The 130,899-nt window shown below is 46.1% G+C and overlaps 2 protein-coding genes and 3 non-coding genes across 5 annotated transcripts in view; 4 read left to right on the top strand and 1 right to left on the bottom strand.

Annotated features, from left to right (window-relative positions):
• The window catches only part of LOC115326954 (enteropeptidase), a 52,945-nt gene extending 40,916 nt beyond the window's left edge, over positions 1-12,029 (top strand). The window contains 1 exon segment of the mRNA XM_042292054.1: positions 11,760-12,029. Within this exon segment, the coding sequence (XP_042147988.1) occupies positions 11,760-12,029 (270 nt within the window).
• Positions 12,030-18,160: 6,131 nt separating this feature from the next.
• LOC8023497 (transmembrane protein 135) lies at positions 18,161-127,150 on the bottom strand. Its single transcript, XM_029987878.4, has 13 exons — positions 126,777-127,150; positions 58,342-58,469; positions 57,420-57,512; positions 56,052-56,085; positions 54,239-54,304; positions 52,810-52,856; positions 52,676-52,717; positions 46,028-46,286; positions 43,282-43,449; positions 37,105-37,245; positions 35,063-35,161; positions 21,019-21,086; positions 18,161-18,741 (listed from the first exon to the last, which is right to left on the bottom strand). Exons 1-13 carry the CDS (start codon positions 126,936-126,938, stop codon positions 18,600-18,602), a joined length of 1,449 nt encoding a protein of 482 aa, XP_029843738.3. The 5' UTR covers positions 126,939-127,150; the 3' UTR covers positions 18,161-18,599.
• Trnak-cuu lies at positions 111,657-111,729 on the top strand. Its single transcript has one exon. It is a non-coding gene; the product is annotated as a tRNA-Lys (tRNA).
• Positions 119,551-119,623, top strand: Trnak-cuu. The gene has a single exon. It is a non-coding gene; the product is annotated as a tRNA-Lys (tRNA).
• On the top strand, positions 122,186-122,258 carry Trnak-cuu. Its single transcript has one exon. It is a non-coding gene; the product is annotated as a tRNA-Lys (tRNA).
• Positions 127,151-130,899: the final 3,749 nt, after the last annotated feature.

Here is a 130,899-nt window from a genome sequence, read left to right as displayed (position 1 = left end):
CTGACTGGACCGCTTCTCTGTACAACGCTTTGTACATACATTTTCGTAAGAATAAGCTAAAAAAACCTCTACATTTCAATATTTTTTTTTAACGATAAGCAGAGACATGCCAGTAATTTCCTGCCCATGATTGCTAAGTTTACAAGTCCTACAACCAAATGCGGAAGGAAGGTTTTCAATTTTCCCGGGGGGGGGGGGGGGGGGGGGGGGGGGGGACAACCCCGGCTTCGCTCCATGGGAGAGTTAATGCTCTCGCATTAATAACTGCGTCAGAAGCGGGGTGCACGTGTAAAGTACGTTCATGCCGTGACAATTTAGCGCTAAGGTTATAAAATGACACCACACGATTTCAGTAAAGATTTTAGAGGCATACTCCAATACCGTATTATGCTTCACGGGACCGCAACTTAATAGATCATATTACAAAATGGGGTCGGAAGACGAAGACGAATAGAGTCATAAGCTTCAGTCGCTGCTCCATGAAATGTCACGGTGTTTAGGTTTCGCACATGTGAACCCCGATTATGTTTTCTTTTTGCTTAGCGCAAGTGTACTACACCAATTGTAATAGTCCGTTGTAGTCCTCGTTATACTAAAAAGTTTTAGCATAGCGTTACCCCAATTTACCATGGGCCACGGCGAATCTCCTGGCGCGTTAGAAAGCAAGCTTCGAAGTCGCAACGCGATCGCTTTCGGTAGCAATAGGCCCGTAGCTCTCAAGTTTTGAGCAGCGCTCCATGCGAGTAAACAAGAATATTTGGCTCGCGTTTCGAACGTGCGTCATCACGCTTCGCCACTACAGTTTTTTCTACTCCGTTCCATTCTAAGTGCCAGCGTAGCAGAGCCTTCAAGAGCGAGCTCAGAGCTTGGAGTGTCCCTTCCAAGCACGCGCAGTCGTGCAGTGCGAGCATCGTTCGGGGGAACATGTTTATGCAAGTAGCTTCAGCTTCGCTATCACGTAAAGGAAACATACGGGCTCATGGTAGCTATGAAAGAACGCAATAAAATGATAATGCTGAATGGGACGCTGAGGCCACGAGCTGCATGATTCTTTTTTTATTTTAGTTTTTATTTTCTTAGACGTTTTGTTATCGCGCGTCCACAGATGCTGACAGATGCTTGCATTCGAACGTGGCACGTGCAAAATCGAACGTTACAGCGCCGCCTGGAAAGTGCTGCCAGCATAACATGGTCGCGTCTTGCGGACGCGCTCGCGCCCCCTGTCCCAGAGCAACGGATCTATACCACTCCGCGGGCACGTAGCCAGGGGGGCGGCCCATAGGGCCCGGCCCCCCCCCCCCTCCCCCCCCCCCCCCGAAATCTTCCATTTTGCTGGGACCTCCTCTCCCCCCTCCCCCTCATACAGCATTTTGTCATGGGCGGGCCCCCCCCCCCCCCCCCCCCTGAAACAAAATCCTGGCTACGTGCCTGCCACTCCGTACGGTAGCCTGAGGTAAGGCTATGCCGAAACCTTGTCAGCGAATTTTAGTACAGCGTACGCTAAAGATAGCGGGCCCTGTGCGTGCGTGCACAACTGTACTTTGAAGGGATGACATTGAGCTCCCGCTAGCAACCCAATGCATGCTTTGCGTAGACTATACTCTCACTCGTCATTGAGATCGAGACGCGGAAGAATAATCGCGTGCAAAGAAGCATATATGAAGCGTGTGCATTGAGTATAAGGTGCGATGTTCTGTCTAAACGAATATTTGTTTCCCGCTGTTTTGGTAACGAAATAAAAATCGGAGGAATTGAAAAAAAGTATACATAGAACCAACAAAACACTTCGATAATAGCAGAAACAGATATAATATAATTGCTGCCAGGCTTTGATGACTTAATTTTTCTATTTTTTTAATTCATGATGTAGCTTACTTTTAGCACACACTCCTTTCATCTAAAGAACAAGACCACCATTCAGAAGTAACCCACCTCATATGCTGCAATATAAGTAGGATTCCGAGTTTTCGGAGTTTGCTTTTCGGCAAATTTGGAGGGTGTTTCTCCGAGTTTAGTTCTTGCCTAAAATTCTGATTTGACTTTTTTTTAGTTCAATTTTGTTAGAATTCGAATTCTACATAATTCGTAGGTCAATATTGCCGTGATATACATTTTCTAAAACATAGAAAAAATAAATGATATTCGAGGATAAACGTGCGCTTAATTCAAAAGAATGCGCTTGTATATATTGCCGTGCGCGCAGTCAACGATCCGGTATTTGAAAGCCAACTAGAGTGGCATTTCCCGTGACCACTGGCCTTGTGCTCTGAACAAACTTGGTCGTGCAAAAGAACTGTCTTTCTTTTTACATTGTGGCGTCGAAATTCGAGATTGACTTGGAGAATTAAAAAAAAAACATTTTACCGGCGAGTTTTTTTAGATTATCAGATTTATTTGAAAACAAAAAAAGCTCGAGGTACACTTAAGCACTTCTTATGAGTTGTGGATTCGAAAGCATGAATGTCGCTCTTGCGCGCGTCCTCGTGAAGTTGCCGCGCCTCGCTGACATCGGCCGTGCCTCCCCTTTTGTTGGCGCGCGGGCACGCAGCGCATTGGGGTGGCGCTGATTGAAACTGACGCGCGGCGGCCTCCTTCGGCTCATTTACTTGCCGTTTGCGAGGTTTTTTGCGTTGCTTTTTGCGTGGCTTCAAAGCTGGAATGCCTCAGATCGCGGCTTCACGAATTCATCTGCCGTTTGGCGCGGCTGATGACGTCGGCTCGCTTTATGGGACAGTTAATGCTTTCGCATTAAAACCATAAATATAATTAAGGAGGTGTAGCCAATAGAAAATACACGAAATGTAGAGCGCCATCTGGTAGAGCGTCAAGACCTACGTCCGCCACCTTGATAGCGGCGAGAAAACGAAACCAATGACCCCAACCGGCAGAGAACCCATGTAAACAAGCGACCGTGCTTCGTACGAGATGTGCGATGCCAACGCGTTGTTGAGTTTTGCTGCGGAAGCAGCGATATACCTTCGATTCGTGCGTAACGTGAACGCAAACGTAGGCAGGGTTTGCAGTTTTATTTTGTTTATTTGTTACTTTACAACCAGCGTTTGATAAAAACAATCGGTGACAGCTTGAAAAAATGCGGACGTTATCGCATCACAAAGTTTTACCGTATTTGTTTCTAAATTTGAGGGTTTTTTTTTTCTTCTTGTTTTTCTTGATGCGACAAAAGTTCAATGCAGTGGCGGATCCAAAAGGGGTGGGGGGGGGGGGGGTGACGGGAGCGGCCGCCCCCCCCCCCCCCCAAACAAAGTCGACCCCCCTCCCTCCCCCCATCTCGGAGGGCAATTTGACATGGGTGGACCCCCTTTGCATGCAAGAAAGAATGGAAGAATAGTATCCTTAAAAAATTTTCCGCCCCCGCTAAAACGGAGTTCTGGATCCGTCCCTGGTTCAATGTATGCGGTCGAGAAGCAAAGCACAATGATTACAGTTTTAATAATCCACGCCACCAACCGTCATTGAGGAAGCGTATGGCTAAAAGTGAACAACAAAAACTGAAAACACCACAGAGTCCTTCATTCCAATGCCGTATATTAAAGACAAAAGGATTACTTTAAACAGTAAGAAAGAATCTCACTGCTTAGCAGCGATTTCTATGCTCTTGATCTGGCGTCGGTAAACGAGGATTGTTAAATACCCGTAAAACTGAATTGGAGAGTTTGTCGATAAAATATTCTTGAAAATTTAAAACGCGGCTTTGTAGGATAGAAAACATAAAAGACACGGACGACGTGTCTGTTTGCTCTCAAATCTCACAGAAACAGGATTTGCTGTCTTTTTTGTCGAACGCCAAGTTCGATTACGTCATTTGGTTAGGTTTATTGCAGTGGCTAAAATGTCGATGTCGGCGGTAGCTAAAGTTACGCTGTAGGCGTCGGGTGGAGCAACACCAGCGATACCAAATTCATTTTACGACCTCCTTTTTTTTCTCTTTCTCTTATTACCAACAAAATGTTGGCAGTAGGGGAAAGTCAGTGCTGTCACTTTGCCAGGTATGAACGAATCTTCATCAACCGGCGCGACATTCATCAAGTGCGCTTGAGGTCGACGCTCTTTGAAACCAATTTAGCTCTTCGCAACGCCTGAAAACTGTTTCCCAGGTTACAGTTATCTTTGCAATGACTCAGAGCTTTCCACCAATTAAAACTTTCGCTAGCAACAACCAAAATAAAATAAAAAAACATTGAGTATTGTGCATAGGAGTGGAGCAGTTCACCGCTAAACAGTAAAACTTCATGCGTCCTTATGTCAAAAAAGAAAAAAAAATAGTTGTTCTTAGAGATGAAAGGTATGACGGTCCAGCTCTTTGGTCCATGCTGGGTGATCGGAAATCAGAAAACAATACAATTGCTGAATCACAATCAGTGGCGGAGCGTCTCTGGCCTGGAAATGCCGGGAAACTGAAACTGAAATAGTTTGACGCTACCAAGCTGGCCGCGTATACAGTAATGCCAGACCACAAAGTCGTATGCGAGTCACTTTATTGTCTCAAGCTATATACCCTGCGAGTCATCACAAAAATAAAATATCACGTATGCCTTGCGAGCCAAGAGCGCGCGCTCGGCCGTCGTCCGCACCCTCGGCATTAGCGACACGTGGCCGTCCACGCCAGTACCCAGCAGACGACCTAAGAGAGCCGAAGAACGACATTCATGTTTCGCATTCACAACTCACAAATGCTTAGGTGTCCTCGGAATTTTTTTTCCTGTTTTCTTTGCAAAACTGTGTTTCGGGTAATCAGTCTTTCATTATGAAATTTTATTCTTGCTATATAGACGCTTTGCAGCAGCTGTGCACGAACGCCGCCATAACTGATCTTCAGTTTTCGTTTCCTCTTATTTCGTTCATTTCACTTCATCTTTACCATAGCAGTCCAGGTTATTGCCACATTAGATTCAACTGTGCCCTTTTCCAAAGCATCGGCCTTTGTAGAGGATCGTCGACTACCGTTTCAGTTTCTCGGCATCTCGGTAAGACAAGAGAAGGTCAGCAATGACGGCTGTAATTTGGCGCGTGTGTAAAGCGTCTATATATTTACATATTATTTTTTATACGATAAAAACCCATTCATGCGGTAGCGTTTAAGTACGCGCATACGTGACCTGTCTCTTGTATTTCACTTCCGCTCGCTACTTCTGACTAGATAGTCCCCCGCTTGCTCTGCGCTCGTGAATACCGCAAGGTCTAGTCGCTCATTCTTCGCTTAGCTCGCGACTACTTATACACCTTTTCCACAAGGGCGCAGCTTGAGTGTCGTAACTCCTAGTATGCGTTAAGACATCGCTTTTATCTCCCCACGCTTCTGGAAGGTGTTCACAAAAAATGCGTGAACGTCAGACATTCTTGTTTTGCCTCTGCTATATTTTCTCGCATATTCCAAGTTCCAATGTCTTAACTTTTCGTCCCGCATAGCAGATACACAACCCACGTGGCTGAGAACAATAGAAAACTAGAAACGTCTATATCCTTGTTACACGGGCAGACTTAACTGCAGTTACGGTAAGCCACACACTGTTAGCAAAAATAACACGCCCAGACGTGTAAACCGTTGTCCCATAGCGGACACGTCGAAACGTGTTCGTTTTACACGAGGCCATCTGTGTTTTTCGTCTACACATGAGTTGCTGTGTAAACTTAACACGCTACACCGTGTCTGCCTTCCGCAAAACCGTTTCGAGCGTGTTCCTTATGAAGCATGGCGGCCAGCGGCCGAGAACAGGCGAGAGACGAGCCCAGCGAGCCGCGCGCCTTTCAGCCGAATTGAAAGCACACAGGGCGCGTTAGTTCTCGTTCGATGTCTTTTATACACAGTAAAGTCTCCAAGCGCCGGACGTAGCTACTTGCAAAGGTACGTACGTGTGTTGTCGGCGGTCGGCGGCGTCAATAGCTTCAACGAGCCGCTAGACAAAAAAAGAAAAAAACGAATGCCGAACTCACATGGATAAATAACTTGAGCAAACTATTTAGAATCGGGCGGTAACTTGCGCCACCTATCGAGATTTCTAGCAGCCTGTTTTTAAAAAAAAGACGAGTCTGTTAACACTGGGAACGACCACGGCCACACAGCAACCCTACATACAACGCAGGCAACACAGCACACAGCTACACGGCACCGACATATACACAAACACAACAACCGACAGAACGCCCGACACTTCCTACTCGATATCCATTTCTCCCCGCGGCGCATATAAACTTGACATGTGCCGGTGAGCTCCTTGGTCACTGACCATTACAGATTTATAGAAGAATACACAAAACACGGCGCAATGGACAGCCGTGTGTTAGAACTGTTTGCATTTAAAAAGTATGGAGGCAAAATCTATAGTGCTAGTCCGTTGCAATAAATAATGATATGTTAACAATAAATCTTAAACCGGTCATGAAAAAGTTCAAATTTTTGTTATTTTCTTGCTTGACCAGTGTTATGAGCAGTCCGACTAGCATGAATCAGATAGAAAAACAAATTATTGGGATTTTGTCATTACGTATACAATAATAAATGAAAATGATCCTTGCGCAAAGCATTTTTTATATATTTTTGTGAAGGACATCCGGACATCCGCCCAACACTTCACTTCCGCTAGTTGCAGCAGTTGCAGTACGGGAGCAGACGCCTTCACTTTTGGGGCGTTTTGATGCAGTTTGTTGTCGTATGTCGTGTCGGTGTCGAGAAGAGCGGTGGGGCTTGGGAGTTTGTGACCGGTGTTATTCGTGAACACTGGTGTGGGGCGCTGATGCGTCTTTTTTTTTTATACTGCCACCACCCCGAACTTTGAAGATACACGGGCCCGTAACAGTGTATTATGCTGAATCGCGAGCTCCTTCTCTGTTGACGTCGCTTTCCTGGTACCACTCGTGAATACTGCAAGCGTTTAAACAGTGTGCACCGTCTCGCCTACATCCCCGGTGACGTACTCGACCTGTTGAAACTTATTGCTTCCGTCATTTTAGAGTACGCAAGGCAGATATCTCGTTGTTCTGGTTTCGGTTATAAAAGCAAGGTAAAACGCTCGTAGTTCCCGCCCCCAGTACACGTTGGACATCTTCCACACTTTGACACCGGATAACTGAATGAGCGAGGATTTACATTCACTTCCGAGGTTACTCTCGCCGCTTCCTCACCGTTGAGCAGCAGGATGAGCTGGCGACAAGCCGCGGATGAAAGGCTGGAGCAGCCCAAGCGCACTCGGTGCCGATGCGGGCGACGCGGGTTTAGGAGGCCAGCACAAACCGTGGCCATTCCAGCTCTTCGTCCTGACACGGTGTTGCAGAGAGCAGGGTAAAATACAGCTACACGGATCACCGAAGCAAACGACTGCTATCTTAAATCTTGGCTTGTGATTGCGCCTTTGTAGTAGATCATCTTATTCGTTTTGCTGGAGAGACGCAAACGACGGGCGTAACAAAATCGCTTGCATATTCCGCATATCTCACAAAAGCATTTACCCCGTCACCTTGCGAAAAGCGCGAAACACGGAGTCCGCACCGTCCTAAGCTTCCCGTTTTTTACCTGCTTTAGAGCAGTTTGTACCTGCTAGTAGATATGCCTACTGAAACTGAAACAGGGCAGTGCCAGAGAGAAAGAGACAAAGTTGAGAAAGCTTGCTCGCTCTCTAATTTCTCAACTCTCAAGTGATTGTACCATAATAAATGCACCAACGCGTCTTCCAAAATAAAGAAAGAGCACTACGTTCACAACATAAAAAATGGTCTCAGTACATGCATCTGTGGGCAGGTAGGAAACCTTGCCCTTATTTATTCACGCCGCATGATTGCCGCAACAAACTCGTTGCAGGACCGAATCATACTCGAGCGGTGTGCGTCGCTATGCAAACGCAGTCCAACACGAAGCATAAAAAACGGCAGATTTAAGACAACAATCTGGAGTCCATTATCCAATTAAAACAACGTAATTTTGTTGAAAACGCCCGCTGCTTCTTACTCACGGTATGTGTCGGGATACTTCCACAGTTCGAAACGGAACGAGGGAAGATTTACTTTTAAAAACGCTCGCAGCGTCCTCCCGGACCAGCTGGACCGGATCAGCTGACGACGACGGGACTGTACCCGTTGAACCTCCACCACGCAACAAACAATTTGCGCTCCGTGTTAAAAGCGTGGTTCAAACAGACCCGGAATACAAAGCACCGCACCACACACGACGAATGTTTCAGCTCTTTTTCGCATCGCCGGGTTGCACCAAACAGTACGAGATCGCCGAAGTCAACGCCGCGCTGTCGTGAACCTTGGCTTGTGGTTGCGAACTCGTGGACCCTGTGACTCCCTTCGCTTTCAAAGCACACACGACGATTACGAATGCTACTTTCCGTCTTCCAGGAACATAACAGGGGCACTTCTCCGGTCACGTCTTCACTATGTGCACGCAAACTCCGAAGCTCTATGCGAAGCTTCTCGCGTCCCGTCAAACCAAAACAGTAGCGACGCCATGCGTACTTGCCAGATTTTCTCCGGTCAAACAAAAACAACGAAAGCCAACCGGCGCTTGCTTCCAGCGTACATCGGCGTTGCGCTTGCGCCGTGGCCAGATCGCCAGATCGCTTGCAGTTGAAGGTTGAATCAAAAACGAAACCAACTGCAATGTCACGTGTTCACATCGAGGACACGCTTTTTATATCCATTTTAACTGTTTGGAACGAATAATTAGACCCATAACTTTATTTGTGGTGTCTAAGAAACTGTTATCAGGACCCCTAAACTAAATACAAACATGGGCGACATGGAGCAAGCCGCATTGCCATCGACCAGAAGATGGCGGCGAGCCCGGTAAGCGTGGGTTTCGCCAACGTCCTGCGACATGGCGCAATTGCTTTTGGTGCATATCTGTCTCCGAGACATGTTTCTTTCCGCGGCATTTGTCTCGACGGTCCTTTCTAAGTGTGTCCCCAAGCATTCCGGTGCTTCGATAGCCGGCAATGCCGCGATCGTCGACGGGGGCGATGCCTGTTTTCGAGGTCGGCTACACGGTTATGCGTGTATGACCGAACCAAAACACGTTTTTTACAAGCTCGCATGATTTCTGAACAAATTATCCGTTACTCATCGTGTAAATTTATGGTAATTTGTGTAAATGGCGTGTTTTTCACCCCAAATATTCGCCAAATACACGGGACTTGCTAACAGTGCAGTTACCACACAATAGGGAGTTTTAGAATAGCGCACGCTAAACTTTGCTCACGCAAAGAATAGCGTCGTCGCCACTGCGCATGCGCCGAACGCTAGCCACGTTTTGTGCTTTGCGTGCGATATTTTAGCGTACACTATTTTTAGGAAATTGCGTGCGTACGCAAAGAGTCTTCGCGCTCCTCCAAGGAGGATTCGTGATGAGAAGTTGGCTAAAGCCAAGACGAGCACAGTTGAAAAATGGCGGCTCCCAGGACCATGTCTGCGGCCGCTTTGGTGGCGTTGTGAGTGCGACGTCGGCGGCATCCTCGCGACGTTGATTTTCAATACGGGACGACATTGCATCCGATTTGGCAACGATCACCGGCAACTTGTTTGCGACGCGCGAACATTTCTCGGCGAAAGTCAGCATTTCTCTTGTCGAGGCGACGCAAGCGGACACAACCGGTCGATCGCCCGTGTCCCATTCTCCTGTTTAAACAAATCTAAAATGTTACTCTGGATCAAAAAAATAAAACATTTTTTTCAGGTTACAGCATTTCGTATGTGAAATAAAAATTGTGACTGTATCTTGGTGGTGTTGCAAGCGCGAGATGCTTGGGCTTTCGCGTCGCGGCCAGGTCGCAGTGGAGAAATGCTGTTCTAAAACTCTCTTGCGTAGTGTGCGCTAACGCATGCGCTAAATTTAATGATAGCGTGCGCTAAAATTGCGTACGTTATTCTAAAATTCACTAATACTTGCGGAGAACATTCCGCGGCTACGAAGTCAAAACTATGGTCGCACGTGTGCTCGAGTATCTTGAGCGCCCAACAAAGCAGTGCAAGCGCACTCTTCACCTCTTCTGAAATAGCTATCCGAGAGTATAGTGCGGTAACTATGGTGACGCACAACAGCAGTTAAGGTTAGTTAACTGCGGTTAAGGGTGTCCGTGTAACACCGGTATAATTAGATGCGCTACTAATTTTAAAACAAAGCTACTTAGTTACGACTTATGAATACGGCTGTTTATTTTTACGGAAACTACAGTCACTGATAATTTAAGAAACGCAGGGTGCGGTATGTTATGCTTCACGCTTCTTGCTTCGCGATTAGTTCCTAGTGTTTTACAGTATTTTTTATAGGCGGTTAATCCTCCTTCGTATTCTTCGTCTTTTATTTCATCTCCGGTCATCTTGCAAATTTTTTAAGGGCTAATGCCAAAACCTGATTGGCTGCGAAGCGATAATGAGATAGTCGGTACTCAGCCACGCCTTTTTTTAAGTTGGCAGTGACTATATTCTTCAGAGCTTTAATTCGCAAGGAAGACGAGAGATGTCTTCCGAAGCTGTCCAAGTTAAAGTTTGGGCAGGTTCGACGTTTTCAGACTTATACCCGGAAGTAGGACAAAGGTCCATGCACACTGCTTGTAGCTGCTGCTTTAGGGGGGCTTAGGACTAGTCAAGCTGTACACACAGCTTTTTTCCAAAGCCCCCACCAACACTGTACCTTTCTTGTTGGAAATAAACCTATTATTAGGTTCGACAAAAGGCCGGCTTTTACGCGCATGTGCAGGGATTGAAAACGAGTTTGCTACGAAACTAACTAAAACCATAAAACCATAATACGTTTGCTTTTATATAGCATGAACAGTGACAGGCATTTTCGCAAATCTAAAAAGAAAAACTAACGTATAAAGTGCTCTTATTTTTGTTTTCTTCAAAAATTCTAAATTGTTGTTTGGAAGTCGGGCAACGCTGTACAAAAAGGCAAACTTCGTCGACTTTTTCCGTACGTTAAAAGGTTTAACGAAACAGTAAAACCCTGAGGTTGTAGAAAAGTTGGCTACATCTCTAATGATGACAACCTCAGTGCTCCCAGACGGTTAAGCTTTTCTTTTTTTTTAAACACAGGAAGCGTTTTTTAACATTTTTCCACAAGAATACCGTAACAAGAAAACAGTCACGAAAGACTGTGACGTCACGTGACATCATGACATCATCATGACGCCATAACATTATATGAGCCTGCCCATTACGTCACAGGATTTCGCCATGACGTAATGGCGTTGCAACATGATGACGTCATCCTGACGCCATGCGATTTGATGACGTCGCGTAACGTCATCAGGGCACGGAACATGACGTCATCTGACATCATGTGAGATCGTGGCGCCACGTGACTTCATGACGGTGAGTGAAATCAGTCATGTGACTTGGTTACGTCACAGCCATTTTACCTCATGACGTCACGTGAGACGTCCCACACACATAGCATGTGCCCAGTTCATTCTCAACATTTTTACAGCGGAGCTGTTAAGGGCTAGTTTCCCCAGGGCCGTGTCCGCCAGCAAATAAATGTCGACAGAACACTGCGGACAGCTACCGCCATCTATGAGCGACGGCAGTAACTAGACAACCGGCTGCCGCTAATAGATGGCGGCAACCTTTCCAGCCTTTCCACGCTTGCTTGCCGACTTCCGGCCGGCCATTACTTCATTCCTGCCATAGTACACCTTCGCTGGTCTCATTCTTGAACAGAATGGAAAGACTGAAAGTTTTTTGTGATCTTCGGTCTTTGTGAGCACAATCAAGCTCATCTTGAATTGGTGTAAATGTTGCAGGCGGACAGCGGGTCCCCCGTGATGTACGAGGAGGACGGACAATGGATACTGGATGCGATTGCAATCGCGGGGCCCACAAGCTGCATCTTCAACGGCACTTCTCCTTATTATTATCTAAGGGTCTCACATTTTACGGAAGCCTTTATCAGACCCTACCTGAGCTTTTCTGCCAAAGCGGAACAGAACTGCAGCGGTTTGTGTGCCAGCACAGCTGACATAGAAAGATGCATGCTAGAATTTTACGGAAAGGGTGAAAGTTTACAAACCTAGAGCAATAAAGAACAAGTATTATGGATTACCACCTCTTTCTTGTGTATATGCGAGGTGTGTTCAAGAAGTTCCGAGGCTGATTTTGTAGCTTAAAAAGAGAGGAAAGCGTAGTGATGCGCGCGCAGCAGTCGAAGGAAGGAACTTTCGTGCTCGTTATATACCAAAGAGCGTCGCTCTGTGCACATTTATAACTGCACTACACGATTTTAACAGCGAATATGTTATAGGATAGGATCTGGGGGAAAAAATGCGTCCATGGATGTTAACAAAAAACTCCCGTTTAAACAGCGCTCCTTCGTTCCGATTGGTCTCGGCAAGTATGAATAAGTAGAGGGAGCAACCCGCTTGAGTCAGCCTTTCTTGGCATTATTAGATAGTGAAGTACTAATTTCTTCTAATCATCTACCCGACTAATCTCAGCTAAGAGTGCGCTGTGACGAGGCCACCATGGACGAGGCTGAGGACAGAACGCGCGGATCTAACCTTCTTTTCTTTCCCTTCCGCGATGCTAATAAAGAGACTTGGGCTCAATCAGAGAATACTGTTCTCGAGCTGTGCCTCGAAAAATCGGGGTTAGAACTTGCCCATAAGTGACCATAAGGCAATGATCACTTTGGTCACTAAGAATGAAATAAAGACAATTAAACAACGATGTCATGTACGCGTCGTCATTGCAATCATATATAAATCGTATAGATGTATAGCTGTCGTAAAGTTGTTGTAAAGATAACAGCTTCGCTAGTCCTCCATCTTCACGTGAAGTGGATGGGCTTTAAAATTTTTTGTGACGTCATCAGACGGAAATCGAGGACAACGTGCTTTTTTAAAGGGCAACTCCGCTTCATTTTTGATATTTAGAAAGTTATGTAGCCCTCTTCAGTATCATATAGGAAGACGCCATGTCAATTATTACGATCTTATTCCGTTTATATATTTAATAAACTGGCCAGCAAACCTTCAAGTGAGCCAAGTCGCCGAAATCTGCCAACTCTAGCGCGCGACGTGAGGCGCAATCGTTAGAGCAGTCAATGTGACGGAGTTTGAGCGGCAAACGTTGAGCCACTACGTCAGAGGCATGACTACGTCATTCTCACGTTTTGTTTGTTTTTACTTCTCAAAGCGAAATTGAACGATGACGTCATGAGTTTCTCCTCCTGGTGTTGGCTGACCGGGCGTTCACGTGATCACCGTAACGCGGATGCGCTAGTTTGCGCTGCCCTGCGCGCTGATCGGTCTGTTTCTCCGCTCCCCTTCTCCTCTTTTGTCTTCTCCCCTTCCCCCTCTCCCCCGGGCCGTCCACGCCATGCGAACCGACCTGCCCGCGTCGCGTGTCCTTTCCCTCGCTTCCTCCCGAACGTCACAAGACCACGTGGTTCGACGTGACGTGGCCATGAGTCTGACAACCCGAGACCAATGTTGCCTGACGCAACCGAAGTTTCGGTTTCGGTATCAGCTGATGTTTAAATTAGGATTACACAAATAATATTCCACATTTCGCGAATCCGAAGGCGTAGAGTTGCTTAGTAGTGCTTTGTGAAATGGAATCACATGTAAGCCTAAATTTTTTGGAATTGAGCGGAGTTGCCCTTTAAGATGCGGTAAACATACCAGTCAAAAACACGTTCCGGGCACCATAGTTGAAGGTAATGCTCACTGATGATTCCTAAAGATGTGAAACAATATAACATTAAAGTAGTTTCTTCCGTGAAGTTTTTTTTTATTTTATTTATTTACTTACACAATGACCAGCGGCGTAATTTTAGGCATTACAACAAAGAAGCAGGCAATGCAGAAAAAAATACACATAAAGGAGAATAAAATGTAGAGGAGAGATATACTGGATAAATTGTAATATTTCAAATATCTATGTATTTATATAACAGTATAGATGCAATTGTTTGGTGTAATGCGGAACTTCGATGTTGTCTGGCCTGTGACCGCACCAAGACTTTCTTCTCAAGGCCTTTTGTGCTTTGTCTGTGGCACGCCGCTCGTTTCTTTTTTTTTTATATTGTGTTGGGTTGCATCTGCCGTCGCTTGGGCAGCTTAGGCTCAAAAGGTCATGTCTGCTATACATGATAGACATGCACGTAATACGCCGCAGCAGGTTTAATATATGTTGTGATAAAAACAAGGGTACAGCTGCTGAATCCCGCCAGTCCTATTCCTATGACGAAAAAATCCCTGGAGGGACAAAGGACAAACACAAATCTCTAACCACAGCTAAGTGACTTGTGTACGACCGAAAAAATTCGCCTGGTCCAGGTATCGAACCCGCGACCTCTTCATTTCTGGGGGAGCGCTCTACCAACCGAGCTAACCAGGGGTTAGACGTCAGTAGAGCCAACGGGTTTTATCATCTGCCGCCAGTCTAACACCAAAACGGGTTAAGCTTGCATTTTAAGGTTATGATTATAATGCAATTAAATGCAAAGGTGGAAGCGAGCTGGACCTTTGCATTTAATTGCATTATAATAATAAACTTAAAATGCAAGCTTCACCCTTGTTGGTGTTAGACTGGTGGCAGATGATAAAACCTGATTGCTCTACTGACGTCTAACCGCTGGTTAGCTCATGTGATAGAGCGCTCCACCTGTAATAGGGAGGTCCCGGAGATACGTGTTTGGAGATATGTGTTTGTCCTTTGTCTCTCGTGTTCCCCTTCTCCAGGGATTATTTTCGTCATTCTTGTCCAGCTCGCTTGCACCTTTGCATTTAATCGCATTATAATAATAATCCTATTCCTAGTTGTCTTATACTCCTCATGAGTCATATGTTTGTTTTCCGATCATTTCTCTTTTTTATAGCCGTCCCCGATCATACTTACAGAGCTCTGTCGTCGGCGGGGCTACTCACCATGCTTGTGCTTTTCACCAACAATAAAAAAAACGACGCCAATGCCTAATCATCTGCACGCGAACTAATGAGGAAAGCTGCGGACGTTATTCAACAACATGGCGAAACGCGTCTTACCGGAAATGAAAAGGCGTTTTGTGAAACCGCCCTATAGAAAATTATATCGCTCTGCCTCCGTCGCTTTAGCCATCTTTGATAAAAAAAATTAGTCCAATTGTTATTTCAAAATCATATCACATCACATCGTGACACCACGATGTGACGTCATGCGATATCACGGCCCTACACAAAACACGGACGAGATCCGCTACGAAATCTCGCCAATAGGGAGTTTTAGTAGAGCGTTCCGACAACTCCGATAAGTATGCCCGGCACTCTGCCGACGCCCTTGCGCACGCATTGTATCGTTATCGGAGATCGTTATCGGAGGTATTGGAGCGACCCACTCGAACTCCCAAATAACGGCTATTGCCTTCGAAATACCACAGCGGCGCATTAGATCTTTTTTTTTTTTTCCGTTGCACTAATAATCCCTTCCAATGACCGTCACATCGGCTGCCGTTTTGGTGGTCGTTTCTGCGGATCGCGTAATCTTGAGTATACTTTTCGCACCACCAAGTTTATTATCGGCAACAGCAAGCAGCAATGACAATTACCCTGGTGCGATGGCATCATGTATACAAACCATACATTACCGAAAAGAGTAAGACTACTGACGCTACTGTTAAAAAAAAAATGTGCAGCGCCTTCACAATCGCCTACAAATAACGGAAAGTCGCCGATCCTGGATTTAGGGTGACATTTAGTTTGAACAGTAAGGGGTGAAAGTTTCGCATTTATTATGACGAAGAAGAGCCAAAGCAAGACTGGTTATTTAGGAGACATTACGAGCAAATAGACTTCTCATTAAGACGTCTAAACAGTTGTGTTGCCCCTTAAGTAACCGGTTCATTGTGCACATTCAATATTGCAAGAAGGAAAAGTATGCAAGCGAGCTGGTTAGGAAACATAATGTAGACCCTGAGGCACGGAGGAATAAAATAACGAACAGCTGTTCGTGATTCTATTTTTTTTTTGTGCCTCAGTGTTTAGATGATCATATTTAATATAATCGTCGCGAGACACATGAAATAACGAAAAAATGATCAAGTTTGAAACCTTCCACTCGTTTTATTATTTATTTACAATTTGATCACTGAAGTTCTTCGGTACTTCATTCATGCACTTTTAAATTGCAGCACGTAAGTTTGTCTCGAAAGAAGCAATACAATTGACTGATACAGCTCGTAACTTCGTGTGAACGAAAAAAAATAGTGCCAGAAATGTTAGTTCAATAAGTAGTCTGAGAGCGCTTAGCGATCACTGCTCAAGAACAATGATTTGAGGCACATCGAACCCTGATCATCCAAAAAATATTCGGAGAAAAACTTCTGGGGTAACATAGTGTTTCTACCATCACCTCGAACTTCACTTCGACGCTTCTGTATTTCGCACACTGCCAACAGAAGTTCATTAGCCTAAAATGACTCTAGCTCGACAATGTTTTCAAATTTGTTTGTTCGTCAGAAAAAGCACAAAATTAGTCGCCCGCACAATTCCAGAGTAGTTGCCAGGGAATTGTTTCGACGCTCAACTGATCTGTGAATATACGTACAAAAAATACTTGTTAGTTGTTCGTTTCAAATTTTGCATACTTCCATGAGACCATCCAACACCACCCGTACCAGAAACAAAATCTTAATTTCCCTGTTCCCCCACCTTAAAATATCACCAGGTCAGCATCGGGCTGGTGCTTGAAGTTGATACGAAGCGCTCAAGCAAAAGTCTGCGCAACGCTTGTAATCAATCCAAGCACCGCTGGCGGTCGTCCTTTGATAATGTATCATCAGTGGCACGAACAGTCGTTGTCTTAGCTACACCTTACAACAAACGGGGAGTCTCCATTCTCGCAAAGCACTTGGAGCAGCCAATCGCTGCAATCTATGAAAGCAGTTAATCGAGTGACGACTCTGAAATTATCTTTAGAACTAGAAAAACAGTATGTGCTGTGGCACGGAGCACAACATAAGCACCTGAAACATTATGCGTCGCAGAGCCTGCACCCTCTGAGTGTCTTACCATGGTACTGGTATCCATGCCGTCAGAGAGGTCCATCAACCTCAGAAAAGCTCTGGCCCTACGCTGGAGCGCCATACAGTCACCGCCCGACACCATGCTACACACCAACAACTAGGGCCCCTCTAGGGTGATCGGCTATGACCATGGAATGGGAAGAGACTGAAAATTCTCGAGTGCTATTTTTTTTTTTATTGTGTATAAAAAATGGGTTGTCAATAAAGTGGATCCCGACACACTCCAACGATGCCGACCTGCCGTCGCGCCCTTACTACATATACATTTTTGAAAGGTGGCATGCCGTTAGGTTTGTGACGCCACAATTCAGGGATTACGTCTTGCTACCCTAAGCTACACGGCGGCACCAAGCGGGAACAAGGGATCGGGACAATCGCCGCCTGCTGCGGTTGGCCAGCGCTGCACCACTGGCGGAAGGCGGCGATGTCCCGGTCCTTTGGCCCCGCAGTGTAGATTAGGGCTCCTGTAGTAGCTTTCGCAAGAAAGCTCCTTCATAGAATCAAGAAAGCTGCCTGTCCAAAGTGTCCAACATGCAACACTCCGGAAACTGTTGAAGACCTTCCGATCATAGGCGTAGACTACGGGGGGGGGGGGGGGGGGGGAGGCATCGGGGATCGTGCCCCCCGTGGTAAAATCCGGGGGGGGGGGGGGGGGTCAGAGGCCCTTCCCCCCCCCCCCCCCCCCCCCAGGCAGGCCCGGGCCATGATCCTTACCGAGACGCTGTGACGCTGTTTACGTGCCGTGTAACGAGTTTCAAGTAGTGGCATGTAAACGAAATAATGCCCGCGTTGCTTTTATTCGCAACATACATGCGAAATGGAATCCCAGCGTACTTCCGGGGGGGGGGGGGGGGAGCGAAAAAGCACCCCCCCCCTCCCCCGGAGAACTTCTCAACCTGCCCCCCCCTTGGGAAAATGGAAAGTCTACGCCGCTGCTTCTGACAGTATGTACCCTTCGCGGCAACGAGAGACAGTCGCTCGAGGTGACACTGTGAAACATGGATGATAGGCCAATTACCATCGCGAAAGTGTTTGGTGACTGGGACTCAATTCAATGCTTCGTAAATACTACAAACGCATGGATTACCTTTTTACGAGACGCAAGGTTGGAACTGATTCTTTAAGATGTGAGACAAAACTACTCCGATTACCTCACCCCCATCCATATACCCTTCCTTTTCTCATTTCATCTTTCTAAAGTTTTCCTTCAATATCCCCTTTCCCCCAGGGTAGAGCAGCCTGCTAGATCCAGGCACACAGGCTAGCCTCTCAGCCTTTCAATCCAACCTCTCTCCCTTTTTTTCTTTCTATCTCTCTTAAGCCTAAACATAATTTCAGCCTCGTCACTGGCCGCGCTTTCCCGTAGGTTGCAGCGATTGACTGTTCCAAGTGCTTTGCAAGAAATTGAATTTACCAGATTTCTTAAACTGTAGGTGGCACTTTTTTTTTGTCTTTTCGTGTTTTTTTTTTTTATCCGGGGTTATCATTTGATCGTTTTCCTTCATTTTCTTGGGTCATGAACCGGGTTCAACGCGGTAAAGTCTTGGGCCGTACACCGTGAAGACGTCGAAGCTACGCTCCTTCAAAATGGCACCCAAACCAGCACCGACTCCTGGAACTTCCGCGTGGTGTACTTCAAGTCCAGCTTTGGCCAAAAGTCGTCGAACAGCTTGGAGGAATGGACGCCGAACATGTCGTACACGTGACGATTCAGGAGGGAGAACCTGGAAGATAACAGCGCTTTTTAGACGACTGAAAATAAAAATACTCGTTAAAGAAGAAAAAAAAATAAACACGAAAGAAAAACAGATTTTTTTGTCCGTCTATTTGTGTGTTCGTCATATTTGGACAAGAAATAACGCAACTGTCCAAAAGAATAATGGCATTAAAAACAAAATCCGCTGTTTCATCGGAAAACGTTACAAGATTGAAGGAAGCGGAAAATGCAAGCGCGAGAATGTCATTTTGAGCAACTGTTTTACTTGCTATTTCCAAATTCCTTAAATTGCTATACTTTTTTAAAGAAAGAAAACACAGAATTAACGAGTTTACTGTTGTCACCGCTCAAACTTCAGTACATGGAAATAAATTACTTGGTTGGAAAACACACAAAATGATGCCACGTAACGCCAAGTTAAAAAATCGCCCCACGCCGGAGTCCCGAAGTTTTTTTTCTTTTTCCGGGGATAAAAACCTCAATTCTCTTTTAAATGTTTAAAACTGTGTACAAATTGTAATTTTTACGTAAGCAAAGTATTTCTGTAGAACTGAGCCGGCTGCCTGAGAAGAACATAGTAGAAAACCCCAGAGAAAAGGCGCTAAAAGGACAGAACAACACCGTCTCAGAACCAGCACAACAATTATTTAATTTGACACAGTCTTCCTTCTCTTCACATCCCCTGGTCATCAGCAGGAAGCACATTTGAAGGCCTCAACCAAAATTACACGTGCCCGAATGCATTAAAGTTGTCCAAGCTTTTGTACTAACTTGCTGAGAAGCATCCACAGTGTTGTTCTGTTCTCTTAGCTCCTTCTCTCTGTGTTGTCTTTTTTTTCTGTTTTTTTTTTGTACTATGATTGGTCACCAGCTCGCCGGCGTCTTTACTCTAATTTCTTTGAGAAGAACGCTTCCCCTTACAAGATATCGTTTTGCGGGGAAATGGAGCAAGACAGCGTAAATTTTGAAGAAGCAGAAACATGCAGTTGAGCTTCTGCTACAAATATCATAGCTTTTTCCTTAATAAAGTTTTTCTTCAAAGCTATACATTCGACTAATACATTGAAGATGTAGACCTACTAGGAAGCTGTTTGGGAGAGCAGCCTTAACTGACCTTCACTTTTTGTTTTCCGTTTGCTTTGCTCGGTCCCCTTCACCATAATGCTAGAAAGGTATGCTCCAAAGTGTTCTTGTTTCTCTCCTTCTTTTTTCATTTGTTTAATTTCTTCTTTTGACCTCTGCTGTCTCCTTCCCTTCCCGGCCCGGAACTGAGTTGTCCCTACCTGGCGGCGTGGCCACAATGTTCCCGGTTCTCATTTTTTTTTTTTCTGTAATACGCAGTCACAGTGTGGGTTCGACTTTACCAGTTGTACGATTAGAGATTTCACTGAGATAAAAAAGAACAATAGTATAATCGTGGTTCCGGACATCTGTCATAAATATATGGAACCCCGCATGCATTAACTAAAAAATAAAATAATTTCCGCATTGTATTATATTTTAATTTGCCACAAGAGTGGATGTGATTCCGAGCAGTGCACTGATTGGAAACGTCAACGCCTAAGGTAAACCCATCTAAACAAAATTTTAAAACAAATGTATTGAAATACAGACATTGTTTATAAAGATGACTAAATTTTTATATCAAAATAAATCGTATAATCGTAAAACTGGGAGGCCTCATTAAAACATAAAAAATGATAAAAGTGGAAGAAAACAGTTGACCTTGTTTTGGCCGTTCCATTTTCCCTCATTAAAAGAAACAATTGCCTACAGCTACCTTTTTTTTTACTTCAAAATAAAAGGAAAATACTTGTTTGCACATAAGCAAATGTTGGGTGTTTAATTTGTAGCTTTTGACAATAGCAAGGTCATTCCTCGATACAATCGGTGCACAAAGGCACCATGTAAAGAAGTTCAGTTTCTGGCAGATTTTAGGGGTGTGGGTTGCAGCTGGAGCCGCTAAATAAGCTACGCTCCAGAGTAGCGACCCCTCAGCCAGTTTGGTGTTGAGCACCATTGATGCAAGTGATCCGAATCCTTATTTGAAATCACAAAATAAAGCCTTTCCGTCCATCAGACATTTTTAAAACTGTCCGCGACAGAGCAATACGATTCCACCTGGGCTTCATCACAACATGCCTATAGAATTCAGGAAGTCGCAATTTTTCATCGCAACAATCGCCCATGGAACCCACGTTTTACAAAACATAAACACGGAGACACCCTCAAAGAAAGAAAAAAGCTGTGCGTACAAAAAACGTTTTTTATGTGCTGAACAAACCTGCGAGACGATAGTCTGTTGAGAAATGCCCAGTACGTTGGCCTCAGGTTGTGGGGCTCGAAAACAGCCTGAAAAACACAAAAGAAAAAAAAATCAAGGCTTAGAACTTGGCTCACTATCTGCGATGTCGGTGCGAATAAAATGTCTGGAAGATCACATTTTTTTAATGCTCGGAGATCAACGCGATTGCGCGACTTTTGGGAAGGACGAAGGCTCAAAATATAGTTTTGCGCGGCGCAATGATAAATACGGGAACGAGCTCGTGGCTTTACAAAAAAAAAAATGCTCTTTTTGCAAACTTCTTTGCTAATTCAGAGCTTACGTTGTCGTCAGATGGCGTATAAGTATTAAGAGTTCTGCTTCGCATTAGCCAATCTGAACGTGTGCAAAGCATAAAGCAGAAGACGAGAACGACATTTTAGGGAGAGACACACGAAGTTGCTTTCGATTCGCGAGTCTGCCAGACTAGGGAGGGGCAGTGGTATCATTAACACGGTTCTGAGTAATAAGTTTGGAGTTCTTGAATGACGTTGAATGGCGCTTCCATTTTTAAACGTATTTAGAGAGAGTCTATTTTGGTTAAATTGATCGAGAATTTGCGACCAAATGTTAAGCGTTAGTCTTCATATACGGCGTGCCAGAAAGTACGTAAGCGTTTCATTTTTTAGCATAGACACTGCTCGGAGGGTAGAAGTAAAGGAATATTTGTCCACAGTGGATGCATAACATTTGAAGCTAGAGCCTCTTTCGAACTTCGTATGTGCTCAGTATAGACGCTTTACACACGCTCCAAATTACAGCCGCCATTGCTCACCTTCTCTTGTCTTACCGAGATGCCGAGCAACTGAAACGGTAGTTGACGATCCTCTACAAAGGCCGATGCTTTAGAAAAGGACACAGTTGAATCTAATGTGGCAATAACCTGGCCTGCTATGGTAATGATGAAGTGAAATAAACGAAATAAGAGGAAACAAAAACTGAAGGTCAGTTATGGCGGCGTCCATGCACAGCTGCTGCAAAGCGTCTATAGGATATATACAGCTCACTTAGAACAAAACATGTTCCCGTCTATTAGGGAGGAAAGAGGAGAACATCTTTCAACAAAAAACAATGACTTTATTCATATATTAAGAAGGCTCGAGGTGCACCTAAGCACTTTTTATGAGTTGTGAATGTGAAAGCCTGAATACTGTTCTCGCGCGCGTTCTCGTCAAGTGGCCGCGCCGCGCTGACATCGGTCGTGCTCAGTCATGGGCACGTTACCAGTAAAAAGTAACAGTGTTACAGTTACAGTTACCTAGGGGGAAAAAGTAACTCTGTTACAGTTACAGTTATCGGATTAAAAAAGTAACGTGTTACAGTTACAGTTACCGCAGAAAGAGTAACGCCGTTACTTTCTCGTTACGGTACCAAAATTGGACACAAGAAACCATAAACCAAAAAAAATATTTTATTTGTTACACTGTAGTGAGAAGAAAGATGAACTGCTGAGAAATTAGAAAACATTAAAACCGAAGGGTGCTTCTTTTTTGTGTCATTCGTCGTTTCAGAATTTTAACGATTATAACTTATTTGCAATATTTGTTATAACTTAATATCAACTGTTTTTCAAAATTGTCATCGGAGAGCTTCCCTCTCTTGATGGCGAACACATCGCGTCCTTTGCTGAACAGGCGTTCAGCCGGCGCGCTTGACGGAATCCCCGTGTTGAGCCTGATGAAGATCCTCTTTATCATGGGGAACCTTGAGAGCCCGGTCAGATCGGTCGCGGGGTCGCTCACCCACTGTTGCACCTCCGTTGATGATGGTAATGCTTGAGGCAAGTGGAAAAAAAAATCGTCTTCGTCGCCATCCTCTTTCCCTTATCCTCGGACATAGTTGAGCCAGTTTACGTGGTGCTGAGAATACCAGAGGTACCTCGAACCTTTCCGCCACTTTTTTAATATTGTGTGACACCCTGTGTAAGTATGGCATCACGTGGGGTCTTGCTCTCTTTTTTTGCTTGTCCTTTTGGCTTTTGCCCCTGAACTTCTTCAGAAGTTTTTCAGCCACTGCGAGCATAAGGGAAGTAGGATACCCTGCAGTTCCAAGTCTCTTGACCTGACTACAGAGGCTGTCGTGCATGGCATGGTGACATGACTTTCCAATTGCCGTCTCTAGACATGACGACGCAATGCTCCGTTTCACCAACTTCGAATGCGCCGAATCATAGGGGAGGATTCCCTTCTGGGTACGCGGTTTGTAACCCCAGCACACGTGTTCCCCTGTGAATTGCATTCGCAAATCCAGAAACTGTAAAAACTGCCCATCCTGGCGCTCAAGAGTGAACTTCAATTTCTTTTTTTTTTGTCAGCCAGGAATTTTAATTTTATAGTAAAAAGTAACTGTAACGGCCTAAACAGTTACAGTTACCCAATAAAAAAGTAACAGTGTTACAGTTACAAGTTACCAGTATTAAAGAGTAACGCGTTACAGTTAAAAGTTACCGAAAAAAGTAACTAGTTACCGGTAACGCGTTACTAGTAACTAGTTACTGCCCAAGACTGGGTGCTGCCGCTCTGGAGTTTGCCCGAGGGGGCTCTGGGAGGCTCCGCCGCCCAGGGTATTGAACCGAACCCGAACCGTGAAGCGAAAACCGGAAAAAAAAACGTTTTCGCGCGAACCGGAGTTGAACCGGAATGAAATATTTTTTTTCACTCCGGAGCGGAACCGCTATATTTTCCATGCGGTTTTCGGTTCATACGCGATGTTGGGTCACGTGAAAAGTGCGTGGCGAAAACTTCGTAACCTAAATAATAAACCAAAAAATACAAGAACAAAAATTATTTTCGCGCAAACCGGAGTTGAACCGGATCGAAATAATTTTTTTTTCGTTCCTGGGCAAAACTGATAAATTATTTTTGCGGTGTTTGGTTAATGTGGGAACTCAAAATGCAGAACAAATAGGTAGCGGAAAGCTCTGTAACTTTCTATTATCAGGATTTTAGATAACGGTCGTTCTCATAATTTATAAAGCTTGTTTCGAAAACTTAAACGAGATGAGCAGAGTTACTATATATTTTCCAGGATTTCTGGTCTTACGTTTCTCTTTATCAAATGCCCACATTCGTCCCAACCTTTTCTTGGGGACCGGAAATGGTTCATCAAAGAAAATTGATCACTAGAAGATACCCAATTTGTACGTCAGCAAAAGCGACCGGTTATTGAGCCTGTTTGGTGGCAAAACGGTGAGTTGAGCTAGTTGGTTTTTTCATCTCAAACTGAACGTTAAAAAAAAGAGAAAGAGAGGTATAGACAACACGCCTAGTGCTGCCTATACCTCTCTTTGTCCTTGTTTTTTTTTGTTTGTTTTTTTTGCATTTAGTTCGAGATCGTTTTGGTGATTTTGTCTTTAATTTTGTAGAATTGTGTGCAATTTACTTTCAACGCCTTGATTTCATTGTAGAACTGATCGCATAATAAAGCGATACAAACGCCGATGGATTTTTTAGAACCTGTACTAGTTGACATACTTTGGCGCATCTAATCTGCTTTTAAAATCACTGAGCGGATTTTATAATCTGACCGAATTTGAAGTCTAGCACCAGGAAGGGAAGAGGGGATTCTATTAACACTTACACAGAAAACACCAAAACAGCTTCGATCTCCGGTAGCAGAAACAGCAAGGTCCAAAACGTTTTCCCCTCAGAAACACAAACTTCAAGACGCAGTTTTTTTTTAACATTGCTTCATTTCCATCCTCAAAATGCGTTCTCGTGTTTATTATTTCTTTATATTTAACCAACGGTGGGCGGCCGACGCTCCTCGCGATTTGCCGCTACTCTGTCCGGACTCTCAGGCGCGTTCAGAGGCATGACAAATCTCGTTGCTTATGCTCAGCTTTAACGCATGGTGGACCGCGGCCAATCCTACGAGCCATCCTCAAGATTCAGCGCTATGATCGTCCAGAGAGACTTTACGTTCCGCGCGTCGCTGCTCAACTGGCAATATAGGCTCTTAGCACTGGATATGCTAGGCGAGCTGCTAGCGTTCGCTGCAGCTTAGCTTGAAACTCTGTGCCAGTATTCTTTCTTTTCTGCAAGGCCCTCAGTTCGGCGGTTCGGCTGGTTCGGGTTGAAGCTAGGGTTGAAGAAACCAGTGCTTGATTGTCCAACACGGTGGATGTCCACGCAGCATATGCTCACCAGGCTACTTGAACTAAGAGACTTTGCTGGAGGGTTCCTCTCAAAAATAAGAAAGCTCCGGATTGACTGAAGGCGTATGGGCGGAAGTCGAAATGCTCGCAGTATCGCTTCGGCCGTCAGGAGTGGCGACGAAGACATTGCAGAAGGAACAGCTCACTGTAGCAGATTTCTACGGAGCATGGCTGAGATGTTCCTTGGGCACTTCCAAGATATTGTCGCCGTTAGCAAAGGTCTTGGTCCAGTCAATGAAAAAGAGAAAGCGACAACTTTTTAACACGGATGTCTTCTGTGCAGCAGTGTACACGGATCCCCGCTACCGCCTTCTTCTCATCCCTGAGGAAAAGTATCGGGCCACATTGCATTTGACAAAAACTTGGAGGCGAATCACAGCTCTGCATTGCGAGCAAGTTTCTTTCGTTTCTTCTGAATTGCGGCGGCTGCAGATGATTCGGAAGACGCCCTGGAAGCGCTCCTCAAGAAAAGACAGGTTGAGGCTGGCGTGCACGTTCGAGGTACCAGTAACCCACTTAATATAGCACGCCTCCCGGAAATGCTAGACAAGTGGCCACGGCTTTCAAAGGACGCTAACGTGTTGCAGATTTCGGCGGAGAGAAGGGAACGCTATCCAGAACTACGCATTGGCTCAAGTAGCCCTGTGCCCGTGACCCAGGTAAGCGTGGAGCAACCCCTTAAAGGGACCATGAAATGACTTTTTGACTTTTTCCAGATAACTTTTACATTAAACCGTCAATGTTCACTGAATGCCGAACAGGCATCCGTTTTCGTCTCGGTTTATTAACTTCTACACAAAAAATTAATGAAATATCGACTTTTTCTTGACCGCAAAACAAGCCGTGACGTACGCTCTTTCCGGAACCGGAACTTCTCTCGGCAGTAGGAGATGGGAGCATTAGCGGCGACGAGTTGGGGTGCGCCGGTAGGTTTTACTGCGCCGATGTCACCGATGTATTTTCTGAATCGGCGCCTCTCATCGCCGCATCGCAGCTGAGCGAAATTCAGCGAGATATGTTGCGCTACAGCGACAGCATGGGACTAGTCCCATACACCGGTATGCCTGTTGGGAAGTGCAGCGAGTCTTCCGGTGAAGACTCCAGAAGTCAACGCAACTGTCATTGTTGGCAAAAGGCGGCCAGTGTCAGTCGTTTGCAAAGCGACGTAGATGGAAACAAATTGCCGCGGCGTTTTTCGCGGTCTCGGAGATGCAGGAGCGAGCCGACGTTAAAAAAGATACGTTTGAACTACGAGTGTCAGCAAGAGCCACGTAAATACCTGTTAACACTTGGAGCGGACGCGCGCGTTTGATGGAAGTGCTGTATTCGCGCTGTTGGTAAGCGCTTCGGGACCGATCTTTTACGATTGCGACTCGATACTGACGCGACACTCGGCAAAGAAAGGTTGGACCGGTATTGCACGTATACCTCTCACGAACTGTTACAGCTCGACAGTGACGTGCAGTCTGTCAGGATAAAAATGGCATACCAATAACAAAGTGTACATACCGTGTTACGAAGGTAATCCATACAGCGTTTATTTCAGCTCTATATCACACAAAACAAGAAGAGAGAATCGACGAGGGTCTTTTTTCGACGAGTGTTCGTCAACACTGCCTCGGAAAACAAGGGGAAGAGATTGACCTCACCTCTTAACGTAAAATTGAGGTCAGCGATCAAACTATTATATGGGAAGGGTCCACAAGGGTACCCCACAAGGGTAGCGCGGGCATATTCCATTCAGCATGCCAGCCGGTCGCAGGCAGACAGACGGTCTTGCGACGAAGCAACGCTGCGCCGAGTCGGAGTGCCTGCTAGGCCTATATTCTGAGAGCTTCGTCGGAGCGCGATTCGCGGCTGTTGTCGCTCTTCTCGGGTGTTTGTGGATCCAGCGTTCTTGTTCGTCGTGGTCTGTTTTAAGTACATTTTTTTCTTGCTGCTTGAAGTCGGCACGCGCGAGATGAACACGTAGAAAAATAAACGTTCAGTCAGTCAGAGTTTTGAGAGGAAGGAAACCAAAGGAAATAACCGTTCTGAAGTCCGCCCTGCCAGCCCTGCCCTACTGCGCACGCGCAGTAGTTGCTTCGTTTACCACGCGATAGATGGCGCTTGGCTCTCAGCATTATTAAATTTAGCAATTTTCTCCACACATCTCTCATTATGCTACAAAATGTGGGTCTGAATATTATTTAACAAAACTTTTAGGAAACATTCGCCGGCTATTTACTGTTTACGATCGCGGTGCTGGTGAGGTAGGCTCTTACCCAATAGGCGACGTGGATTCGGCTGACGTGATCCATTTCTGCGGATGCATCGTAGTGAAAAGGCAGAGCTTTCGAAGGAAAGAAGTCGCAAAAGAGTCCAGTTTTCTTTTAAAAGTTCTATAGCAAATCATTTTTTTTGGCTCCCTATTTTTGTGTTTTTGTGTTTCTTTTCACACCTTTTACGACATGCGGTGGATGAAATTAGATTTTAAAATCATTTCATGGTCCCTTTAATGCGCTGAAGTTAAAGGGGCCCTCTAACAGCATTTGAGCGTCGACTTTTTTTTGCAGTTTCTACACGCTAGTGGTCCCGGAAACCCAGTGGGCAACGAAAGAGTTTGAAAATATTAGCGCATCATATTTTAATTTGACAACTCGGAAACACCTCCTCCGACGGTGGCGCCGCGAGGTGCCGAATGCGGTTTGGAGGGAACAGCGCAAAAAGGACGTAGGACGAGGTCGAAGAAACACGCAGACAGGGCGCTGACTTACAACTGAAAGTTTATTGCTCTGAAGAAAGAGAAATAAACACAGAAAGGAGGAAAGGGAGAGAACAAACAAATCAAACCAATAACATGCGGCATCACCCACGCCCACGCTCCGTCACACGAACCTGCCACACTTTCTTACAAAATCAACTTCGTCATTTGCAAGGGCAACCGAAGGAGCGCTCACACACGTGTCAGCTCCGATAGACGCGATAAAAAACGCTTCGTCTATCTCCCTCACAGTTTTGTTTTTGTGACGAGACAAAATCTTAATGTCACGAAATGACGGCGTGCAACCACACCTGTCACAATGAACCGCTAGGTTTCCTGAGGGCGAGGAGCGCAAAGAAAGGGAATGTTCCCTTGCCCTCACGTTTACACAACGCCCGGTTTGACCAATATTCACCACATTCGGTGGGAGTTGATACCACGAGGGCGCCACAGTATTTGGTGCCCCGGTAGACTTCCGGTAGTGTATTTATTCATTCTTCAGCAACGCACAGCGGTCGGTTAAGAAGAGCTTCCTTCAAAGAAGTTTCTGTAGTATGTTTGTAAGAACATTAGTGCACTGTACAAAATAGTGAAATTAACTAAAGGTGGAGAGACAAATGGAAAAGAAGAGGAAAACCGGAAGCGCGCAGGGGTCCGCCGATAGGGGGTGGTAGTGAGCTTGTTTGCAAACAAACATCGGTGAATACACCCTGCCGCAGGACAGGGGGATCTGGTACACGACCCCGCTTACACAGGCGACGTACGGGGTGCGATGTTTGACGTCGCACACAGCGGAAGGGCGTCCCTCCCTACTAACAGCAGCACAAAGGTGTGAAAGCTTAGATGGCGCCGAGAAGACGACAGGCACCTCAAACCTACCGGCAACGCGCTTAATTCGGTGGGACAAGGCATGGATGTACGGAAGCACGACAGGTCTAGTGGATGGCCTTTGTTTTTTCCCAGGACTAGCGTGCCCCCTAAACATCCGAACAAGGGACTCAGCAACACCCCCCACAACCGCCGGAGGGAAGCCCGCAGAGGCCAGCCTATCAACCTGAGTCATAAAACTTGACCCACACTATATGGTGACATGATTTTAACAAAGACGCCCTGAGGCACGACACAGCAATACCCCTTTTCACCAATTTTGAGTGTGCCGAGTCATAAGGAAGTAATCCCTTCTTTGATCTAGGATCATAGGCCCAGCACACGTGTGACGCCCCAAGGCGGAGATTAATGTCCCAAAATTGCAAAGCCCCTTCTGTCAGGACCTCGAGCTTAAAACTTAGGCCCTGGGAACATTCACCATAAATGTCCACAATCTCTTTAACCGTTTCAACACAGTCGTTGTCAAGGCTGGGTTTAAGGACAATGAGATAATCATCTACATATCTTAGCACTTTCAAAACGCGTCCATCCAGCCTGCCAGCAATGCCTCTATCACATCTCGCCAAATAGATATCACTAAGCACCGGTGCTACACTCGACCCTATACAAATGCCACTCTTTTGCAAAAAGGTATCACCCTCGTAGGTAACGTAGGTTGACTGGATGTAGAAATGCAGCAACTCTAGAAACGAACTTTTTGCGCTGTTCCCTCCAAACAGTATGTACCACCAACTAGCCCAACTACATGCCTTGTGCCGAATGCGCGCGCATAACGGCTCTCCCTTTCACTATACGTCACATTCTTTGGGTTTCGTGATTGGCGAGAGCCGTCCCAGGAATTTTGAAGCGAAATAAAGTATATCACACGTTAACCGTCATTATTTCTCTAACGAGTCATTTTTATAGAGTTAATAAAGTTGCAAAGTAAAGTTTAAAAAGGGCGAAAACAACGCCTTGCATTGTTGCTCATGCGCGCCTCCCAGCGGCGTCCGCGACGTACCATCGCGAGCAGACGACAAGTGATCCCTGCACACAACGCGCATCGTATTTTCACTTGTGCGCCCCCGGTCCCGGTCAACTAAAAGCAGTAAGAAGAGCCAGGGGAATCCTTATTTTCCTTTAGTGCTGTGACAGACTTTTTACTGTTCGAGTGAAGTGCGGCGACGGGACCGGTGCCCAACGGAACCGCTCACCAGTTTCTCCCTCCTACTCGCCGAGGTGGCTCCGGTGGCGGAGTTGCAAGAGACGAGTGTTTCGCGGCTGTCGAAGCGGACTGAGGCAGAGACGCGGCGCTTGCGTGGAGTGTCCTCGTACGGCGCGACGCCCAGATCCGCACTAAAAATCCGATAAGCCCGGTAAATTCATCGATGATGGCAACCCGATCCCAAAGCTACGATGGCTGCAACTAGGCCTAATGGCCGACGAGCCGACCGGGCCGACGGGCTATCAACCAAACTCGCGTCCAATTGGCCAACCGCTTTGCTCCAATCGCTAAACTGTTTCATTTTACGCCATGAAGCGCTATGTTTTGCTTATTTAAAGTTGTTTTCTGCAATATTTAATTTGCTAATAACTCACAAAATATTGCGAATTTCTGTAATATTTTTTTTTCCTCGGTGTTCCTGCTTTCATGGAGCTCCGTTTCAGCGCGAACTTCAAACCGGTCAAAAAATTGTTGGTGGGCCCCTTTAATTTTTCGTCTCAGAGGGTGCCGTCTTTCTCCGGATATGCTTGACGACGTCTTGCTTCTTCGGGTCAGCTGCCTGACATTGAACTGTGCTTTCACCCACGTCCCGAGGTGCCCCAGCACTAGCTTGTTCGTTCCACACAGTAATCTGAGCCTTCGCTTTTTATATGTACCACTTTTATAAAGTATGCGTAGTTTATCTTTTGCTGCCGTCAATTGTTTTTGTAGCATATGAGTACGAACCGGGTTCGAACCGGTTTGAACCTTTATTTTTTCACTCCGGAGTTGAACCGGAGCTGAACCGTTTCCCTGAACCGGAACGAAAACCGGAACGAAAAACATTTCGGTTCGACACCCTGCCGCCGCCAGCCGATTCCTTTTACCGGCGCGCTGGCGGCGCTAGAGTAACTGTATAGGCTCTGCTTGCAGAGCCAGAGTATCGAGTTCCTTTTCCTTGCGCCGCCAACTCTGTATTGGCGGAGAAGCGGTCACGTGCACCGAGCTGGATCCAAACTTTATGAGGGAAAACGACCCTGCATGCGCCGAGTTTCGGGCAGAGCATGTTTCTCGCTTCGCGCTTGTTTTCCAAAGTTTTCCAAAGTCTGGGAAGCAGACGACACGGAGGACGTTCGCGCTGCTCGAGTCTTCGACGCTCGCGGAGTGATACGCGACCGGCACCTTCGGGCATTTCGGACCAGACAATCAACGCGTAGCTGCGACTTTCAAAGGAACGACGTTTTCGTCGGCTACTATGTTCTACCGATGGCATAAAGAAAATAGGAGACAAATAACGAGACGACGGCGCAAACGCAGCGTGCCGCCGCACTATATCTTCTCAGTTCCGCACGCCGCAGCACGCCGCCTCACAGCCGTGCCATCCACGCTTCTGGATCTCCTGAACAGGCGCCGGTCGCTTCCCGGAATGTGACCTTGGATCCAACATGGCCGCCCCGGGAGCAATATTGCGATACTCTGCTCCGCAAGCGGAGCATATGCGCTGTTGGCGGCGAGGGCCCGCAGCGCCATGGGGTGGCGCTCCTTGAAACTGACGCGCGGCGGCGAATGGGAGCCTCGTTCCTTAAAACTATGACGCGCGCCAGCCAATAGGAATCTATCTATCGAATTTCAGCTTCACTTTTGGCGAGGAGACTTTAGCTGCCATTTGGCGTAGCTTTTTCCGCGGCTTCAAAGTTGGGAAGCTTCAGATCTTGGCCTCACTTCGCTCCATTGAAATAGGGGAATTTAACTGTCGTTTGGCGCGGCTTTTGGCGCGGCTTCAAAGCTGATGACGTCGGCTCGCTCCACGAGGCAGTTAATGCTTTCGCGTTAAAAATGGTAAGCACAAAATGCTCCCATGCTGATAACTCCTTCAGAAGCCTCGAAAGTATAAAACAAACATCAAAACTATTTCAAAGCTGTAGTGTAAAAGCGCAAGAAGCTATTGAAAACTTTACAGAATGAAGGAAATTTTTTAAAAAATCAGGCGAGCTGGCGAAGAACTATTATAATAAACCCGAGACAGAGGAATCATTTAAAATTAACAGAACAACGAAGTCTCAAGCACAACTTTGAAGCTTATTCTAAAGAGAAATCGCCAAACATACACTTTTATACTGCCTTCACAGATTCAAAACACTCCTCGCCCCAACTACACAGTGAACCGTAACCTCCAACCAAAACACAAAGGACAGAGCACGAACAGAAGAGTACGTGTTGTTACGTGGATACTATTTTCACAGTTTGTTTACCTGTAATATTTTCGCTGTGTTTTAATATTAGGAAATAACCGTCGCAATAAATTGAATAATTAATTTGTTTTTCAAGTAACTGCTTAAATATTGGGTTCAATGGCCAAGTTGTAAATGCAGTTTTGAAGGCAGTCATTTTTAGTGCGAACGTATTAACTGGTCCCATGGAGCGATTCCGGCGTTGTCTGTAGTCGTTGTCTGTAGCAGCGAACAAGGGCACCTAAATTCCCATTGGCTAGCGAAACGGCACTTGAATTTCCATTGGCCAAAAGCACAGCAACGCAGATGTTTCTTCACGGAATCCGTGGAGCCGGCATAGTTTACCGTGCCTGCGCAGTGGGGGAGCGTGATGTCACCGCCGGAGCGCCGTATTAAAAAGGAACACTTGGCACGCTGCTTGTAGGAGTGCGCTGCGTGTAGCAATGCTTTCGCATTCCTACACGCAAGCAGTCTCGAGTGCCTCTGCCAAATTTTAGCGTCTGAACAAATTGAAATAATTAAAAAAAAAGGCAAAGTGCTTTGAGGTTCTCATCAATCTTTCTTTTCTTTCTGCCGCTTGATAGGGCTCGACGCCGCATTTATTAAGGTTCGACTCATTTTTAAATTTTTTTAATGCGAAAGAATTATCTGTTTCTTGGAGCGAAACCGGCGTTGTCTCAATAGCAGCGAAACGGCACCTAAATTCTCATGGGCTGCGACGCGTCATGTAGCTCCATAGCAACGGAGTCATCGTTGCTAAGGAGCCAGCTGAACTGCTGGCGGCGCAGCCGGAAGGGGGGACGCGGATGCGCTGCGCCTGACTTTAGGCCTAACGTTAGGCCAATCGTTGCGCTTTGAGGTCTAACGTCGTCAAACGGTACACGCAATTGTTTGACGTGAGGGGGGGGGGGACGCGGGTATGCGCTGGCCTGACGTCAGGCCTAACGTAAAGCTTAACGTTACGCTATGTGGTCTAACGTCATCTACCGGTACCCGCAGCTAGGGCGATGATGATGATGAGAAGACATGTGATTTCAGCACGTCCCGCGCCGAGCTTCGCACTCCCGCCGCTGCCTCACCCAGCGGCGCAGAAGTCACCAGCGAGCCAGGGCGGTCTGCGCGGCGAACCGCCTCACTCCCTGCCGGCGCTGCGGTCGCTTCTGCTGCTCTCGGCGCCAAGAATGCTTTCCCAATCACAACTCATAAGAAATGTTTAAGTGTCCTCGGATTATTTTTTTTTAACAGATTGGTTTTAGATATTAGTTCTATCACTTATATTTCTGATGCCACCTGATTTTAAGACTTGACCCAAAGGGAGAGACCAGTTTTCTGGAAAGTAAATTTGCAATTAAAGGTGAGGAAGGTCAGCGAAAACGTCATTTGAGAACAGTCCGCTATTGTAAGTGAATTGAATGTAGAAAGGTACATTAAAGTTAGAAATAAAAAAGAAAGATTTTTACCATTCATAATGAAACAGTGCGAATTTTACAAGGACAAAGGAAGGAACTGGACAGGACGAGCGCTGACTAACAACTGAAAGGTTTATTATCAGGAAACCACGAAGAAAACATACGAAAACACGATTCTCTAATCACGATGGAAATGAGCATGCGCCTTATAAAATTGGGTGCTATCTGTTACACAATTCTATATGCGTCATCCCCGATCTAAAAATCCGACCTCACTGTCCAGCAAATTCAAGGAAGCCTGAGTCACGCAGGCTGGACTTCCTTTTTTATTCTATGGGCTTCGACAATCTCTCGAGCTTTTTGGCCCCTGTGTTTATACAACACAATGGCCTTGTCTAGTAACGGTGCACAGGCGCAGTCCCTGCAGTGTATACGCCAAGTGGGAGCTGTTCCTGTTAAAGAACTACTGTGTTCCCGCAGGCGAATGTTAAGGCGCCGCCCCGTCTGTCCGATGTAAACCTTCCCGCACGTGAGGGGTATCTGGTATACTACATACTACATCCAAGGTACATGGCACGAACTCAATGCGGTGTTTTATGGCGCACGGCCTCTCCCCCTGTTTCTCTTCCTTGTTCACGCGCTTTTCTACTGCAGAGCAAATACCGCTTGTTACGTGCCCAGAACACCACATCTACCCCGTACTTCGAGGCGGCTCTTTTAAAGCCACGTGACATGTGGTGCGCATAACCTGCTTTCTTTACTTTTTTGTTACATTTCCCCGCGCCTCACCCTTATTGCTTTTCACTATTGCTTTCGCGGCCGAGGCGATTACCGAACCCGGGAAACCGGCTTCTGTTTGTCTCCCGACCTGGGCGGCAAGGCTTTTTCCCACTCTGTGGGAAATTCCCTGTAATGCCGAATTAGAGCGCAGCACTTAAGGAGGAGGAGGAGAGGGCACGGAGGTGAGGGTGTGCCCTTCCTCCCCCTCAGCACCCTACCCTTCTCCTCTCCTGCTACCATACAAGTTAGCAGGAAATTTTCGCTAAATTTCTCGCTATATATTGCGGTACAAATTCCCTGCTAAATTCAATTGGGACATTTTTCCGCTAAATATAGCGGGAAAATGTTTCCGCTAAATTTAGAGGGGAATTTTTTCCGCTTAATTTAGTGGGGAAATTTTCCCGCTAAATTTAGCGGGTAAATTTTCGTACTAAATTTAGGCTCCGTGTGAACGTCACATGTGACGTCACCCTCGTGATATCACGTGCGTCGTCATTATGGGAAACGTCCCATAATGCAACGCGCGGTTACGCCGACGGCGACGGCGACGCCGTCATTTTAAATATTGAAAAGCTTTTCAACCTTAATAGACACGAAAAGAGCGACAGAACTTACTGCGTAAAAAAGGACGGCACACGACAGAGAATACAGCAACACCGGTGAGCCAGGAATGCAAGGCAAGATCCCTTTGTCCATTCCAGCCATGTACAGGTTCTAGACAAAAAAAATGCGATAGCAGTTATGAAACAACAACAACAGGCGTCTATAACCTCTGAACAATCAAATAAGCAACCATGCTACAAGCAAGGTTCAATTTCATTCTCTACATTTGTTTGAAGAATAATTTGCCAGCTCCTCACGCTCGAATAATAATATATTCATTATATGTGTATCGCTTCCGCTCATCTCAGCGCATTGTAAATGCAGCAGCAGCTGCACGAGTTGGTTAGTCAGTACGCGATGCCCTCGGTACTCGAATGCGTTCTTGTTTGTCTCGCGTTATTCTCACAGTAACGGAAGGTTCACATCTACTCGGAAACGACGACCATGGTCGATGCAAAACACTCGTGCTTCTTACAGTATTGATGATACAATTCAAAGGCATTTTTACGGTACCACTTAGTACAGGGAATCAGATTCTTTTAACGAAAGTTTCATTGAATCCGTGAATGTACTCAAAAGTAATATACCGGCCACAGGTCCACTAAACATCACTTCCTACGCTAGCCCCGCAAATTCAGCGTACCTACCAGATATGACTGAAAACGACCTTTTGAGTATTTATTATGCTGTTAATGACAATAAATAAATCACTCGGAATAGATAAAATTAGCATTAGAGATATCCGCTACAATTTTGATCAGCTAAAACAAATTTTGTTTAAAATATTCAATGATATTTTGCAATACTCCAAAAAGTCTGAAAAGACTTCGTGATAAGGCCCTTATATAAGAAGGAGAAACAACATAAATTTGAGAGCTAGAGACCCATATTCATATTACAGATAATGGCTCATATTATTAAGACAATGGGTACAAAAAATATAAATAATTTATGTGCGACTTTTTTTTTTTTTTTAGGAAGCATTACACAATATGGGTTTTGTCAATCGAAAATTAAACTTTTTCCTTCTGATGACTTCGCGGACTGCAGTCACGAAACACTTCACACAAATAAAATAGCTGGCTCTCTTTCTAGACCTATAAAAAGCATCCGATACTATCGGTCACTCTTTATTACATAAAAACCAACACAGTTGATATTTTTTTCCTCTGCAGTCTAATATATTTAAATACGGCGCAGATTGCACGGTACTATAATTACCACATGATAAATATAATGATGATATCACCGTTTTCAAAAAGATATGTTATCGAAATGGTTTGCAGCAAATTTGATATTTGTGGATGTCACAAAAACATCACTTATGTGTTTTCCAAATCCCCATAAACGTGTTGTATCGTCAACAAACATTTCTTTTATTCTACACAGTGCAATAATTGCAAATGTAAACTTCTACCCTACCATAGTGCTGTTAAATATATCGGTATCTATGTGGACGAGTACATTGTAAGAGAGGACGAATTTACAACCAAAAAGCTGCGCGGCATTTCTGCTTATTTATATAAAATAAACAAAGTCAATAATTTGAAGATAAGACTGCTGGTATTTAAGGCTTTAGCGGAGTCTTCATTGCGCTATGGCATTACGCTACATGGTCACTGCTCCCGATACAAAACAAGATAGGTAAGATATTAAGACACACGATCAATAACATTGCATAAGAAACAGCTTATGATGTATTGAAAACTGGACAAAAAATAAAACGTTGGATATTCTGTTTCTTAATAATTTTGGTGAGATATCTCCCAGTTACAAATAATTAATTCGGTAATAGCTTCAAAATCAAAGTTGATAAGGTAAGATATTTGATGCGCACTGAGAGGTTCGCAATTCCCAAAATATAACACTTTGTAGAAATAGAAAAAAACATATATAATTACATTCCTTCTTCACTTAATTAACTGCGGGTGTCGAAATGCATTTGTATTTAATAGGGTCGGCTGGATTTCTTTTTTATTTTATTTTGGGGGGAAAGGGGGGGGGGGGGGAGGTTACAGCCCGCTATCGTCCTTAACCTTGACTCGAGGCCTCACCTCAACCAGCTTCCAGGTGAGGTAGAGCGCCATGCTGGGGCTCGGGTACCAGAACATGGCCAGGCCGGCAAGCAGGCCAGCGGGAAGTGCGTGCCAATCGCTGGCCCCGTCGCCCGTCCATCGTAGCAGACAGCTCACAAGCTGCAAAGCAGACGCCTCTTTGTGTCAGGATGCGTGCGTCGCACTATCATCATCATCGTCGTCGTCGTCATCATCATCATCTGTGTCAGCACTCAAGCCTCCGCTAAGGTGGACAGCCGATCTTCTATGCGCCAGTCCCCGAACTCGAGGAGTTGTGCGTGAAGCTGTCTTATGATTCTCCTGAACTATTAGAGCCAAATTTTGAGACACGTACTTTTGTTTATCCCCGATTTTAATTCGAAAGCATTAACTGTCCCATGGAGCGAGCTGACATCATCAGCCTGAAGCGCGCAAACGGCTCCTAGTTTCCACGATCACCTTCGGTTTCATTGGCTGGCGCGCGTCGACGGGGCTCCCATTGGCCGCTGCGACATGGCCTCCGAGACCCCGAAGCGCGCGCGCGCTAGTACGCGGCAGACGACAAAAGGAACGAACGAGCGGCTTGCACGCTTTTGCATTCACAACTCATAAGAAATGCTTAAGTGTATCTCGAGTTTTTTTTTTTAATATATATATATATATATATAAAAGCTGCTCATAGGTGGCAAGCAGCTCGAGTTGTGGATAAAGTAACTTATCGCCTGTCGATAAATTTGTGAAATGAACAAGGCGCGAGTTTTCTGTCCCCACCCACCCACTCACACAGCTATATTCAAAGGCGCTCGAAATGCGTAGCATTTATTAACAATACTTGGATTTGGGCTAGTTGGTTTGACATTCCGAAGTATACTGCGCTGCGAAATTAAACTTAACACATAAAGACTTAAACTATGAGATGATATGAATGACAGTTAAGAACTTGACGTACTTGTGAAGCGCTTACCATACAACTGTTTATTTTTCGTTTCTTCTTCCTACTTTATACTCTTGTTTTGAAGGATGAAGAGTGCCTACTAATTCACGGTATTGAAAATTAATGTCATTGCGGGCAATTGTAGACACGGTGTTTTAGGGGACAGTTAAATGACGGAGTTTAAAAGACGCGTATGTACCTGAGAAATCGTGGAAAGGACTGGGACGATTAATGTCTTTTCTGTCATTTGTAGATGTTCCATTTCCATCGTAAACCGGAGACACGGAAAAATAAAAAATAAAAAAAAACGGACAAAACAACAACAAGTCTCTCAAACACAGCTTCTAGTTTGAGACTTGTTGTTGTTTGTCCGTTTTTTTTTATTTTTTATTTTTCCGTGTCTCCGGTTTACGATGGAAGTTCTTCACCAGCTCGCCTGTGCTTTTACCCTTTCTTCGTTTTTTTTCTTATTTGTAGGTAGTTTGTATTGGCAGTGTTTGTGTTTATGCTGCTGGCACCCTTGATCAGATGTTTGCCCTGTTGTGCTGCGGGATCTTTTTAACCAGCTCTATTTCTTTTTGTTTTAAAGCTAATGTAGGTTCACTAACGCACGTGCCATGCCTTCCGGAAGCCATGTGAAAAGCTTCCACGGTTTCGCACTTGGTCCTGTCTAGTGATCGATCTAAGATGGTTGTGGTTTCAATGAGAGCTTCGCAGTTGCATCTTGCAAAGTGTGCTGCGAGGTTACTAGATACCTGCAACTGCCCGCAAGCGTATTTTTGCTCTCTTAGTCTCTCACTTATACATCTCCCCGTTTGTCCTATGTGCAATTTTCCACACGTCAGTGGTATCTTGTATACAACCCCTTTAGTGCAGTCAACGAACTTGTGTTTGTGTTTCACCTTACATGATGCTTGACCTCTTGTGTTGCTTTCCAGTTCATTCACCTTCTTGCATAATTTGTTTAGCTTATAAAGGGCGTATAAGGCCACTCTTACTTCTTGTTTTTCTGCGATCTTTTTCATCCTATGCGAAAAATTGTGGATGTATGACAGCACAACCACTGTTTTTTTTATCAACAAAGGTAAAACCAAGGAGAAGAATGTGGACAAAAAACCAGTGGTGCTCATCGCATGTGCGCATCGTCACATTAGCGGCCACCAACTCGCCAAGAGGTGGTCCTAAAAGTTATGCGCATTTAATCCACCGTAACGCAAGCTGTCAACTATTGCATTTAACTAACGTGCACATGTACAGGTTGTTAAATGAATAGTATCTTAAAACCAGCTCTTCGCGCTTTCGTGTCCATGTGCAGGACGTAGCTTTCGTGTCCGTGCGCGGGACGTGACGTGTCATCATGACGTCACACGACAGTGTGACGTCATTGTGTCAAGTGACGTGTCCTGCCGTCACGTCATTTGTCGCCATAACATCATGATACAGCATGTGGTCACGTGACACAGTGACCTAACGTTCACGTTGTCGCGTGGCGTGAGGTCACGTTACCACAAGCTTCCCGGTTGTCACGTGACGTCACGTAAGGCTGTGACGTCATATGACACCAAGACGCCACAGAGGACTTAGGAGTGCTACGCATTTAGAGTGGCTTTGGTATATACCAAAGAGACAGGCAGAATTTGTCTTATGGTGCGTATAGCCACAGCTTGTTTCAGCTGAACTTGATAAACGGCCAAAGCTACGTCCCCAGCCAGCCAATCAGGGCGTCGGATTGAGTCGAGTGACAAAGTGTCGTCGGAGGGAATGAACTGCTTCCGCTATCCCTCTGCCAAGTTAGGCTGAATCAGAGAGCAGACACACCATTGAGGAGAAGCATGCATTGTTCGCACTGTGATGTGAGACAATATAGTCAGGCGAGGCGGGGGACTATACCGGCTAGTGATAAATCCAGGGGGAACCGACCATGACTCCATGAGTAGATTCTCCTCAACTAATCACCTTTAGATTCCTTGTGCTTCTGCAGCTCGCATCGTCCTCGTAGCTTCACTCGAGAAACCCTACTATTTTCTGCATAAACTTTTGGACGAGCTCCAGCTTCATTACGTCTGAGTCTCTCTGAATAAATAGGAATGGCATGTTTTTGCAAATAGATCCTACGTCATAGCCAGCATTGAATAACGTTAAACAAGAAGCAAAGACAAACATATAACTTATTTCATCGCAGTACTTTCTTTATTCCGAGTAATTGTATTTTTTATTACTGGAAATAAAAAAAGTAATTGACTTGATTACTCACTTACTAGAGATTCAAAGTAACTTAGTTACTTCAAATGGCCGCTGACTGTTTTATTATTTATTGTTTAGTGGAAGTTATCTCAGTGTCATTTGCATTGACAAGTAACAAATTTAATACGTGCAATAGAGAGCTTCATAAATTCACAAGCTGGTGTTTCTTTTCTTCTCTTGATATGATGATATTGGGATTTTGTGTGCACGTCACTGGGGGAGAGACGAATTAAAAATTTTATGTCTAATCCGTAAGCTCAGTAAAAGTATAAAATACTGAGGGTTAGGAAGAGGTCTTGATGATTATAGAAAATAATCATAAACAAGTTCTAATATCGCCAGAAAAGGGTATATATTACAAGCAATTTGGTCACTTATGATAGTAGTACTCCAATAGAGGTCCGCGGAATATATTGGGCTCCGCAAAGGCATCCTAGGGGTTCGCGAAGCCCGGACTCACCAGTCGAAGCCCGGTAATAAAAATTTTGTTTTTCAAATTGAGAAGAAACGTTCCAATTTCGGGGTGAGCTTTCTTGTGTGTGTGTCAACCAGAGAAGTGTATTTCACACTTGTCCTTAGTTATTCGCGACTCCAGCGACCTATAGGGGGCGCCACCACCAAACAAACATGGCGGCTGAGTCCAGGTCGCGTCGGCTCAGCCGGGCCGCCTGAATGGGTGGCGCATTCAATTTAACAATTATTCTTTTGTTGAATGCCCATTTTTATGGGTATTTGAACTGAGACAGTTAAGTTTAGCCGGAGCGCATAAACTTGCCGAGCATAGTTTTGTTTTGCCGGTGTTTTTTGTTCTTTTCATGTCAAACTTTCGCCTCGGAGACTTCGATCAAAACCGAAACTATGGGCTCCGGAGAAACGGTAACTCTAATTAGTTTTGATCATCTAAGGAAAGCGGCGAGGGCTACAAAATTGTTCCACCGAGAGTAATTTTTAGCTAACTCGCATGCCTCGATCATGCGACTTACCTGTCCGCGAAATTGAGCTTTTGTGCCTGTCCGCGTTTCAAGAAACAGCTGCAGTCGTGTGCTCGGTCAAGAACACAGGCTGCAGGAAAATTACGAAAATTAAGCAAGCGCTTCTTGAACCAAGGAGCATGTCAACTCGCTGGCACTTCACTAAGCAGCTGATACTCGTATTTCAATTCAGGTTTTAGTAGCAATCGAGAAGTCATTTTGATGAATATGCGGTTATGTATTATATTACGTACTATGGTCCCACTAAAGCGATATTAGTATGTTCTTCGGGTTGAAATATGAACTTAGTTGACTAACTATTAGGGTGAACTGCTGAATAAAAGTATCTTTGACAGACAGAGAGATACTACTTAAACTTAGCCAATTGGTTCTAGCCGGTAGAACGGAGACGAATGCGGACAAGCTGAGGAGAGTCTTCATCAGAGATTCACTCAGACCTCTCTGAATTGAACTTGACTTCGAATCCTGAACGGATAAAATTAGTATTTTTTGTGGCCGGTCAACCTGAGCAATGTAGACGTATATTGCTGCTGGATTCGACGGGGGTTATAATATAAGTATTGGAGGCGCGATAGATCCTAATGACGAGACAGCTTCAATCTTTGCGAGACGCGTCCCCCACCTTTTGAAAGCAGATAATTTCCCTCATTAATCATATGGAGCGAGCAGGTTTTCTGAATCAAGTAATTGCGAAATTAGGCCAACTCCTTCAATGTGGTCTTTTTCGGCGAGAAGCCGCCAAGATGAATAGCCAACGCACCGGCCGGCGTTAGTGGCTCAAATTAACTTGAAGCTAATCGAGTACAACCAAACTCAAGGAAAGCAGCTATCGAACCTTCCCTTTCACTTGACTGCAACATTGGTGTCCCCTCCAGTGAAGCACTTCGTCTGTCGAACTCAGTCTACTGTTCTACATCCTTATAAAGAAACCGTTTATCAGTTACCAAGCAGTCGTCACTTTGATTGTGATTAGAGACAGACGAGAAATCAAAACGTTTTTCCGTGATTCCTCCCCATCCAAAAAATTGAAAGCACGCGATCGTGTGTTGTGGAACAAACGGGCTTTCAAACACGTGATGGAAAGAAACAATCTACTGAGGCTTCACCACACTAATGAACACTCAGGCAAACTTAAGAAATTTTCGGACCTTCGTCAAATTACATTGCTCGCCGCCGCGCCGACAGCACGCGTCCGCGAAAGCCATCAGAGACCCGGCGGGGCGCGGAGCGACCTGGACCGGCTGGTTCCCGGTTTTCCCGCTTGGCGGCGTCCGTTTTGCTGGAGTCGCGAATATCAGTTTATTAAATCATTATTATAATTACACTTTACCTTTCCATTCCCCTTTCCAAAAACAGGGTCCTCCATCATCTCCGCCGATCCGCAAGGGGTCCACGAAACATAAATTGTTGAGAACCACTGACTTATAACATGTAACAGATTTCGTGCAGGTCTGGTCGTTGTTTTCATGATGCCCGCTTGGAATGTTATATACACCCGGTATTGATAGGCTTAACAATATATTAACCGTATATTTAAAAAAAACGTTCGCACCAGAAAGTAGAATGTGCACGCTCCAAACACACATTCCCCGTCTGCGATCTCCACAACCAACCACGCGTATGTTGTGTTTCATAAATTGGGCAAAGTCATAGCACAAACTCTGATAATGGCACCTGTCAGAAGCCTTTTATTGAGACGTAGTAAAATTCTCCCTACCGAGTTGCAGCCGTCCTTGTAAGGACAGACATATACTCCGTTTAGTCCTTACGATAGGCAGGAACAGACGCTACGGGCCATCCTTGCCAATCCAAGGCTGGGACGTATCTTGGAACTACAACACACTCCGCGCAACGCCGCGCCTCTCCCGAAGGTCACGCGAAAATCACAGTGCACTGGATTAGCGTCGATGGCACGTAACGTCTTCTGCGCTGCATTATAAAGTGAAACAGACTACAGTTGTCAGCACCGTGACCACGACTCCCAGACTTGTTCTCGTAGGCACGTACCCTGTAGATTCCTCCGAAGGAGCCCAGGAAGACGCCGAGCCAAAGGTTGTCCGCCCTGTACAGGGCCCGGTACAGGAAGCTGGGGTCGCTCAGGATTCGCTTTCGCATTGCCACTAGCCGAAACAGGATGCGGACGCCGCAGCCGACCAGGAAAGGCCGCACGAAGCCCTGGGCAGGCAGAGTACCGTGACATCGGGCTATTCGGAGAGCAAGTTCGTCTGCTTCTTGCTCAGCGGTTGCTGTGACGTCAGAAGGACTCCTAGTTCTGATTGGCTTTGATTGAAAGGACAGTAGGTAGACCTTAATGCTAGATGCCTCGAGGTCTACCCACTATTTTTCTTTCTCAATCAGCCAATCAGAGCTCGGCGTTCTGACGTCATCGCGACCCCTATGCAAGAAGCAGACGAACTTGCGCTCCGCATACTCCTACCGCAGCCGACGCGATGATCCGGTGGACCCAACCAAGCCGCGCCGAAAGTGCATCGTCAAGGCGCTTGTCCAGTGCTGCCACTAACGCGTTACTATTTTTGGTAACGTAGACAAGGTACTCGTTACCGTTCCAAAAACAGTAGCGTATAACGAACTTGCGTTACATATTTCGAGCAACGAGTGACGTGGTTACGTTACTTGTTACGCTTTCCCGAGACTTCCGAACAAAATTACCCTTTAATATTTCTTTTCGCATTTCCTGGCGCCTGGTCATACGAGTCGTTGCGCTCATCCCACGTGCCTTTAAAATTTTACCAAATTTGAAGGTAGCTTTTGACGCTCTGTTAAAACTGTCGAACGTTTTAATTCATAAATAAAAAAAAAGAACACAAGAGTAACGTGTGTTATTTTTTTTTCACTAACAGTGACGGTAAGACGTTACTTTTATTTTGAAGTAACGTAGGCCGGTAACACGCTCCTTTCATTTGCAAGTAAGGCTAACGTAATTCGTTACTTTGTTTCTCCCGTAACACCTCCAGCACTGCATGCGCTTATCGCGTTTTTTGCTTTTACTGTCTCCAACAAAACAAATCACACACAGCGAATACGCCGCGATCCTGCGTTGTTTCCTGTGCGCGAAATCTGTTGCTTCCAGTTTGGTGTGTACGAGTGGCATCCGACAACTTCGGATATCGAGAGCAATAGCCTCCCACTCAGGTAACGCACACATTTCGTCGACGGCTTCACCGGCCCGCAACCGGGCGAAGACATGGTTACAGTTGTAACGTCTCAATTTCTCGGCATGTTATAATACAACTGCGTTGCGACAAATATACGATACGAGCAGATGTTTGAGAGTCGTTCGAAAGTGTAGGCGCATGTTAAGGAATATTGCTTGCACTTTTGACGACTAAACCAGAAAGTATGTTCGAAACACGTCGACGCCTCATAGGGGAATTTCCACTATTCCCGTTTTTTGTTGTGTGTGTGTTTTGTGTAAATTATAATCATAGGTTGATGCACATCAACGGCACCGCGTTACCAGCAGTGTACACAAAGCAGCCAAATTGATCTTAAACAACGGACATACAAGGTGCCATAGTTTCGAAACCCCACGGTAGTAAAACAGATCTTGCTAAAAACTAACTGAACAAACGCTATCCGTATTTAGCCAAAGACCTGGACAAATTACGTGCGCAACCAAAGACAGCGAATGAGTTAGCTCAGACACACGAGGGAAACGATGGCCGAGGCTACCGCACGACAAGGTGGACACATGAGCAAGCGTCGTGAGTACGTGCACTAGCCTTGACAACTCTTTACTTTCGCACTCTCAGGTAAAATCTGTACTCAGTTTGTTTAACACAAGTCGGCCAGGTAAAATCAACCCAGCGAGAAGAGACCGCAGAGAAGACGGAGATAAACACGTGCTGGTCCTTGCCCGTCTGCGTCCCTAGGTGTCTCTTTTTTGTAGTAATTATTGCAACGGTCCTAAATAGAGTGTCAGTTAGAAAAAGTGAGCTGAAAAACCAGGAGCTTCAGGGGGCTCTTGCACCAGAGCGTGCCCTTCGCATTTTATTTTCCTAACGCTACGTTAAATCTTATCACTCCCTGAACAAGGACGGCAAGGTGTTTCTTTTCGATGTTCTGCCTTTAACGCGAGCTCGTTGCCTTCCACCACGCTTTGGCTGCGCGTGCACACTCGAAGGCACCGACATCTTATCGAAGGTAGGAAGCTCGCACCAGAGACGCGACAGCTATACATGACTACACATGACCTGCACTGACGTCCCAAGAGCATCCATTGTGACCGCCTTGCTGCGGAGAGCGTGCGGCGTAAATTTTATACCATCGAATGCGATTTTACCGGCAAAAAGTAGGAATAACCGCCAGCATGGTGCGATGTCGTTACGTGCAAACCCATGCATAGCCACAGCCGCCTCTATACTCACAATGCCTAGCAGTTCGACGACGGAGCCATAGAGTGCCCGGTCGCAGATTTGGAGCGCGAAGACCTGTTAGCACAGAGCATCAAAGAGTTATTTCTCAAGGAACCTGGACGTCAGCGCACAGCTTTTGAAGTGGCGAGGACCCGAAGCACAACTGTTCGCTCGGAAGAAGCGCGTTTCGGCGTCTCGCCGCGGCGGGGCGCCAGACATGTGGCTCTGCTCTCGTCTCTTGTCTGCCCCTCCACCTTTTTTATTTCGGCGGCCGCTTCTCGTTGCGATCTGCCAGGCTTTGCCAGTGAATAGGAGGCTACGGTACAGCACACTTGAACGTGAGTAAGCAAAAATCCGAATGCCGCGTTGATGCTCACGTGTGCCACATGCGCGAGGCAACCCCTCTTGTGCCCGCAAGACCAGTGGCGCGAGTTGAGTCCCAGGGCGGCCAGCTGCTTCTGCGTCCAGGAGCTCTGGTCGTCCAGGACCTGCGAGGCGTACGCCCAGGCCGCCTGAAGCTCCTGCGTCGCGGGGCCCGCGTTGTCCGACGCGTCCACCGACGAAGGCGGGGTGGGAGAGCCCAGGGGACTAGGGCTCGACGATCCCTTTACGAACTCTTCCTTGCCCACAATAAATCTGTGAGGAGAGCGCGGAGACACGGTAAATGCTGAAGATAGCGCTGTCTGTACATAAACAGGGCTATCCAATCATAAAAAAAACATATTTGAACTTGTTATGTCAAACAAACTGTAAAAGACACATCCTGCACATTACTGGATAGGTAAGGTTCAAGGTTCAAAGTTCTATAATCCTTGAGAATCTTTTTACTCGACATGAGCACCATGTGTCGCGCGACAAATATAAAAACGGTAGTTCATTACTTTCCTGATACGAATCAACTGGCCTCAATTCACAGCTTTAATTAATCGATGTTTCAGATCTTGAAGAGTGACAGGCATAGGTGGCCGGGCATTTAAAATTAAACGTCCCTCTATCCAGTGATACGTGGGATGTTTTTCTGTCTTTTACAAATTTTATCAAATAAAAACTTAGAAATCTGCTTTTTTAAATAGCCTTGTCTAGGGTGTTTTATCAACGACTGAAGGTAATTTAAGAAAAGGACACTTAGACAAAAAAAAAAGGTTTAATCGGTGAACGTCGGAGTAAGATGAAAAGTGGTAATAGGAAATCTAATTGCTTAGAACTAAAAAATCATTATTAAAGTATCCACGTTATTTGGCACAAGACTTAAATTAGTTATGTGTTTCTCTTCATCCAAATACGCTACGACAGATTTTAAAATTCAGAAGAGCAAATGTGCTGTAAATATGATCATTCTTTTTTGTTCGCACTGTAACCGTAATGTTTGGGAAACCGAGGTTGGGGAAATCCGAGGTTTGAGGAATCTTTGAATTGATAATAAAACAATAAATAATTCGAAAGCTAACTAAATTTTCCTTCCACTATTTAATGGTGAAGTTAGGCTGTCTAGAACCTGCCGATAACGTTAGCCTAAATAATCATTGCTTCATATAAAGTGCCTTTTTAAAATTTATTTCAGTCGTTATAATAAGCCGGCATCCCCATTATCAGATCTGAGGGTTCGTTTTTTCTATGCTCGGTTTGTGCATTGGAAGGGGCATCGTCGTGATTTCGTGGATCGCATCTGTGCAATGCGCTTAAGTTTGTTTTAATTATTCCTATATTCGGGGGTAGCGTCCATTGGCGATTCAGAAAAAGCAAAGACTGAGTGCGAGCTTTGATCGGCACTTTATAGGCAACCTGCAATGCTGTTCTGTTTGGCGCTGTCTAGAGACTGAAACGTTGGCAAGAAACGTTGGGTATGCCTGGGAGTGGCGGCTGCATCGTTCAAAAAGCGGTGGCGCCGCTTAGCCTAGTGTCTGCAGCAAGAAAATACTGGGTATAGGCCAGGAAACCGTGATCGCATAACATGCCAGTACGGTGAAAGCTGCGGCCCTGGCGGGCCAATCGGAACGTGACTGCTTCTCACCGGAGTGCGCTTCTACTGCAAAGAAGTATCAGGCTTTCCACTGCGTCATCCTCCAATATGTACTATCGTGGACACTGTTAGCAATAACACCGCAGCGGCGGCCGTCCCGTACCCCCAGCGCCTCATACCAGGCGCCGTCCAAAACCTCGCGCATGCGCCGTGTGGCGGACTCGCTCTTCCCGCCTGCGAGCACACCCTCGCTTTGTCGTCTGCTAGGCACAGAGCAGACGACGCCACAGCGCTTGCCCATTTTCCCTGAACACGGTTCAGCAAACAACCGCGTAAGAGGATGCCCACGGTTGATTTCCTGACTCCGCTAGCTAAGCATAATCATCGCCCCTAATTGTAATATCACGGTAGACAATTTTTTTTTCTTTTTTTATGGGTCAAACTTGCAGTTATAATCAGTTTCACTTTAAATCTAAGCTCAGCGGACGTTACGAGACGATAGGGCCAACCAAAAGCGACAAAAGCTCACTTTTTGCACCTTATTGTGTACCCCGGTGATGCACTCCGTGACATTGCACCTTTGCGCTATTTGATTGGCTATGTCGTTTTGCAGCGTACGCTGCATTCGGACTTTAGGTGAAACGGAGTATAAGTCGATTTCTGTATCACACCTGCTGCGCTCATACTGGTTTGCGAGCGCATATTGTGAAAGATGCATTGCGAAATCCTGTTTCTGAAAAAGCAAAAAAAAAAAAATATACAACAAAAACGCAGACAGGGTTAATGCCCAATGACTCTGCAATCTGCCCCAATCAAAATCGCCGGTTTAAAATGAGTTTAAGACCAGTTCGCTAGGGCCAGGGTACCAGACGAGCAGCACTGTGGCATCGCCTGCTCTGTGCCTAGCAGACGACAAAGCGAGGGTGTGCTCGCAAACGGGAAGAGCGAGTCCGCCACACGGCGCATGCGCGGAGTTTCGGACGGCGCCTGCTATGAGGCGCTGGGGGTACGGCACGGCTAGAGTTCCTGTATACACTCCGTGCGGGAACTATAGGGGGCGCTTTGAAAAACGCGCGCAGCGCCGCTAGCGGAGGAGCTGGCGTTCGACAGTGAGGCGCGCTCAGCAGCCTGCGGCGCCTTTTCGCATGCCAAGCTGTGGCGGCGGAAGCGCGCACGGACCAAACTTTTGCTTTTGAAGCCGTATCGGCTTAAAAAGCAAAAGTTAAACCTAACACGGGCATCTCGCTGTTCTCCACTTCTTATATATTGAGTTTGGGTCGTTCTTAGGAGTAATTTCCCTAGTTGCGGCCGAAAAAGGAGTTAGAGCAATTTTCCGAAAAGCAGGACGGCCGCCACCATAATTGCTTTGACTAGCAAATTTATTTCGCTCGTCGCTGTAAACGTAGGACTGCTGGAACAATAATATTTGCAGGCGAGTGAGATGTTCACTAAGTTTGTGCACGAAATGTGCCAAGTTTCATTAAAACAGCTGATGAGAAAGTTAGGTTTCTAACGAATAAAGAAATAAATCTGTACGGGATATCCAATATTGGACCCAAATTGTTGTGTTATAGCAGGCTGTGCAAAGTGCAGATTTGGGCACGCAGGTGCTTCGACTTGACAGTAACATGACACAGCACTTATTGTACAAAAAAAGGGGGCATAGGGAAACCAGGTGAACATTCGGTTTGGTCGGCGTAACTCAATGGGAACCGGTTTTGACCATGAAAAGGCTGTCAAGAGAATACCACTGGTCGTGGGAGGTGGAGAATTTAGAGGTAGGAAGGGACTAGTAGACTGGATTTCCAATGGAAACCACTTTACGAAAGGTGGTTACAAAGCCGAGAAAACAAAGTTGTCGGCCAATACACGGTTTGGCCGTCAAGGGCTTTTGCGGTCAGCTGTTGTGTAATAACCCGCTGTGCGAGGTGCTGATTTTCGGCGCACAGGTACTTTGACATGACTGTCACTTGACACAACACTTACTGCACCAAAAATTGTTGGCATAGCGAAACCAGGTGGAAATTTTGTTTGGGCGGCGTAACTAAATGGGAACTGGCTTTGATCGTCAAAGGCTGTCAAGATAATACCACTCATCGTGGGAGGTGCACACTTTACAGGTAGGAAGGGACCAGCGGACGGTACTTCCAGTTCGAACCACTTTGCAATAGGTGGCTCTAAAGCCGGGAAAAAAAATGTTGTCGACAGAACTCGGGGTGTCAGCGTTTCCACATCCAAAAGGAGGCTGATCAAGAAAGAAAGCTCACCACATAAACTTCCATACTCAAACATCAATTCTTTAGTTATTTCGAGTTTCATTGTTGTTTTCTTTAGATTTATATTTGTCACTTTTTTACCGTTCGAATCTTTCTTCGTGAAGTAGAGATTGCGTGCCATACTTGTCCGAAAATATCGACACGTACGATGGGGACGAAACTTCTTTGGAGGGCATTCCTCCATCGAAATTGGCACAGCATACCCGTGAGTGCGGGATGACGTTTCAGTTCGCCCTATCGGCGCTGACACATGTAGGCGTTACTGGTACGAAAACAAACGCAGAGCGCAAAGCGGCAGTGTAGTATATAGGGCCGCCCACACTAGCGAGAAAACGCGCGTGGCACGCCGATCGCGGCAAGTAACAAAATGTCACCGAAGCACAGTCAGCGCCACGAGCGCGTGCAGAGACACGCCCTTTATCTTCCCGCTTAACCGATTTATCGGCGCGCCGGGCGCGTTTTCTCGCTAGTGTGGGCGGCCCTTAAGTCAGCCGTGCCGACACAGTGGCAGACGTGATCGGGAGACCAAATTTCTCGCGTCGTACGGCACGGCTCCATCGTTGTCGCTGTCCCACAAAACATCGGCGAGGTGAAAAACTGTGAAACTTTGTCCGCACGAGATACGACGCATAACTATTGAAGCACTTAATGGCGCAGCACATGCAGGCAGCACTTCATGCCGTGAACCCAGCGCAACCGCACCGCTCCGACTTCAATGCGCACCAACCAACGCGGCGAGGTTTCGGTTTGGTTTTCTCTGGGGTTCTCACTGCCTACTTTCAGTACCGGCCGCGCGGCGGCGCGCCAGTCGCGTCGCACGGAGTGTATAGCTAGCTACCTACGGTAGCAGAGTTGCGCATTCAGCCTCGGCGCGTGGCCGTAGCGCCGGCTTTCCCGCACGAGCTGGTTGCTTTGCTCCTCACGTGACTAAATTTGGCGAATAGCGGCGCCGCGCGCGCCGCCGCGCATGGAAAACAGGAGAGGAGGAAAGGAGGCGGAAAGCAGGGAAACATACGCCGGGGCAAGAGAAACGTCGGCGGAGCGACCGTAAAGGTGGCTTTCTTGCACGCCAACGGATGCTTTGCTCCTCACGTGATGGATCTCGGCGAATAGCGGCGTGGCTGGCGCGGGAAAACAAATGCGCAACTCTGGCTCCCGTAGGGAGCCTATACAGGAACTCTAGGCACGGCCACCGCTGCGGTGTAATAGCTAACAGAGTCCACGATAGTACGCGTGTCGCTCGTATACACATAGAAGCCGTCGGCACGCATTGTGGGACTTTTCGTTCACCCTTTGCCAAGTTACAACGAGACAGGGTGTAACCGTGGGCTCTCACCCTGCTGGCGCCACCTGGCTGGTGCCGGCTGGCTATAGGTCCGTGAGGGAGAAAGAGGCATAGAGGCAAAAGCTGGGTGTTGGATAAACTTTTGTGGCCGTTGAGTAACCAAACTATTCCATGTCCCAACGACCACACTTGCAATGAGGTTCGCGGAAGATTGCGAGCACTTCATCGCCATTTTAATTAGATATTTGTTTTTTCCTCAATCGACCACAGCAAACATCCACATTGTGTGATTCAACACTTATGGTGAATTCGGGTGGTCGCCTCTCTCCTCTGACCCTGATTCAGCAGAGCGCCCCCTCCTCGGCGCCAGAGCTACTCGGGATCCTTTTCAGCCGATCACAACTGCTAGGTTCAGAGCGCTCTGACATTCTCAGACCAGTCACGGAAGTAAAACTTATTAATTTTAATAATGCATTAAAAAAATAATTAAAGCGTACGGTGGATGAGTGAGCAAAATTTACGCTCGCAACGTGATGAAATAACGATTTTGACGTAAATTGTTTTACGCATCGGCAGGCAAAGTAAAAAAAAAACCAGCACTATACGAATTGATTTTTGCAGAACAGAACGAAAGCCAATGCTTGGAAAGAGTTGTCAACTCATTGCGTTTTCGACAGTGAACGCGCTGCGATAGCGGTCATGCGTACGGCAGAGCAGGCAAATATAAAATAGTTAATAAACCGTATTTTTCACACGGCGAAATATTGTGCAAGCAGGATATAACACATATCGCCATGTGACACAAATGGCTGTGCATTAGATTCGACATTCCCTTTATTTTACAACACAAACCTTTGAACGCACTTCTACCAAACCTGAAAATTTCTTGAAGCGACCACAAAACCCGGTAAAACAGCGGCGAGCTCTGCGAGCTGTTTCTTAGTCGGTTAGGCTTAGCGAAATCACCGCCACGAGATTTATGATCTCGTAAAAGCAAGGGGGAATACTTCACACGTCAACTTTTCCTGTTACGGTCACAAACAAATGTCGTCCCGTCCGTTGTAAACCTCGCACCGTCGAATGCACAAGCACTTTGTAGAACCGCATATCAATCGCCGTCTCGCCGGACCCCGCACACCACCACAGACCACTGCCGGCCATCGTCAACAAAACCGCGTGATCACCGTCCAAGTACCACGTGACGCCTGCGCCGCTCCGCACTACGACGGCTACAGACGGAGTGCCAGGGAGCGCTCTGAGAGGGAGAGGCTGTCCTCGGAATGAACCTGCCGATCAGGCCACAGCACTCTCTTTCCACCCCCCCGATTTCACGCGCTCTGGAAAGAGCGCTCGAGAGCGCGCAGAAAGAACCACGTGAATTCGCCAATATTGTCCAGGGATGTACAATAAATTGCTACAGTAGTTTGAGTGACGAAAACGAAGTCCGGACGGCGCTGCCCGTCTTCGATAAAAAATAAGACTACGAGATAGCCGCTAAACTTACTGGAAGGCCTTGCTGACCGGGTCGTTCAAGTAACCACTGCGCCTGGGAAAAGAAAGTGAAAAAGATAAATACAACGGACTCGCCCTTCTTTGAGAACAACCATAAGAGCCGGACCTTGAAAACTATATCTTTACCTGATAAGATACATGAAGAGTGCAGTCGTGACGCTGAACAAGATCACCTGCGGAGCCAACGATAAAGGAAATCACTGATAAACCCCATTTGACGTGCTTTAAAGATCCCTGATTGGTGGCCGAACGTATACGTTCTTGGGTTGTCGACACACCATGTTTGCTCACTGTCGGGCAGAATGAAACCACATAGAAAATACGAAGGAAACCTTAGCACGGAATCATTGAAATTTATGAAGTTGCATACATCAGTGACTTCTGAGAACCTATATACTATTCAACAATCAAGAAAAAAAAAGTCAGTGTCTCGCGGGTGCTAAGTATGGTTGAATGGAGATCAGTTAACCGATGAACTTTTCCCCAAATCCTGAAACCCATGAGTTCTTAAACAACATCTATGAGGCTTGTATGACGCTCCTGTGGAAATAGGGATTCCCCCTTCTCTCTTTACGACAACCGTTATCAGGGCAAGTGTGCAACGCACGATGCTTTTTTTTCAAAACAAAAATGTCAGGTACGGTATAGCTTTTGTGAGACTGTGCTTTGTAAAAGGGTATTTAGTAGAACCTTGACCGTGACAGGCTTATTGAGCCACTAATTAATATCGTAGTAATAATGGGAAGAAGAAGAAATTCCCGGTTTCTTGCCGTGTCTTGCAAATTAACTGAGGCAATATCCGGGGCGCTGTGCACCCTCATGAAAATTACAGACGTTTCCACTGCACGCACGCCTGCATTCTCCACCACCATTCTAACTGTATTAGTGTACAAGGCACATTATATGCTTACGAGCACTAAATTGTGCCACCTAGTCAGGACGCGCGACACTGTCAAAATCTTGGCCAGACACCATATCCAGCACAATGTGATTCTTTGTGGGGTCTTCGTGTAATCGTTATACATCTAGAGTTAGCATTTACTGCTATAAAATACTTTAGCCATGAGGTCTAACTACAGTGCATGTTTGCATTAACATCCACTGCTAAAGGAAGCAGACTATCACGTGACGTCCTAATCTCAGGTGGTGATCCCCATAACTACACAATGACACATGACGTCACATGACGTGAGGTCTTGCATAAAACACCCACGGAGACCTGCTGCAATACCTCGTCAAGAGGGCGTTCCAGTAGATCCTTCCTACACCTCCTATATTGATACCGACACTCCCCCGACCCCTTTACGCATGCATCTTATTGTCTTGGGGTATTATTATCGGAGGTATTGAAACGATCTATTAAAATTCCCTAATAACGGCTTTCGTTGTAAAACGGTCCGTTTCGAAAGAGGAGCGCAACCTCCATATTGTTCCGGAGAGAGGGAGGCAGTGTAGAAGGCCAACAAAGGGAGACGGGCGGACTGGATGTTAACCATCTCAGCTGGGGCGTGATGCAAGGACGCGGAAACAATGCGAATGTGAAAGGATATCTGACCTCTCCATGCTTCACGGGCTGCACCTCGTTCCGGGACACCTTCATCCGGAATATCGTCTCGGAAGCCTGCGGAGAATTCGCAACGTGGTTCACGCATGAATAGTGCCCGTTAGGCGCCATAGCCCTAACGTAGTAGAGCTACGCGAAGCGAAGCGCATGTGCAGTTGTGCACACGTCGTCCTAAGGACAACGCGGTGTTCCCGCTCCTGTAAGTTTTGGTGCGGTTGAGCGTCAATGCTACTGCGCGATGAACGTTACGGGCGTCAGGTTTGCAATTATTACACTCGGCAAATTGTCTATCTACATCAAACACTGCGATGACAAAGAAAAACAAAAATAGGAGAGCTCGAACCACAAACGGACAGGCCGAAGAAGTGGACAGACAGAGCGCTGTATGTCAAGTCCTTTCACTCGTACATTTATGCTTTCCGCTGATGTGCTCGTTCTAATGCACTACCGATTTTACGAAGTTCGTGCCTTGCCGCAATGGAAACACCAGACGCGATTAGGCAGGTTAACTTCCGGCTGTCTAAACCTTCCAAGGCTGGTGAGCTGGGCTAGTTGGTACGAAGAAGTGTGGATCTTTGGTGTCTCGCGCTTGTGTGTCTTGCATGTTGCTTTCCTTTGTCCTTGTCCTTTGTGCGCTGTTATGTTCCACATAAACCTTCGAACATTGACTTTTACTTCTTTGATTTTTTTTTCTTTCTTTCTTTCTTATTTTGACATTCTGATAAACCTTTGGGACGCAGTCAGAGTGCTTTTACTTCAGACAAAAAGACACGGAGTTTCTCTGCAGACATGAGAGAAATATCGGCGGACACGGCTCAAGCATGTTCGGAGCATGTTTTCTTCGTATACGTGTGCATGCTTCGGCCATGTCGGCGGACAACGTTTGTCTGACCAATGTGACCGTCCATACAAGGAAGAGACACGCCTCACACGCTGTCTGCAGACGGTCTTTCGTATGATGCATTAAAGTGAGTGAAAGCGATGTTTATTATATTTTTTTTTAAATAGACTTCGTTGCTTATGCACTCAGTGTGTACATGTCACTGTCGATAGGGAAGGGGATTGGGTGAAAAAGAAAGGATGCATTAGAAATGTAATCGGAGCTTCAGACGTGTTATCATCCCTTCCCTCCTCCTTGAATTCTCTCTTGGCCGCGTTAACGGACCAGGGTAAAGTTAACCAATATTTTCCCGTAATGACCTCGTTACATCAGCACAGCAAAGATTATTTTGCTATGCAACAACATAAGTTTCTTTTTTTTGTGTGTGTTTATTTGCGGGTCGAGAAAATTTTTTTGCAGCAGTATACCGCGTGTTCAAAAGAAGTAACTAGTCGTCCGTTGTCTATACAGCGGGAGGTTAGTTTACCAGAAACGTGGTGACATTGTTACCCACTGTAGATGAGCAATTTAACCAGTGCGGTGAAACCGCTAGCCTGGGGTCTTTAACGTGTGTCTCGCGGTAGTGATACACAACCGCACACCGGTACAATGCTCGTTCAGATCGAGACGGGCAAATGTAAAAATTAAACCGTGTTAAAAAAAAAATGTTTTTGTGGTGCCAGTTGGTGACGCTAAAGCGTAAAATAAATAATAAAAAAGATGACAAATAAGGCGCATGTTTCAAACGACTCCGAGCAGTGTTTGTGTTCGACGGATTACTGCAAAAAGTCTGGTACAAAAAAACGGAAGAAAAAAAAAGACGTGTTTGATGTTCATATAAGAAAAAAAATGAAGACGCAAAAAGTATACAGTAAGAAACGTGACATACACCAAATGTGCAAGAAATGATGACTGCCTACTTACAACATTGCACACATAGATGGCCAATGCTTGTCTCCTGCAATAAACGTAAAGTTAGACGCAACGTGTATTATTTTTTGCTATCTATTATTTTATGCCCACATACCAGTTAATCCAGAATAGAATCAAGCGCCTTGTTAATCATTCACAAATTGTCAATTGCTAACTACAGTTGCTGTATACCAAGTACCAAACGTATAATATTTGCCATGAAAGAAGACACCTGACGCACTTTCTTTGCTGCTAAAACGTCGCGTGTTCCGCCCGAGAACATAAAATTAAAGTGCATGTTCTCTCCAGAATGCCACGTGCTCTACGTACCTTACCAACAATTATGTTCTGGAATCTGTATCCAGTTACAAGTAGCTCGGACTTATTTCCTTCCTGTATGATTCACGTTAAATAGGTTATAAAAAGCGCTAAAGTATGTCGGGCGACCGTCGGGAAGTGTAGTTTGTTTTCCTACATGTACATCTAAATCCACCTAAAAAATCGGGTCTCAGTAAACTTGCATATACATAACCCTTCAGAAGCAATTTAAAATAAGAATTCACGTCTAACGTTACAGAACATCGTCGCACATCCAATGTAATGCCAAAAGCGACAAATTCTTCCGCTTATGTTCGTCTCACGAAGTTGATTTTTCAAACATTGAGGCAACAGTTGTTCTAATGGTCATTTTAGAGCAGTTTTGAATATATTTTTTTTTATTTAAAATGAAGTTAACTACGCTGGGGAAGTGGCGCACTGGAACATTGTGCTCCATTGCCTCACGTACGGCCCCTCCCTCCAATATATGTAAGCTGCATTGAACCACGAACAGGACGTCTCCTGTCATTTGCAACAAATCGCCCGTCTTCGGATCAATATAGTGCGCACATTCAGTTTCATGTATAGGGGTCCTCCAGGGTACGACTCTCCATTTAGTCCCTCGAACGAACGGTACATTTCTACCCACTTTGAATCACCTGATGGATGGATGGTAATGGCTATACCCTTTGTAACGGGCGGCAGCTTGCGCCAACTAGCCTAACATTTCGTCATCCCTTCTTTTTTTTCTTTGTATGAATTTTGTTATAACAGACCCCCCTCTCTTTTAATTTGAATTTATTGCTTATTTGTATCTGTATTTTTTTTATCCTTCCCTAGATCTCTTCCACCAACCTTCCAACCTCCTCTTAGTTACCGCAATTCTTTCCCTATCAATTCGTCAACTTTGATACCGGCCTTTTTTTTTTTTCTTTTTTTCATCCCTATGCTTCTAGTCCTTTAATGATATTTCAGAGTGCCCATTCCGCTCTCTCTCCTTCTTTCTCTCCTAAACACACACTTTTCTTATCTATATCATTGCCATATCCTTCCTCCTCTTACCTGCTCTTCCGTTCCAGCAGGATGGCCATGAGACTAGCCAGGAAACCGGGAAGGTAGGACGCATTCAGAAAGTTGAACCGGCCTACCAATTTCCTGCAGACATATGAGAGAGAAGAAAAAAACTGTAGGGAATTGCATGCGTAGACGGTATCGTTTGCTGGTGATTTGAAGATGCGCGATATATTCACACTATGCCGTGTAATTTTACTTTGTTTCGATTTAAAGTAGCAATGAAGCCAAGGCGTTACTTTTACGCGTTGTCAATTACTCCCGTTATAAGGCCTGGCGTTTTTCGAAGCGAGACTCATGAGCTCGAATAAGACCAAAATAATTTTAGGGTGATATATGCTGATCGAAAAAGAAAAAAAAAACAACTTTCCGAACAGACTGCACGGTTGATTCAAGACAAGTTGTCTTACACGTTTGGTTAATTATGGTTGACAGTCCTATTAACTATTCCAGAATATATGAGATCATATTTGAAAGAAGCGGGCAACGGAAAATTGAAAAGAGGGCAGCACAACATTAAAAAAAGAACACAATTTAGCTTGCGAACACAGCAATATTCTTAGGAATCAGCCCAGATCACAGGCAGGATCAATCCAAGTCACCGGCCGGATTAGCCCAGACCATTGTCCGGATGTACCCAAACCATCGGTCGGATTAAGCCGGACCAACGCTCGAATTCATTCGGACCATCGTCCGGATCAGCCCTGACCACCCCCCAGATCAAGCCAGACCACAACCCTGACCAGCAAATGACACATGCTAACTGTGTATTTCCTTATCATCTTCAGATTTTTTTTACGGCAACTTTGAAGCAATTTGTAATGTACTGTAACTGACATGCCCTTCCGGTTACGGCCGTAATGTTCCCCCGCAGTTGGACCGCGTGGGGACGAAACGAATGCACATGGCGCACCTGAGTGAGCAGAAAACGGCGATGAAGGCAAAGGCGTTGAAGCTCAGGAAGAAAGACGAGATAAGCGCCCCCTGCAGGGTCTTCCGGACGGCCTTCTTGTCGTAGCGGTTGCTATACACCAGTGACGCCTGCGAAAGAAAAGAAACGAGGGCAGCTGTTATGCATCATATTCTAGACTACTACGATCCAACTCTGCCACAAAACTTTTTTTTTTTTTTTTTTTGGGGGGGGGGGGGGGGCGGGGGCTGCATTTAGATTACACAAGCATGCCCTGTCTTGCATTCTGGGACATTTGCCCTTGAGCCCTCTCTTAAAATTTCACAGCAAACCTTCATAAAAAAAGTTATTTCGGTCGAATGACTGAAATTTTTTTAATAATACTCGGAAGAGTTTTAAACGCAATGCAATAATAGAATAGTGCAAATTAATAACTTAGGAACGTATCCTTTTTGTGTTTTCTTTTCTTCTTAGGCTAGCATATTTGTTTACACCGGGTGCTATGAATAACTTTTTTGAAAATCTGTCATTTCTAGCAACCATATTGAATAAGCTTCCGTGGGATTTTAATTGCGCGAGAAGCATAGAACATATCAACTTTAAAGTTCCACTATTTTAATAGATATTTTTTATGCCTCAAAATCATTTCGCATTTTTCCTTGTAAAGTTACCGTGCCCATGTACACTCACGCACTGTGGTCAAACAATATTTACAACCACTCGTGATCATACGATCGATGGTAGACACCACGTGGGAAATCGCAATGAGGCTAGAACAGAATATCTCGCAATGTAGGCCCTGCAGACGAGGTGGAGTAAGACTCGTTTATTAGCTGCAAAGGGGACTAACCCTTTGCGGAGCTCGGAAAAACCGCTTACGGTGAACCGCGCATTCCTCTCTGAAATTTTGTGAACGGAAGGATAGAGTACGCGATTAGCTGACATCGTGGGCCGACTTCAGAATGATTTGGAGTCGCAACCTGTCAAAGGAGAAATGGCCCCTAAATCATAGCTATAAAACAGTAACCGCACCTAAAAAGCGAAGAACAAGAAACGTGGTACACAGACCACAGACTCTAAAAAAAGCACGTGCGTCTGCCTTCCCGCACGACACTCGGAGAGCCAATCAGCGCAACTTACGGAAGCAGCTCAGAGAATGACAATGCCGAAACATATGTTTAGACCAAAATACGCAATCCGAGTTGTGACATTAAGCAATGCAAGCGTGACGTTTTGCATTGCTTAATGTTACAACTCAGACTGCGTTTTTTGGTCTAAACATATGTTTCGGCATTGTCATTCGCTGAGCTGCTTCCGTAAGTTGCGGTGATTGGCTCTCCGAGGGTTGTGCGTGAAAGTAGACGCACAAACTTTTTTTTAGAGGGTAGCTATTGTCCCCCTACAAGATTATAAAAGATTAACCCTTCGCTCAAAATTCGTACAAAAGCAGCCGCTTCGTTGGCTGGAACGACTAGGCCATCCCCTCGACGTCAGCCTCGTCGTAGCTTTGCTCGTCCCGAGACGACCTACGTCACGATTGCGTCGGATGTCACGTGCTCTAAGCTGGGCCTTCTCCGAGCGCTTGCTAGAGTGGGCCGTTTATAACAAAAATACAGCCACCAGGCTCAAAATACAAACGTGCAATTGTCATTTACGGATATTGTGGATTATATGCAACCTGTTTTTGAACACGGCGGATATATTTCAAATTTCGTTGAAGTATCTCTTTAAGTCACGCATGCGCACTACCGTCAGTGTTCAACAAGAGGCGGTGAAGGCGGTCAGTTTGCGTAAAAATACTGTTTGTGTGAAAGCTATCGTCGATGACAGCTTATGAACCCAGCAAGAGGCGCTCAGCCTACCAGGCAAACATTGTGCCTTTGATAACTGCGGACCCCTGGACCCAATAAGAGCGTCGGAGCAAGGCACGCGACAACCCTCCATGGCCGAAGCCACGGAGGCCTTGTTGCCACTACAGCAAAAGCGCCGTTCGCGACGAAAAGTAGTTCTAGGCTCCGTTCTCTTTTAACGACAATTGAACTCGCACGATTGCCTCTCTAGCGACGCCGCGTTACACGACACGGAAGAAAGACGAAGACACGTTACTTTTGAACGATATACTTAATTCGGATCAAGCCTTTTTCCGAGAACGACGATAGCTTTTGAACGATGTCTGAACGATCGCAGCCCCGTAAACGACCGCTCCCGCTCGAAACATCGTTTTCTCACTAGCAGCCGCCGCAGATTCGCGCGCAAATTGGGCGTATGGGTTGTCTCATGAATAGTTTCAGAAGAGATCGCTACACTGAAGGACGACAATGTTGCGGCGGTGGACGCTCGTCGGAAGTCGGTTGGTTTCGCAGCAGACGACTCTCGGCCAGCAGAAAACGGCCGGTTCCTCCGGGCCTCGCATTTGGCGCAGTGACACAAACGCTCCCTTGACGCGAGGTCACGTGCCTCGCTACGACGCTCTTACTGGGTCGCGGGGGCCGTAGCCTCCGCAGCTCGCCAAGTCATCGTGAAACGGAGTATGGGCTTGGACGGTACTCAATATAAGTAATACAATTTCTCCTAATCGACTACTTTTTAAAGTCATTTTGTAATCGTTTGATGACGTTTATTAGGAAGTAATCGCAACATTAATCTGATTACTTTTGGAAGTACTAAAACTATTTTTAACCTTCACTTTTTTCCCCCTTCCCCTTTCTAGTGGCGCCATCTGTTCGTTCAAGTTTCCCGCCAAGGAATCCTCTGACCAAATGTCCGACAGGGGGACGGTTTCCCAAAAGCTGGTGGATTAACAAGATAAGTAGTTCATAATTCGCTTATTTTAATCCAATAATCGACGGTACGAAAGAACCCGTTTCCAAACCGGCAGAAAACTGTTTTGTAAATGTGCGGTAATAGGAGAGGTATACGTTTATTTTTTTAAGTCACGGCCAAATACTTTTCGTCCGAGTCGTGTAATTGCGTAATCTAACTGAATGCATTTTTAAGCGGGAGTAATTGTACCTCGAGTGACTTGTACAAGACTGCCGGTGACCGACTACATTTGCGTTTGAGTCAGGCAGACTGAGCCACGACTACTCGCGTTCCACTACAGTATACGTTGAGCGTATAACTCGGTTGCCATTAGCAACCCCCTCACCGTAAGCAGTTACAAGCAGCAAAGCTTGCTACGCAGCCGGTCGTACCCAAACGCAAACGTCTGAATTGGCCTTTACTTTCTCCCACAACGCCGTTCTCTGTTCTCCTTCTGTTTGCAAAGGGGTATCCACACGAAGGACAACTCCGCGGACGGATGCCGTGACGTGAACAACCCGGGAAACTCCGTCCTCGGCTCCGCCGCCCACCTGCGGAGCTTTCGTGCTGACAGTGCGAAGCCTCCGCGCCTCCGCCACGCAGAACGGCGCCGCGAGGCGTCAAAAAGGGATGACGTATAAACGGAGCATCCGTCGCGCGATCAGCTTCTTCCGATTTCGGAGGTCACGCGATACGCGTTCTTGGTCAGCGGCCGCTCGCGTAATTCCAACGCTCCCGCCGTCGAGCAGAAAGAGAAAGGATAACGAATTGAAAGGGAGCGAACCGTCGAAACTAGTTGGGTGCCCCGTCGTGATGGCCGGAGTACGTGACCGCGATCGGGGGCTGCGCGGGCAGATAGCGAATGGGTCGACGCTCGCGACACGTCTGTCTACCGAGGCCCTGGTCCGGGCACGACATGTAGGCTAGGCTTTGTGTCTTGAACGCAGAGCGACCGAACTTATCCCATCGAGAGGCGTGGAGTTCGCTCGAGCGTATACCTAGGCCTACATAAAGGAGGCTCGTTAATATTACCGGAAAGATAACTGCGCAGCTTGACCACGGCTTAGGGACCCGCCTCAACGATTTTGGAAATATGACTCGGATACGATCATTTATTTAGTTTCCAGCGTCGCGACAACTATAAGGAGGCGTCTGCGGTTGCGAGGTGGTTAAATTTACCCATTTCTAGAACCCGGAACGTTCGTCGTAATTTGTCTAGACTTGTAATATATTCCATTGGCCTTGTCAAATGACCGGTGTTCGATTAACTTCAACCGAAGCAGACGACATTCTAACTTGAAACTAGAAGGTAAACATGGCTGTGACGTATCCCAGCATAGTAGTGCTTGTAGTTTGCGATTCATAAACATAAAATAAACCAATCCACAAACATATGCCCCCCCTCCCCGGCCTGCTGGACGGATTATGACAATCCAGTGTACAGCACGAGGGGGACTATCCAGAAATAGAAGTTGAAGTTGATGTCAGTTTAACATTTCGCGATTTTGGAACGCAAAGAAGGCAGAAGGAAACTGAAAACAGAGTACTTGGTGATCTTGTCTTTGTTCGTTTTAGTTTTGGCGTCTTCTCAACTTGCGATGATAAGAAAGAACGGATCGTTCCAGGATATGGAAAGCGTCCGAATCGGGCTTAGAGTACATCGGAACAGCCCCACAATTCCCCGTGCCACGCGGTGCAACGCGGATAGCCGCGATGTCTCCTGAGATTTTCCGGAGAGGTCTCTCGGCGTGTTGAAGTTCGCGTGGCTCAGTGGCCGGTGTGCCCACTGATCTCTATGACTATGTCTATTTGCTGGGTCGCGTTTGCCCGCTCCGCGAATGCGGCCACTGGCGGCCATCTTTTTGGTAGAGTTATATTACCTCTAGCCAGTGTACAGCTGGTGCAGCCACTATCATCCATCCATGGCAGACAGCGTTGCGGCAAAAATAGCCGTGGGTCATATTTCGTTCTTGATTGAAATTGTTTGACAAAACATATTGTTGAAACCCGGCGTGAACGGTAGCTCGATCTTGAGGACCCGGTGAAAGTTTCACGAAATCGCAGCAGCGGGGAAAAGCAGCACAGCACGCATCGAAAGTCGCACCGAAAGAAGCATCGAAAGCAGACGCCGGTACGGCGTCTGCTTTCGATGCGAGCGGCGCTGCTTTCCGCCGGTGCTGCGCTTTCGTAGATCTTTCGCCAGGTCCTTAAAGATGGGGCTACCGTTCACGCCGGGTTTCAAGAATCTGCTTCGTCGAACAACTTCAATCAAGCACGAAGTATCACCAAGGGTACAGTGTACTAGATCCACGGTTATTTTATGGCAGCCTGCCGCCATAGCGTTGTTCGCCATATTACTATGATGGTTAGATATAATATAAGTCTACCGAAAAGACGGCCGATCGTGGCCGCATTCCCGTCCATAGGCGCAGCTGGTCAAACGCGATCCAGCAAATATATACATAGAGATCAGTGGGTGTGCCGCAGCAACACCAGCTAAAAGGCAGTGTCTGCGCCTGACGTCAATGTCAGAGGATCCCGAACGCGCCCCAAGCGGCAACAAACACGTCAAAGCTCGACCAGAGGCAGAGTTGAACGCACTCCTCCGGAACAGAAACGAAAGATCGTTCCTCGTTCCTTCTCAACCTTGGAACCAGTTCCCGTTACGAATTCGAGTGGTTCGAAAGGAACACGTTCCAGGTACGTTTCTAATACCCCTGTAAGACGGGCTAGTTTAGTGTCACTACAAGCGAGTGCACTTCATCCCGTCGAAACACACTCCAAGTGCGTTGGTGCTGCACGGGAAAACTTAGTGTCACTCAAAAATGATGGCAATGACGATGGGTAAATTAATGGGCACGCGAAATATTAAAGTGCATACGCAAATAAAGAGCCTCCCCCGGGCCCGGGCCATGATCCTTACCGAAACGCTGCTTACATGCCATGTAACAAGCTTCTGCATGTAAACAAAATAACGCCCACGTTGCCTTTATTGACAAAATACATGGAAAACGCAATCCCAGCGTGCTTTCGTTAGCTTCAATCACCAGTTTTGGCGAAAAGGAAACGCGCAGCAACCCCCCCCCCCCCCCCCCCCCCCGGGAAAATGGAAAGTCTACGCCGCTGGTAGTCTCGTGTAAAGTGAAAACCATTCATAGCCAACATCGTTGCACGGCCCCTTTAAGGTTATTGAGGGTTTGACCTCGGACCGCTCGGACCCTTCTGGTTGCGGTGCAGTGGAAGCTGCTTCAAAAGCCAAGCTGTCGTGCTTGGAGCCTTCGTCCGTGCGGGCGCTAAAGAAGTGCCATGCGTTTAGTAGGAACCAATGAGCAAACAATAAGATGCGCTCACACTATCGGCTGCTGCACTCCACAGCGCTAGGCTACACCCTTCACCCAGTAGAAGCTCCGCCTTCAGAGCGAGCTCGCTGGCTTCCGCAGTGCTTTGGTTGCGCGTGCGTGCGCGTTCACACTTGTGTTAGCAAGGGCAGAAAGCTCGTGCTGAAGGCGGAGCTTCTACTCTCAGCTTAAAGGGGCGATGCAACAATAATTGTACTTTGCGCAAATACCGCTTATACTTCGTCTCACCTTAGTATGGACTATTGTTAGCCGCGCGTGCTAAAAGCGCGAGCTAGTTGCTTTGAATGAAGCCGCGGCGGCTGCATGAGCGCTCATGCAGCAAGTGCTCTAGTCAGGGCAGTCAAGGCTGGCCGCTCGCACTAGCACAGCCTTCGCGGTTAGTCCATGCTAGGGTGAGACGAAGTATAGAACAGATCCCTGACGTTAATGACTTATAAAACACGCGTTCGTTTTTCACCCCACGCAATAGAAGTCGCAAAAAAAAATTAAAGAAAACTCTAAAAAAACCGAGCAGCGTTCAAAAAAAAAAAAATTGGGTTGTGGGGATATTTATACAGCGTGTAGTTGGTCAGCCATTAAAGTTGCGACGAGTCACACGCTGTAGATGAGCAATTTAGCCAGTGCAGTACAACCGCTAGCCTGGGGTCTTTAACGTGCACCACGCAGTAGTGATACACGACCGCACACTGGTACGATGCTCATCTAGATCGAGACGGGCAGGGGTGGGGCTCGAACCCAGGATCCCTGGGTTCTGCAGCGCGAGCTTCCGCTCCACGCGCGTCGAGCTGGGTGTGCGCTTTAGCCCACTCGGCCACCGATCCTTTTTTTTTTCTTTATAACCTGATTTATTCAAACAAAACACACACAAACGCATATTTACATTACACACACGTGGTTACATGACATGGTTACATGACAGGTATATACAAATGAGTAAGAAATATGGAATCGTCTTCCCTTCACTCCGAGCAGCGTTCACCCCCTCAACTCGCAGCCAGAACAAGCGGCCGCGTTATCTGGAGCCGATTATATGCCGCCAATGTTGGTCATAGCCACGCGCTGGGGTTGGCAAAGCACAGGGCACGCGCTGAGTTTCAGACATTGTTATGGCTCGGCTATTGTCGTCGTTGCAGCGATTGGACACGGGCCACTACCTGAGTGCTTCTCGAGCTATCGATCACCCCGAGCCCAAATCGAGTGCTCACGCAATACACGGGTCCAATCTATGAACCGCATTCAAATATCGTCATTCGGGTGTACTACGATCCCCACGTTACGTCATCAAATTTTGCGAAGGGGAGATTGAATGAAAATGATCGCTTTTGTCCTTGAAATTACACCGCAACAAAGGAGTTTCTTGGCCAGTGGCGTTGCCTGCGAGTATCCTTGAGCCCCACTAGTGCCAGTAAGCTCGTGTAAAGTGAAAAAACATTCCTATTGAATATCCCTGCACCGCTCCTTTAAGGGTGAACGGAGAATAATGCTCAAACGCAAAAACAAAAATCGCCAAAAAACACACACACAAAAAAATTCTTTTTCTGGAAGAGCACGTGCGCAAGCAAATTACATGCTGAGACCGCGAGCCCGCATCCGTGCCTCCCGTGCTGCTGCGCAGAACAAAGGAAATTAAGTATATTTAGGGCATAAAATAGGTCTCGGACGACCGTCATTGACATTGTTTGTGAGAGTCTTCTATAGGATTCGGTTATTTGAATCTATTGACGTGCTTACATGCGTGTCAGTGCGTCATTCTGGCCCCTTGTTTGAAGGGCGCGAGACAATACCGGCAGCACTGATAGAAACGATAAGACTCATTCTAGATGACCGGAATTAAGTTCAAGGCCGAACATGTACCGTTTTGCCTTCATGGTCTCCTATCAAACGAGGAGTGGATGCTTCTTCTTTAGAGAAGTTTCGGCATCCGCTTTTTAAATTCTATTGGTTTCAAACGCTTTGTAACAGTCTGTTGGACGTTCCTTTTTGTGCTTGTTGAGTTAACAAGGACGCCTCCTGCTTGAGCTTTCTGTCTTTGGTAACACTTCGTGGCACGCACACGAGCTCGGGCTGGAGGCGGAGCTTCTAGTGCATACCTGTAGAAGCTGACGGTCCGCACGCGCTTGACGCGTAGTCTGTTATGGGGTAATCCAAGGAGGTTATAATGGGCAGGGGGTTGCGTCCTTATTATCCATACATGGAGGGAAGTGTAACGGAAGTACGCGTAAATGGGCGTGCAAGGATTTGTTTTGTTTTTTTCTAGGTCCTTCACTGTGACGAGACGCGAAGGATTTTATGAATAAAATAGTATATCAATGCTGATTTCTGCATGACACAGCTTGTTTAGTGAGCTAATACAGCAGGCATTTGTCAGTGTGTGCTGTGTATGATACGTTTTACATTCGGATAAGGCATCAAGTCCGGACTATATATGCACCGGTGCGGACTATCTAAGCAAGATCTTTTATTTTTTACCCCAAATTAACCCCTGCGGTCATCAGATCGGAAACTACGGTACATTAGCGGCCATTGTGGTGTCCTTGCTGCTAAGTCAACAACAATTCCTAACATGTCGTTTTTTTTTTCCAGACGATGTCCGAAAGAGGGGCTAGTGCAAAAGTCTAAGAAGGCAGACGAGGCATTGGTTCTTTACAGTTCACATAAATACCTATAACGACGAACAGAAAAAAAAAAGTATTCAGCTGAAACAAAGTGATCGGAATCTTCCCGATACGATGGAAATATGTTAATAACAAGAAAGCAAAAAAGAATCCCAGTTTGTGCACAATATAATCCCGACGCCATCACCGAAAGATCGAGCGAAGGCACACATTGGATACGAGTGCTGCGTCAGCGCTCGGCTGGTCTTCGTGTCCAATCAACGCATCGAGGGACGCTCGGCATCGGGCTCGGGTCATCTAGCACAGTTGGTGCCGTCCGACTGGAATGACGTTCCATCGAGGGAGAGGAGGATATTCGCGGGCCTTGATGATTCTAGGTGGCGCTGATTGAGCGCGTATACGCCGTGCAGCACACATTCCGCACATTCAAACTTATTCTCGGCAAAAAACGAGTAGAAAGGACCACCAGCATAACGCAATGGCGTCGCGTGCAAGCCATGCATGCTGCGGTACTTTAGTAAGAGAAAACAAGGCACGGCTGCTTCCGCTTCTGCGCTCGTTATCGCCGTCTCGGTGGGTTCACCGAAACTATGCACCTCCATGGAATCGGACGCGTTATGGAGGGGGCGACGAAATAGACTCGTCGCTGGCGCAAATTCTGGACCAGTCCGAGACCCATATTTAGATTTTCCGCCAGCGACGAGTCGATTTTGCCAGCCGACACCAAAATCCAGCTTCCGCCTGCGCGGATGCGCACGCGAATCCGCAAGTGTAAACGCGCCATTAGACCATGCGACGAGCGGTGTTATATTTCTCGCGCGACTGATGGTTTGTTGATTCTGAAGTGAAAAAACGAAGCAACTCCAGCCTTTGTAGCACGAAATCGAAGCTTTGATGTCAGCGACGGCGTGCCATGCGGCTCGCAGAATCAGGGGCGGAACACACCTGTCGGAGACGGTGCAGAACGCGGCCCGTCCTGAGCGGCGACATCGGTGGTCCCGGAACAAAAGAACGAGCAAGAGAACTACAGAAGAGGAGAGAAAGAAAGCAGTCGATAGCTTAGGCGCGTTCCTCTTGTCGCGCGATGAGCTGAAGTTGTTCGAGTGCTTGTCGACTTTATTTATTTTTACACAATGCGCGGTGCCGGTGTTTTCCTGCAAAGTAAGCTAGAAACGTTCTTTGCGCATATTAAGGCGTCGACAACAGTATGGGCCCATCGGAACCACACCCACCAGTCGGAGACCACCGATATTCGCATGTATTCCGAACCAGTCCGAATGGATGGGACTTTTCTCTCTAGATTAATTCACTAACTATTTACACACAATAGGCTGCATTCGAAAGCATATATAGTCAACAACTTTTTTGGCTTTGAGCGCTGTCTGAAAAACACCCATACATATCGGCCGAATGACAACGAATCAGCGAGAACACGTCAGCACCCCACATCCGATCCATCATTCAGAATTTATTATTCTTGCTTTATTTCTGGGGCCGTCTACGTAAGTTGTTGAATGGGATATGCATGCGCCGCTTATGGCAACGCTGTTTTTTCCAAGGCGCGCGAAGGAAGAGGCTCATAGGACGAAGGCAAATAGGTCCCATATTCGTACCGCGTAATTTTGCTCGTGTGATGAAGTGGGCGCAGGACGCGCAAGATTACACAATGTCGAAGATGACAAAAAAGTTTCCGGATAAGTTTTGCATTAATAATTCAAATAGATGGTAAATAAAAAAGAACAATAGAACGCCCTTTCCTCATAGCAATTTCTTTTATTTATTTGGTATTTTCACGATTTATCGGGAAAGGAAGAAAAAAGGGGGGGGGGAAGGGGGGGGGGGGGCGGAAACTAGAGACGTGATGCCTGAAGAGGTCTCTGCCTCCTTTACAGTTCTTGAGCAGTACTACACATCTTTTTGAACAAAAAGAAAAACTAAAAAAAAACACCACCAAGACATACACACATGTCAGAAAAGTATGTAAAAAATACATCAACTTAGCGACGAAAAAAAATTATATATAATTTTCAAAGCTTTTAACATAAGCGCTGAAATCTCAAACTTTCTAACGTTGAATAAATAATAGGTGGAAACAAATATATATAAGCGATAGAACTTCATGAAAGACACATCAATAATAAATATTGAACAAGCAAGGCTACTGCTCACCAAAAGCGTCTTTGTATTTTCGTTTTCAATGCAGAAAATAGCAATAAAAGTAAATTCTATCTTGGATGATATTTAGAATTTTACAGATCTGAACATTTTTTTGTTTTCTTTCCTTAATTTGTGTGGGTTTGGGATGGTTGTCTAATTGTATGCCTAAAGTTGTAACTTTTTGTCGTTTCTGGCAGAGTTTAGATTACTTTTTCAATGTGTATTATTTAAAGCAATAGATTCGATTAGCCTTCAGTAAGTAATAATCTTCAAAAAAGAGGATCCGCGGGAATGTCTCTAGGCTTCCTCTTGTAGTTCTTGACATATCCAAACAATATGTTTTTGCGAGACAAGCAACCTATTATACTTTGTACTTTCCTTTCCTTGTCTCAAAATAATTCCTCTCCATGTCCGAAATAGAGATGGACGCTTACGACTTTCGTGAAATGTGCCGCGGTTCTCTTGACACTTTCGACATAAGAAAAGCGACGGGTTTTGCAACAAAAATGTTTTCACGAGCGCGCGCTTTCACGTGCATTTGTAGAACCCAAAGAGTGTGAGTTGCCGGTTCATCCTTGGATGATAGTGGCGACCCTCGCAGGGCGCAGGCAAGCCTGCACGCCTTGTCCCGCCGTCACGCCAACGCACGCCGTTTTCGCCACCGTCACTCCTAAGCACGGTGCTCCTAAGTAAGGTCTCTCGACTCCGAATCGGCTCTGCGTCTCCGTCCGAGTTAACCGCGGCCGCCCCCATGGGCGCGTCCCACATCTCACAGAGCCGGGGGGCAGGCAGACAGACCCGCGGGCCGCGATCGCCGCCCGCTGAACTACTTCGCCCCGCTTCCCTCGTTCGAATTCCCACTTCCGCCTGGTCCTTCCGCTGCCGCCGCCGCCGCCGCCGTACCGGAGAAAGAGGCACCGACGGAAACCATCAAGTCGAGACCGAGGACGACGTGATTGTGTTCCGTGGCCTTGATGATCTCGCAGACAAGTGCGCATTTCTTGTGCGCACGCTGGCGTAAATATCAATGTGTTTTTGACGCCTCTACGATCAAGCTGTTGCAGAATTCTTCTTCCGGGCCCGAGACCGTAACGATGTCAGGGCACATCGACCTTCCTTGTTACGGGTGGCGTCGAAAGAGAATGGGCAGGTGTAGGAGAAGACGGGAGGGGGGGAGGGAGTCTAAAGGGTGATCGACCCTCCAGACATTTAAGACAATTCTACACTATACACTTCGTGTTATCATAAGGCCAGACAACGGCCGGCGGCGTTACGAGCAAATAGGACCGATCAAACAGTGTCAAAAGCGCAGGTCACTGGGCCTTCCCTGTGCATGATTCGATGCTGCACGTGCGGAGACGTGGCGAACGCCGTGTCGGTGTGCCATTTGACGCCGTGTGATGGGTCCCATTAGCTCGTAGCGTCGGAACGAAGTATAGTAAGCGGTACAGAAAAACTGTTTCACACACTAAGGGCGACCCCCCCCCCCCCCCCCACCCCCCCACCTTGTCCACCTTCCAAGTGCTTCCTTCTGGAACCCCGTTACGCTGATCGCTGCGCTTTGCGATCATGGCACTGGCTTCGTATAGCTTCATCGCAGAAGTAGAGACGCGTGCGACGGAAGCTCGATGGGGAGGAGGTGGATGTCGGTTGCCGGAACCCGAGTTGCTCTCTTAGATGTCGGCCATTGCGTGGTCAAGCGCGACGGGACACACTCCGCGAGATTGGCATCTTTCGGGTTCTGCCGTCGGGAAACGTGAGCGCGGGTCTCACAACGGACCGAGCGACGGCCCACTACGCTGAGTGTTCGGTGAGAACGCCAACACGCGCGAGCCATCGCGAGAGAAACTGACGGCCCGTGAAAGACAGAATGGGATACGGTCGACTTCGCGGTTCGTCATTTCACTCGGAAACATCGCTGTCGTATTTTTGTTGGAAGCCAATGGTGCCTCTACCGTTCTTGTCACGTGATGTTTGCTTTCTGGAGAATAGAAATAAAATTCTTCGAGTCATATCTGCAAGTATTTAGCTGTAACGAATTAAATTACGAGTTCGTCGACACAAAACAGAAAAAAAAAACAAAAAAAAAAGAAAGAAAGAACGAAACAAGGAAAGGAAGAAAGAAGGAAAGAAAGAAAGAAGGAAACAAGGAAAAAAAGAAAGAAGGAAAGAAAGAAAGAACGTGGAGATTTACTATTTGACTTGGTGTTTGGTTTGTTCAAGATGCGTGGTTTCAAGTTTTGGGGTGTTTAAAAAGGTAGTGCAACGATTTTGTCGATGAAAAAATTTGCAGTTTGCATTTTTTATATTGTTTATGTAGGCACAAGCAAGAAAAAACGCGCCACCTTCCCCCGAAAAACTGCTATTCCGCTGCGTAATCGCAAAGGAAAAAAACGAATTATGCCGATCTGCAAGCCGCGTGCGCCGGTTACGGGGATTATGGTGGCACGTCACTGGGGTACACGCGGAAATGAACAAAACCTGTCCCCCTCCGCTGCTACACTTGCCGGCAGCCCCGTGGCGCACCGTCTTTTGTTGCGATCGCTCGCCGCGACCATCGGCGATGACAATCTTCGAAAAGTCGGCAATCGCGGAGGGAGCTGCTGGGGCTCTAAAAAGAGAATCCAACGGGAAACCAGGGGGTCCATCAGAGACGCCACTCGAAAGAAGGCGTGAGAATTGAGGGGGGCACTTTAACCTTCGATTTGTGTCCTCTTTTTTTTTTTTTTTTTTTGTGAGTAAAAACTAGCGCGCGCATAAAGACATGGTATTCCCGCTGCTAATCGGCCAAAGTCCGAAAATCGCGTAACCACCTCTTTAACTAATAATAGTCAAGGGAAAAAGTTTGGTAGCCTTTACGAATCGCGTTGTCAAAGTGATTACTCGTTGAAGATATCGGGCGGAAACTGATAGGGATCTGCAGGAGACCGTGCCGCATTCGAATATTATTGGTTATTCTTATTTTAACCACATAAGTTAAGAACTGAACCTACCATACAGAAGAAATACATACGCACCCACAAGACCCACATTCCATAACACCGTACGAAAAACTCATGTCAAGAAAAATCTAACACATTATACCAAGATAGAAACAGGAGAGCATGTTGGTTATACATTCTGAAGTGGTTCAAGACAATTTCTCTTACGTTATACATGCATTGGGCACATAGAATACGGGAGATATTGCCTATGTTTTCCGCCTCATCTATTTAAATAAAATATCGCTAATAAGACTCTCCTTAATTAAAGACAGGTGGAAGAAAACAATGCAACTTATGTACCAACTTAGAGGGAAAACTACGGTACACAACCATGGCAATTCATTAAATGGATCTCTGCGTCATTCACCAAGAAAAAGGCACATAATATTTCATTTGGTGTGATGGGACATGGATATTGTATGCACATGATTTTTCCTTCAAGAGAGACCTACATCGTCCCATACGTATTAGACTTTGTTCTTAATTGTCTTTTTTTACGATTTTTAGCATTTAAAGGAAATGCATGTGTTTGATTTATCTTGCCGATTTGCTTAAAGAGCCATTGAAAAATGTTTTCTACTTTCGCTAAATGCTGATCAGCATCACTTCCTAACGTTAATAACCGAATAAACTTGCCTTAGTTTTTTTTTTTTTTTTATAAGCAGTGACAGCCGGCAAGTAAATTCGAGAAATATGGGCATCGTCATCTCAACCCGGAGCAAAACAAGCGGCCACATGGCCTGGTACCTATCCTATGCCGCCAACGTTAAGCATAACCATGCGTTGGGTCGGCAAAGTAGAAAACGTGTGCTGAGCTCCAGGCATTGTTAGAGTTCGGCCACTCTCATCACCGCAGTGATTGAACACGAGCCACTACCCGAGTGTGCGCTAAGGTATTTATTGTTATGAGCCGAAATCGAGTGCTTATGAAGTTCTCGTGTCCAATCCATGGGCCGCGCTCTACTGTCGTCAGGCGGATGGTTTCGATCCCAGAATTACGTTATCAAACTTTGCGAAGGCAAGACTGAAAGAAATAGTCCCCTTTTATCCTCGGAATTTCTCCGCGAACAAAAAGCTTGTGAATCAGCGGCGGTCCGTGCGAGTATACTTGGGCCAGACTATGACCATTATACGGTTCTGTAAAGTTATGACATGAACATTCCAACCCGATATCGTTTCATGACCCTTTTAACATGACCAACTCTAGGCTTTGTCACAGCTTCCCGGATAAAGTGCGGTGACCGTCCCTGTGACCTGAGAAAACGTCACCTAACCTGGCGATACGCTGTGCCCTCCGAACTCTCCGCGGGGCTGCACTCTGCAGCGCTTCCGCACACTGAGAAACGTGCCAACTTTGTTTTTCCTCGTCGGACTGTCGCTTTCGAAGATGAAGGAAGGGCTCTTGAACCTGTATGCTTGAGACGACTTAGGCTTCAAGGCTACCGGCAATCCCAACGTCCAGACAAACATTGTTCTCCTCTAGATTTGCACATCGGCACGCTTCCTGGTCTGCTGTTCTTCGATAAAGACAAGTACGGCTAGGCAGCCGCTTCCGTGATCATTGACCTCAAAGTTTCTTTGTTCTTTTTTTTTTCTTTTTAACGTGATGCGTTTTTAGTTTAGGTTTTCAGATTAAGTGAAGCCACAAAATGCGCGACCGCGAGTTAGTGGAGTTAGCACCATTAAATCCACTAAGTCTAGCACCAGGGATGGGCAGTATTTCAAATACAAGTATTTGAAATACGTATTTCAAATACTTTGTGTATTTTGCATTCATATTTAATTACAAATTGCGTAATGTATTTGATGTGTGTATTTAAAAACTAAAACGTGGGTATTTCAAATACAATTGTAATTAAATACACTTTTGTGGGCGAAAATACATCCCTCAAATTTATTGTCACTGTCCAAAGCAGGAAGAAAACTACGTTCTCCACCGAATGCAGTGTTTCTCAATCAAGCACAAGCGTTTAGTGACTTTGTGATTACGGCGCTAGTCCAGGGCAAGAGTAGTGACGAAATCGACGTTCACAGGCAGACTGGCTAAATAAGTGCCTGTGACAAGTTGTGATGCTTTCCAGCCTGATTTCCATCCATATTTTTGCCTGGAACATTCTAAATGCGCGGGTCGTCCAGATTTTCGTAACTGGTGCGAGTTGCAACAATAAAAAATTCTCTAGCTAGTGCTGTGCGTCTTGGTCGTCTCGGTTCTTTGTTGGTCTATACCAAAATGTAATCGACAAAAAAAGCTGCTTGAAGCTCTCTACTTTTTTCACCTATTACGTCCAAGCTGATTACAATTTTTGTGATTACATTTCTATTACGTTACTAGAGCCTCGCACACTAACTCCCGAGTGTGCGATGCAAAATTAAAATGAGATACCCAGAAACCCGTTGCAGGTGCCCTGAAGTCGCTGACGCAAATTTTGAGGAATGTATTTGGAAAAGTATTTGGAGGAGACCAAATACATTTGGTTGTATTTGTATCTTGTACTTAAATGCTTTTTTGGAAATGTAATTAGATTTGTAATTAAATACATTTTTGACGAAGTATTTTGTATTTGTATTTCGATACATATTTGCATGTATTTTGCCCATTCCTGTCTAGCACTAACTCCTAAGTCTTACTAACACTAACCCACCACTAACTCAACTAAACATTTTGTTTAGCGTTAGTGGTTTGGCATCACAAGCGCTAAACCAAGAACGTTTAAAGTAGCAACACAATTGCAGGGCAATTTGCGACATGTTTTCTTTGTTAAATACCGTTTTAATTGTAGCGCGATGCGTGTCTTTCGTCATGAGCAGCCCTCGGGTTTTAGAATAGCGACGCTTCTTGGCGACTGCCACTCAAGATGTCGGTGCTTTCAGCGCGTACTCCCTCGCTTGCCGAATTTAATTAGGAATGGGCAAACATGTCCCGCTGGAATATCTGAAGTGCACGCTGAACCGTCCCTTTTTATGAAGAATAGCATGCTGTTCGGAATGGCACGTCGCCGACTGATCTGTTTCCCGCGTCTTTAAATATGTTCCCTCGATTACTGCCTAATGACGTCTTAGAAAAGTCAGTATGTTGCCTATCATGATTCTGGCGGTGGCCTCAGCACCAGAAGGAAGGCAGAAATCTTTATTTATAATAAGACGGCAACCTTAGTCAAGCAGACGTCTGTTATGCTCCAAGTCGCCCTGCAGTCGGACAGTCAACCGCACCCGAGCAGACGCGAAACGGGACACAGCTAAGGACAGCGAAACTTGCTTCCGCTCGCCTTTTTCGCCAGAATTTCCACGGCCAACCGCTAGGGTCGCGACATCCGATAGCACGACAGGCCGGTTTCTGTGACGCAATTCGCTGCCTTTGGGACCATTTTCAAAGCATGGGTGGGATAGGACGGTAAACCGACCAGTCAAAAACGCGTTCCAGACACCGCATAAAAGTAGTGAAATGCTCCGTATACAAGAAGAAAGTAAGTGGTGCTATAGAAGAATTCGGCGTATGCAAATCCACAGAACAACCTCCGGCCTCTGCATGTCATAGAGTCACAAAATAAGCTACGCTTTAGAGTAACGACACTTACCCGTCCTGGGGCTTAAAACCATTGTTGCCAGTTATCTGAAGCTTTATCTGAAATCACGGGAAACGCCTTCTCGTCTTCCAGAAATGTTTAAACAGTTCGCAACAGAGCAAAGCAATATTTTACGAGCTTCCTAACGCCGAATCTGACGCTGAGGAAGTGGCGCTTTTGAACCATGACGATCGGCAGTTGCATCTGCTCTCCACAAGCACCATGATGGCAGCACCCACAACAAGATCGGAGACAGTGCCGATACTCTAAGCGTAGCTCATTTAGTGGCTCTATACACCAACTCATGTTTACAAACAAACCGGAGCGCCCCTAGCGGACGCCACCGGTGCCGCGCATGCGCGGTGGACGGTGGGCAAGAAGCTCGCCGTCGCCCTTAAACAAACCATTGAATTGCATTGCTGTCGGCGAAGGTGTGAGTACCCGTGCTTTTTTTTCCGCGTCGGAATTGTTGATTTTACGTCCTCCTAATAATGTCTGACTACTTGAGCGGCTTCAGCAAAATTCACGAGGCTTGTTACACCGCAAAACTTTGCGTGAATATTGTGACGTGCGGCGATTCATTTCACGTGGACGCCGCGGAATGAGCGCTAAAGCCTGACTCCCACGATGAGATTCATCTCGCTATTTTCAGTCGCGACGTCGCTCGGGCTGCAAAGGCGTGGACCGTAGCTGAGATGGTGGACGTGGGTCCATATCACATGAGCGAATGACATTTTTGCGAACAGCGACATTTGAGCGAATGGACATTTTAGCGAATAACCCGGGCGCGCGTTAACCCATCCGCCGCGCTGCGCTTTACGCCGCTTCGCGGCGACAGTCTGCGGCGGCTCATTACAAAAGGTGAACCTATTTGGCCCACCCGAAAACGCCGCTTCGCGGCGTCCGGCTATTCGCTAAAGTGTCATTCGGTGAAACGTGGGCGTTCGCTAAAACGTCATTCGATCAAGTGAGTGCCTCCCGGTGGACGTCGATACTGAAAACCGCAAGTAGAATCGGGCATTACAAGTCGGTGACGGCCACTGGTAACAGTGATCAACATCTTCTTGTATCTACTGTTTACACTTAGCCTACTTACCCCAACCAACCTTCAAAAGTGTTTTGAGGCCTGCACTTACTTCTTATCGCAATTACCGGGTCAACGCTTGGTTTACGGGCCGCTGGCGTTTGAACGAGCTGACGACAAAAAGCAGACAAGTTTGAAAGAGCAGATGACAGTTCGAGCGGATGCATACTCTTTTTCGCGTTGTAATTGTAGATTTTACGTCCTCATAGCAATCAATGTCTTACCACTTTAAACGCCTGAGCGAAACTATCAAGGTTTGTTACCCCGCTGAACTTTACGTAAATAATTTAACGTGCGGCGATATTCATTCGCATGAACGCCGCAGAATGGACGCCAAAACCATGATTAAATTCTTCTAGCTATTTTCGGTCGCAACGTCGCTTGTGCTGCAAAAGTGTAGAAGGTAGCGGCGATGATCGACGTCGACGCTGAAAATCGGAAGCGGGAGCAGATCAAGCGTAACAAGTCGGTGATTGCCACTGTTACCAATGATCAACATCTTGTATCTACTGTTTACACCGAGCCAACTCAAGTCTTTTGAGGCCTGCAATTATTTCTTATTGCAATCACCGGGTCAAACTTTGGTCTACGGGCCGCTTTTGTTTGAACGAGCAGACGACAAAAAGCAGACAAGTTCAAAAGAGCAGACGAAAGTTCGAACGATCAGGCGGCCGCGTGAATTTGAAGACGCACTGAACCCGCGGGTGGTCCGGACAACTTGGCGGTTTTCTCTCGTTCATGTTGGAACACAACAACTACATCTGGCGAGCACAAAGTGTTGCCCGCACAAGCAATCGTAGTTCGACAGCGCCTGGTTTGCCCTTGTCACGGCTACTATCCATGTTCTCGGACGAACGGAGGGGGCAGAAGGCTGGTTCCGAAAGCAACATTTTCTTGGATCGTCTTACGTTACGTGTAAATCACCGAAAAATTCGTACCTCAAATGTGGCGTGCCAGCCTATCTCCTTGTGACTTGTGCGTGAGCTTCATTAACGTAACATAACGTAACGTTACGTAATAAAACGGGGCTATGTGAAGCAGCCTCTAAGCGCAGCTCATTTGGTAACAATGTCACAAGCACGAGAGTTCGAGGATGCTGCTTCGAAGAGCTCTTCCGCAGAACGAGCGCTCGCAGCCTCATCTTGAGGGTGAGCGGTGTATAGATGTTGATGCAATCTGGCGAATGATGAGCTCGCTTGCCGGAGTGGGAAGTTTACGCCTCTGGAAGTCAATGATATATCAACGCCTTCCGGGTATACGCTCAATGCTACGCACGCGCGCGTTCGACCCGGATTCCTTTCAAGCACGAGAGTAGCGAAAGGGGGGAATTTGAAATGAAGCCTTCCAGGTGCCTCGAACTTCTCAGCCGACATTTCACTTCTTTTAGAGATGTATTCGCTGCCAGGCGAAGGCTTTCAGGAAGAGGTTCGTTTCGACCAGCATTACCTGTTTCGTATGCCAGTAGGAGTTTTTACATGTGGTTAGCGCCGGGGTTAGCCTAACGTCTGTCAATATATACCTGTGACGACGTGGGATGAACGTTGAAACTTGCTGCCCAGCATGACCTCCCCCAACCGCAACTTCCCACCTAAAACCAATAATCAAAAAGTTAAGATTTTACTTACTTAGCCAGCTTACCGCGACAGTTATTCCATAATTTAATGTCCACCGAGCCTGATAAATACATGGACAAGACGACACTCGTTTACCTCTCGCCTTTTGTTTTTTATCTGTTTGAAATAAATTTTGGCACCGTATATCTTTATTCCGATACTCAAGGCTACGATGGAGCGTTTGTACCATCGCTATGAATTCTACTCGGTGAAAAGATTTGAAGCGGCGAACTGGCGATTTGAATGTATATTCGAGTTTCTCAGCAACTGTTTCTTTGCCCTGACTCGACAGTTCTGGAGCTATACAAAATAAACAGCGCTTTAGAGTAGCAACGACTTAGCCATCTTGGTGCTTGAAATTATTGTTGCCAGTTGTCTATAGCTTTATTTGAAATCGCAAAAAACACTTTTCTGTCCTAAAAAAAATTTAAAAAATACGCGAGAGAGCAAAACGATATTGCCTGAGCTTCCTGAAAGCGTGTCTAAAGCACAGAATGTGGTAGTATTTTAGAATCGTAACTATTGTTGATTGTCGGCAGTTACGATTCAACGGTCGTCTGCTAGCTGCGCCTATCGGAAGATTGCGCCACATGGTACACAGATTGCTAACTCTGTCGTCTGCGAACAAGTCTGCAGTTGACTTTGCCAAGTTTGTCGCTCTCATTTTTTTACGAGAAATAAAGTACGGCCGAAAAATTCCACAAAGTAAATAAAATCCACCCCCTATATAAATGCACATTCAGTGAAAGCTCGATCGAGCTTTCTATTTGCAGGCGCCGATTTTTCCGGTTCGTTTAACAGTTAGGGAACACTGTGGCCATCAGGGTGTCCCAGGTCACTAGGCTTGCTTTAATATGGACCGTAAAAATCGACGCCTGCACAAAGCAATCTAAACTTTTCGTGAAGGGTGAATTTCACAGGTCCATTCTTTCCTGTAAAATTACAAAGCGTAGCTCCCTTCCTGTAAAAAATAGGGTAAAAAAAAAGTTGACAGGGTCAACGGCGGGCGGCGACGTAGACGACTGAGTCGAGCGGCGGGGCGCGTTTGGCGCACTTATTAATAAATGACGCTACCTCCTTCTCGAGTCTGCTCGCGACGACCGTGATTTACTAAATTGACGATAATCTTTTTGTAGCGTACGTTTGGTTTAATAATAAATGCAGACAATCAAAACAAAACTTAAAGTAAAAAAGAAAAAAAAAAACGTTGTTGCATAACGACGGCGTTCTTGCTGCCGACGGATTTCGTCTGCGTGTCGTCTGCCTTCTTCCGCTGGTCGGCTACACCTTCCGACGCTGCTCCCGACGCCATCTATTAATACGTGCCCCAAACGCGTCCCGCCGCTCGACTCAGTCGTCTGCGTCGCCACCCGCCGTTGACCCTGGCAAGTTTTTTGGCCCCAATTTTTACAGAAAGGGAGCTACGCTTTATAATTTTACAAGAAAAAACTGACCTGCGAAATACACCTTTCACGAAAAGTTTAGATATCTTCATGCAGGCGTCGATTTTTACAGTCCATTTTAGATCGAGCCTGGTGACTTCAGACACGCTATATATATGCATTCGCCAAACCTAAAGTAGTAAATAACAATATGCAAATGGCGTTCGTCAGCGTCCTATCTTGATTGTATATTTCAGTGTTCTTATACGGATAACGCAAGCGCGTACAAAGCGCGTATGTACCCGCGGTCCCAACTTTTCCATTGTTGCTCGGGTAGTTTACCAAAGGGTGCATTGAAACTGACGTCATTCCCAATTCGATTTAAATTAAAGACTGGGCTGATAACCGCTCATTCTACCCCTGCGTTAGACTCGCTCGTTTCAAAGAACCAAAAAGACCCAAGCTAAGCGAACAAATTCAGCTAAAAAAGCAAATAATGATTACTCGATATTATAGGTGCGTTTATGATCGTGAAATAAAGCTCAGTCAATAGCTCTTTCCTCTGATACATTCCCTCAGCGCAGCAACTAAAACAAATAATATTTACAAAAAAAAAAAGTCAATTTATGGTAGCGAAATAAAACCCCGCCCGTCGCCGCTTCCTCCGCACACTCGCAATCAGCGCAGCAAACCCAGGTTTAGGCTCAAACACAAACAAAAATATATTTAAAGAAAAAAAAAAAAAACATCGTCTTCTACGCAGGAAAAGCGTGCTAAAACATTTCTGGGTGCACTTTTTTGTTTTTGTTCTCTTTTTGTTGTTGCCAAAAGTACCTCTTCCTTTCCGACTACGATAGACGCCGCGGGTTTTCCACGGCGCGTGTCGCCCCGATTAAAATGAAACAACTAATAATAAAAAAAAGGCAAACTTTTCCGGCGCGCACGAGATGCGCAAGACCCCGAGCGGTCCATTTGGAAGAGCGGCGCGTGTAGAACCATAAGCCCGATGACGTCGAGAACTGTTTCGCACAAAGCAACGTTCGCACGAGGCGCGGCGACCCGGGAACTCCCCGCCTCCCGAGCAACAAAAAGGACGAGATGGCAACAAAAACGGGCTCGTTTTCCTCGACACTTTTCCTTCTTCGACCACCGGGGTTGAATCGCAACTTGGTCCGGAAAATGGAAAACAAACCGGGGTTCTTCCCCTTCTCCATGACACACCCCCGAGGCACTGGTCGCATACATCACGGTAAGGAACACGGTGTTTCCTCCAGGCATACGATGGCAGACGAATCCTCGGACACGGCTCGAGGGTGTTCGAATTCGTTCGCCTCGCACGTATGTATGCTTCGAAGATGTTTGCAGACAGTTTGCGTGTGTATCCAGTGTGACAGGGCCGTTAAACGTCTCAGACGGTGTCTGCCAACTTTCGTAGATCTTTTGTGAGCGTTTACGACGGCAGACCACACCGCCGCCAATCGTCAGGTACGCCCGGAACCACGTAAGACTATACCGAGGGCTGGTTTGTGCATTTGCGTTCGGGTGCAAACTTGTGACCGACGCAACCAGCTTTTAAGCCGCCTACGACCGCCGTCCCTGCAGATCTTCTGCCTGGTGTGAGCACTCTCAAGAGGGATAAAGGGTCCGCCGTGCAACAATATTCGCTCCGAATGTTTTAATGCGAAAGCCTTAACTGTCTCATGCAGCGAACCGGCGTTGTCAGCTTTTGAAGCCGAACCAAACGGCACCTAAACTCCACTGTCCCAATGGAGCAAAGCCAGTAGTAGTCTGTAAACCCGATTTGATGGATTGGCACCCATTGGCTGGCACGCGTCATAGTTTCCAGGAACGAGGCTCCCATTGGCTCCGCGCGGCGTTGTTTCAAGGAACGCACCCCTCAGAGAAGCCCTTTTCACGGCGGCGTAGTGGCCCGGCCGCCGGTAAGAGGAAGCGGCTGGCCGTAGAGCCAGCAGAGACCGCGTGGGCAGACTCCGAAGAGGTTGCACAGCCAAGCTCAGCGCGGCGCGGCCACTTCAGGAGAGCGCGCGCCCGGCCGTCGGCCGCAATCTCGGCAGTAGCGCAACGTGGCCGTCCACGCCAGCACGCCGCAGACGAACTAAAAGAGCGGAAGAACGACATTCATGCTTTCTCATTCACAAGTCGTTAGAAGTGCCTAAGTGTCCTCGGAATGTGTTTTTCTTGCTTTTTTTTTTTCACTTTACGCGAGCTTTCTGGCGCTGATGGGAACCAAGTATGCTTGCCCGCAACGCCTCTGACCAATAAACTCCTTGTTGTGGTGTAATATCGGGGACAAAAGCCGAGCGTTATTTTCTTTCAATCATTCCTTTGCAAAACTCGTTGACGTAAAAGAATTGGTTTATACAGCCTGGACTTAGACTGCCTCAACGGGCGACTTGTCTCACAGCCGTAGATGAGCAATTAATCCAGTGCGGTACAACCGCTAGTGTAGGGTCATTAACGTGCACCACGCAGTAGCGATACAGGACTGCACGGTATGAAGCTCATTCAGATCGAAACGGGCCGGGGTGGAGATTGAACGCAGGGTCCCTGGGCAGAGCCTATCTGCCATGGGTTCTGCACCGCGAGCTTTCGCTCTACGTGCTCCGAGCTGGTGTGCGCTATTGGCGACGTGCGCGATCGAAAGCGTCGCTGTGGTCGGCCTTCCACGATTGGCCAAATGCTGACTATGACATCAGCAAAGGATTTCTCATGGACGGAAATAAGAGGAATGTAAGAGCCTCAATTTCAACGGTGTTGGCAGTCTTGGTTTCACAGCGCAATGATTTCAAGCTTCCACCATGCTCAACACAAACACTTGTTGTTCGCAAAGCAATGACGTCACGAAACGGAACCACAGGAGGGCGCCACCAAACCACCTCGCCGCTAATTGCGCACTTACCTGGGCAAAGTGTCACCATTCATTGTTGTCGGCATGCTTGAGACACGCGCCACTTCTGGGAAAAACATGGCGTCTGAAATCTAGCTAAGTGCTGCGCTGTACCGCCATGATCTTCCCAAGAGCTGCACGTTGCACGTGCCTCTTGCATCGACGCACTTTGCACTACTTTTAAAACATTAAGGGGCTGGTCCCTTGATCACCCGTGGTGATGTAGCTGGGGTGTCGCAGTGTCCCCCAGTGACCATATTTGAATGCGGCTCATAGATTAAGCCCGAGCACTGCGTGAGCACTCGATTTTGGCTCGTGATAATCAGTAACTCGACAAGCATTCGGGTATCGGTCTGTGTCCAATCGCTGCAATGACGACAATAGCCTAACCATAACAATGTCTGGAACTCAGCGCGTATCCTGTGCTTTGCCAACCCCAGCGCGTTGTGCTTTCGTACCTTTATTGTGTCTGACGCATTGTCTAAACCAGGTGATTTTTGTTACTCGGTGTCATCGGCTTCACTGGAGCCCCCTATATTATTAAACTATCATAAGGGTGGCTCGCCATTCACCGGAAAAAAGGCCTCGGGTTCAAAGCCTACAGAGGTTCAGCACAAACCTGGAGGTTGCTGGCAGCTCGTGTTCCCAACTACTCCCAACTCCATTCGTTTAGTGTTTGCTCCGCCGAGTTGGAAATCTTGGGCGCAATAGACGCCTTTAGAAAGTCACGTGCCCATTGTTAAAAGGTATGAAGTACTGCACACGAAACAAGCGACACCGTAGAACGTGAGACTCAAAAACTGCATAAGCTAGAAATGAAGTGGCATTAGTAGAGTATCTACTTGGTATCTACAGTTTCAAGGTTGTCGTTGTATTTTGTGTTCACCATTGTGCAGGGATTTCGCAGCTTCCAACAGAGGACACAGTTTCGAAAGGGGTCTAGACGTAGTATAGACGCTTTCAGGCAGCTGTGCATGGGCGCCGCCATAACCGACCTTCAGCTTTTGTTTCCTATTATTCCGTTCACTCCACTTCATCATTACCACAGTAGGACAGGTTATTGACATTGTAAGATTTACTGTGTCCTTCTCCCCAGCATAGGCCTTTGTGGAGGCTCCTCAACGCTCGCTTCAGTGGTTTGGCATCTCGGTAAGTCAAGAGAAGGTCGGCTATGGCGGCTCAATTTGGCGCGCGCTGAAAGCGTCTATATTGATGCCGGCTGCTTTCGGAACAATTAGGCAACTGCCAATCGAGATTCGTTTTTTTTATAACAACAAAAACGATACTAGACATTGAAAGAAAAAAAAAAAGTAATCATACTTATACCATCGAACAATGTGGACGAACCTTCTCAACCGCTCCCAGAAACGCACGCACCGAGCTTTGAACGTAAACATTAAGCATCAAGATGGTTGTACAGCTGTTTATAAAACGTGATATCATAAACCATAGTCTGTGCCAGGTTAAAAAACTCAGGCACCGTGAACCTCGAGCTCCTCTTTTTTTCTTGTCACCTAATACGTTTGCGTCATTACACGATTTTTAAGACCGGAGAACAAATCACGGAGCGCGAAACGTGAATAAAAAAAGTTCGTCAAGACCAGCTCCGAGCCCTATGCGCGAAGGGTTGAACAGGCTATCGACCTCTCCCGCACCCCAAGGGGCTGGCCGGTATAGGACGAAGAAAGCTTATGGCAGTTGGCTTGTCTGATAGGTTGATGGGTACCCCAGTCGCTCTCCTCGGCTCGTCAAACCTCGGCAGCTGCCAAGCGGGAGTCCTGCATGCAACTCACGACATAGCGAGCGTACGCTCTTTAGAGGAACGCCCCCGGACTCGCAGATAGACCTTTTGCATTCTAATAGCCTTTACTTTTTTTGGGCTCTCATGTCAAAGACCACCTCAGAAAGGTTTGTGCAACGTTTGTTTGTTTGTTTCTCTCTTTCGTTATTTATTTTGTGGAGAGAACGCATGCGAACATGCGTTACTTCCGCAGCAGCGCGTGTTCACATACGTATTTGTTTGCAGTCATTTGGCTAGCCCCTAGCGTGAGGATGTTTACTAATGACTTCTTCGCGATGTCTCGCGAAGAGTGGCTCTTTGTCGCTTTTGCGAGATCGAGTTACACTTTATTATAGTGTGCCACCATACCATGCTCAACAATACAATGCATTACACTAGAATACAATATGATACAATACCATCCGTGTTGGCGGTAAAGCCGTTACAAGTAACGGCGTTACCGGTAACGCGTTACTTTTTCTGGTAACCTAGTAACGTACTTGTTACATTTTCAAAATGCTAAAAGGGTAACGTATAGTTACGTTACTCGTTACCTATTCTTCTGAAAACATAAAATTACACTACAGGTTTTTTTTTTTCGTATTTCTAGGCACCAAGTTACATACATTTTTGCTACATTTTTGGGTTTTTTTGCGTTTTTTGTTGTGTATCTTTAGATGGAAGAGTGAAAAATGTTCAGTTTCTGGATGAACATAATGTTTCTTGAAATATAGCGCTTCTGCATTCCTGTAACATCAGAGACCAAACGTGGTAATGCATAATTTAAAAAGTAACGAAAAATAAACTTGCGTTACTCTTTAACGATAGCGCGGTAACGCGTTCCTTTTATTTTGAGGTAACGTAGGTCGCTAACGCGTTCTTTTAATTTCAAAGTAACGAGTAACGTATTTCGTTACTTTTTTCGGTAACACCTGCAGCACTGAATACCATACACTATAATATAATATAATTGTGTCATAGTATATTACACTATAATATAATATGATACGATACAACATACTAGTATGCAAAATATTAGATATATTATAATATAACCCACTACAGTAAACTATAATACATTTGAAACATACTGCTCTTAGTAGAGGAGGCGGAGCCAGTCAAGGTAGTTTACATAAGCTTTCCACACTATGATACAATATAATATAATAAAGAGCCACTTTATTTGAAGCGTGGATAAAGTAAAGGTTCCTCAAGATTTTTATTAATTCCAGGATAATTATTACGTGTGCCAGTATTGCGAATTACAAAGGTCAGAGAGAAAACAACAACAAAAAAAGAGGCAAATGCACAGTGGTCGAAAATTACAGCTGCCATGTCTCTATTTTAAATTATCGTAATAACTGCGTTTTCTATTTTAAATACTTGCCTTATTGACTTCCTTCTCCCTTTTATGTCATTATTCTCTCCTCTGCCAAGCCGAGACGTGCCTACTCATATTGGAGACCCAGAAGGAGCCACACCCCCAGGTTTTTTTTTTTTTCCCAATTACTGGCGAAAGCCTCTATGATCATTACGTTTATGCTCGTGTTTGCGTCTCGTAGCAAGACCACAGTCGCCTTCACCCTGGCATACCCGTTCCAGTCAATAAATACAGCAAGAAGGGAAGGAGTGATGTTGAACACAGCTCAGGGAAATGCTCACTAAAAATATGCCACGAAACGTCTTCTCAGTGTGTACCCGCCCCAGCGCGCCTGAAACCGGACATTCTGAACCGCGTACAGGCGGCACCTAACCCTAAGAACATGCACCCATACCTCCACAGAGGGCGAAGAGGGGCTGGGGTCCGGGCCTTACAGAAAGTCTACGGCACAGACCCACAAACATGGTACGCAGATATGCTGCTCTCCACAGGGAAAGCGGCTGGAGCAGCAAGAGACAGAGACGGCAGCGCCCACAGCACGGGCTCCATCTCAAACATCGCATCAATCCAGGAGCCGGAGGAGGTGGCCATAGCGCTGGTCATCTCACACGCAATCCCACGCAGAGACACCACCGACCTCAAACATAAACTATCGTCACCGACTCGCAAGCAGCGTGCAGAGCGTTTGTGGGCAACACCCTCTACCCACGGACAGCACGCCTCATGAACGCCATAAGCACCGACTGGTTACAAATACCGGTCATCCGGGTCATCTGGAACCCTGCACATCTGGGCTTATCCGGTAACGAAAGTGCTCACTCACTAGCCCGAGCGGTAGTGACGAACCGGGCTGTGTCGGATGGGATCAAGATACAGCGGGACCCAGAGGCAAACGCACCCGCGGACTTCCATGGAGCCCCTCCGCACGCCAACCAACACACACGAACAACCCGCCGGGTCCTGCCCCCTCCGCATAGGGAGCTATCCCGGGTGATGGTAGCGGACTGGCGACAACTTCAAACGTTTACGTTCCCTAACCTCGACCAGCGACATCGCTGGTTCCCCAAACGCTACCCAGGCACCTGTCCGGGATATGGCAGCAATCGCCCCAACGTGTACCACTCCATCTGTACCACTCCAGCGTGTACCACTCCACACATCCAACGTGTACCACTACCCAGGCACCTGTACGAGATATGGCAGCGATCCCCTTCCCGGTGAGTGTATCCACCCCCATTCCTTCCCCCACTTTTTCCTTCTGGGAGGCGCACCTATCCGGCAAAGAGCTCCATGGCCAGCAGCGACTGATTGAGCGAGCCCGCCGAATATGGGCGGCCAAAGGAGCCCTGAACTAAGGAGCAGGGACCGCAAGGTACTTTCTCTTCGAGAATATTATAGCTGACGATGATGATGATCAATGGGTAAAAAAATAAAGAAGACATTATTTCACCTTGTGCTGCATGAGTGCATGCGTGCGTGTACGCATGTGCGTATGTGCGTGGGCATCAAATTTTCTGAATTATCTATCTATCTATCTATCTATCTATCTATCTATCTATCTATCTATCTATCTATCTATCTATCTATCTATCTATCTATCTATCTATCTATCTATCATCTATCTATCATCTATCTATCTATATCTATCCATCTATCTATCTATCCATATATCCATCAATCTATCTATCCATCGATCTATCTATCCATCGATATATCTATCTCAGTTTCAATCAGTTTTTTTTTTCTTTCAAGGGGTACACACTCCTCGAAATGGTACACACTCCTCGAAATGGTACCTTGGTGCAAAAGGCGATCGTGTCGCCTGACTGGGCACCAAGGTCTATCTATCTATCTATCTATCTATCTATCTATCTATCTATCTATCTATCTATCTATCTATCTATCTATCTATCTATCTATCTATCTATCTATCTACCTATCTATCTATCTATCTATCTATCTATCTATCTATCTATCTATCTATCTATCTATCTATCTATCTATCTATCTATCTATCTATCTATCTATCTATATTCACTCCTACTCTATGTAACTGTTGTCTTTTTCACCCACATGTTTTACAAGATATGTTTAGATTCATAGTATTGCACATAGCTGACATTGAACAGCATCTGCTAGACAGCGGTTACCATGTAACTTCAGCAGGAAGAATCTAACAGATGTTTGTGAACATCTGCTTGATGCTTCTAGCAGATGCATATCTTCTAGAATCGCCTACATCTGCATTCCTGTGCAATACGAATAGAAATATTTATACGGCCTGACATTCTTCTACAAGGATGCCAATGGTAGCGACGAGGTCATTATTGTAGTCCTTGTATATTTTCATGTCTATGGCCGAGGTCCAATCTATTTGTTGTTTGTACACCTGGTGTTCCTTAACGCTACACCCATAGTTGGATTGTTTGTCGAAAGTATTGCTCGACACTTCTTTTCTCCCTACTCTCAAGCGAGTGTTCGGTAGGGTGTTTGGCACGGCTTCGATTTTCTCGTGACTCTTTCATTTTTCATGAGCGTACCTAATCTTTGGCTGGCGTTTCACTGTTAAATAGGCTAAGTAAATAAATAAAATCAAACGTTAAAAGGAACAACCCCCCTCCCCCCACCCAATCACACTCTCCCACCCCATTTTCGGTTAATAGCACGGAATCTGGGTGGGAAAAACCCCACATCCAGTCGAAGCCCTTAAAAGAAAGAATGCAACCGGAGAATAGGAAACCCCGCACACTCCCTTCGCCCCTGAGCTCACAGTGCGGTGGGAGCTACGTGTTCGACGGACCAATCAACCACCTGGCTTTCACCTTTAGCTTTCATCACCGGATTCCTCTCTCCGCGCGTATACATGGGCGGGAGCGTGGTCACGTGGCGTAAGCAATCACGTGATCACGTGGCCTGACTGGTCAAACGGGCAGGTAGCTTCCACCGCACTGTCAGCTTAGAGCTGGGGGAAGCATGCCCCTCCCATTACGCAGAGGGTTGAACGCACCCGCCAGCCGGGGGCGCAGCCCGAGGCATGACGCTAACTGTGGCCGCGAAATCAAGACCGGCCGGTTCACGATGAACTTGCGCGTCTCTTTTGCTTCAAAATAACGTGCCTAATAATGAAAAAAAAATACAGATAAAAGATTTGTAGCGTTCAGAGCGTACCCAAGATTTGATTTCGGGGATAGAGCAGCAAGCTTACGTCGGTAATTTGCAGACTATACGAAAACGAAGGAGGGGCATAAAAAAGAAGACAGGATACAGACGACACATGCTTTAGACGTGCAACAAAACGTTTAATGGTTTCCACTTGCTTCCCAAAGCTCGACAGGGGAGCGCCGAGGATAAAGGGGGAGAGGGTGGTAGGTGAGAGTAGATACTAAAGAAAAAAGAATTTAAGTAAAGTGACTGAGCATTAGGTAAATTAGTGACTTAGTAAAGTTCTAAATATTCGGCTCTGGGAAGTGTCCGAGTAGGGCTCTAAATACTCCAAAAAAGTCACTCGTTATATTAAAAATACTTCTCTAATTATGATATTTTATACAACTAAAAAACAAGATAATGTACAACCGTCATTATTAGTAAAAAAACAAAACAAAAAAAAAAGCCTCATTCACAGGCCTAACCGCTGTCCCTCGCAATTTGTGTTCGACAGCTTTCCCCTTTCGACGAAATCGCAGAGCGCCTGCAAAAACAATTAATTGAAGTTTGTTATTGTTTTAACCATCCCTTACCCGTAAGTGAGAGTAACTTTGTCACTTGCGAAAAGTATTTAAGTTGTTGTACCGAATACTCACTTTTGAAAGTATTTGCAACACACCAAGTCACTACCAAAAGTATTTAAAACACAGTAAATTAGTATGGTTTTTAAGCTATATGTACAAGTACTAAATTTCTGATACTTGGAATGAGATGTTTGCCCACCAGTTATGGTCTACGAAAAGCATCTAATTTTTGTTGGCGAGGTACCAATCTATTACCCAGGGTAGGCACTTAACTTCCATGAATATGCTCCTAAAGAAGAGAACTGCAGGTTTAAGGCCTAATCAGTGTTGTATGGAAAAAAAGTAAAAACTAATGGCACGACAAACGATCGCTTTCTGTGCGTTGCCAAGGTCTTGCGGCCTTTCGGTACTATGGCTTCGGTCATTTCTTTAGGTTATTTTTCAATTTGCAATTCATACTATCAACTTTTTATTTTAGATTTCCAGTTTATTTAAATAAACATTTTCCCGTGTCTCTATTTATAATTAATGTGCCGCTTGCCCCTCCTGAAGTGTCAAGTCCCGTTCTTGAGTACAGGCTTAACCAAAAGGCTTCTATAGTGTCTTCTGCGAGAAGCACCTGCAGAACTATCGGCACGACGAAAGCTGGAACATTTTAAAACAGTATCGAGATCGATAAGAAAATCGGGCTCAATACAACGTTACGCATAGCTTTATGCAAATAATCTAGTATAGCGCTTGTAACAATAATATACATAACCACTCGTGCAATGAAACTACTTACTCAGGAAGCGCGCTCACGCTCTGCTTCCCACCAAGTAACTACAACGAACTTCACAGCTATATTCCGCGACTTTAATAGTTTCGTGTTTTGACCACCAGACGTTGTGATAACATGGAGCGATCAATAATAGTCATCTAACATCTAGCTTGTGGAAGCTCTAACTGACAGCAGCACAAATCCGTCAAAATATGTAAAGCCGGTTATTTCGGACAGCACGAAAAATATAGAGCACATAGCGGGCAATATAAAGCCGAGGAGCGAAAGTAGGTCGCGGAATTTGCTTTTTGCTGTGGAATGCAGAGCTTGAGCGTGCGGCTTCACATTTGTGTGATCAAAGTTCGATCACACAAATGTGCACTGAAGCAACTGTGTTGTTAGAAATCCTTGATACGTGTTGCTGGCCTGCACTTCGACCTTGATACACTTCACGTCGTCGTCGTACGGGATTTGCCTTCACAGTATTTTCACTTCCTCCAATATCGCGGAAGTGAGCTACACGGGAAGGTGTTCGCGCGCTCGCGCACTATATTACCCAAGCATCGAGGAGAATGCAGGGATTGGTGTTCCCCGCGCCGCACCTGCTGGCCTCAGCAGTAGTAACTTTTCTAAAGCAAAAATCTAAAACAAATTGCATCTTGTACGCGCGTTCGTCAACGCTTTATTTTGGTCATTTACTTCGAATCTTTTATACGGGGAAGGCGTGCGCGTGTGGCGCACAGAACACCAATCCCTGCGTTCTCCTTGATGCTGGGGTAATACAGCAAATGGTCTATTCTGTGTATGGCCAATTCTCGCTTCCGAAATCCCACAGAAAGTTAACCCCGAGAATACAAGTTTCGTCGATCGCCACCAACTTCATTCAACGCCGTCGCGTGCTCCCTAAGAAAGAACCACCGAACCCGCAAAGCCATCGTGGCACCAAACGAACTGTCCCTAACATTTATATTTATATATTGCCGCGTGCATGACCGAGAAGGGACGCTTTCCCCTTTACCCCGCACCTCCACCAGAAATGTCGCGGTTGGAAAAGGCTCTACGAGCGTAAACTGAAAATAAAGGTTTAATCGGCGAACTTGTGCCGGAAACAAAAGAAGGAATGCTTCGAAACAGCAGCAGCGTACGACGCGGCGTTGGCGTGATAGCTGGCTGGGGCGAGGGAGAATGTGCCTCGTCGTAGGGAGCATCTGAGTGAGTCCGCAAAGCTCACGCTCGACTCCTCATCTATACTACACTCCGCCTCTCGAGCATTCGACCTAGAATGTTCGAGACAAGGCAAGGTCCCTTCTGGCCTCCTTATCTTTTACACTCGGGCTAAGAGTAAACACGAATCTTCTACATGTAAGGAAAAGCATTCCTTCTTGGTCATGCGCGCGGCAATATAACTTACCCGATGTTATGATTCATATCCTTCTCCTTCTCTATTTGGGGCCTTACTTTAAACTATTACAAGCAGGTACAAAACACACACACCTTTTGCATGCCAAAATAAAATAAAAAAAAATTGGGGTCTCAAGACGTTTATGGTAGAGTAAAAAAATTCATCTTTCATTAAAACGCACGTCACCTGCAAAATAAAAAAAAGCACCCGACGCTGCCTTGGTTTCGTGTTCTAAAGAGACGGTTTTTGTCGCTCTATTTTAGCAGGTCTCCATGCGTGTGATGATTTTGGTCAGACAGTATCCCGTATCGCACGCAAATACAATTCGTTTTTTTTATAAACCTAATGGGTCTTCTTAGGCTTGCTATGTTCCAGATATTTACAAAATCAGAATCATACCATTGTGTAAACGACTAAAACTGTTCAGTCGTTCCGTGTGCCTTTGTCGTGCGATTGTCGTCGGCAACGGGCATCTCGAGACTACTCGAGGACCGGAAGTTGTCGTCGCAAATATTTCAGAAACAGCCGACTCTGGGCCAACTTTTGTCGTGGTAAGTGCGAAATCCAGGCCCCCTGCATCTAACATTTTTCGACGTTTAAATCTCGGTAAAAACGACGTTTAATCTCAGTAATCTCGGTCGGTAAAAAAATCACGTCCGATTTTTTTACCGACCGTTCTTTTGGAGCGAAACCCAGTCCCGTGTATTCGTCCATTACAACGCCCCTAGCAACGGTTTGTTTGGGGCGGTGACGTCACACTTATAGATCTTTTCCGCAAGGGCGCCGCCATCTTGAATTGTCGTCACTTCCAGTATGGGCAAAAACATTGTTCTGCCGTCGCCACGCCAATAGAAGACATTTAGCAGAAAAGCATAACCGTCACACATTCTCATTTTGCCTCCCCTCTATTTTTTTTTTTTTTTACTATTTACAGGTTGAAGTGTTTTAATAATTTTTCGTCGCCCATACCGGACTCGCCGATTAGGTGGCTGGGGACGAGAGTACACGGAAAAGGTCTACTTGTATACACGTTTGCAAGTCCGGTCTCAGGGCGCCGCCATCTTCCTCAGTGGGGTGCGCTCTCGGGAGCGGCCATAATCCGATTACGACGCCTTAGCAAGGCTTCGTAATCGGATTATGACTGGTCCAAGCGCACCCCAGACAGGCAAGATGGCAGCGCCCTGAAGCCGGACTTGCAAACGTGTATATCGGGCCCCTTTCAAACGCTAACAAAGACCGACGGTATCTCCGCAAGCGTACAGCGAATGGACGGAAAAGCTTTCGCTTGCCGGCTGTGCGCGCTGAGCGTTGAAGTACCTGCGTTCGTGAGGCCTCGTCCGCGTGCATGCACACGTGTGCGCTTATATCTCTCTGTGCCTTGGCCCTTGTCCCAACTATAGCGACCAACAACGAACATTGCAAAAAGACGTGTCAAATACATCATGTTAGAAACCTTTCTGAAAATCAGCACTCCTGAGTCCTAACTAACCGCAAACCTTTTTTTTTTTTTTTTTAGGTCGTTTTTTGGCAAATTGTTTGGGTTGCCGAATAGCTTATCTTATTTCGACGGTGGAGAGACGCTATAGAGCTTGTGGCTCTGGTGAAGAGCCAATGCCATCTGCCGACTTTCTTATCTTTTGGATGACTTCCTATTTAATTCGCTTCCCCTAAACCGTTCTTTTTTTCAGTTGTTTTTTTACCGAGACAACCACACAGAAATCCTCAATCGATCCGACTCAATTTTGACTGAATACGCTATGAGTTATATCGTGAAAATATATATTTTGTTAGAGGAGGTCAGTTCACGCGTATGCTCTATTTTTTATTTACTTTTTATTTAACGGTATGTTTAGATTTTGTGATTGGTCCTTCGGTGTTCCTATCGGAACGATAATAAGACGTTCCGGACTCTCGCCCCGCCCTGCCTTTCTTAAAATGTCGGTGGCTACAGAGTAAGACCACAAACACCGAACTTCGTACGCCGACTAATCAGGATTAGCTTTTTTTTTTTTTTTTTGCTGGCACGAGCAGTCTTTTTAGAGCGCAGCTCTTAGGGGCCCGTTTCCGGCTTGAGCGGCGTCGGCGTAACCGCGCGGTGCATCATGGAAAATGTCCCATAATGCACCGCGCGAGCCCCCCACCGGGGTCACGTGACCTCGTGGGGGGCACGTGACCCCCCCGAGGTCACGTGACCCCGGTGCATCATGGGAAATGTCCCATAATGCACCGCGCGAGCCCCCCCACCGGGGTCACGTGACCTCGTGGGGGGCACGTGACCCCCCCCCCGAGGTCACGTGACCCCCCGAAGTCACGTGACTCCCCTGAGGTCACGTGACCCCCGCCGATGTCGCATGACCCCCCAATGACGTCATCGTCACTGATGACGTCACCGGCATCCACATCGTCATCGTCATCATCACTGATGACGTCATCATCACTGATGACGTCACCGGCATCCACATCGTCATCGTCATCATCACTGATGACGTCACCGGCATCCACATCGTCATCGTCATCATCACTGATGACGTCACCGGCATCCGCATCGTCATCGTCATCATCACTGATGACGTTACCGACATCCGCATCGTCATCGTCATCATCACTGATGACGTCATCAGTGACGTCACTAATGTCGTCACCGGCATCCACATCGTCATCGTCACTGATGACGTCACCGGCATCCGCATCGTCATCATCACTGATGACGTCACCGGCATCCGCATCGTCATCGTCATTATCACTGATGACGTTACCGACATCCGCATCGTCATCGTAATCATCACTGATGACGTCATCAGCGACGTCACTGATGACGTCACCGACATTCGCATCGTCATCGTCATCATCACTGGTGAAGTCATCAGTGACGTCACTAATGGCGTCATCGGTACCCGCATCGTCATCGTCACTGATGACGTCATCAGTGACGTCAGTGATGACATCATCGGCATTGGGGGTCACGTGACCCCCCCCCCTGGTTAGTTTAACCCCCCCCCCCCCCCAGTGCCCTTCCCTCCTCCTCCTCAAGAGCTGCGCTCTAATTCGGCGTTACAGGGAGTTGTAAACAGCTTTCACTTTTTTTAGTACACACTCCTCACAAATATATTTTCCGTAGCTTGTTTGTGACGCTGCAGCGTAGCGTCAATGACGTACGTACTAGCGGCGTTTGTTATCTGTTGGTGGCCCAGTGCGACAAGAGCACTGTACACAAAGCCTCTCTTCTACGCGCAACAGTGGCATTTCCCTGCAGTCAGGCACGTAGCCAGGGGGGGGCATGGGGCCCGGGCCTCCCCCCTCCCGAAATCTTCCATTTTGCTGGGACCTCCCTTCCCCCCTCCCCCTCATACAGTATTTTGTCATAAGAGGCCCCCCCCCCCCTCTCCCCCCCCTCTCCCCCCCCCCCCCCCCCCGAAACAAAATCCTGGCTACGTGCCTGCCTGCAGTGCAGTGGTATTAAAGCTTCCGAGTCGGAAAAACAACTCGATTCATTATAACAAAGAGCCATAGCTTCTAGCCCGTCACAAACAACCTGCTATTTACGAAACTCCATCTGCGAAAGGACGCTACTGAGACAGATCTAAAAGGGAAAGCAAAAACAAATCCGTACGTTGTTGGACTAACAGTCGTTGCCGTAGCACCTGTTAGCACTAAAAAAAAAGAAGTTGCGAAAATGGGAAGCGTGATAGCGGATTTGTTTTCGCTCGCTCATTTTTATCGAAAGCATATGGCGCCTAAATAAACGGCTGCGTACCAGTCGCGTGTACTATAGCCCTATTTCTAAACTAGCCAAGCATCAAGGAGAGTGCTGGGAATGGATGTCTACGCGCCGCACGTGCTGGCGTCTGCAACAGTAACTGTTCTAAAGCGAAAACCTAAATCGAATTGCCTCCCGCACGCGCGTTCGTCAACGCCTTATTTTGGTTACTTACTTCGAATCTTTTATACGGGGAAAGCGTGCGTGTGCGAAACGCAGACGTACATTCCCAGTATTCTCCTTGATACTTGGGTAATTTGGCGATACTGTCGAGACCGGTTATAACGAAGTCGGTTATAACGAAATAGTGGCTACAGCGAAGCGATCATGATTTCCCATTCCCTTCTGCACTTCGTTATAACCGAAGTCGGTTGTTACGAAATAGTGGCTACAGCGAAGCGATCACAATTTCCCATTCCCCTTTGCACTTCGTTATAACCGAAGACGGTTAAAACAAAATGGTGGCTACAGCGAAGCGATCACGATTTCCCTTTTCCTTATGCACTTTGTTATAACCGAAGTCGGTTATTACGAAATATTGGCTGCAGCGAAGCGATCACAACTTCCCATTCCCCTTTGCACTTCGTTATAACCGAAGTCGGTTAAAACGAAATGGTGGCTACAGCGAAGCGATCACGATTTCCCTTTTCCTTATGCACTTTGTTATAACCGAAGTCGGTTAAAACGGAATAGTGGCTACACTGAAGCGATCACGATCTCCCATTCCCTTTTGGACTTCGTTATAACCGAAGTCAGTTATAACGAAATAGCGGATATAGCGAAGGGATTTCCGATTCCCGTTGACTTCCTTATAACCGATCTCGACAGTAGGCCTACTGGGGAAAAAATAATGTGGTTAGATTTCCGAGTGCTTCCAACTGGCCGACCGGGGTCACGTGGTTTAGGGGCCGCGTTTGCAATTCGAGACTCCAGCAAAACGGACGCCACCAGGCGGGAAAACCGGGAACCAGCCGGTCCAGGTCGCTCCGCGCCCCTCCGCGTCTCTGGTCGCTTTCGCGGACACGTGTTGTCGGCGCGGTGGCGAACAATGTAATTTGACGAAGGTCCGAATATTTATTTTGCCTGAGTGTTCATTAGTGTGGTGAAGCCTCAGTAGATTGTTTCCTTCCACCACGTGTTTTCGATTTCTTGGATGGGAAGGAATCACGGAAAAACGTTTTGATTTCTTGTCTGTCTCGAATCACATTCAAAGTGACGACTACTTGGTAACTGATAAGTGGTTTCTTTATAAGGATGTAGAACAGTGGACTGAGGATGACAGACGAGGCATTTCACTGGAGGGAACACCAATGCTGCAGTCAAGTGAATGGGAAGGTTCGATAGCTGCTTTTCTTGAGTTTGGTTGTGTTCGATTAGCTTCAACTTTGAGCCACACACGCCGGTCGGTGCGTTTGCTATTCATCTTGGCTGCTTTTCGCCGAAAAATCCTCTGGACCACTCTGAAGGAGTTGGGCTGATTTCTCAATTATTTGATTCAGGAAAGCCTGCTCGCTGCAAATGAAGAATGAGGGAAATTATCTCTTTTCAAAAGGTGGGGGACGCGTCTCGCAACGTTAGAAGCTGTCATGGCATTATGATCTATCGCGCCTCCAATATTTCTATTATATCCCCGTCGAATTAAGCCAGCAGCAATATACGTCTACATTCCTCAGGTTGACCGGCCACAAAAATACTCATTTTTTCCGTTCAGGATTCGAAGTCAAGTTCAATGCCGAGAGGTTCTGCGTGAATCTTCAATGAAGACTCTCTTCAGTTTGTCCGCATTCATCTCCGTGCTACTGGTTAGAATCATTTGGCTAAGTTTAACTTAGTATCTCTCTGTCTGTCATATATACTTTTATTCAGCAGTTCACCTAATAGCTAATTAACTAAGGACATATTTCAAACCAAAGAATATACTAATATCGCTTTAGTGGGACGTAGTACGTAATATAATACATAACCCGCTCGTCAAAATGACTTCTCGATTGCTACTAAAACCTGAATTGAAATACGAGTATCAGCTGCTCAGTGGGGTGCCGTCGGGTTAACATGGTCCTTGGCTCAAGAAGCGCTCGCTTAATTTTCGTAATTTTCCTGCAGCCTGTATTGTCGACCGAGCAGACGACTGAAGCTGTTTCTTAAACGCGGATACGCACAAAAGCCCGATTTCGCGGGCAGATAAGTCGCATGGTCGAGGCATGCGAGTTGGCTGAAAATTACTGTCGATGGGAGAATTCTGCAGTCATTGCCGCTTTCCTTAGATGAGCAAAACTGAATAGTATATTACCGTCTCTCCAGAGCCCATAGTTTCGGTTTCGAACGAAATCTCCGAAACGAAAGTTTGACATGAAAAGAGCAAAAAACACTTGAAAAACAAAACTATGTTCTGCAAGTTTATGTGCACAGGCTACACTTAACCGTTTCAGCCCAAATACCTATAAAACTGGGCATTAAACAAAAGAAAATCTGCTAAATTGAACGCGCCACCTGTTCAGGCGGCACGGCCGAGCCGACGCGACCTGGACTCAGCCGCCATGTTTGTTTGGTGGTGGCGCCCCCTATAGGTCGCTGGAGTTGCGAATACAAGCTGCGAGGAGGAGCCGAAAGCGTCGATCGTCCGCAAGCGTTTCCATGCTTTGCTCAGCCCCGCTGTCCTCCTCTCCACGCGGCAACGCTCTCGTGCGCATGAGCAACCAATCTCCGCAACAGGTGTCGGACATTAAAGGTGCACGGACACAAAAATGCTTGCTCTTATTTCTTTGCTTAGATGTGTCTTCTATGTTGTGGCGCACCTTAGATACACTACTCTAGACTAGTGTTTCTGCGCAGCCGGCAGAAAAGTCAAGAAAACTAAGAACCCGCTTCCGTTCGCGGCAGTATGTTGCTTCCGTTCGCGGCAGTTACTTGATGCTGAATGTGAGCGGAGAACACTCGTTTACTACGTTGTATGTGTTAAAGCTTCTGCAACCACGTGCATTCCACACCATCAAGATCGCCGTTCTCAAAAAGGCTTGATCTGAGAAAGGGGGAGGGGGCAGGCGTAACGGGTGATGTTAGCAATGTTTCCCCTCGGCGCTTAGCGGCTCAGCATGTGTCCACGTGATTGGCGTACGCTCCTCCGCAGGGCGCTTCTTGGGAGCCGTCCGGCTGTTCCGCCGCTACCGTGGCTACCGCCATCTCCCGCGTCACAGCCGCCGTCGTCGTCTCACCGTTTGGGATTATTGTCTCTCGGAGTTTCGTTCACACTACGTGCGCAGACTGATGCCGCAGTTGTGAAGACGTTGGCGATTGTCGTAGACACAAAAACGGGATGTATGAGACTGGCACACGCCCGCCCCAACAGCAACCCACCCGCCCGCCCCAATCCGCGCGTCATTACGAAGTGGATCACGTGACATCTCGTACCATGCGATGGCCATGCATTTGGCGGCCCGAGGCCAATGTTGCCGGGCGGAGCCGAAGTTTCGGTTTCGATTTCTGCTTATGTTTACAATGAGGTTTAACACTATATATATCCCTTTTTTTCGCAAAGCCAATTACGTAGTGCCTTTCATTAGTGCTGTTTAATATGAAATCACTCATTATCCCGAAGTTTTCGGAATTGAGCGGAGTTGCCCTTTAACCAAACAAGCTCGATGATGATGAGTCCCTGACCCGGACCTAGCGCCACCGCGCTGCGGAAACAGCCTCGAGTAATTTTTTAATGGGTTAGCATTAGTGTCCACACGATAGGGTAAAGCTTGATTTATACGTTTTCTGAACATATTCTAAACTTATCAACCGTGGCGACATTTTGTAAAATTCGAATTGATTCTGTTATTCTTGTGTTTGGGAATAATGTTAAAAAATGAATCATGTAAATACTCCAAAACCCATTAAAACGACCGCAGTTTATTTTTTCCCATAACAATTATCCGAGCGAGAAAAGGTAGCAAGAACACAAATATCAGCAATATCACACCTGATATTTTCAACAAATACAATATTCATGTTACCTCTAAGCTGTATGAAACAACCCGTCTTCAAATGGACACTGAACACTCCAAATTATCTTGAAGTGCCTGGATTGAACACGTGCGTCACAGAATAAATTTTCCGCAAACAACTTCATAAAATTAAAAATTACGCTGCGAGACACATCTTGAGTAGTGCAAAAATCCGAAATTAACATTTATACCGAGAAATTAAATGCAAAATAGAGGTTACTTTCGGTTTCGTTCCAGAATTAAAACGTTCCTCCTGGCATAAATTAAACACCGCTTTTGTTTTCAGAATAAGGAGGTGACCCACGCTCATAACACCCTAGCTTCCTCGTATTAGCAGGAATGATTTGTGTCTCTCAGTGAAGCCAAAACAGTGGACAGGCTCAGCAATGGCATACTGGCACACATCTCCGACCCTCACTATAACCGCCATTTCCGAAAACGAGTGGCGCCTCCTATACTGAATTGGAGTCGCGAATAAGCCTGCAACAGGGGCGAACGAGGCAGAGGAGCGGAAGCAGTGCCTAGCTCGGCTGGCAGAAATGCGGTGCAAGAAGCGGCAAGCCAACGCGGGCCTGCGTGTGACAAAGGCTGATTCGAAGAGGGCTCGGCAAGCCCGCTTCGCCTAAAAAAAAAAAGAAAATTGAAAACAAAAAAATGAAAGCTGTTTACAACTCCCTGTAACGCCGGATTAGAGCGCAGCTCTTGAGGAGGAGGATGGAAGGGTACTGAGGGATAGGCGACTCCCTAAGGTCACGTGACCTCATGAGGGGCACGTGACATCAGGGGGTCACGTGACCTCAGGGGGGACACGTGACCTAAGGAGATCACGTGACCTCAGGGGGGTCACATGACCTCAGAGGTCACGTGGCATCAGAGAGTCACGTGACCTCAGGGGGTAACCCTCGTGACCCTCGTGAGGGTAACCGTCGTGACCCTCGTGAGGGTAACCCTAGTAACCCTTGTGAGGGTAACTCTCGTGACCTTCGTGAGAATAACTCTCATTTCGTGACCCTCGTGAGGGTAACCCTTTTGAGGGTAACTAACCCTCGTTACCCTCATGAGGGTTACGAGGGTTACCAGGGTTACTGTCACGAGGGTTACGAAAGTAACCCTCGTGATCCTCGACGCCGACGGCGACGCCGCTGAAGCTGGAAACGGGCGCCTAAGAGCTGCGCTCTAAGAAATAAAGGAAGATCCATTGTAGGTTTTTCAGGGAATGCGCTAGCATGACTTCGTGGAAATGCCACATACGTCCCCGTTGGGAAACGCTAACACAACAACTAACGCCAAAACGCGGCGAAACGCCGGCTGCGGCGTGCCGCCTTGCAGCAAGACCTGCTCCGCGGCTGCAGGATGTTTCTTCCGCGAAGCGAGTGGGCTCCGACGCTATTTTTTGCAAGCGTGCCGCGCGCAGTGAGCAAGAGGAGACCAATCAGAGGCACCGCATTCGGTGACGCACAATGCCATGGCAACGCTTTTCCAGCCGACTAAAGGCTGTTCCACATGCTGCGATTCTTGTTCGAAATCGGTGCGATTTCCAGTAAATATGCGATTAAAATCGCAGTTGCACTGTCGCAGCGACTCTGCGACTGGTTTCCACCAACTTAGTATTTTGTCGCAGAGTCGGTGCGATCACTTCATCGTCAACCAGCCGTTCATTAGCCAGCTTTCATCCGCGATAGTTGCGTATTCGAAAATAAATTAAAGCACCTTAAAACTTTTGGTTTAATGCTTAATTGCTAAACATTTCTAGTTACATATTGTATTCGTAAAAAATTTGTGTTTATTAAGACGTTTTTGATGTATTTTAGGCAAATTCAAACACGTCGCGTCCGTCTCCGAACAGTCGGCCGCGCCGATGGAAATCGCGCGGTTGTTGGAGCATGTGAAACCAAACATAGTGAGTGCACTCGCTGCGTCGGCTGTCGCACCAATTTTTTTCCGCAACAGTCGCTGCATGTGAAACAGGCTCGGGTGTTGTTTTGTCGAGTCGCCAGCCACTCGAGCTTCGCTCATTACAGTCGAGTGATAAAGAGGTTTCTTGAGACCGTGCGTCTTTTTTCTTTTCTTTACGACAAGGCTCATTTTGGATACACCAGGCCGGGCGTATACCCAAAATCTTCGTCTTTGAACCTTTCGCGCGCGGCGACGTCGCATCGTGAGGAGGTCGTCGTCTGGGTCAATCGTCAATAAAGAGGACGAGCGGAGACGCTGGAGCCGAAGGTCGAAGCGAAAAGCACAGAAAATCTTGCAGGCGCTCGCTAGCATCGAGAGAGCGCGAGATCTCGTGTGCTGTCACGGGAATGCCGCGGCGGCAAACCGCGGGTTGGTGTAGCCCTTGTACACGGGAAAGTGGCACGCCGGGCGCGGCGTTTCGCCGCGTTTTGCCGCTAGTGTAGCCGCACCTTGACGAAGTTAAAAAAGGGCAGCAAAAATAGAGGAAGCAAAAGACAAAGCAAAAAGAGAAAGCCAAGACAGAAAAGTGAAGGGGTCAGCGTTAACGTTTACCAAGGGTCACGCTAAGGCATTCCCTAAGGATCCAATCTCAGTCTCTCGCGACGAATAGAATGGCCGGAGGAGAGATTTGCGCGCCAAGAATCTCGGAGGCCGTGATGGGTCCAACAACACGAATTATTTGTTCCTGACGCAGCACTCGGCTCGCGTAGCCGAACGACGCCTCAACGCATGACTGGAGCTCGTGCTCCGTCAGCGACTGAACACGAGTTCAGAACTCACGTCGGGGCCAAACTGTGTTACGCGATTGAAGCATTCACTTCTCCTCCCCCCTCCCTCCCTCCCCCCCCCCCCCCCCCCCCCCTCTTTGAAACTTTTCTGCTCTTCGTCGTCTGCTCGTTCAAAGAAAAGCGACCCGTAGACTAAACTTTGACCCGGTGATTGCGATAAAAAGTAATCGCAGGCCTCAAAAGACTTAAGTAGGCTCGGTGTAAACAGTATAGATACAGGATTTTGATCATTGGTAACAGTGGCCATCACCGACTTAATTGTTATGCCTGATTCACTTGGTCTGTTCCCACTTCCGAATTTCGGTATCGACGTCAATCGTCTACACTTTTGCAGCACGAGTGACGTCGCGACCGAAAATAGCTAGAAGAATCTCATCATGGTTTTGGCGTCCATTCTGCGGCGTTCGTGCGAATGAATCGCCGCACGTCAAATTATTTACGCAAAGTATAGCAGCGTAACGATCCTCGATAATATCGCTCAGGCGACTAATGTGGTAAGACATTGCTATGAGGACGTAGAATCGACAATTCCAACGCGAAACAGAGTATGCAGGCTCACACAGACGCCGACAACGGGACATTCCAATGGTTTGTTGATACGGGACGCGGTGCTTCTTGCCCACACACCATTGCGCATGCGTTCGAACTGTCGTCTGCTCTTTCAAACTTGTCTGCTTTTTGTCGTCAGCTCGTTCAAACGACAGCGTTCCGTAAACCACACGTTGACCTAGTAATTGCGATAAAAAGGAAGTGCAGGCCTAAAAACACTTTTAAGTTTGAAGCCTTTGTTTGGGGTAAGTAGGCTAAGTCTAAACAGTAGATAAAAGGAGATGTTGATCATTGTTACCAGTGGCCATCACCGACTTGTAATGCCCGATTCTACTTGCGATTTTCAGTATCGACGTCCAACACCTCAGGTATACGGTTTACACTTTTGCAGCCCGAGCGACATCGCGAATGAAAATAGCGAGCAGAATCTCATCGTGTGGGTCAGGCTTTAGCGCCCATTCTGCGGCGTCCACGTGAAATTTAGCGTGACACGTCACATTATTAACGCGAAGTTTTGCGGTGTAACGAGCCTCGTTAATTTTGCTAAAGTCGCTCAAGTAGTCAGACATTGTTAGGAGGACATAGAATCAACAATTCGAACGCGAAAGAGAGTACGGGGACTCACACCGACGCCGACAACAACGCATTTCAATGATTTGTTTATGAGCGGTGGCGAGCTTCTTGCCCACCCTCCATCGCGTATAAGAACTTTAGTCGCCGGTAGCGTCCGCTAGGGGCGCTCCGGTTTGTTTGTAAACATGAGTTGGTGTATACTACACCACTTATAGTTTATGAAATCGCAAACAGGTTGAATCCTCTACGGCAAACGCTGAGCAGCTTTGTATGCGAAGTTACATTCTTAGACAGAGAATAAATTAAAGACGAAGAATCGTCGGCTGTCGGTACATCTTTCCCGCATTACATGTGCTCTTCGATTTGCACGTTTTTTTATACGCAAGTTCGAGCGATGTTCAGACAATAGAGAGTTTTAGTATACCGTTTTCATCTTCCGCTCCGCTCTGAGGGTGCCAAACTGCGCATGCGCGGCCCGCTTCGCCGGAAAGGAAAGCGGAGGTCCAAAAACGCGTTTTAGTAGAGCGTTTTTCTTCAGCGTAAGAGCGTTTTGAGCGGGTTCGAAAAATTTGCTTGCGTAGCCCCGCAAGTGGACGTTTATAGTACTAGTAAGACAAAAAAACCTAAGCGTTAACACCAAAAGAGTAAAAGGGAGCGTGATTGTAGAGGTAGTAAAAACGAAGGCGACAATATTGAGCACAAAAGAGTAGGCACACACCTGAAGAAATATTAAGCTATAAAATATAAATATAATCGTTCCACCTTGTGTGCGAGTGAAGCCGAAGGTATAAGCATGAGCATGTTGCTCTAAACAGTGCTTGGACTGCACGAGCGCGCGTGCTTATCAAGGACGCTGAAAGGCCGGCACTCGCTCTTGTAGCTTCTACTCCACTCGAATTAAAACTGAAACAGATTTACTTATTCGAAGTAGAAAAATAAGAGAAAAGGACGAAGTTTGCGCATTGGGGGTAGATCCCTTTGCGTAGTACGAGTACAGTGTTGCTCAAGGCTAGCAAGGCAACTGCACGATGAATCCCCGCTGTTCTCAAGGAAGGAGACTTCTACTAACGAGATTAAGATGGCGAGACATCGAATCTATGATTCGTATCCCTCGTGCCATCAAGCGCCGAAGCATCCTTTCCGAACGCGGTTTGCTGGATATTTCCAACGTAGAAAAGAAACCCTTTAGGAAGCTATCCTGCTTAAAGAAGGACCTGGCTGTTCTGCATGCGGGCCTCCAAATACCAGCACCCGACAGATCGGCGCAGGGTGTTGCCAATCTGGCGAGACGCTTTGCATGGTTCTTCCTCGACTGGCCTATCCCAACCGTCTGTTCGTACTTGGATGAGCGTTTGGACGGAACTTGTCGGTGTTCTTCAGTTCTGTGAACCTCATCGTGGGTCACATCAACGAGAGGTTCGGCCACCTGCTCGCTGACATGAACAAACATAGGTGGTTGACCCTGGCGAAACTAGAGCTGTGCTCACAGGTGAGACCCTGCATGGTTTGTGTAAATTTCGCGTTTCCATTGTTTCTAGCACAGCTGCTCTGTCTGGTGAAAAGTTACTTTTTTCTATACGCCAAAGGTGTACATGGGCAGTGTCAGGACAAGTCACGACGAGCGCGTTCGTAATCTATGAGTATTAGTAGGCCACTTTTATGAGCCGTCTTTGCTCTACTTTACGCTCTGCGAGAAGCATCGTCCCCACCGCGCATGCGTGGCCCGCTCTGAGTTGGAGCGTAAAGTTAGCGGAGTGAACGTGCGCTCCGCTTCACAAGTTGTAGAGCGGACTGCCCTCAGCGTCCTTAGCGTGATCGCTTAGATCTCAAGATGGCTGCACTTACTCAATACGCGTCGATGTTTTTGACCGTGACCTCAGCTTGAAAGAGGTCGAATCAAGAAGTAAAGCGTACGCCCCGCGCGTAAAAAGTAAACCATTCGATTTGAGTTCTATGTAACACAAAACAGCATAATCAAACGAAGTGAACGAGTATCACTTTGCAACCAGCACGGCGTCGGTAAAGTCGTCGCGTTTTGTGGACGGCCTATGCTATGCAGTCAGATGTACGGGTGCGCGTGCTTGAACGACGATTATATCTGTGCATGCGCCCTCCTGTCGAAAATGCCACTGAAAGCTGACCACGAGTATAGCACTCGCAAGCTGCACCAAAGAAACCATTCCTCTCAGTTTTATTTATTCACACTCGCTCGCAACTTTGGAATTGTTTAACTTTCCTCAAGAAATGTTTGCGTTGGATTTCCTTGGTAGATTTAGAAAATAATAGAAACTTGAATGCAGCCTTTTTAAAAGTGCAACCCATGGTGCCGCTAGTCTTCGAGGCCGCCTTATTTTGGCCATGTGTCTAGGGGGCAAGAGAGCTACGTCATTGTTTGTCGGGGATGCGAGTCTAAATGTATTAGACACGAATGCTGCGTCAATACTGAATATGAAATGGGTTCTAGTCACAAGTCTCGCACTAAAAGCGATGCCCAAAATATGGCGGCCGAATATGTTACCTGGTGGTGTTTTGAAAAGAGTTACCAATATCGGTCGAAAGAATATTGGACGTCAATTTTTTGTCTGATGAAAACCAGACAGGCATAAACAATGCAAAATTTAGCAAACACAACCCTGGACTTCTAAGCAATAGTGGTAGATTAGAACAGTTTTCAGAAGTTTCGTTTTGAATTCCGGCGTAGCGGGCCTCGCATGCACAGTTTGACGGCCTCAAACCTTAGCAGAATTAAGAAACAACTATATATATATATTAATTTACGATACCCAGTTTTTTACAACCCCACAATGGAAATACGCTTTATCTTAGAGGAGTAACAAGTCCCATATCACATGTTTTGGTAGTGTTTAAATACTGCCGTGTTGTAAGAGTGTTTTTCTTTGTCTTTTTTATTAGGCCGTCAAGGACAAGGGAACGTCAAGGACAAGGGTTTTGTTGACCGCACAGCATGCCCATAAGCCGTCCATCAAAAAAATTAGAAGACCACAAGAGGGTGCTCGTCGTGAAGCACCAGGCAGTGATGTGCGCAGACGGCATAATTTGACGGCTGGACGAAACCTACAAAGACCATGGGCATTTCTTTGTTTGTTTAATATTAGAATGCATAAAATTATCACAGTAAATCATGTTCAAGCTTTTGTACTGAGCGAAATACCTGTCCAACTAGGCTGAAAGGCATCTAGAAATATTTTAATAAAAAAACGTTTACTAACGACTCCCATTTTACTTCTCAGATGTGCGTGTGAATACTGCATCTAACCAAATTACAGTGTTACTGTTAAATTCAGCATTGTTAGAGTAGACTATGTTGCGTGGCCTTCTATTACAAGAAAAGACCGTAGCACAAGTGAGGCAGAAACTGGGCAGGAGCTTAAGCTGAAAAACGCACTTTCATAAACACACAAAATAAATAAAAAGAAGTGTATAGTGAAGCAGAATGGTTTCATGTCACCCCCCAAGGCAGATACATACACTGCGCTCCACTGTTAATACGAATACCAAAAAAATCGCTTTTATTTGCAGTTTGTTTCTTTGACAGCTATTGAAAAAGCTGAAAATTTGTCGCTCAGATTGGTGCCCCAAACGAGCGCTTTATTCCACACCAATAGGCAAATGTCAGCCCCTCGAATTTAAGGTGAAAAATGAAAACAGGATATTGAATGTTCCCGCTAACAGTGTCGCGCAGTGTACATAAACACCAAGGCACCATATCACAAACCGAAGCATACGAAGAAGAAAAGACTCATTTCATTGGGGAAAAAAAAAAGTAGAGATATAACTGGAGCACTCGCTTTCGCTAATTTTCACTGTCTTGCTGCCTGAAGTAACCAAACAAAATATCTGTCCGTTTGCCGACTGCTTTAGTCTTTGGTCTTTAACCTTTAATTTTTGGCTCTGGAGAGTTTCGGCACCGCGGAAAGCAGCAGCCCGTACCACCGAGGCCCGCGGTGCCGCGTCTAGGGAACATGGTAATGTGATGAGTATATACGTGCAAGATGAAGACGACATGGGTTGTTGGTATTGGGGAGGGTGGCAGTCCGATTCGCAGAAGTCCAGACTTCGTGGAGGCGGGTTGGGCGGGTGAGCAGCGAGCTATGAGGATCTTGCACGCCGTTTAATCAGTTCATGAAGGAGCACCAGGAACATAATGGCGCTATTGCTCACTGGGGTCCACTGGGGTCAAATAATCATGCTGCAAGGAGGTAGTCCAGCCGAAGTAGAAGCTGCCGCCTCCGAGGAACCGAGGCCCAGGGCTCAGATTGAGACACCGCCGTCGCCCGGTGTGTCATCCTCTCAACGTCGTCGTCGTCATCTCGCATAGAAAAATCGAGCCCGCTGGCTTAGACAAGGCAGCACCTGTTCCCACCGTTCAGGAGCCGTAAAAGGATTGCGGCCAGCGATTTCTCGAAGCAGCCAGAGGTTCTTGACTACCGTGAAACGTTTTCTGGGGGACGCCTTTTCAAACAAAGTCTGCGCAGCTTCTTAGTGCAGCGAGGTTCATAAGGGTCAAGCGCGCTCCCAAGCATGATTTCAAATAGCGAGCACCCACCTTTCTTACTTCTCAAAATGGCGACGATAGCGGAGCTGACGCTCCACGCTCAAATCCCAGAGCGGGTCGCGCATGCGCGATGGCGACTCCGCTTTCCATAGAGCGGAGCGGGAAACCGAAAACGGTCTACTAAAACTCTCTATTAAGCGCGATTATGTTACTTGCGCTTATCGGGAGATGGCGCCACAAGTTGAAGAGAGGGTCCACCTCAAACCAAGGGGGACGCCTCCTGCGATGATCGTTCACTAATGCGCATGCGCAGCGTTCTCGCATGGCGAGGAGAAAAGCAGGCGGAGGCGTTTGCAGACGAACAACACGTTCGTCACCTCCTCGCAGCTCGTACTTCAAAGGCGGCCCATAGACCAGGTGACCATGATCGAGCGGTTTGAAACTCTACGTGAGAAATGGGCTCCCCATAACCTGAAGTAACGTCGCGAACTAATCGCTAACTCTGTCGTCTGGGAACGCGTCCGCCGTTGACTTTGGCAATTTTGTTAGACTCACGTTTTACTGGAAAAGAAGTACGCCTTTACCTTTTGCGAGGTAATATCGGCATACGACAAAAGTTCAAGATTTCGATGTGCAGGTGCCGATTTTCCGGCCCCTTTTACAGCGGAAACACTGCGGCCATCCTATACTGTAGCCATTGCAAAATATTAACAAACAAAAAAAGAATATAAAAAGGCCCCAAAATGAGTTCGAATTATGTGCTATTCGTATGCATTTTTTTTAAACAAAAATCTTCCCAAAACAATTAACATTTTATTTGTTTTAGTGGGTGATACACTGAGAGTACACTATTAGTTCCATTATTATTTATAGAATTTGTAATAGCAACCGTCTACCAACCTATACAGACTTTTCTCTTTTATCATTTTCGTCCTCAATGTCAAACTTTACAAAAATTAAAAAGAAAGTTTAAATGGCATTTTAGACGGCAGCAAGTCTGGATGAGAGCGTTAAGCGAGCTCGCGTATTTTACGCGCTGCTGAACGCCAAGGGGAAGGCTTCGTGCGATCGCGTAAAAACGTAAAGCAATGAAAACCCACTTCAAAACCCAGGGCTCGCTCGAAAGTGGTCCTTAATATGCCGGCAGCAAACATGAATTCAGCGACCCGGCCCATTTGAATGTCCGCGTAGCTTCTCCCGTAAGGAAGTCCTCGAAAGTCAAACGGGTCAAGGAGAAAGAAAGTGCAGCAATTCACGCGGATCGAAGACCTCGGAGCATTGGCTCGTTTTTCTTCCTCATTTCAAACGGCAAACTCCATCCACTATATATACTGCCGCGGACAGCTAAAAACGCGGTCGCCGACCGGGAGCGACTGAGGTAACGGATCCTGGTAAAATAGCGCCAAAACGCACCCCCCCCCCCCCCTTATGGTCGCCATTTTGGTTCATAAAATCAGCAGTTTCTCCTGACCTCGCCATTCTTGGCGAGCCAATCCGAATTTCCGGTGACAGGTTGCTTTGTCGAGCCGTTTCTTCAGAACCAAGGTCTTGTTATCTCCATACCGGCGAAGCAAGCGCCCGTCTTCGCACAGCGCCACCCCATGCGGTGTCAGTGATTGGCGGCACTGAAAAATAATTTTTCTGTCTCGAAATACGCAAGAATAGTACCGTTATAAGATGTATCTGTATGCGTGGGGATTAACACGCGCCCCCGTTATTTGCTACAATGTCGATTCGTTCAAATGACCGTTGTTCGCTAAAACGTCATTCGCTCATGTGATATGGACCAGACCTGAAATGGTTCAATATTCGCTTTATTCTATAGGTGGTATTCACTGAGCCTGCAGGTTCGATTTTGCCAGGGAGCGCCACCGTCGATCCGCCATCTTCGAGGTCTCGGTTTGACTGGCTTGGGTACGCTACTCGGTCGTCCGCTGCTAGTGTGTGCTGATTTCATATCGTTGAAGCTTCGTTGAACAGAAGAGAGAAGAAAAGTTGGTCTCGGGGGCGGGCCGTTTTCCTTGTTATTGCCGCCGAGTACCGTGTGTAAAGGCTGAACCGCATGTAAGCAATTTGGCGAGCGACGGGACGATATGAGCGACAGCGACGAGACAAGCGACGACGACCCGCTTCGCTGTCGCTCGTTCACTCGCGCGACGTGGCAAACCGCATGAAAGCGACGGGAGCAAGCGACCAAGGCGATAAGCGACCCTTTCTAGAAATCCAAAAACCGAGAGACGCGACGACCGACAGCGAGAAATCTACGTCGCTCCTCGCCGACTCCCGTCGCTGTCGCCATCGCTCGCTAAATCGCTTACATGCGGTTCACCCTTCACTGTCACTCGTCGCGTAGCTCGGTTTTGGGATTTCTAGAAAACTTAGCGCTCATCGCCTTGGTCGTGTGCTCCCGTCGCTTTCATGCGGTTTGCCTCGTCGCGCGAGTGACCGAGCGGCAGCGAAGCGGGTCGCCGTCGCTTGTCTTCCCGCTCGCCAAATCGCTTACATGCGGTTTTTAAATCGCTTGGGCTAATGAAAAATGCGCCGCATTTTTCATAAGCCGCGCACTCTGTGAGCCGCACGGTATGTTTCTGCACAGGAACGAACACCGAAGGAACGACGTATGTACGACACAGCGGCGATGGAGCAACACGGTTACACCGCCGTAGTACAGAAAATCCGCTAGAGAAAAACAATAAAGAAACTAGCAAAACAAAACAAAGAGTAATCACACCGTGCTACAAAAGCACCAAAGTAGAAAAATTAGTTCTTGCAAGAGCTACCGCCGTTGGAACGGCGGGCGACACGGAGCGCTTCATGGAGCCGAGGGAGCAACGCGGCCGCGGTAAACGAGTCCGATAGCGACAAAAACGAACTAAAACACACAAAAAATACTCCCAAGGTGCTTCGAAAGCACCAAAGTATAAGAATAAACCCTAGTTTCCGTCAAAAAAACCCTTTAAAGTTGTAAAATACTGCTAAACCACGCTCAAAAGGTGCGGCCAGATGGCATTCGCGATAGCAATTGAGAGACCTTGAAGATGGCGACCGTGGTGGGCGATGCCAGTGAACCTAGCGAGTGACGTCAAGTGAATGTCACCTATATCAGACAAAAAGAAGAAAAAAAAATAATATTAAAGACAGTTTTGGGGCAATTCACACGGAGGTTGAAACAGTGTTTCTAAGAATGCAGCGATATAACATTATTGTTCGCAAAATAAATAAGTATATGTGCTGTAGTCTACAACTTGTGACAGCGCACTTTCAATCAATTCACTGTAACTTTTTTTTTTTTTTGAGAGTGAATTGTAGCTGTGAAAGGAAATCTCGAAAAAGAAGACTTGGGCTGTAACGAAACTAGGTTACAAATGCAGCCGCGCGCCAACAAATATATCCAGTTACATTTACACCTGCTCAAAAAAAAAAAAAAATAATAATAAAGGTAGCAAAATTAAATTTCAAATGGCTTTACGTTTTTCGGTCTTTCGGAAAACACGTTTTAAATTGAATGAACCACGACATGTAGCCTGGTCCACTGCGTTCATTGTCGTTTCTGTCTTCATATAACTTTGGACCTCTGCCAGCGGCACGTCTCAAGGTACTCACTATGCCAAGGTGGCAAGAAATACGTATCGTTCGTTAAATACTTCCCACCCTTGAATTGTTGCCGTAGTCGCCCGGCTAGCTCAGTCGGTAGAGCACGAGACTCTTAATCTCGGGGTCGTGGGTTCGAGCCCCACGTTGGGCGGGTAGTTCTTTTTCTTTTGCCTCCTCCAACATAAAATTTGCCGGCAGCTTTGAAACGACACGCATCTCACTTCCAACGTCATTGTGAGCCGTGTTCAGTTTGTGCTACTCCATACTTACGATCAAAACTAACCCATCTAAAAAGCTTTTCTTCTTTTTCTCTCTCTCTCTCTCTCTCTCTCTTTTTTTTTTTTTTTTTCTACGAGGAGCACGAGGTGGTAAAGCCTGTTCAGCAGCTGTTTGTATCTCGTGCGGCATCCATCACAGAAGTGATCCTGCCTCCGTTGGCTTGAAGTGTGGAACTTTCCAGAATGGAAAAGGCAGAGCTTAGGAATTACCAGAGCATTAAGGTTACTCAAATGGAGGTTACTCAGGAATTATCAGAGCATGGAGGTTACTCAGGAATTATCAGAGCATGGAGGCTACTCAAAACTCTCATGTCATATATAAGGAAATACCTGAGCTCCCAGCACTTGCATACAGCTCGGGGAGGTAACTTTATTTCCAAGGAAATGAAACTCTTCAGAAGTTCTAAGCTCCAGTTCTTGGTATCAAGACCTGATGTAACTTCACTAGAAGTTATGTTAATGAAATTGCATCCGATCGCCTGCAAGATCAGTTTTGGACCGAACCTTCCTTCTCCGTATGGCCACAAAAAAAGAACCACCGCATTATTATCAGGCGACGACTCCGGGAACTTACTTGACTGGCTCATGCTTCACGCACCTGATGGACAAGTATTTTTTACGCGCTCGGGCGTGGTATTGCGGACCTCACCGATCCCACGCTATCGCTCGCTCTGCCACAGAGGCGGCTATGCAAAAACTCTAACTATTTATAGGGAGCCTTCATGTGCGCTTTGCTAGGGTGATGCCACCCTTTGTAATATTGCTCGCCGACAATCCAGCAGCCATTTTGGTTCTCGGCGATAATCCGTGGGGTTTATAACCCTCCCAGAAACAAGCACCTTATCTCGCAAGTTCGGAGCAGCGTCGTGGAACCCACGGAGGCAGGATTAGCATTTCCCCCCTCGGATGGGAGGACCGATGGACACAAAGGCCACTTTCCGGCGAACGGGGAAACCATGAGAGGAACAAAATGGCGGTGGAAGAGGGTGTGGGAAAGGGAAACAGGCAGTTGGCATCACCCTATGCGAAGCGCACATGAAGGCATCTTAACTCTAACTAGTTAAAAAAAAAAAAAAGAATTAATGTTTTTGTCTGAAAGCTTTCGAAAGTGTTCTTTATTTTTTGAATACTGGGCCCTTAACCCGACTTTTTTTTTTCATATCGATTATTCCTATCAGCGAGTTTATCTATCGTTCTTGGCACTTACGTTTCGAGAAAGCAGCGTACGGCAACGTGATAAGGTTTTATCTCACTACTGACATTTCCTTGGAGGACGTACACGTGGAACACCGAATGGCGATGACAGCCACAAAAGTTGCTGCTACGAAGTAATTTAGTTACAGGTTACTCGGGCCAACGTGTAATTCAGTTGCACTTTGAAAAATCTTTCTACAAGTTTCACCTACTCAAGTTACTTAAAAAATAACTCAGTTAAAGGTTCTAACTACACTCGCTAATCTCCCCACAATCTTAATTTACTTTCTCTCTCTTTCAATCTCTAATTACTATCGAAATATATGATGTCGAGATGTGCTGCGGCTGACCACCAACTGCTTGTTGGCCAACGAAGAAAAGATGCGATCAGTTCGGTGATCTCCTCACAACAGTGTGCTCAGAAGTGGCAACACATAGCATCGATGTTGAGACGAAGTCATTCTTAATCTGTGTATTGGTCAGCATAATTTTGATCAGTATAACTAAAACGGGGAAGTTATCACAGTTACTGAAATATCTTTGTGTACTTTAGAATCCATTTGGTTACCTAAACTGTGCTACATTAACTTCGATTAGTTTAATATTTTTTTAGCTCCGCAAATGGCCTTGGGTGCATCTGGCACGCTCCTTGTGACAGTTCACAATCATGGCGATTGTGTGAAATATATGTGTCCCTTGCCCCGGCGCAGACATGCGCGCGATACCTTTCATCCCACGAATGTCCAATTTCACGACTCAATCATTCTACGTGGCTCACTGCGCAATAAAAAAAGAAAAAAGGCGAGCATGTCTATTCCCTTTTTAAAGCACTCTGGAATCTATAGTCGGTGACAGGTTAATAAGGAGTTCGGAGGAAGCTCTCCCCACCTCTTTTCACTTTAGCAGAGCGAACGCTAGAGAGGAGGTCGCCTCCTTTCCACTGATTCCTCTACCGAAGTCGAAAGAGGTGGGTAAAGTTTCCCCTGAACTCTTAACCCACCACCTAATATAGTAATTACAGTAAGGGTGCAGCATTTATCAGCTTTACGAAGCTTCCCAAAAAGTATATTTCTTTGGACGCAAGACCGCCATCAACGTTTGGATTTTGTGGATGCGAAATGAATGCATCTTGACTTCAATATTCCCTAAAATATAAAACTATTTTTTTACTTCATGCGTACAGTTAATTGCACACAAGTGAGAGTTTTTTTTTTTATGTAATTTGCCTACGATGCCGTGCTCATCGCATTAATTATCAAAAACGTATTTCAGTCAATGACGATGTTCTACAATTTCATTTTCGAAGTGAGAGCTGTAAAAAAAAAATTGTCTGCCTGTAATTGCACCATTGAACGGTATAACCAACGAAGAATAAATAAATGGGGTCTAATATGACCACAAAAGGAAATTTTGATTTAAAAGCGAATCAACAAAGGAAAACAGGGAGGCAGCGAAACTACTAAATCGGGTACGAGCTTGTGTTTTTTCAGCGGTCATTTATCGAGTATAACGTAGCGTTCGTTAAATACTTCCCGCCCTGGAAAGTTCCCATCGTCGCCCGGCTAGCTGATTTCAATTTCAAACGTGGTAGCGTGCGCACGTGAAATGGAACGCTGCGCTGTGAGCTCGATGACGGCGGCTCCGAGCCGTGGTGATGCCGTACGCGGCGATGTTCCAAATGACTACGCAGTGATGCACCTACCCTGCCGACAGGAGAAGCCATGAAATGCAGCCTTGTGCTGCATGCTGATACCCGGGGGCGGCCGTACCGTGCTGAAGACTTCGTATGGCCTCTGAACCAGGTGGCAGTTCGGGACGACGTAGCAGGACTTGGCGCGTTTCAAATGGGCACGCCTGGCTGGTGAAGCTGCACACCACCTCCGCCAAAGAGAAGCTTCTGCGAGAGGGGACCATGCTGGTGAAGGGGCGACCATGCCTGATCATTGATCCAGAAAAACGAGAGCTGAAGGTAAAAGTCCACTGGGTGGCTTTCGACGTATATGCAGACGCCCTTCGACGGACCTTCGAGCCATACGGGGAGGTCAAGGATGTTACCCGCGAGAAGTGGAGAATCGAGGTCCTGGCAGACATGGAATCCACTACCGTCGACGTACGCATGGTGCTCCGTCAGGACTTAACACCGAAGTCCCTGCCGCATCAGCTCCGCCTTTACGGAGGCACGCTGCTGGTTGTTGTCCCCGCGGACGCGCACCGGTGTGCCTCCGCTGTCGACGCACGAGAGACATAGGGCGCGACTGTAAAGTACCGAGGTGCGTGGAGTGTCGAGCCTTCGGGCATTAGGCCTCGGATTGCGTACGGTCGTACAATCGAGCTGCTGCCAGCAAGACCACCGACAGCCAGGACAGAAACCTCGTAATGGATGAGGAAGAGGCCGAGGCGGCGGCGACTCCAACCGCGAGGATTTCTTCGCAAGACCCTCAAGCGTCCGGTGAGCAGCAACGCGCGCTGTTAGCGATGCCAGAAGGCCAGGTCTCCGCCGTAGCACTGACGGCAGAGAGCACTGTTGGTGAAAATAAGGCTAACGCGAAGAACACCAGTGAGACGACACCGGCAGCAAAGGACGCGACTGACGCACTGGACGCTGGAGATGGTACAGCAATGAACTCCGCGACTGAGGCGGTCAAGCAGCGGCTCAGCGACGCAGAGCAAAGAACCGACCAGACGCTGCAGCAGACTGGGGGTCCCTGGTTCGTATAGTGACGAGCATGAGGGGACGACGCGCTCGCCGCAGTCGTTCTTCGTCTCTTCCCAGGTAGAGCGAGAGCGGCACACTTCCGGTTAAAACATGGCTGGACGAAGAGGACATATTTGATCCCTGTACTGTGAACTGTATCTTGGGCAAAAGGCACGAGTCAATATAGCATGTGTTTTTTAGATTGTTGGGACGCGGTGTTCTACTGGGATGTACTGCAGCGAACTCTGAAAAAGGAACTTCTTTTGAGTGCACACAGGATACGCTTTCTGCCTCTTGTTCCAACCGACTCTGTACCGTATGATTTACTTATGGTTATTGGCTTACACAGTATCTGGAAGAGCCGCATGGCAGTGCGGCATGCTGATGGAGATGCTCGACCAGTATGTCACTATTTTACTCAGAGCATTAGTCAGATCAGAGAAGTGTATAAGGTTTTGGGAGATGGGCCTGATTGGTTGCCAGTCCTAGACGGACTGGTCACATTAAGATCATGTTAATCAGTCTGCGTCAGTCGTAAGTCAGCTTGGCCCTTTTTATAAGTGCTTCTGAAGGTGTATTGCGAAAATAAAAAAAATTACCGCATCACCACGTGGTGAACGATTTTGATTGGGGCGAAGCTCTGGTGGTGCTGATGGTACTGATTTTGTTCATAGGTAGTGCTCATGGTGCATACGCATTTGAACTTTTGACCGCAGCGCCCCCTGGTCTATTAACGTTGAGCCAATGCATGCAAAGTTCAACGCGATTTTATACGCATTTGACCGCAGCGCCCTCTCCTGTATAGACGTTGAGCGGCTACATGCAACGTTTCATCCACGACATCCCCAGCTCTTAAGTTACTACCACATCTCAGAGCCCCCTACTCGTCCCGCAGTCGTGGCCAAGTGGTTAAGGCGATGTACTAGAAATCCATTGGGGTCTCCCCGCACAGGTTCGAATCCTGTCGACTGCGCAAACATTTTTTTTTCTTTTTTTAAGAAAACAGATGGGATAATGATCGATGTGAGTACGGACGCCGGACGGACAAGGCTAGACCCTAAGGAGCTTCGCTCCTAATAATGCCTGGCAAAAAAAAAAAAAAAAAAAAGAGAACGTTGCTAGGTTCGCTTAGTCGGTAGAGCACGAGACTCTTAAGGCGCGTTCACACTCTTGCAACCGAGTACGACCGAGAAAGACTTCTTGGGACCGGATGCACTGAGCGGAGCTGGTCCTAAGAGATCGCAAGAGGCTTAAAAACCGGTTTGGTCTCTCTCGGTCGCACTCGGTCGCAAGAGTGTGAACGGGCCTTTAATCTAGGGGTCGTGGGTTCGAGCCCCACGATGGGCGGATCTTTTTGTTTTGCCTCTTTCGACATGATAAACTCTACCGGGCAGCTTTGAAATTACACAGATGTTACTTCCATCGTCATTCGGAGGCTTCTTCAGTTGTACTGCTCAACACTTCTGGTCAAAACTAAAACATCTAAAAAACTATTTTTTTTTTATTTTTTTTTTGCGAGGAGCACGGAATGTAAAAGTTTGCTCGGGAGACGTATGCATCTAGTGTGGTATCCATCACAGAATTGATCCAGGCTCCGTCGGCTTGATGTGTGGAGCTTTCCAAAATGAAAAAGGCAAAGCTTAGGAATTATCAGAGCATGGAGGCTCCTCAAATAACAGACTCACATGTCAAATATAAGGAAGTTGCTGAGCTCCCAGCACTTGCATACAGTTCGGGGAGGTAACTTTATTTCCGAGAAACTGAAACTCTTCAAAAGTTCTTAAGCTCCAGTTCCTAGTATCAAGACCTGATTGTAACTTCACTAGAATTTATGTCAATGAAATTGTATCCGATCGCCTGTAAGCTGTGTTTGAACCGACCCTTCCTTGTCCGTATCACCAAAAAACAGAACCACCACATTATTATCAGCGACTATTCACGTCTCCGGGACTTTACTCGACTGGCTCATCCTTTCATGCGCCTGATGGACAAGTATTTTTACGCACTCGGGCGGCGGTAGGGCGGACCTGATCGAACCCTCGATACCGCTTGCTCTGCCAGGGAAGCGGATATGCAAAACCTCTAACTAATTAAAAAAAAAACACAAGATCTAATTATTTTTGTTTGAAAGCTTTCAGATCTGTTCTTTATTCTTTCAATACTCCGCCACTAACCCGACTTTTTTTTTTTTCATTTTTCTCATATCGATTATTTCTATCAGCGAGTTTATCTATCGTTCTTGGCACTTACCTTTCGAGAAAGCAGCGTACAGCAACGTGATAAGGTTTTATCTCACTACTGACATTTCTTGGAGGACGTACACGTGGAACACCGAATGGCGATGACAGCCACAAAAGTTGCTGCTACGAAATAATTTAATTACAGTTACAGTTACTCGGATTAACGTGCAATTCAGTTGCACTCTGAAAAATATTTTGACAAGTTTCACTTACTGAAGTTACTTACAAAATAACTTAGTTAAAGGTTCTAATTATTCTCGCTAATCCCCACACAATCTTAATTTACTTTCAATCTCTAAATACTTCCCAAATATATGATGTCGAGATGTGATGCGGCTGACCACCAACCGCTTGTTTGCCGACGAAGAAAAGCTGCGATCAATTCGGTGATCTGCTCAAAACAATGTGCGGACAAATGGCACACGTAGCATCAATGTTGAGACGAAATCATTCTTAGCCTGTGTATTGGTCAGCATAATTTTGATCAGTAGAACTAAAATGGGGGAGTTATCACACTTACTGAAACATCATCGTGTACTAGAGATTGTCTTTGGTTGCCTAGATTGTGCCACACTAACTTCGATTATTTTAATCGTCCTTTTTAGCCCTGCAGATGGCCTTGTGCGCATCTAGCACGCTCATTGTTACAGTTCAAGATCATGGCGATATTGTAATGTATATGGGGGGCGCTTACGCCAATGAAAACATGCGCAGGCTAGCCTTCATCTCAAGAATGCCCCATTTCACGATTCAATCATTTTACTTAGCTTACTGCACAATATTAAAAAAGAAAAAGCGTGCATGTATATTTCCCTTTTTGAAGCACTCTGGAATCTATAGTAGGTGACAGGTTAATTAAAAGTTCGAGGTAAGTCCCTCCCACCTAATTCCACTTCATCACAGCGAACGCTGGAGAGGAGGTCGTCTCCTCTGCAGTGATCCCTCTGCCAAAGTGGAGAGCGGTGAGATAAGTTTCCCCTGAACCCTTAACCCGCCACCTACTATAGTAATTACAGTAAGGGTGCAGCATTTATCAGCCAAAAAGAAAGCTTCCCGAAAAGCTATTTTTCTTTGGACTCAAGACCGCCATCAAAGTTTAAATTTTGTGGAAGTGAAATGAATGCATCGTGACTTCAACATACCCGCAAATATTAAAATATCTTTTTTTACTTCATGCGTACAGTTAATTGCACACAATTTTGAGTGTTTTTTTTAATGTAATTTGCCTACGATGCCGTGCTCATCGCATTATTTCCCGAAAACGTATTTAGATCAATGACGGTGTTCTATATTGTCATTTTCTAAGTGACAGCTAAAATAAATAAAAATAGAATTTTTCTTTCTATACCTGCACCAGCAAACGGTATAACCAATGAAAAATAAATAAATAGAGTCTACTATCACCAAAAACGGAAATTTTGATTGAAAAGCAAATCAACAAAGAAAAACGGGGAGGCAGCGAAACTACTCAATCGGCTACGGACTTATGTTTTGTCAATGGTTTTTTTATCGAGTATAACGTTGAGTTCGTTCAATATCTCCCGCCCTCGAACGTTGCCACCGTCGCCCGGCTAGCTCAGTCGGTAGAGAACGAGACTCTTAATCTCGGGGTCGTGGGTTCGAGCCCCACGTTGGGTGTATCGTTTTGTTTTCTTTCTGGCTCTGTTGACATTGTAAAATTTACCGGCAGCTTTGAAACGACACGGATGTCGCTTCTATCGTCATGGGACCCTTTTTAAGTTGTACCACTCCTCACTTATGACTCAAAGCTTAAATCTAAAAAGTTTTTTTTTTTTTTTTTTTTTTTTTTTCTAAAGGGGAGCACGAGATGTTAGATCTTGATCAACAGCCGTTTGCCTCTCGTGTGGCATCCATCACAAGATTGATCCTGGCTCCGTTGGCTTGATGTGCGGAACTTTCCAAAATGGAAAAGGCAAAGCTTAGGAATTGTCAGAGCATGGAGGTTACTCAAATGGAGGTTACTCAGGAATTATCAGAGCATGAAGGTTACTCAGGAATTATCGGAGCATGGAGGCTACTCAAAACTCTCATGTCATATATAAGGAAATACCTGAGCTCCCAGCACTTGCATACTGCTCGGGGAGGTAACTTTATTTCCAAGGAAATGAAACTCTTCAGAAGTTCTAAGCTCCAGTTCTTGGTATCAAGACCTGATTGTAACTTCGCTAAAATTTATGTTAACGAAATTGCTTCCGATCGCCTGTAAGCTCTGTTTTGAACCGGCCCTTCCTTGTTCGTGTGACCACATAACAGAACCACCGCAGTATTATCAGGCGACTATTCACGTCTCCGGGACCTTACTCGACTATGCTTCATACGCCCCATGGACAAAGATTTTGACGCACTTTGGCGCGGTAGAGCGGACCTCAACGAACCCTCGATACAGCTTGCTCTGCCAGGGAAGCGGATATGCAAAACCGCTAACTAAATTAAAAAAAAAACAAAAAAAAAACGCAAGAATTTATATTTTTGTTTGAAAGCTTTCCGATGTGTTCTTTATTCTTTCAATACTAAACCATTAACCCGACTTTTGTTTCTTCTTATTTTTTTTTTCATATCGATTATTTCTATCAGCGAGTTTATCTATCGTTCTTGGCACTTGCGTTTCAAGAAAGCAGCGTACGGCAACGTGATAAGGTTTTATCTCACTACTGACATTTCTTGGTGGACATACACGTGGAACACCGTATGGGGATTAGAGCCACAAAAGTTGCTGCTACGAAGTAATTTAGTTACAGGTTACTCGGGCCAACGTGTAATTCACTGGCATTTTGAAGCATTTCTCTACAGGTTTCACCTATTCAAGTTCTTACAAAATAACTGAGTTAAAGGTTCTAACTACACTCACTAATCTCCCCACAATCTTAATTTACTTTCTCTCTCTTTCAATCTCTAATTACTCTCGAAATATATTATGTAGAGATGTGCTGCGGCTGACCACCAACCGCTTGTTTGCCGACGAAGAAAATATGCGATCAATTCGGTGATCTCCTCACAACAGTCTGCGGAGAAGTGGCAACACGTAGCATCGATGTTGAGAAAAAAAGTTATTGTTAATCTGTTGTATTGGTCAGCATAATTTTGATCAGTATAACTAAAATAGGGGAGTCTTCACAGTTACTGAAATGTCATCGTGTACTTTAGAATGTATTTGGTTACCTAAATTGTGCTGCACTAACTTCGATTAGTTTAATCTTTTTTTCAGCTGTGCAGATGGCCTTGAGCACATCTAGCACGCTTCTTGTGACAGCTCACAATCATGGCGATTGTGTAATGCATATGTGAGTCTCTTGCTCCAATGTAGACGTGCGCACGCTAGCCTTCATCTCACGAATGTCCCACTTCACGATTCGATCATTCTACATGGCTTACTGCAAAATATATAAAAAGAAAAGAAAAAAAGCGTGCATGTCCATTCCCCTTTAAAAGCACTCTGGAATCTATAGTCGGTGACAGGTTAATTAAGAGTTCAATGGAAGCTCCTCCCACCTCTTTCCACTTTAGCAGAGAGAACGCTGGAGAGGAGGTCGCCTCCTCTCCAGTGATCCCTCTGCCAAAGTGGAAAGGGGTGGGTAAAGTTTCCTTAATTAACCTGTCACCGACGATAGTAATTACAGTAAGGGTGCAGCAATTTACCAGCCGAAAACAAAGCATCCCACAAAGGCATTTTTCTTTGGACGCAATATCGCCATCAACGTTTGGATTTTGTGGATCTGAAATGAATGCATCGGAACTTCAATATTCCCGCAAGTATCGATATATGTTTTGTTTCTCCAGACGTACAGTTAATTGCACACAAGTCTGAGTCCTTTTTTTTTAATGTAATTGGTTTACAATACCGTGCTCATCGCATTTTTTTCCTCGAAAACGTGTTTAAATCAATGACGATGTTCTAAATTTTCATTTTTCTAGAAGAGCTAAATAAATATAAATAAAATTTGTCTATCTTTACGTGCGCCACCAAACGGTATAACCAATCAAAAATAAATAAATGGGGTCTAATATGACCAAAAATTAAAATTTTGATTGAAAAACCAATCAAAAAAAAAAGAAACAAAAACAACAAGGAGGCAACGAAACTACTAAATCGGGTACGGGCTCTTGTTTTCTCAGCGGGCTTTTATCGAGTATAATGTACAATTCGTTGAACACTCCCCGTCCTTGAAGGTCGCCATCGTAGCCCGGCTAGCTCAGTCGGTAGAGCACGAGACTCTTAATCTCGGGGTCGTGGGTTCGAGCCCCACGTTGGGCGGATCTTTTTTTTGCCTCTGTCGTCATTATAATATTTACCGGCAGCTTTCAAACGACACGGATCTCCTTCTATCGTCATTGGGAGCCGTGTTCAGTTGTACTACTCCACACTTACGATCAAAATTTAAAAAAAAATCCAAAATTACTTTTTTTTTTTTTTTTTTTTTTTTTTTTTTTTTTTGTACGAGGAGCTCGAAGTTTTCAAGCCTGTTCAACAGCTGTTTGTACCTCGTGTGGCGTCCATCACAGAATTGATCCTGGCTCCGTTGGCTCGATGTGTGGAACTTTGCAGAATGGAAAAGGCAAAGCTTAGGAATTATCAGAGCATGAAGGTTCCTCAAACAACAGACTCACATGTCATATATAAGGAAATTGCTGAGCTCCCAGCACTTGCATACAGTTCTGGGAAGTAACTTTATTTGCAAGAAACTGAAACTCTTCAGGAGTTCTAAGCTCCAGTTCTTGGTATCAAGGCCTGATTGTAACTTCACTAGAAGTTACGTTAATGAAATTGCATCCGATCGCCTGTAAGCTCTGTTTTGACCCGACCCTTCCGCGTCCGTATGACCACAAAACAGAACCACTGCATTAATTATTATCAGGCGACTATTCACGACTCCGGGACCTTACTCGACTGCAGCTCATCCTTTCATGCGCCTGATGGACAAGTATTTTTACGCACTCGGGCGGCGGTATTGCGGATCTCACCAAACCCTTGAAAAAAAAAAAAAAAAAAAAAAAAACGCAGGGAGTAATGTTTTTGACAGAAAGCTTTCGAATGTGTTCTTCATCCTTTCAATACTAGGCCCTTAACCCGACTTTTTGTTTCATATCGATTATTTCCATCAGCGAGTTTATCTATCGTTCTTGGCACTTACGTTTCGAGAAAGCAGCGTACGGCAACGTGATAAGGTTTTATCTCACTACTGACATTTCTTGGAGGACGTACACGTGGAACACCGTATGGGGATTAGAGCCACAAAAGTTGCTGCTACGAAGTAATTTAGTTACAGGTTACTCGGGCCAACGTGTAATTCACTGGCATTTGGAAGCATCTTTCTAAGGGTTTCACCTATTGAAGCTACTTACAAAATACTCTCGCCAATCCCCCCACAATCTTAATTTACTTTCTCTCTCTTTCAATCCCTAATTACTCTCGAAATATATTATGTCGAGAGGTTCTGCGGCTGACCACCAACCGCTTGTTGGCCGACGAAGAAAAGATGCGATCAATTCGGTGATGTGCTCACAACAGTGTGCTGAGAAGTGGCAACACATAGCATCGATGTTGAGACGAAATCATTCTTAATTTGTGCATTGGTCAGCACAATTTCGGTCAGTATAACTAAAAAGGGGAAGCTATCAAAGTTACTGAAATATCATCGTGTACTTTAGAATGTGTTTGGTACCCTAAATAGTACTACACTAACTTCGATTATTTTAATTCCCTTTTTCAGTTCCGCAGATGGCCTTGAGCGCATCTAGCACGCTCCTTGTGACAGTTCACAATCATGGCGACTGTGTCAAGTATATGATGTGAGTCGCTTGCCCCAATGCAGACATACAAGCGCTCGCTACCTTTCATCTCACGAATGTACCATTTCACGATTCAATCATTCTACTTGGCTTACTGCACATATTTTTAAAAATCATCCAAAAACAAGGCTTCCCAAAAAAAAGTGCTTTTCTTTGGACACAAGACCGCAATCAACGTTTGGATTTTGTGGATGTGAAATGCTTCGTGACTTTTATGTTCCCGCAATAATCAATATATTTTTTTCTTCATACGTAGAGATTACTTGCACACAAGTCTGTGTTTTTCTGTTTGTTTTTTTTTCGTTTATATATATAATTTGCCTACGATGCAGTGTTCCTCGCAATTTTTCTCAAAGAAACGTATTTAAATAAATGATGATGTTTTACCGTAAGAACGTAGCCGCCGTGTGGTCGTTGCATAGGTAAAGAAAATCAAATATTTATGAAGCTCGTTGGAAGTAAAATGAACCTCCACAACGCAAATTCACCCGCATACCTCGCGGTTGCTCCTTTTTCCTGCCCGCATTTCATCGGAAGCAACACGCCAATTTCACGTTGGCACTTGCGCTCGAATTCGGATTTCCTTTACCTCATCTCCAACAAGCGCCACGAGGAAACCCTGACAACGGCAAGCACAACCTTGTGTCTTTGTTTAAATTAGTTAAACCGTGCATATTCTTCTTTCATCGAATAAATAGTAAGCGTGCAGGAAATCTGGCGAAGCTTAACGATGACGAATTGTACGTGAGGCAGTGGTAAGAAAAAGAAAACCTGTTTCCCTTTTTGTAGCACAGTGTGAAGCGGGAGAAAGCAGAGCACAAGTTCGTCTGCTTCTTTTGAAGGGCCTGGGGTGACGTCAGAACGCACAGCTCTGATTGGCTCTGATAGAAGGACAGTGGGTAGACCTCGAAGCAAGCTGCCTTGAGGTCTACCCACTATCCTTCATTCAGAACCAATCAGAGCTCGGCGTCATTCTGACGTCACCACCACCCCCGCAAAAAAAGAAAAAAGCAGACAAACTTGCGTTCCGCATAAAATCTTTCCTTTTTTGATTCTTGGATAGTCGGCGCTCCGACTGAAGTCACTGAATCCTGGGAAAGTAGCGCCGAGCTCACGGGGCTCGGAGAAATTGATCATTTCACAGACCAAAATGGCGACCATATATGGTCGCCATTTTGGTCCGTGAAATGATCAATTTCTTTTTGACCCCTCCGTTCCTGGTGAGCCGATCTAAGTTCGCTGGCGACGGGTAGCTTTATGGAGACGTTTCTTGTATACCGAGATTTTGCTATTCACAAACCGGCGAAACAAGCGTACATCATCGTACCACCTCCACATATGCTGTGTCGGTGCTTGGAGGCACTAAAAAATGAGTTTACTGTTTTAAAATACGCGAGAAGAACAATGGAATTGTAAGAGATCCATGGAGATGGGCATGATTGATAAGTTGATTGCATACACAGTGCCAAAGACGCTTATATTGGCGAGGAACGCTTCCAGTACGATGATGCTCCATGGTGATCTTGGCGCGACTGGTTTAGAACGACCCTCTGGAAGCCTCGAAGATTTGAATGGACCGACACTGCTACTCCCATGGCAACGTAGGCAGATTAGCCGATCGAGTTGCGAGGTATTGGTCGTCCGTATGTTAGTATCTGTTTGTGTCCGGCTAGCAGGTAGGGAAGGCAATGGGGCTGCCTTCCCAGTATCCACTGACTTTACTGACGACGTGAAGCAATAGAAGCGGAAACGCGAGAGACGACGTGATACACGTGGAAACAATAATTTTCAATACCACTCTCTTTTTTTTTTCTTTCTTTTTTTTCTTGCTCGGCGTACAGTTTTTATTTCCTCTGTACGTTATCCTAAAATCCATCTGCGTCCGTTGTCGACCGAACAATGTGGTGCGCAGCTTTTTGAGCATTCCACGCTGGCCCTGCCTCTCGCATTTTTAATAAAAATTACCTGGAAAAAGCCAACGCTCCAATAACACATTGTAAATAAAAGATAGTCATACTCTCGAAAACATAATTTATTATCTATTATTTCCCAGCAAAATATTAAAAAAAATAACTCCCTAACATTTTTTTTTTCTTTCTGGGGAGCAAGAAGAGAAGATTTATCTTTACGAACATTAGTCGTCTCTAACAGCACTAATCTTCAGCTGTACTGCTTCTTCGCAGACTGGTGTTATCTGCAAGCGGTGTTTCGTGGAATATTTGCCTAGGGAAACCATGACATTAAGGCATATTTTGAAATCATCGTGAATTTAAGGATATGTTGGATACAACGTGCGCGAGGAGGTTTTAGTTTCTGAGTTCCATTGCATTATGAAGTACTACCAGTTTCGATATAAAATTTCGCTCAAATCAGTATTTTGGTGGATCAGTTGTCACAATAGATTTTAAGAACATGACCTCGCTCGGTGTCGAAACCCTAAAATTAGAACAGTTAACCAATATATACATATATATATATTTTTTTTTTTTTTTTTGGGGGGGGGGGGGGGGAGGTGGAAAGGGGGGCATGAAGGGGGGTCTTGCGTTTCCTCTCCAAAAATGGCAAGCCTTTATATGTTTACTTTTTTTAAAGTAATACACAGAAGATAACCGATGCTCGATCATCATTTATTAAATATGTCGGCCGGAATTTCTTTTTTTTTTTTCAATTTGAATTTGGCAGTAAAACTAGAAAGACACACTTCCAAGAAACAATACATTATAGAACAACAGAAACAATATAAAGTATCCGTTCGTAAATGTAAATTATTATTATTTTTTATGCTGTATATTACGTTTTTCCCACGCAGACACCAACGGTGGGCGGGTCAAGGGACCTTCACGCGGCTCGTCCCTTGCATAATGGACGTCGCGGCTCCGGTCACTCTCCCGATCGCGAACAGTTTAAAAAGAAGAAAAGAGAGCGTCCCAGAGAGAAACCGGCGGCTGCCGGAGGACTTCCTGGGTCAATGAACGTGACTCACCGCGTACAAGGGCAGGTACATTTTCATGGACTCCTTGAAGGCGTTCAGGCCGACGTACACCGACGCCTCGGAGCAGTGCGGCGTCCATGTGTGTCCTATCTCGTAGCAGTTGTACGGGAGGTGGTATTCCAGTAGCTGCGCGTACTTGCTCAGCAGAGCCATGCTGGTGCGGCGGCGCGAACCCGGCGTCTCCGTCAAACTGGCCGCGGCGGTACCGGCGGCACCATTGGAACGATGCGAGGACGCGATGGGCCGCCGGCAACGACGCGACCGGGAGCAGACGGCATGGAGGGAGGATCCAGGGAGAGGGGGAGAAAAAAGAAATGTGCGTCGTCTGCAACTTCCGCCATCTCTCGGAAAAGGACGCTGCCGTCCCTCCTGAGTACAAGCGGCGTCTTCGGCGGTTGAGAAATTCCCCGACAGGGAACGTCGCGTTCCTTTTTGTTTTTTGTTCTTCGTTTGGAGCGAGAATGTTTGTGCCACCGTGTAATCGGGGCAGCGCCGAGTGGGTGCGGGAATGGATACGTATCCCGCACATCATCATAATAGGCCGCCCTCATCAAATGTTTCGTAACTGCTATGTGGAGTTGTGGCGTAGCAGGAGTATACTTGCCTTCAAAAGATATAGGTACAGTCGTTGTGGCTAGTTGCAAACCAGCTTGCATTGAATATATAAAAAAAACGAAATATATTATTTTAGGTTAAAACTGAAGGGGCTTATACGTAATGACAAATACACAGCGCAAAAGGACAAAAAGGGAAGAGACACACCGGATAGAACAGAGCGCTGTTCTATCCGGTGTGTCTCTTCCCTTTTTGTCCTTTTGCGCTGTGTATTTGTCATTATGTATAACTAAAAACAACTAGCTTAACTTTCTCCTTTATTACTGAAGGGCCTTAGCTAAACCATTAACATAAATTTTTATTCCTACAAACTGGAGATGATTGCATCTTTCAAGTTCCTGGCTGTATGGTTTCGTGAACACCTCGACTGGACAGCTCATGTGTCCAGACTATTTAACACTGGCCAGATCAATCGACAAAATACAAAAATTAAGACTTATTACCAACATGGCTTAAGTGCCAATCATACTATGCACTTGTTTACTCTCATTTACATGACTGCTCATTGGTTCGGGGAACGACAACAAAGAGCAATATTGCGGCAGAAAAAAAGCGATTCGATCCATCGAATATTCTGGTTTAATGATCACACATCTGCTTATTTTAAGAAACATCGCTTGCTTACAGTGCAGCAGTTAATAATGTTCAGTCTAACAAAAATCCCCTTTCATTACCTGGAAACTGACAGGGAGTAATTTCACGTTTAATTTCCTTTAGGAGATACTGGCTACAATTTAAGAGTTGTGAAATATGCTAGATGACTAATTCATACGACCTATGGTAAACAAACTTTGACACCTCGAATTTCCCAACTTCTAAACATGCATCCTCAAATTCTGAATATGGCTTAAAAAATAAAATCAACAGACACATGAAAAAAAGAAAGGTTGTATTTTTTAACATAAATAATGTGCCGCGTAGAAATGCATGGACATCTTTCTTTTTTTTTTTTTTTTTTGTTAGCTAACTTGTGTGTGTCTTGTATCTGTTGCGCCACCCTGCCCTAGTGAAGAATCTTATATGCATAAGAAATTGTTTGGTCCCATAAACGCATATGATCATATAGGATCATATAAGATCACACGAGAAACTTATAAGACCATGTAAGAACAATATAAGAATTTACAAGACTCTTCTTGTCAGTTTCTTATAACTTCTTATATCATCATATATTGTTCTTATATGTTCTTATAAGGTTCTTGTATGATCATATTTGATCATATGCGTTTATTGGACCAAACAATTTTGTATACATTAAAGAGTTTTAACTATAGTCGGTGACAGGTCAAGAACGAAGTGGAAGCTCCCCCTTCTCTTTCCACATGAGCAGAGCGAACGGTAGATAGGAGGTCGCCTCCTCTTCGGCGATCGCTCTGCTAAAGTGGAAAGGGGTGGGAGGAACTTCCACTTCGTTCTTCACTAGTGAAACCTCTATGGAGCACTGGAGCTTGATCAAGTGTCATTGTGCTCAAGTTTTGTCACTGCCACCTTATTTGAAAATGGCTAAGAAATGGAAAGGGGAAACTGTTTCGTTTGCTATAAACACATTCGTGAAAGCACGTACTTAACACAGCTTGCCTCTAGGTTCGTTTCATAAACCGTGCTGCCCCCTTTATCGAGAATAATAGAAAGGGGGGCAGAGGGGAAAAGAGAAGGTTTCCGCTAAACAGTCATGACGTAATTTTTTCCTTGCCTAAGGGGTGCGTGCAAATATTTGGTGCACGCACACAACGGTCGACCCGTATCATTGGGAAAACCCATGTTCAATTCAATGTGCTTTTGGTGAGAAATAGGGCTCCATCCAACTACCTATACGAGAAGCTCGCGATTATATGGCATAATTCTCGTCGGCGCAGTACACTAACCGAAGGGTGCGGGTGCATGGGCAACTCTCGCAATAACTTGTTATTCATCAAATTTTGAGTTCGGGAGTTTTTTTGCCTGAGCTGCACATGTAGGCGGCACGAACAAGCTGAAGGACTGTTTGAGAGCTTACAAGAAAACCATTAATCGGTTTACTTGTAAGAGTCCCCACGAGCGGTCCTTGTTCATTCATCTTTAGTTCTTTTCACAAACCAATGCTACTTTCACGCTTTGTTTGGGATGGTTTCGACTAACCTTACCCAGCACCTAACTTAACCTAAGAGATGTCCTAAATGCCGAGCTTCAGGATTTCTGATATCTGAGTCCAAATTTCCACATGGGCACGCTGGCGTGAAAGTACAAGGCAAAGAAAAAGGTATAATTACAAACTTTTATGTGAAAGTAAAATTATGCTTCAAAGAGCTTGCCCAAAAGACAAATATTTGTGTGATGAGAGCTGTCTATATTCCTTTGCTGAAACAGGGGTGACAATGTGCTTTTTTTCCGATTTAATTGTGATTTGCATGCCTTCCGATTGGCGGCAAGAATGAATGTGTGAAGGCATTGTAAATTTCACGATGAGACGGGAGACAGGAGCAGAAATGTGATAGTCATCTGCTGTTGTTTTTTCTCTTGCCGACTACTGGTAACATCTGTTTGAAAAATATTTCTTCGTGTGATGGAACTTGATCTCTTGATATTCAAATTGGATATCGCTTTTGTTCCTGAGATATTTTAAGTAGTTGTGTATTTATGCGCACTATACATTGTGATGATTACGATTGTAAATATTAATTATTATAATTGTATTGGATACCCTGTGTGTTTGCCCTGTATTGGATACCCTGTGTGTTTGCGAGCCAGATCGACACGAAATGTTTACTGTTCGCTGACTTTTTTTTTTAAAGTTTGGTGGGACAGGAGTGTCTAAAAATTAATTTTACACAAAAAAACTTTTTAGATCAATATTGACGGCGAGAGCTTTCTTTGAAACTCTGCGTGCAAAGTCCATGACGTCACGGAATGGTCATTCGCTCAACGAGACTGCACCCCCTTCTCCCCCCCCCCCCTTTTTTTCACCATTTTTTTTAACTTTTTGTTAGGTGTTATGGTATTGTGTCCGAAGGCTACCCAATCAGTATTTTGACTTTATTTTTAATGAAGTCAAAATACGCAACTGCTCGAAACCGAAACTGGACTGGGGAGGAGGAACAAATATAGACGTGGAGAAAGTCACGGAAGTCACTTACCGAAAATCACGTGGCGGTGCAACTTTGTTTTTTTAATTAACGTATTTGCAGTTTTTTTTAGAAGCCACAAAGTATGGGTATTATATTTTTGTCTATTTTTAGTATTGAGTGCATGCTTTCGATGACCCGTGACTTTTATTATCTTTAGTGGTTGTGTCTAAACGAAACCATAGAAAACGGAACGTGAGTGAGCGCGACTCAAACCGGCCAGTTCTCGATCGGCGGTTTCCGGGTCGAAAGAAGACGAATTTCGAGCCTCAAATTCTGTTCTGGGTAGTTGGATTCTCATATGTCATATACATATAAAAACCTTGGCCACCATAAACACCCTGTCAGTGTTCCTTTAACCTGAGACAGGGAAGGAAAAAAAAGGCACATTAAAGGAA

The sequence above is a fragment of the Ixodes scapularis genome, unplaced genomic scaffold (genome assembly GCF_016920785.2).
Source record: "Ixodes scapularis isolate PalLabHiFi unplaced genomic scaffold, ASM1692078v2 PGA_scaffold2__306_contigs__length_199485367, whole genome shotgun sequence".
Lineage (NCBI taxonomy): Eukaryota > Metazoa > Arthropoda > Arachnida > Ixodida > Ixodidae > Ixodes > Ixodes scapularis.
This window is presented reverse-complemented; position numbering and strand designations above follow the sequence as displayed.

What these genes read in the sequence shown, in the direction of transcription:
- LOC8023497 (XM_029987878.4), bottom strand. Translation starts at nt 126,938, where the DNA reads ATGGCTCTGCTGAGCAAGTACGCGCAGCTACTGGAATACCACCTCCCG. An exon ending in AGCCCGTGAAGCATGGAGAG is followed by an intron (nt 52,857 to 54,238) that starts GTCAGATATCCT and finishes TTGGCTCCGCAG; the next exon opens with GTGATCTTGTTCAGCGTCAC. An exon ending in CCGGTCAGCAAGGCCTTCCA is followed by an intron (nt 46,287 to 52,675) that starts GTAAGTTTAGCG and finishes CTCTCCTCACAG; the next exon opens with ATTTATTGTGGGCAAGGAAG.